This window comes from Euprymna scolopes, chromosome 14, assembly GCF_053919585.1.
Source record: "Euprymna scolopes isolate OS-2025 chromosome 14, ASM5391958v1, whole genome shotgun sequence".
NCBI classification, from domain to species: Eukaryota; Metazoa; Mollusca; class Cephalopoda; order Sepiida; family Sepiolidae; genus Euprymna; species Euprymna scolopes.
In genome coordinates this window covers 31,460,447-31,604,625 of record NC_136495.1, presented here as the reverse complement: position 1 = coordinate 31,604,625, position 144,179 = coordinate 31,460,447, and the positions used below count along the sequence as shown (strand labels likewise).

Below are 144,179 nucleotides of genomic sequence, written 5' to 3'. Positions count from 1 at the left end.
TACACATCTTCAGCTTTCACTACTACAAGAATAATAAATTCCCTTATGAGTAAAATGAATTCCTTGAACAGAACAATCTTGCGCCACTTTTATGCTTTCTTACAGAGTTAAAAATCAAAATATAATAAAACTAAACTTTATACATTAGAATTCTTCTGATTTTGATCAAAATCTATTACATGATGTAACACAAAAAAGGAAAAAAATTAATAAAAAAAAGGCAAGATAGCAAAGTGACTCAGTAACACACAGCAACAGTTTTCAAGTATTGTTCCACAACTGTCTCCACAACTTCTTGTACAACAGTCTTTAAGGATTCTTGTACAACAGTCCCTGCATTCTCCCCGTGGCCTCTTTTTATGTAGTCGAGCAGCAAGATTTTGTGTCACTTTGCAAGATCTCTAGTTATAAAAGTTGTGAGCGTCGTCATCTTGATTCTTTCTCCCTCCCCCCCCCACCCTCGACAGCTTGATTCCACAAGATGCATACACGTACAGACGCTTTATCGGTAAACTATTTTCTTGGTTTGCACAATTTTTCCAACACGAGATTTTGATTCAAGAAAATGTTTAAGATTGAAGGTTTAACTGAAAACGTACTGGTGACAGCATTCACCTGAAGTGGGTTCAGCTGACTCCAAGTGAATTCGCCACATCACGAATCAAAACAGTCCACTCAGGTCTGTCTACTGTGGACTCCTCGGCATATCTCAACCATTCGCGATTCCATCGTTGCACACCAAAGATGAAAGGGCCAGTCATAGCTTCCAAATCAGCTTTGATGATTGCAAGTCATGTCTTGAGTTGACTATCACTCTTCTTGCGCCATCCCAGTAGCAGTGTTGGTACTATTGCCTTGTAAATCAGGCCAGTTGGACAATGAAGTGTGTTCTAAACTCGGACCTCCTGATAACAAGTGCTTCATGTAGTTTAGAAAGCATAGATCGTGTGTGGATTCTGGTGTTTGAGACATAATTGGAAATATGAATCCCAAGAATGCACCGAAGACACCACCGATCAAAGACTTCCAGCTTTTGAATGTCAGCTATTCGTAAGGGCCAGGTTCCAGAACTTAATTAAAGAGGATTTAAGAAGAAAATGAAATTCTGTGAATGTTGCTTAATTGGTATCAAATCACTATGAATGAAATTTAATGCAAATCTGAAATATTTGACTTTGTAAATGAAAGATTATTATGAAACAGGAATATGTGTCAGTCCGTTGATGAGATTTGTGTGTTTTGAAGAATTGTTAATACAAGTCAGATTTTTTTTTCTTGTTTGTGCATCGTTTCAACGTTTACAACTACACATATCAAGTATATCCTTTGTTGTTTGTTTTTATTCTGAAGATTTTAAAATAGATGGGATCAACCAATGGGAGAGCATATCTCGAGGAGAACCTTCTGCCCGGACAGAATTTGTCTACAACATCGATCCAATGAGAGGAAACGCTGCGATCAGGTAAAGATTATGTTCCTCTCATTTTGTTTATCAACCCACAAAACATTTTGGTTATAGCCAAGATTTTCTGCTTTTTTTGTACTTCTAGTTTCTACTCTGTAGGCGGGATGACTGTGACAAGCAAGCTGTAGTCCCTTCTGATTAATATCTTCCTCTCAGATAATGTAGAACTCACCCATGTTAAAAATGGCTTTCTTATCCACTTTACCATGTCTTAATTAGACTCAATCAAAGGGACAGTATAAACCGGAAGTCAAAAAGAGCAGATAATTTTTACAATAACCAAAGTTAAGCCAGGGAGTTTTAACTAAGAGATTTCAGGTAGTATTTTATTAGTTCGTACGGCACAATCACGTTGACACACCGGTTCTTGCCAGATCACCGATATTAAGCAACAATGAACCTGGCCAGTACCAGATGGGTGACCATTTGGGAAGGCTAGGCGCTATATGTACCTTCTGGGAAGGTTGGGTGTGGGGCCAGCACCCTCGCCCTGTAAAAAGAACTCCTCGCTACAAAAGCATCTACAAAAGTTGTAGATGGCCTATGCCCCTCCAGGGGCTCAAGGGCTATGGATGGATGGATGGATGGATATTATTAGTTATGTAAAATCCTACAATCCGTCATGGATTATATCTTGGATAATCTTGAATTGAAAGCCATGTTTAATTTCATAAGAGTTTACGATGGGTAGCTATTCTGTACAAGTCCTGGAGATGAAGAGTTTTCAGTGGGTAGTTGTTCTGTATAAGTCTCAGACTTTATAATTTTGCAAACAAGGAGCTGGAATGCTAAAAGATTCAATATTTTTATGGAGCAATTCTGGTCATTGGCAGAACATGGCTCCATTTGATGCATCAGTTCCTATCGCCAGTGTTTCTAAGTAGAACCTTCCAACTTTCAGAGATCATACCCTCTTAATATATAAAAAATATTGCAACAGATAATGTTTTGGAAAGGGTATGATCTTGTGAAGCTGAAATTTGAAACAATTTAAAAGATGCTATTTTCCATGAATTTTTGTTTTTGTTTTTCGAGTTTTTTTTTTTTTACAAACAAATCTAAGTTGACTTCATCATATTACCTTAAAATTCCATTAAGGTATCAATAGTATATGCACATCAAGAGACAAGAGCCAGCAGAAGAACATCAGTCACCCAGCTGGCCAAGCATTTTGTTCAGGGCTGTCTCTCAGATGAGGATGAAGCACCAAACAAACCTGCCACAGAAATAGCAAGAAAGAGCCGGCAGAAATATGCCGAAACCTTCCAAAGGATGAACCTTAAAGAATGGGACCAACATCAGCGTGCAAAGTATTTTTTTAGGGAACTCTCTCAGGAATACATAGACAAAGAAGGCTCTTTGGACTGGCTCAAAAGGGGAGCCCTCCACCACGATCAGGAAAGGGTTATAATGGCTGCTCAAGACCAGGGACTGATGAGCAATGCATTCAAGAAGATGACAACAAATGCAGGTTCTGCCATACAGAATTGGAAAGTGTGAGTCATCTGATATCAAATTGCAAGGCTCTTTTGGGGGACAGTTACTATACAGCGAGGCATGATAGAGTATGTAAGTGCCTCCACTGGACCATCTGTAAAAAAATAAACATTTAGTATAGCAGCAAGTCCTGGGAACATCAACCTGAAAGAACAGTTGGAAATGACTTATATACCATACATTACGGCCATGTAATCCCTACAGTCACCTACCTTGAAAATGCTGCTGTGAAACCTGACATAGTTATATGGAATAAGTCAGAAAGAGTGGCAACCTTGATTGAAGTGAGTGTCCCTAATGATGGAGGTCTGAACACAGCTGAAAGGGAGAAACAGACCAAATATCAAGGTCTCATGTATGATATGAAAAGAAACTGGAATATTAAGGAGATATCAACCATACCAATTATTATAGGTGTCACAAGGCTTATGAAGAAGAACCTGAAGTCCTACCTAACTAATATTCCTGGCGAACCAAGTGCAAAAGAGATCCAGACAATTGCACTTAAGGGAACAGTGAGGATACTAAAAAGAGCTCTCGGTTAGTTTCAATAAAAAGCAGGGTAATGTTGGCAACTGGTTTGGTTGCCCCATACTCAGCATTACAATCTTCAAAGGAAGAAAATTAAAAAAAATAACTATCATTATAAAAGTATTCCGTCTCTTTTGACAACACTGCTTGCTGTTGTTTTATTCTCCTTCATCTTTTGTTCTCACATGTTGTTGTTTCTTACAGTGGCGATGGCTGATGGTATGCACAATGGTTTACATGTATCAAAAAATAAACCAAAACTCAGAAGAGAAAGCACAAACTCTAATACATTCTGTATAGATTAGTTGTGACACCATTACAAAAAAAAAGACCCTCCAAACATTAACGTCTACATCTTAGTTAAGGTTCAATGTATCAACTAACACTTAAATGAGATATTCTGTTGAAGCTGTTACTGTCATGTGGTTAATGTTAGCTCATCTCAGATCTGCTAAAACTCTGCTTCGTCTGCTGTGAGCTGCAAACTGTCATCAACTGTTGCAAGCTGAAAACTCAAACTAACTCTGACTTGTAAATTTATTGACTTTGAGTTGGAATCTTTTGTTTTAGTCATCGTTATACCTGATTAATAAAAACTGTATTCGCCTTATTCTGTATTTGCCACTCCAAGTTGACTATTCAGCTTCCTGTCTTCCAACTCATTTTTTTCCACTGTCAGGTGAATCTTGATTCTGGCTGGGTAGTGGGGGGGGTGCTTACAAAGTATCACTCTATTCAATGTAAAATGTTCTGTTCTTGTAAGTGAGTAAATATGAGATAGGATAGTCGAGGATTCGAACTTGCGAAGCTAGATTTGGAATTGAGAATTCCGATCATAAGTTAAAATAAATATAGAATACATAATGAAATAAGAATGTTATTGAAAAGATATCTGTTTATAGAGAAAGGAATGTAATGAAATGAAATTAAAATAAGGAATCCACATCAGAACAATAGAAAATATTAAACATATTTGTAAAGTAGGTTAGAGAAATCGGAGTTGAAACATGTGAGTAACAATGCATGCTTAAACACGGAGGCATGTCATGCCATGTGTCTAATATGCACAATGACGTCATGGGTCTCAATATAGAAAGCTTTGGTCAGTCAGCCAAAAAACTCAGTCGGTCGGACTCAGTCAGTCAGTCAGGGGAGAAGAGAGGAGTCAGAGACATGGAACCTTGGAAGCGGAGGTTAGAAGAAGAAAGAATCATGTAAAGACTTGAATTCCTTAATGCAAAGCCATTGACTGGTCGTAATGGAATAATAAACAAACAACTTCATCTTTTTGTATCTGCGTCTTCGTGTTATGTTATTCAACAGAAAAGGTATTGTCAATTTATATTATAAGAACTTTGTGAAAATCATCATCTCAAAAATAGGTAAAAAAATATGTGTGTCAATGTTATAGAAACACTCCCATTCACAGAACTGTCGAAAGTATAAATGTCAAACTATATCTCGGTCTATCTATCTATATATCTAAATATCTTCCTCTCATTGTGTATTACATGTCTCTATCTCCTTTAAAATGTACCTGTCTCTATCTACACAACATGAACACTCTAAGACTCTCTCTAACATGAACAACAACAGCAATATATTACATCAGTCCTTTTCTAATAAGAACTATGCAACACTATGCATAGTGCCACTTTGAAGTTGGGGGCTACTATCGGGGACATAAGTTCCAGGGATATTATGAAGGGAGATGAGTAGCAAGATATCTGTTCACATTACACTTGAACTTCTGCATGTCAGTACAGTTGGGAAAGCTGAATCCCGCAAGGGAGTTCCAAAGCCTGGCAGTTCTGGGAAGAAACTATTGGAGTAAAAGCCTTTCTTACACCTGGGAATCTCTACTGTGTAGAGGTGGGATTTAACTGCGTGTCGGGTTTATCGATTGTATTTACGTCGAGGGGGTACAAGTGCTTGTAGTTCGTCAGAGCATTCACCATTAAAGTACTTATAGAAACGGCAGAGGGGTGCAACATTGTCTATTGGAATGCATAATTTGACCCAGAAATATATGAGAGGATATCAGTCAAAGGATTTGAGACAATAGAAGATGGGAAATATTAAACCTTCCAGGGGAAAAGGATGTTTATAAATCGACACAAACAGAAAGTGAAGCAGTTGGTCAAAGAGAGAGAACAAGCTGACACTTCTTCACCGTCAATATCCACACTAACCCCACATGCCTTCAGTGATGTCAAAACACCAGTCATAACTTTAAATCCAAAACTGCTTGCTAAAGTAAAATAAAAAATGTTATTTTATAGATCAGCTGTGTTGTGTTTTACTCTCTGTTAGTGTGCATATATCATAAACCAGTGACAATAGTTGATTTAGCAATTATATGGACTGAAAAGTTCATTTAAATGACTTGCCACAGCAAATATATAACAGAAGCATCTATTTAAGTTAAAAATCCCTGCAATGACCGATTTGTAGTTGGATTTGTTTCTCCAGAATGCAAGCGTAGGCATTAGTATGGAGAATATCCCCCTCTCTGATCTCACTGGTGTACTCTAGAGGAATGGTAAGACCAGTATGTTTGGGACCAGCTCGACTTCAGTAGCTGTCAGAGACAGTGGGAAGTACCACATGACTTGCCTGTGGGGCTACACTTTGAATTTTCTATAGGGGTTGTTTCCCCTGGCCTTCGCTGAGCCAACAGCTAACCACAAAGGAGTGACAATGACAACGATATATATATGCATATACACTCAATGTGTATTTTGTGAAGGTTTTTGAATTTATTTTTTTTAAGTCCCATTTTCTTAGTTACGTTGATCTTGAGTATAAAATATAATTTTATTAAAAATAAACACGCAAACTTAATATACACAGAATACACATAACTGTTCTTTGTTTTTATTTCAGGATGGGTGACTTCAAGTTGACTGAAGGTCGTCCCGGAAAATATAACGGATGGTATCCAGTGCCAACGCTTAATGATAATCAGTCTGTTATAGATTACGATGATGATGAGCTCTTGAATGGAGACTGGGAGAATAATGATGATGAGGACAAGAGGAGGCATCATCACTTCAAAGACATGCTGTTTAACATCCGAGGTAAGTGAGAAGAGGTTGTTGGATGAGAAAAGAATAAGTATGGATTGACATCGCTTGTACTCATGAAACTTGAATAATTGAACAGTATAATACCAATATAACATATATATATATATATATATATATATATATATATATATACAGAGTGTCCCAATAAAATGTATACACTCTTTAAATAATCAAAAAATCAAAATGTACTATAATAATAAAAAATTTTATACATCAAAATGCAGAGAACAAAGTCAATTATTGAAAGTGTTCAATTTGGTGGCCATTGTGGTCCATAAACAACAAACAACGCTCACTGATTGAATCCAAATTTTGAAAATTCTGTCTTGCGAGCTGCTTGCCGAACAGATTTTTAGCCGATTGGTGAAACTTCTCAATGACTCCTCTTGCTTTTGTGAGACTGGTTGATGATAGTAGTCTTCTGGAGTGGTTTTTATAAACAACTTTTAACTGTGCATTAAACTATTGCTTCTTACTCAAACTTATCTCACAAACAAATAATTGTAAGTCTTGTTGGTTCATCTAAAACGTCTTTGCACTTCACGTATGTTCTTGGTCTTCCAATAGCAATTTAAAATAATTTTTTTTTCATAGTTCAGTCTTGTTTTAGCCATTATTCAAACATAAAAAAAAACATTTATAATAAATGTTGAAGTTATGTTCATTTAAAGAGTACATACATTTTATTGGGACACCCTGTATATATATATATATATATATATATATATATATATATATATATATAAATTATAAGATGGTCAACATCATGAATTTTGGAATATAACATTTTGTTATTTATTCTCTATATTGCTCTGTAATTACATTGAGCTTCTTAAATAAGGATTGGTATATATTATAAGAAAATATATTTCTACAGTAATATATATATATATATATATATATATATATATATATATATATATATATATATATATATAATATTGGTTATCTTCAAACTATGTCTCCCAATACTCCCTGTGGGCCTGCCAGCTAACTGGTGAAAACTGAATAATCCCTTCTGTTTTTATTAATTAAATCTGAAGCTATTCCATCACAAAATATATTAAACACTATTTACTTTTTGTTAATAAAATTGATGATCCGTTTTCATGTGTCTGTGTTTCTCACCTCTGCATGATTTGCAACCTCTTTTAATTAAGCACTTTGTTGAAATTTTGTGTAAAAAATCAACAGCATAAAGGAAAACGTAATTCTGTTTTTATTACAGTTTTTTTGTATTATAATAAAAAAAAATTATATTTTTACTTTTAAAATATTTTTAAAACAAATGAAAGAAAATAAATTAAAAAAGTAGTTTACATAAAAGCTTTGAACTTTTATAATAAAAATATATTTATGAAACGAGTAAAATGTTTTTTACTACAATTTTTTGTGAAATAGTAAAATTATAATAAAAGCAAATGAAAAAAATATTGTAACAGAAAAAAACACCTCGTTTTGTTTTATTAAAAAACTTAATTTCATTTTAATATTTAAAAGTAAAAAAACAGAAGACCTGTAATTTTATTAATAGTGTTTAGATTATTTTGTGATGGAAAAAGCTTAATTAATAAAAACAAAAAAGATTATTCAGAGTCTTCATTTGTTTGTTGGCAGGCCCACAGCAAGCCTTATGGGACATAGCTTGATGATAACCATAATATTCAACACCAGTTCTTTCTTAGAACTGCATGTCTGAAGAACTCTGTTCCATTTTCCTGCTTCCCAACTGACTACAATATGGTCGTCTTCAAGTCCAATATGAACAAGTTCTTGATGAGCCATCCCCTTAAGTAATCTAATTTACCAAATTTCCACTACTAACGATTACTACATTTTCCCACTGACTACTGTACACTCATTAATCTTTATCCTCGAGTAGCCTCCGGGCCTTAATAAATGGTGACTCCTTTGTGAAAAAAAAAACAAAAAAAAACAAAAAAAAACAATATACCAAGTATTGAATATTATATTGCCTGAGGCCTTTAACAAAAACGATTTATGTAACTAAAACCAATCTGAAGAGAAGTTTCTGTTTAATGTAATTTAACATTTGGGTTACTATCTGCTCTGGGCAACACCAACAAAAGGACAAATAAGTTCTTTATAACAGGCAACACTATGTTTGTATGCATGCATTTAAGGAGGTCTCCAGAGCACTACTAAAACCAAGACCCATCATGGATGAAAAAAAATAGTGTTTAAATTTCAATCTGTAAAAATGTTTCAGCCAAAGTAACATAAGTGCATAAGCACTGATTCGGCTTTCAATTCCTCATTCTGATATAATTATCAATTCCATTTTAAATTCCGTATTTCTATACAAAAAGGAAAACAAAGTAATCAGGAAACATGGAATTACATAAAATAGGATTTTATGATTTCTGGAAAATTTATAATAGTGTTGTGAATAATGGATTTTGAATTGAAAGCCATGTTTAATTTTAGAAGAGTTTCTGATGGGTAGCTAATCTGTATATGTTCTGAGGTGAAAATTAGAGTTTTCGGCGGGTAGCTAATTTCTATAAGTCTTAAACTGTAGAAGTTTGCAGATAAAAAGCAAGATTCCTTCTCATGTGGGCATGAAAAATTATGTATGGAATTTTTAAATATCCAGTATGTTTTATTGAGTGATTTCGGTTTCTGATTCGTTGCTAACAGAGCATGGCTCCATTTGATTGATCAGTTCTTTTTGCCAGTGTCTATAAATAAAACTTTTCAATTTTTTTAATGATACCTTTTTTATTATATAAAAAGTATTGCAATAATAGACAATCAATAATTCCCCCATTATCCAAAAACCATGAGGTCGCTTGCACGGCTACTGAGAAAGCTGACCTACTTCCCCAGCAGTTTGCCTCCGACTTTACCTTAGACCCCTTAAACCATTATCTCCTAAACTTCCCTTTGCATACAGAAGCCACACTTGTAGATTTAAAAATCACCCTGTATCATGTCTGTGATATCATAAAAAACCTAGACACCGCCAAGGCATGTGAGCCTGATCTCATTCCTGCCATACTAATTAAGAAATGCTCCGTTGTGCAAACCCTTGTCTTCTCCAAACTATTTAATAAATGCCTAGCTGAGTCTTGTTTCTCTAATAGTTGGAAAATTATTTTTTTTGTACCAATATTCAAGAATTCTGATGAAAGAACTAACCCGCTCAATTATTGCCTCATCAGTCTCTTTCTTCTCTTCACTATAATCTTTGAGTGTTTAATCAATGAAGCACTAGTCTGCCATCTTGTAAATCCTTAGCTTCTTTCTGAACAACAGTCTAGTTTTAGACAAGCCTGTTGATATTCTAACTGTCGTCTCTGAATGCATATAACATACACTGGATAAGGCAGGAAATACTAGAGCTGTAGCCCTTGATATATCCAAAACCTTTAACAAGGTCTAGCATGAAGGGCTTCTCATGATATTAAATCCTACGGCATTTCTGGATGAATACTTAACATAAGCAGATCCTTCTAGACTAGAGAAAAATTCAGATTTTCATTGATGATATGAATATAAGTGTGACACAGGGGTCGATCTTTGAATCTTATTATTCCTGATATTCATAAATGACCTCTCTGATAAAATTGTGTCTGAGATGGGTATATTTGCTGATGACATCATGCTCTATAATAAACATGAGGGGAAAAACGAATGAACACAATATATAAGGCAATGGCAGAAACCCTAGAAAATGGCTTTCAGCCTGTAGTGGAATGGGGCCATAAATGGAGGGTAACATTTATTGCTACTAAGAATAAGCTTATTTCCATTGACAACTACAAAAACCTTCTCAACCAACGACTGCCATGACAAATAACACCCTACCTGAAAGACAATCTTTCAAACTCCTCTACCTAACATTTACAGGCCACATTGATTGAAATAAATATGTTGAGGATATCGCCAAGGTTGATGCAAAGAAGGTAGTTTTCCTCTACCATGCTAGAAAAATACTCATATTGGAGAGCATCCTATATCTTTATAAAGCTGCAATTTGCCCATGGATGGAGTATTGTTGCCACATCTGGGCTGGTGCATCTACTACTAGTCTCAACCTCTTAGGCAGGGTCCAAAAAAATGACAATAGTTATGAAACAATAAATTAACTTTGGAGTTCGCATCTTTCAATTTGAAAAAATGCTGACTCATCTCCAGGACTATAAATATAACATTAAAAATCGTGCTTTTTTTCTTGATAAGATTCAATGATACAAATAGCCATTTCACCTCCAAAGTATGAATCTTTTTTTTTTTTCTAAATTTTAGATATTATTTTTCTGGTGTTACACTGAATAAAAAGATACCAACTTTGTAGGGGTTTATTGTGTATTTTAAAGTTTTAGTTGGACATGTAACCATACAACTGCCCTTTATATAATAGATTAATGGGGGAGTGGTATTGGGTGCCATCAGCTAGAATGGAAACCAAAAGCAAAATTTGTAAGCAATAAATGGAGACAGACAAACAAACAGACAAACAGAATATGTAATTTTTCCAGACGTGAAATAGTAAATAGAAGAAATGGAGAGGGGTAAGTGCACTTTAATTTGAAAAACAAAAGATATGGTTAAAAATGCAAAAATGCTGTGTCACAGTGTAAAATGGATGAAAACACGAAAATGAAAAAGAATGAGATTGTTGGGCAGTTTAAAAAAGTTAAAAATAAACGTTTTTATGCTTATTGTATTAAGATAGAATAGAAAAAACTTACTTATGGTGTTATTTAAAAAAAAAAAGACGCAAACTCACAAAAGATAAGATTGTAAGTAAGCACATTCTCCACCGGACTACAATGACACAGATGTTATGATGTTGCTAATTTAGCTTTTTAAAATGAGACAACCGTTTGCGCATGTGCGGTTTGCAAACAGTGTTGAAAGCAACATTTTTACCTGACTCCCCCCCCCTTCAAACAAAACAACATTTCTACACAGAATTATTGACAATCTTTCTCAATTTTTCGATAATATGTGTCCAAGAGATCGCTATTTCTAACGGTACCATGTTCATGCCACTTCGATGCTGATGATAAAAGTTTTTAGCAGACATACAAATGCACACACATTTGCTCTTTATATAATAGAAGAAGAAGAAGATGATGATTAAATATTTATATGACACTTATTACATAGCAGATAATGATGCAACAAACATAATTTTACATGCTTAATAAATACAAATCTGTTTCATTTATTTTCAGTGGATCCAACTGAGCATTTTGATCTGGCTAAAAAGTATCCTGGTATCAAGAACAAACTGAAGGCCCGACTTCGCAAATACAAACGCTCTATGGTGCCGGCTCGTTATCCAGAAGGAGATCCAGAAGCAAACCCCAAATATCATAATGGTGTTTGGTCCCCTGGATGGTGCTAAGAACATTAGGATTCAGCAAAGTTTTTCTGTGTGAAAAACCAAACAAATTTTTGTAAAATACGGACTTTCATATATTTTCTCATATTCATATATACATGTAAGCAGTTGATAATGCATATATAAACATTAAGACTTTTTGTGTTAGTAGCATAATTAGAAGTAAGATTGTTGAGAAAACGATCAGGTTTCAATCTCAGTTTGAAGCACTTGCTTTTCTAATCATATTGAAGAGTGATGATAAAACAGTTTGTCTGATTATTCTAATTCATTCCATTTGAATCTATTGATTCTTAATATATATATATATATATATATATATATATATATATATGTTTTTGTTTTTGCGTTACATTTTGAATAAATTCAATTATTTACGAAAGTGCATTTTAACCTAAATGCGAGTTAGGAATAATTTTCGCTTTAACCAATTTGGTACCCCCACATGCAGAGCGGTATATATATATATATATATATATATATATATATATATATATATATATTATTTTTAAAATATGATTATCCACTGACACATGTTTCGCCGTCTACGACTCATCAGAGTGACTGAATCTAAATCAGTGGGTAAAAAAATCAGGCTCATTACCCTGGGGGTCCCGATTTCGAGTCTCGCTAGATTCAGCCACTCTGATGAGTCATAGATGACGAAACATGTGTCAGTGGATAATTATATTTTAAAAATAATATATGTATATATATATTATTTATACAAAATGTGTGCATAACTAAAAATTTATACTAAAATATAACTTTACTTATTATTAAGCATCTTACAAACATCGAAGATTCATACGTTTAACCCCTGGGAATAAAAAAAATCTACAACACTATGTATATATTATTATAATTCACTAGGAGTTCTCACAATGGCCATTATCAGAGATTACTCACTGGCAGCAACCAGTGATGTTTTCTAGAGACTGTGTGACAGCAAGTCACTCCAGATTTCCAGTATTCTCCACCTCTTTCGATGATCTGTGCAAATGACTTTGCGTTATCACAACATTTGACATTGATTTCTCACTGGCGGCAACAATTACTTTTTGTTGAAATTTAGGTGGAAAAAAACCTTCCCGGTTCTAGTCATATTTATCCAGTGGAGGTCTAGCTACTTAATGTTTTTCTTCTTCTGTCTTTCCATTCTCCTTGACCCTTCATAACTATTTGCCATAACATTAGTCGATGCCAACACAACAATTTTTTATGGATGAAGGAAAGGGACATAGTGAAATTATATTTTTACAGTTTCAATTTTCTTGGTTGTACATGTTTTGTTTTGGTTTTTTCCAACTTTCTGTTTTACTTCATAATCATGCTGACACATCGGTTCCGGTTAGATAACTGAAGTTAAGCATTGTTGATCTTGGTCTATACTAAAATGGGTGACAATTTGGGAATATCAGGTGCTCTATGTGGTTCTATCCACTTATCTCAGCATTGTTCCAGTTGTCCTGAACTTCTTCTTGCCACTGGAATCAGGCAATACTGACTCAGGAGAAATGAGGTACAACCATTGCTTCAGAATTACATGCCCACTCACTATTACAAGGGGCATCCATTGTCTCTCAAGACAGAACCAATGATATATATATATATATATATATATATATATATATATATATATATATATATATATATATATATATAAACACACACAATTGAATCTCGTCATTCAAGCTTAATTTGTTCTTTGTGTAAGATGAAAGAATTACTCAAACTATGTATTATAAAAAATAAACTGATTTATTTTTGTTGCATTCTTATGTTTCTCTTTCTTAGCCTTTGGCCGAGCTATGATTCCTGTTTAACATTGGAGAGAAAAGAGACTGATTCTGCTTTTATTTTCCTTTTTTTTTTTTATTCCTCATACGTGCATGAATATGATCACTTAACCTTCAAGTACAGTCGCTAATCTGCTGATGTCCTCTGCAATTTGTATGTTTGTATTCTGTTGTAAAAGTGAATCTCATGTCTTTGTATAAACGTAACATATGTGGCAGTTAATAACTCCAACACTGGTTGTACAAAATTACCTAGAAAACCAATGAGGTTCATTTAAATACGTAATGCATGAACTCAGAATTGCCAAACTTTACATGTTTTCTTCGGGACTGTTGTGGTGCAACCTTATATTGTTTTTGTATATATATATTGTAAAAAGCTTTATCTTATATGTGTTTAAGAAATGAAAATATTGAAAACCGCCTTTATTTTAAAAAACAATTACATTTCTTCTCAACTAAACAAATAAATACAAGCAATGTTAAGAAGTGACATGCATGTTTTTGGATACAAACTGATTTTCATGTCAATCAAATTTGATGAATAATCTTTGCAATTTTAAAATTGCACCAACACAACAAGGAAATGGAGTAGAGACAAGAAAACCCGCTGGCGTTTCTAAGCACTTTAAAACCATATACCTCTGATGGTTAAATTCAGTGAATATGTGTATTTTTCTTGGGAAATATATTTAATACCAAACGACTTACTCGGATATCTGAGGACCTCATAATTCTGCAAAAGAGTTGAACAATTTTAGAATTGCACCAACACATCAAAGAAATGTAGTCGAGACAAGAAAGACACTGGTGTTTCTAAGCACTTTCTTCATAAACCGCTGATGGTTAAATTCAGTGATTATGCATATTTTTCTCGGTAAATAACAAAAGATATTTAGTACCACACAACTTACTGTGGTGTCTAAGGACTCCACTAGTCCATAAAAGGGTTGAACAACGAATTTCACTAACACAACATAGAAATATAATAAAGACACTGGTGTTTCTAAGCACATTCTCCATCAAACCCCTGATGTCTAAGGATCACACAAGTCCACAAAAAGGTTGAACAATGGAACAATAGAGCAAAGATGTCTAACATTGATTATCAAAATCTGATCATCAATAACAAAATAATTTTATACTTGTTTATATCTTCGTCGTGTCGATGTTAATTGGTCTTCTCTCTGGACAGCAATCATCGCAAAGCATTCCTGAGGTATGGACTATTGTTTTATAACTGTTTTAAAAAAAAATGATTTTGGTTCTCTTGGACACAAGCCGACTTAAATGTCAATCAAATTTGATGAGCAATCTTTGGGAAACACAAAGTTTTTTTGGGTTTTTTTTTTTTTGCACTAAAACAAAGCAGAAATGAAGTAGAGACATGGAAGCCTAGTTGGGTTTCTTAGGACACTAAAAGTATATTTTTGGTTGTAATTTCGTTGAAATTAATTATTCCAAGCCATTAATACTTGTGAATATTCATAAACCTCTAATGATTAAATTCATTGAACATGGGTATTTTTTCTTGCTAAATAGCAAAAGATATTTAATGCTATATGACCCAACCAATCTACAAAAGTTTAATAGTGAAAAAAAATATGGTCCCACATTTGAAGCGTTATTTTAATTATATTTAAAAACAGTTGAAAGCCAAACGACCAATGCAAATTTTTTATATAAATTATTTATCTATTTTAAAATTTGAATTTTCGATGTAAGATGTCATCATCAGAACTAATAAATATTTTCTTTTTATTAGTGATATAGTGGCACTGTATTTTATTATTTCATCATATGTTAAGTCACTATACTACCCTTTGAACTGTGCCCATTAACACCATCAAATGTATTTACTCCTAAGTGACTAATATGTCACTAACAAAAAGAAAGTTTCCATTCATGAAAAAACAAAAAAAAAAGAAAAATATGATGTATGTACACATGATGGAAAGAAAATATCATATTCCAAAAATCATGTAAATTGATGAAGTAGTTTTATTTTAAAATAAGAAAATCAAATTTTATGACGCCATCTTGAAAACAGTCAGAAAGAACAAGAGAGATAACTGCAAATAATTCAAACATAGTATAATTCCCATTCATTGTTTAAGAATTATTTTATTTATAAAAAATAGAACTACTTGATCAATTTATGTGATTTTTGGAATACAATATTTTCTTTCCATCACATGTTCATACATCCTACAAAGTTTTCTTTATTTTTGTGTTTTTTATGGAGGGAACGCTGGACAAGCACCAAAACAAGTGTATATTATTTCTGATGAATATGTCTTATATTGAAAATTCAAATTTTGAAATAATTTACTTTAAAAAAAAATTTTCAGCCATTTTTTAAACATAACAAGTGAAGCATACATGGTCCCTCGTGAATGCACAGTGAACAAGGCATAAAAAAATGACTATGTTTAGCATTTGTCCCCCCCACCTCGCATTTAACCCCCAAAGTCCCCAGGGAACGTCAAATCCTGGTGAAAATGGACAAATGGTGCAGTTTTAGGTTTTGACATATGTAAATTTTGAGTTCTGCCCCATACAAAAAAAGAAATGACTAAGTCCATCATTTGCCCACCTCCACCTCCACCATTTAGCCCCAAAAGTGGTCTAACATATTTAAATTTGAGTTCAGCACTATGCAAAACTGCTAAATAGACATACACAGAAAATTTTGGACAAATATGGTAAAATAGTCCCAAAAATGGAGTGTCTTTATTAACCCTAAAAAAGCCTCTGGGGCACACCCAAGAGTTATGGCGAAGTATAGACAAACAAAATTATATAGAAATCAGTTAGTTACAACTTTTCAGAAAATTTTATAAAAATCCAAGGCATCAATTTTTTTTTAATAAGCACAAAAGTGTCAATTTTAGACATTTTAACCCAAAAGACACCTCTAGGGAATTTTCCTGGAAAATCTGTTCTGTTACTTTTTTACTCGTATCATGTTTAATGTTTGTGCAAAATTTCAAAAAATTCCAAGGTGTAGTTATTGAAAAAAGTGTGGACAGATGAATGGATGAATGAACAAGGGTAAATTTACAGGACCACCCTCCTTTTGTCTGGGGATCAATTAAAATATTAATAATATTTTATGCTTTTTGGGGTCAATAGAAAATAGAATAGTTTGAAAATCTTTAAAAACGATGGCAGTATCATTGATATTTGAGGAATTGTTGACCTCCAAATGGATGTGGCTTAATTCTTGTACGTTCAACAACAAGAATGTGATTACGAGTGTTGCAGATTAGCTCACTCGGGGTATTGCCGAATTATCTGAGCCAGAAGATTATTATTATTATTATCATATAGATTATAAACCGAAATAAGTCCAGTTCAAACAGGCAGAAGTATATAGAAGCTAGAAGTAATAGTAAGAGAGTAATAGCAACAGCTAAGACAGGTTACACTGAAACCACCAGAAAACGCATCAAAGCACAGAAATTAGGAACTCATGATTTCTGGAAAATCTACAACAGTGTAGTAAATAATGGGCAGTCAACGATTCCCCCACTATCAAACAGTCATGAGGTTGCTTGTATGGCAACCAACTAGGCTAGCCTGCTTGCCAGTCGGTTTGCCTCAAGCTCCACACTGGACCCGGCACACCACTCCCTCCCCAACTTTCCTTTGCAGACAGACGGCACACTAGACGATTTAAAAATCACTCCTCTCAGGTACATAGTATCATAAAAACCTAGACACCTCAAAAGCATGTGGACCCGATCTCATCCCGGCTGTGCTATTAAAAAAATGCTCTGCTGAGGTTGCTCCAGTTCTTTCCAAACTTTACAATAAATGCCTTAACGAATCTTGCTTTCCTGACTGCTGGAAACCTGCTTCTGTGGTACCAGTCTTCAAGAATTGTGGTGAAAGAACTGACCCACTAAATTATCGCTCCATTAGCCTCCTCCCACTTTTCACCAAAATATTTGAGTCCTTAGTTAATCAAGCCCTAGTCCAACACCTAACAGCTGCTAAACTCCTGACCAACAATCAATATTGATTTAGGCAAGCCCATTCAACAGCAGATATCTTAACTGTAGTCTCTGAACGTATATACCGTTCACTGGACAAAACAGAGGACGATAGAGCGGTAGCCCTCGATATATCTAAGGCTTTTGACAGGGTATGGCACGATGGTCTTCTAAGGAAAATTAGAGCATATGGTATCACTGGAAGAATACATAATGTAATTAAATCCTTCTTAAGTAAGAGAAAAATCCAAGTTGTTCTCGACGGTCATACATCTAAACAATATGATATAAATGTGGGAGTACCTCAGGGGTCTATCCTTGGACCTTTATTATTCCTGATATTCATAAATGACCTCCCTGATAAAATTGTTTCGGAGATGGGTATATTTGCCGATGACACCACTCTCTATAACAGGCATGAGGGGAAAACAAATGAACACATATCTAAGGAAAGGATAACCTCAAATCTGTAGTGGAATGGGGACAAAAATGGATGATCATATTCAATGGTGCCAAGACTAAACTAGTTTCATTCAATAATTACAAGAAACCTTCTCTACCACCAATAGCAATGGCCAAGAATAGATTACCTGAAAGTACTTCTTTTAAACTCCTCGGCCTAACGTTTACAGGGAACATGAACTGGAATAGATACATTGAGAGCATTGCCAAGGCTGCTGCAAAGAAGGTGGGCTCTCTCTACCGTGCTAGAAAATTACTTACGCCTGAAAGTATCCTGTACCTCTATAAGGCCACCTTTCGCCCATGTATAGAGTACTGTTCTCACATTTGGGCTGGTGCATCTGCTGCTTGTCTCTCACTCCTGGACAGGGTTCAAAAGAGACTCGCCAACCTGATAGGTCCTGAACTGTCATCTAGGCTTCAGCCTCTGTCCCATCGACGAAATGTTGCATCCCTCTGCTTGTTCTACAAAAACTTTAATGGTGAATGCTCTGACGAACTACAAGTACTTGTACCTCCTCAACATGACTACCCATGACAAACCCAACAAGAAACTAAGTCCCATCCCTTTACAGTAGAGTTCCCTAGGTGTAAGAAAGCCTATTACTCCAATAGTTTCTTCCCCAGAACTGCAAGTCTTTGGAACTTCCTTCCGGGATTCTGCTTTCCCAACTGTACTAATATGCAGAAGTTCAAGTGTAATGTGAACAAACATATCGCTACTCATCTCCCTTTATAATGCCCATGCAACTTATGTCTCCATAGTGGACATAAAAAAATAGGTTTTCAAAGCTAGATATAAAAACAATAAAATTGGGCCAGAGAAAACGTGATTGATAAGTCACCTGTTAGGTCTTTGTGTAGTCAAATGATGTAAGCATAAAGGATTAATTTGAATATATACAGGCGAATTAGGAGTTAGTTGAGAAATCTTGAGCAAACAAGTTGGAATAAGTGGAAAAGACAAGCAAATTCTCAGCTGGTTAGTAATCGTTCAACACATCTGGAACAATACAGCGATGGTTGCGACCAAAAATGGTATGTACTTCCCTTGTCTGAGCAAGCAGACATTGGTGCTACTTGTCTCATTTGTTGAACTGTTGTTGAAGGTATCCATACCTGTTCATTACATGTTAAAAATGTGCACACACACACATATACACACACACACACACACATAACGAACATTACATAGACGACTATAAAACATGTACATGGTTTGGTCCCCTCATTTATACATACCTGTTTTATATACACTCGTTATGCAACCCTCCAAGTCATACAGACACCCTGCTATGTAGCACAAGTACAAGATGAAGTCTTTCAGATGCTATTGAACTATGATATTATTTATTTGCCGCTTCATGAGAGCAGAGTTAGTCACAGCATCAGTTTTTAATGTGGGGAAAATCCAACTGCCAAAATTGGGGACAATCTGAATTAGGACAAAAATAAAATTGTCTCAGTCTTGAATTTTTCTTTCATCAATCGAGGACAGAAACAGATGAAGTGTAGTATCAGAACAGATACTATACTCTGTTAAAAGGTTATGGGCATTCCCGTAAGTTGCCATCTCAAATGAGCAAAAATAAAAATAATGCAAAAAATCTTGAAAAAATAAAAACTGTACTTAAAAATAATACATTCATCTTTACTTGAAAAAAAATGTTGATAAATAATTTGCAAAAAAATCTTGAGAAAAATTAAACAAAACATTTATATTCAGTCATTATACAGTAGGCTTTTGTTATTTTTAGTTAGTGTATATCTATTTTCTTCCGGTTTGTTTGTTTTGAAATTAGTCTGCGTCTGTTACTGCATTCGGCTTAATCCAATGATTGACAGGATATCCCAAGAATCTGTGTCAAATTCTGCAAGATTACCTATTTAGATATTTTCCATTTTTTGGTTCCATACCTCAATCGACAGACCTGCATGCATGTTTGCAAGTTAGGGTCTGATTTTAGTCACAATTACCGATTTTTTTTTACACTGATTGCCTATGCTACAGTTTTAACATAAATTACATTAGATAGAGAATTGAATTCAGTGGAGTATTTTCTTTAAATTTCTTTTCTGGATTGATTCTTGAGATTGCGCACACGTTAAGTTTTTTGTGTGGTGGAGGGTAACTGTGGACATTAGGTCAACCTCTACAATTTTCTTTAGAATGACTACTTACATAGGTTTTCGACAATGCTGATTAAGAAAATCTCATTCAAATTTTGCGGAGACAAGTACATATAGAGATATAAAAACCGTATGCACTGTAATTCACTGGTTGCCAGGTTTGTACGCATGTGTCATGCGTACTAAACAAATTTACTTCTCTCCTACAGACACTGCCATCCCATATTTTTTTTTTTTTAGCATTTGCAGATGAGTATGCTGACAACGATGATCATTGGGGGAATTATTTTTCCACATCCTCTCCAATAAAAAGGGAGTTGTCTACTCTGAAAGCTGATGTTGGGGGGGGGGTCTGAATGCCGTTCTTAAGATGGAGAGGTGGTGGTGTCTATTCCAAAAGCCGTTCTTAACATGGGGAGTTTGGGATGTCTATTCCTAACCCTTTTCTTAACATAACAATATTCAAAGAAGTGAAGTGAAAAAAGTCGTAATTTTTTTGTCTTACACGTTAAAAAAAGATGACATAAAAATGGAATTTACTTTAGTGCAAGAGTTGAAAACAAGAGGAAAACTTGAACAATAAACAGAAACAGCTAGGACTGATACCACTGACTTTGATCACTCTAAACAGTTCATATACCGTGAGAATGCCTAACTTCGAAAACTTCTGTTTTTAGTCTCCATTATTATTCTAATGGACCAGTTTTTGTAAGTTTATTAATTCATACTAATTTACGTATTCCCTTAATTGCTTTTTTTAAAATCAAAACAGTACCTGCATGTTATCGCCCTAAACCATCACTAATCAGCAGTGAAAGCCAGATTATTTCATTTTGGCCATGGCTGCCAGTGTCCGTAATTGTTCAGGGATGGCAGTGGCCTCCCAATAACAACCTTTTTTGCAAGAGGAGGCAACGCCGGTTAACAGGTCCTGCTAGTATATATATATATATATATATATATATATAAAGTAATGTTAAACCTATTAATTTTTTTTTTTTAACCTAATTTGACCAAAAATGAAATAAGCAAATGAATTAAGTAGAAAAGACGGCATGGCCTTTTTTCTTTTTCTTTTTTTAAAAAATTATTTGGGGAATTTATTAAATGAAAACTCTTTAAATAATTTTAAAAAAAAAACTATAATTAAACGTTTTTATTTCAGACCAAGCATATTTATATTTATTTGCTATTTTATTTTGTAAATAAAATCATATGCTTCATAAACAATAAAAAAAATCTAACATCGCAAGAGGAAAAAGAGGGAAAAGTATATGAAAGGGAACGACACCATATTAATAAACATGTAAATCATATTTTAAGAAAAGGTTTTGTAATTTATTTGTCTGTATTATATTACTTTAATAAATTACTATTTATATCGACGAAACTATTGCAGATATGATAATAATAATAATAATAATAATAATAATAATAATAATAATAATAATATTGCAGATATAGAGGGAAAATAACACAGTAAAATTAAAAATGAATAGCAGTATATTATTTAATTATAGTTATCAAACCCCTTTAAGAATACTTAAGAATGGCACTGCCTGGGAAGTAAGAGGCAGTCAAGTAACGTTTATGCCTCATTCATAAGTTCCGTCATTGGAACACTCTGGATTGTCTAATGTTTGCACCCGAAGTGCGCGTTTATTAGTTATTAATCCCTTTCATTCTCGTAGCAGTTGTTTAGTGGCCCGGAGGTAAAGACTTAGCAAATAGAGTTAAAGCTTTGTAGATGGGTTTGAATCTTCCAATTGGCAGGAATTGTTACTCTTTACACTGATGATTGCATAAGCATAAAGCACTAGTGTCTGTATGTATATAAAAAAAGAATAATTATATATATACTAGCAGTTCAACCCGGCTTTGCTCGGGCCCTATGTACCGTTCATAACTTGCCCTACGTGTGAATATACTTTATGTAAGATTTCACATGTTTAGACCAAAATTTGTCTGAGTAATTTTGTATAATTTTTTTTTTTAAATTTGATCCCAATTTTGAATCCTTAACATTTATTTTGGTCCAAATCAAAATACAAAATTTTACCCATGTCCAAGTTACTTATATCTAAAATTTCAAGTGTTTAGACCCAAAATCGGCGGTGGAGTTTGGTAGAATCTGCAAAGGTCAAATCTTTCAACTTTGACCTCTTGGCAGTCAAATTTTCGCCTCAAAATTGATTAAAATACTTGCTGCATGTTTGAATACCCATTATGTATAAATTTCAAATGTTTAGACCCAAAATTGGCTGAATAGTTTGCTAGACACTGCAAAGGTCAAATCTTTTGAACTTTGACCCCTTGGCAGTCCAAATTTTCAACTCAAACCGATTAAAAAACTTGCCCTATGTCTGAATACGCTTTATGTAAAATTTTAAATGTTTAGTCCAGAAATTGGCTAAGTAATTTGGTAGCGACTACAGAGGTCAAATTTTTTTAAACTTTGACCCCAATTTTGACCCCTTAACATTTATTTTTTTGGGCTCAAATCAAATTAAAAAGTTTGATCCATGTCCAAGTAACCTACATTTTAAATTTCAAGTGTTTAGACACAAAATTGGCAGAGGAGTTTTGTAGAGTTTTGAAAGGTCAAATCGTTGAACTTTGACCTCTTGGTAGCCATATTTCTGGGCGAAAACCGATTAAAAAGATTTTCCCAAATCTCAATACTCCTTAAGTCAAATCTCGAGTCTCGAAACCGAATATTGGCACAGAGTTATTTGTACACACACACACACACACATACACACACTCACACTTTTATATATATACTAGCATGGGTGCCCGGGTGTTTGGAGGTGTATACTGAGCAAAAAAAAACAAAAAAACAAAAAAAAAAAAAGAAAAAACGGTCAATTCTTTTTAAATTTCACCCCTATTATGGCCCCTTAACATATATTGTTTTGGGCTCAAATCAAGTTACTAACTTAGATTCATGTCCAAGAAACCTATATCCAAAATTTCAAGTGTTTAGACCCAAAATTGTCGGAGGATTTTGGTAGAGTTCTCAGAGGTCAAATCGTTGAACTTTTACCCCTTAACAGCCAAATTTCTGTCCGAAAACCGATCACATAGATTTTCCTGAATCTCAGTACCCTGTATATCAAATTTCGAGTCTGTAGACTAAAAATTGACAGAGTTATTGCGTAGGGAAATGTACACAGACTGACACACAAACAGACACAGACAGATAGACACGTTCACTTTTATAGATATATAGATATGTATATATTTATATGTATAGTTTTCATTAATTAATCAGTTATTATACATTTCTGAACACAGTTACTGGATGTGAGTGTGGGTAATATGTGCTATATTTACTTTAATTTTTTATGCCAAGTAAGCAAAATGGAATGAAAGTTCTTTGCGAAAATTCAGATACCTCCGATTTTGGTAAATATGTTACAATAGATATTAAACATTAATAAATAAATATTCTCCAAATTTCACTTTTTTGGAGTATTTCAAGTGGATTTTGAGGGGCATAATATTGGCTCTCATTTGAAAATCCAAATATTACAGATTTGCATTAAATTTGATTCGTAATCGTTAGAGACTAATGTAGCAAAGATTCCCTGAATTTTAATTTCTTCTGAAGACCCCTAAAATTTTAGACATTTCTCTAGAATCAAGATCATGTTATTTTGCTCAGAACGAGAATAAGAAAATGGTTTAGTAGCATGATATCTTGATTTTAATCTTTGCACGTAGACACAATAGTGGTGTAAAACAATTCTGTTTGGGAATATAATTTTACCTGTCCTGAGACGAGTATTCTTCTAGGTTTTTCATAACATCATGATTTATACATTTATTGTTTATGAAAATAGCTCTGAAATTTTTGAAATGTATAAAAATAAAAAACATTTGATGTAAATATTCGATTAATGCTATGTTGGGTATTGTTTTTAAATCTATAAATTTTTAATAAAAACAATATGTAACAAATACAGAAATCTTGATTTTATCAAAAACTTGTAGAACCTATGTCCCGGCATTACTTGGTGAATTTGAGTAAACGAAGAATTGTACTCCTCCACGCCAGAAGTAAAATCACCAGAAAGGATCAGAAAAATTCTTTCCACACAAAATACTAAGTTTTTTGTTTTTTTTATCTACAGTATGAAAATATTTGTAAAAAAGTTGTTTGTTTAGGGGTGGAGTGGCAATATGCACTGAATTGTTTGCTAAACTGCAGTATGTTTGTTTGTTTGTTTGCTTGTTTTTTTTTGTTTTATTTTTTTTTTACATAGGAATCACCACTTATCAAGGCCCAGAGGCAACTCGAGGATAAGGGTTAAAGCGTGTACCGTAGTCAATTGGACAACATAGTAATCGTTAGTAATGGAAATTCGGTAAATTTTTTAACTTAAGTAGAACAGCTCATCAAAAACTTGTTTGTGCACAATTGTTGAGTGGTGGTGGTGGTGGTGGTGTAGGGGAGCTTTGTTCTTACAATTTTACAAAACAATAAACTAACTTTCTTGCTTAATTATGCAACAATTAAAAGATTTGATTTTTGAAATCTGCCATGAGAGTAAATTTCCGGATCAATAATGAGATATGTACGCAAATTTAAGACAATAATGGAATCTTTGGAAAACTATCTCCAGTCTATAGTGGAATGGGGCCATAAATTAATGGTAACATTTAATGCTACTAAGACTAAAATACTTTCCTTTAACAATTACAAGAAACCTCTCCAACCATCGATATCCATGACAAATAACTCCCTACCTGAGAATTCTTCCTTCAAACTCCTCAGCTTAGCATTCACAGGAAATATGAACTGGAACAAATACACTGAGAACATTACGAAGGCTTCTGTGAGGAAAGTGGGCTCTCTCTACCATGCTAGAAGACTGTTCATACCTGCGAGTATCCTGTACTTCTACAAAGCCACGATTCGCTGTGCATGAAGAATTGCTGCCACATCTGGGTTGGTGCGTATACCACTAATCTCTCCCACTTGTTGCATCCCTGTGCCTGTTTTACAAGTAGTTTAATGGAATGTGGTCTGATAAAATTGTTGCACTTGTGCCCCTCGACGTACATATACCTGACAAACCCATTTACCAACAAAATCACATCTCTTCACTGTTGAGGTCCCTAATTGCCAAAATAAAATATGGAAATGTAAAACATTCGTTGATCATCATTGCAATTAGTAGCCCCTTACGTCCAAGTGGTGATGTTTGGGGTGAAGGTAAGAAAAAAAAAATAATAATCAAATCATCATTAATTATTTTAAAAGTTTCAATTAAATCAATTCTCCTTCCTCTCTTTAGCAAAGTGTCTTTAGCAAAGTAGTTAAACCTAATGTTTCAAATCTCTTTCCGTACCTGTAACATTTTTGTTTAGTTTTGTTTTTATGATTTTTTATAAAATATAATTGCATACACCCACGCTAATATGTATTAGCAGGACCTGTGGAAATTTCATGAAATGAAAAATATATTTAATCAACAAATATGTTTTGATAAAGCTGATATTTTTTCCGGATAGCACAAAAAATTATTTTTTGGACAGAAACACCAATAACATGCAGCAAATATTTATTAACATTTCTATGAAAATAGTGTCCATTGTATTTAAAATATAGAACTGACCCAAATGAGATAAATTAATAAGTCCTTATAAATATTCAAGATGTAATATTGTGCTACATAGTTCAATACAAATAATAAAATCATCAATACAAATAAATAAAATTGATATCATCAAAGCTCTGATCCCCATCTGGCTTCAATTGAAATGAATGCCTCTCGTCTTGGGGAGGCTTCATGTTTTGACAAGCTACTGGGCTTGACCTTTACTCCTGATCTAAAATGGAATACATACATCAAATCTGTTGCCAAGGCTGCTAGAAAAATAGTGGGATCCTTCTATTGATCCAGTAGATACCTCACTGCTGATGCAATTCTCTACCTATATATATATATATATATATATATATATATATATATATATATATATATATATATATATATATATACTATAAATACTAAATAAAATATATACTATAAATCCTTTCTAGCAGGAGCTGTTATCCTGCCTTGATAGAGAGACTTTGTAGCCTTGTAGGGGATGTCCTTTTCTCTTCCCTACAACCTCTTTCTCACAGAAGAGATGTTGCGAGTTTGTCTCTGCTTTATTGTTATTTTATGGCAAGTGCTCGTCTGAGCCCCAATCTATGGTCCCCCTCGCCAAACTTTCATGAGAAACACTCATCTAGCTGCAAACACTATCAATAATTTTCCCCACTATCTATTTAGTATATTTGTTCCGGTGTTAAATGAGATCCAGTTTAAAAAGGGCTGTAGTTTTTATATAAGTATGGCTTCTAGTAATTTTAGTCGTTGTGTGCAGTTGTTAAGATATCAAATTTTAGTATTCTTAGTTAAGGTATTTTAGTATTCTTAATTAAGATATTTCTAATGTCAGACGACTGTAGGTTTTTATCATGGGATGTTAGGTGTTGTTTTATGGCACTATTGTCAGCTAAATGATAGGTTAGTCGTCAGAAGAGTGTTGTTGTTGTGTGGTGTATGTATGCGTTGTATGAGTTTTTAGAGTGGGTTCGGAGACATTCTTTGAAGGGGCAAATAAATTCATACGCTACATTAGTTTGGTTTAGTGTGGTGTTAGTATTATTATTGTTTTTAATTATTAGATTGGAAGTTTTAAATTTAGTATAATATATTATTAGTTTGATCTTTTTGTTTTGGTCAGTGGGTCTGGTGTGTCTTTGAATTAGGTTTGTTATTATTTTTTTTGACTGTTTTTTAGTTAGTGTGTAATTGGTTTTTATAGTAACACTGGAACAAATATACTAACAGTATTTAATAACTAGCATGAAACTAAATTAATTAACTATAAAATAGGAAAATCGAAACTAAAAAATAAAATAAAATAAAATAAAATAAAAATAATTCGCCCCAATCCTTCTGCGCCCACCTTCATAGCTAATTAAAAAATATATATATATATATATATAACACACTAAGCCTCAAAGGAAAAGAAAACAACAACAATTGCTCCTGACGATAATCAGATGCACTGATAGAAAGTGCTTGAGAAAAATATGGCTGAACAACAACTTTTGGGCGCTATTCTATATAATATGCCTGCTAAAATTAAAAGAAATTAAAACTGTACATTAAAATTTACAATCAAATTTATTATTCAACAGAATACTCCTGCAAACAATGTTCAAAGTCCTTATTCCGCGGAGTTTCAAAGAATGCTGTTCTTGCTATTCTTCTCATAAGAGGACAGAAAGAAATTAGCGAGTTATAATTGTAGGTAGGCTAGAATTTGCTGGTTGAGGCATTAAATGAAACTACAATTTATGATAGTCATAAATTGCAAAATGTTCCTGTTTATTAAGAAACGTATGAAGAAATGTGAAAAAAATGTGAGAAATGTGGAAAAGAACAAAAACAAACCAGGAATAACAACTGATTAGATTGAAAAATGGACAATTTCACTGATTTCCATGACAATAAAAATATGGAAATGTAAAACATTCGTTGATCATCATTCATCAGTTAACGCCAAGTCTCCCTGCGAGTAAATAGAAGTCAAGATATTGTAGGATGGACTGCCAAGAATTAAACAAATGTGTGGCTAGGCACACAAAAGATGGAATTGACATGTGTGAAGCAGTTATGAGAGAGTGGAGAAGAATGGAACAATCAACTAAAATTGTGGACCTAAAGTCAGCCTATCTACAAATCCATGTAGATGAAAAACTATGGCAGTATCAATTGGTCGAGTATAAAGGTCAAATTTATTGTTTGACCAGACCAGGATTTGGATTGAACTCTGAACCAAAGATCATGACAGCAATTCTTAAGACTGTGCTGGCCAAAGATGATGTTGTTTAGAGAGCCACCTACTCCTACATTGATGATATGCTGGTAGACGATACCGTGGTGTCTGCGGAAAGGGTGAGGAATCATGTAAAAACATACGAAATGATGGCTAAACCATCTGAATCATTGGAAAATAGAATGGCTTTGGGATTGAGATTACAGCACAATAAGGCAAGAAAATTGATGTTTGGCTGAGGAAATGAAATCCCTGAAGCTAGGCAGGGCCTGACCAAGAGAGAGCTTTTCTCAATATGTGGAAAGTTGGTTGGCCATTACTCTATAATCGGATCGTTGCAAACAACATGCAGCTTTATTTAGAGGCAGACGGGTATAGACCGATAGGGGGATGCGATTGACTGAAGAGTGCTGCTCGTGATACAAGAAGTCACTGCAGAAGTGAAAAATATGGAACTGGTGAAGGGAGAATGGCATGTAAACAGGAGCCGTGAAGGGGTGATATGGAGTGATGCTAGCCACCTAGCATTAAGGGTATTATTAGAAATAGGTAATTGTTATCTTGGTTCTAACACAGAAGAGTAAAGCTGATGGATTGACCAGAGTGAAGAAGTCTTGGCTAAGGGAAAAGAAGGCTGTGGCTCCAGTGTGCTGTATGGTAGAATTACAGCTAAATGACCTGTATAAGCTTCATCACTTCGGAAAAGAACAAACTTTATACTTAGTGAAAAAAGTGAATCGACACATCACGATGGAAGATGTCCGAGAGGTAGTGCAGCAATATAGGGAATGTCAATCCATTTTTTTTTTTTACATGGTAGTCACCACTTATCAAGGCCCAGAAGCCACTCGGGGATAAGGGTTATTGCGTGTACGGTAATCAATGGGATAGTATCGTAGTAATCGTTAGTATTGGAGATTTGATAAAGTGTCTTACTTAAGGGAGGGGGCGGTTCATCAGGAATTTGTTTATGTTGGACCTGAAGACATCCAAGTTGGAGTCAGGTGGGAAACAGGCAAATGGAAGAGAGTTTCACAGGCGTGCACTTCTAAGAAAGAAACTTTGCTCATTGAATCTACATTTTGATTTAGGCACAGATAAAGAGTGGCGAAAATGACTGACAGTTGTTTTAGCTAGACGGGTGTTTATCGTGAAAGATTGGCGAGGGGGGACCAGAGATTGGAGCTCAGACGAGCATTTGCCATGGAAATAACGATAAACAAAGACAGGCTCGCAACGTCTCTTCTGTGGGAGAGAGGTTGCAGGGAAGAACCCTGCGCTGGTTAAACACAAAAAGGGGAATTACATGTAGCAGAAAATTGGAGGTGACTGGCCATTGACATCACTCATTATCAATACAAACCATATCTGAATATGATTGCCTGTGAGCAATATGACAAAGAATGAGAATGGAAATGGCAGAAGAAGTTAATAAAATTGTTGAGGAGGTGTTTATGGAAAGGGGACTGATAGAAGAAGGTCTAGCTGATGACGATATGTCTTTTCGCTCAGAAATTTTTAGAGAGCTATGTGCGAATTGGAATGTTAGGCAATATTTTCAAGCTGCATATCGGTTGAATGGCAATGGGATTCTAGAGACGCACCATTATACTATAAAAGCTGTGGCTACAAGAAGTCAAATTTTGCCCCAACAGGCGATATTTTGGTACAATATGGCACCAAAGTCTGACCAAGATGAAATGTCAGTGTCACATTGATATCTTTTCACGTATGAATGGAAACATCCATTGGCTGTAACAGAAAAAAGCATAACAGAGAAAAGCAGAAATTGTAGTTGATGGAGAAGTGTGGGTGAAGCCACCCAATCTTTGTTGTACAACACGATGGGGAAGAGGTCTTATAACTGAAGTACTCTCCAAGAACATAGTGGCAGTAGACGGAATGCCATGTCATATCTTGGACATATGAAGAGTTTCTTTGCTGGCAAAGGAGGAGGTTGAAGAAGTTCTGCAAGAAGAACTGGTGCAACGGTTGCACTGCAAATGAAGATGTTCAGCATGGATGGTGAACTAGAGACTGATTATTGATCTTAAAAATCAAGGGGTCGTGTAAGTAAAAGGCATTAACAAATCAGTATACACCTGTTTCTTGTGCGGTCCCATGCAGATAAAAAGAAAGAAAAGAAAAAAAATGGCTGCCTTTCCGGTTTTATGCTAATCTAGCAGATTGCTTTATGCAAATGAGATGCTGCTGATTGTAGTATAAAAGTCTGACTTTTATACAGACTCTGTGATTTAGGATTTGGTGACAAGGAATGAATTTTGTGAGCAGAGAGTTGTGTTTTTGCAGTTGGAAGAAATTAGACAGCAGAGTAGTGGGAACGTTTTTTTTTAATTTTTTTTTTATTTTGGACATTAAAGCCAGGAGCAATTTACATTTGATAAGAATATAAAAGTTATTTTCAATTAATATAAAATTTCCATTTATGTAAATTTGTGTTTGGGTAATGAAAGTTAATTTGATACTCACCAGGCTTAGAAATGTGTAGATCAGTGTGCTCATAGTGTAATTAGTACATATATGTGAGTATTTGGCAGCGTGGCATTTTGTATGTGTGTGCATTGGTTTATCTTGTTCTTGTTAGTCTTCTATAGCTATGAGTAGCAATTTGTTTCTGTTCATCTGTTGCTAATGTGTAAGAATATGTGTGAAATGAAGAAGCTTGTATGCGAGTCATTGATGTGTTCCTTTTCGCCTCTCGATTCCCCTAGCTAAAGGCATGGGAGAAAGGGGTTAAAGAACATGTGTTCTTTCGGTTCTGTTCAAAGTGCGTCTGACTAGTGAAGTCTCCCTTTAGCTTTTATCCATTTATTTCCTCATTATATATGAGTTTCTAAGTTATCATTGCCTTGTCAAATTTACATGTTACTTTTAGGGTTTGAAATGGTTCTCATTGGTTGAAAACATTTTTGAGTAATCACATTTCTGTGAAGAGTAACTTCCTGAATTCCAACGAAGTGGAGAAAGAAAGAGAGAAAGGTATTCAAGCCATTTGCTTTTTAGCATTCATTCAAATCATTTTGCGATTCAGTCACCGCACTACTACTCTAATCTATCTATATATATAAAAGCGAAAATGTATGTGTGTATGTGTCTATGTTTGTGTGTCTGCTAAAAACTTTCGACAAACACAACAAAAATTCACAAACTCGATACCATATTGAAGCTCCATTCTTCGCTCAAAAAATATCGAAAAATTGGCCAAAAACGTTCATTTTTTCACCCCGAAATCGACAATTTTCGATGGGGGGGTTAACAAAAACGGCCCTCTTGTGACGACGACCGGTTCTACACATGCATCAGATGACGTCATAAACTGATTTACTTTAAATAGTTAAAAAACTGACTACATTTCATGTATGTTGCATTAGGTCAGTTGGTTAACGCATTGGTTCATTATCTAAACGTTTTGGGTTCAAATCCACACACCCAAAAACACCCGGGTACCCACCGAATTTTTAAATTTTAATATCGAAACAGGCTTATTTAAGTCATTTTTCCTGTATTTGTTTTTCTGTTTTCATCGTTCGTTTGCCTTATGTTAGTTTTTTTTGTGTTTGTTTTTCGATGTTTTGACTATCCCCCCCCGCTTAAGTTTTAACGTTGTTTTCTTTTTTTACTTCACTTATAACAAACAAACCTATGTTGTCGTCGTCGTTGTAATGCTCGACGACCTCCGTGCATGCACCTGTCAATTTGGTTCTTACTTAAATAAATTCAAACATCTTTCAGTAACTCATTCTGGCTGGCCAATTTTTTTTTCAAACTTCGCCCCAGGGCTTCGGGTTCGATCCTACCAACTTTTACCCCCCCCCGGTTTCTTTTTTATTTAACAGCACACATACCTCCAAACACCCGGGCAATGCCGGGTACCCCCGCTAGTCTATAAATATAAAAGCGAAAATGTGTGTATGTATGTATGTATGTATGTATGTTCGCTTTATGTGTATGTCCGAGAAAGGCTTTTTCCGAGAAGCGATCGGTCAACTCACTTCTTCTTAAAACTTTTTATATCACATCTAAATGATAATATCTACGACTTAAGAACAGGGGTTGCGTGTGTATTTAATTTGCCCGACTTTCACGCGCTATTTTTTCCAGATATTTCGATCGCCGTGTGTTTCTTTCGCTTTTCAGTATAAAACAAGCAAAAACTGGCTTGCAGCCACGTCATGTTTCAAGGTCAAACATCACGCGACTTAAGTTTCTCGCACCTGTTATTTCATTTTATAAACGTTAAATTAAGATGCTTTTATTCCTCTTCTCTTGTGGCCGAGATGGTTAGGTCCCAGGGTTTTTTCCATTTCGTTTCCACCTCCACGTCAAAGGTTCGGGGTTCAAGCCTACTTTCCTACTAAAATTTTTTTTTCTTCTTTTGTGAGAAAGGGGTTCACGGAGTCTATTTTGAACTCTGTCAAGGCAGGATAAGCTGCTTCTAGCAGCTCCTACCTAGATGTGGCAACAGTACTCCATCACTCGGCCAACGTTTTTTTTTAAAACAGGGTTGTTTTGCTCCCCCCCCCCTCCAACACACACACCTACAAACACCTGGGCCATGCCGGGTAGCCCCCGCTAGTCTATAATATAAATCTTACCTGTCTGTTTAAATGTATGTATGTACGTATGTCTGTTTAAATGTATGTATGTTTGTATGTCTGTTTAAATGTATGTATGTACGTATGTCTGTTTAAATGTATGTATGTTTGTATGTCTGCCTAAAATTTTCGACAGAGGCAATGGATTTTTGTGAGATCAGTATCGTTTTGAACGTCGACCCTTCGGACAACAAATATCGAAAAATTGGCTAAAAACATTAATTCCTTCATCCTCAACTGGGCACTTTTCTACAGGAAGGGGTCGTTTTTTCGCTGATATTTTCGAAAGTCATTCCCTCTTTTCAATTGACTTGCCTTAATTTAAACCTACGTCACTTCCAGTTTGGCGATGGATGTAAGAGCAAAGATGTCACATTTTTTTTTCACGTTCTTTTCATCTTTCAAGGTATGGGTACGAGCCTGCCTGCCTGCCTACTACCACTTCTTTTTTTGTTCAACACACACCTCCAAACACCCGGGCAATGCTGGGCACCCTGGCTAGTCTATTATATAAATCTCACCTGTCTGTTTAAATGTATGTATGTATGTCTGCCTAATGAATGAACCCTTTTTCGGGGTCAATGGCCAACTAGCACCATGTGTGTTGGTGTGTATGTATGTGTGTGTTGGGGTGGAGAGGGCTCCCGTAAGCCGTGGTGAAGGCAACCTTTCTAGGAGAAGCAAATCTCTCATTTAAAAAACCATAAAGCGGGAGACAAGTACCCGCATTAAGCTGGTCTGCAGTTTAACTTGTTGTTGGCTATCTTGCTCTTGCTTGTTGCTGGATGTCAACATTTTGAACCGAGAGAAAGACTTAGCTGTCGTACAAAGCTAAGACTCTGTAACATCATCTGTGTATAGATACTCTCTCAGGCATTTGTCTATTAAAATGGTCCTGTGGCGATGGAAGTCATTTTTGGGCTCATGGACTTTAAGTGTCTAAGGGAGTGTCACTCGTCTGACAAGACGTTGCAGTCATCATGTCTGCCTAAAACTTTCGACAGAGGCGACGGATTTTGACGAGATCAGTATCATTTTGAAGCTCAACGTCTTGGACGACATATATTGAAAAATTGGCCCAAGACATTAATTACTTCACCCTCAACAGGGCAGTTTTCTACAAGGAGGGTCGATTTTTTGCAAGTCATCGTATCAGTTGGATTGACTTTGCCTAATTTTAATGTTCTGGTTGCGTCATGACGGTAAGACGTCAGATTTTCTTTCCCTTTCTTTTCCGCCTTTGTGTCAAGGGTTCAAGCCTGCCTGCTACTACTTTTTTTTTTTTTTGCTGAACACACATCTCCAAACACAGGCTAGTCTAGACTAAATCTTGGAGAAATGGTAACTAAGAGATCATTCCACACTCCCCAAAGGACGCAAATTGGGACATTAAAAAAGAAAAAAAAATAGCTATTCATACTCTACTATGCTATGTGGTCAAGGACTGGCTGATCATTTTATGTTAATTTTTTTCTCTAAAGTCTAAAGTATTTTTCTTATTTTTTTTAGGGTGTGTATTCTCATACAAAACATAGAATCATATATTTATTTTCTGGTACTTATACAGATAGGTACATACAAAAAGGATAGCCGATGCTTAAAATGTGTAAACATTTTGTCCCTCTCCCTTTACTTAAAAATTCACCAAAAATAAAGAAATTAACTAATTTTAATGAAATTTTCATTTATCAAATAATGATCACGGAATATTATGAACTCATTATTTTTTATTTGTATCTTAGTGGAAATGTATTATTTTGTTTAAACAAAAAACATCTTTACTAAAGTTATGGTTTTCAGTAGTAAAAAAAAGAAAATTAAGGTATTTATTTTTGCTTTTTTTTTATGAAAATAAAGCATCATATTTGTAACATTAAAAAGAAAAAAATTTTTTTACAGGAAAATTACGAAAAAAGCCCCCCAAATCCGTATTAATGAATTCGATATAACTCGAAGAAAAATTAATTTCTCAAACTACCTCTATTATCATCGAATTAAACATTGTTCATTTAATATTTTCATGCAAATAAAATTATAATTGCAAAAAATATTTCTACTTTTTTTTTAGATTACATGTTTTGCGTAATTTTCACATGTAAGATTCTAATATTTTCCTTGTTTGAATGAACGTGAAACTTTCGGCATAACATAATTTTTATATAATCTTGAAAAAAAAATTAATTTAAAAGTAAGAACACAGGAAAATAATTAAATTTAAAAAGAAATGGTAAAACTTATATAAACGCTCACTATAGGAATCTACGGATGCACGGCTGGGGGGGGGGACAACAAAAACAATAGAAAACAGCAACTCCTATCCTCTCGAACTACCTGACGTCATTTTCAGACAGCCTTTTGGCATTTTAGACTTCTGAAGAATCCATTTTTAGACGACTTCATTTGTTTATGCTTAAGCGAAGCTAGAATCTTTCGCTTTTGTGGGCTAATAATTTTTTTTTTTGTACAAACAAGCTGTTTTTATTTATTTCAATATTTTAGGACTTTACTAATTATCTTTGAAATAGACCCAGAATACTAATATTTATTTTTCAAAGGATTTTTACATAAATTTATTTAACTTCAAACATTTAGCTGAATTTAAAATAAAATAACATATTGAGTTATTTCCCTTAACACTGAAGAGTGTCCAAGGGAGGTAATCCATACATTTTTGATCAAGGAAAGATAACTCAACATAACTATTTTTCAGAGAAAGGCATGTAAATAAAGGAGACACTAGCGGAACTCATTTACAGAGGAAGTTGTTTTCTTTTTTTTTTTTTTTTTTCAAATACCTTCTTCACCGGTATTTATTGAAAGACAAAAGACACACACGCATACTCTGGAGATATAGAGGAGCAACACGCACACATATGGTGTGCGTGGAACCAAAAAGGGCAAAAGACGGACCGAGTGGGAGGGAGCGGTCCTAATCATCCAGGAGCAATAATATCTCCCCCTTTATATAATATATAATATATAATTTAAAAAAGAAAAAAAGTAGAATCCAAAATCTCGACCACCTTGTGTTTTTTTTTTATTTACATTTTTTTTTCTTTTTAAAAACACTGTTAAAGTATGTCTGAAAAAAAGAAAAAAAAAGAGGTGACCGTTACCATAAGAAACCCGGTCGGTACATCAATATTGACAACAAATTCTGAGGTTGGAGCAAGGTGAAAGATTAAAAATCAAAATAACAAGTAGACTTGTCACAGGTTAACGAAAGCTAGATCGTCCTTTGAACTGTATTAACCGACGACTGCATGTTTATTTACGAAAAAGAAGAAAAAAAAATGTTTAGTAACAACTTTTTAAAAAATTTAAATGCTACCAAGAAAACTACATAAACACAAAATTACGGGCCATTGTTTCTAAAAAAACAAAAGAAAATTCGGAAATCATGCACGAAAGGTTTTATTACTGAAAATTTCATGATGCATACGAAAGAAAACAATTACAAATATTGTCTCCCTTTTTTTGCCCCTGGACTAACCTGTCCTTCACGTCTAAGGATTACAAAACCTATTGTTTGAACTCAAGTGAAGAAATTTAATCAACCCCTATAAAATAAAGAAGGTATTAACGACGCGCGTTGACTATATTAATAGCGCACACATAGACACACGCACAAAAAAAAGCAGAGCTTTAATCCAATATATATATCCAGCTGGCATACACCGGAAGAAGAATACGAAGTCCAATCTTTTTTTAGTCTTGACAGAAATTACTTGTCTGACCCCCTCACTCGGGGTTCATTTTAACCATGGTGAACCGGAATAAGGACGTGTTGACCACTGGTCAGTTGCGGCGGTTGTTGGAGCATCAGTACAAGGCTGAGGGGAGCTCCCTTTTTGAGCCGGTCATGCAGAAGTTTTGGCAGTGGTTGGTGGAGCACGTGCCCCGATGGTGGGCCCCCAATGCTATTACGGCCACCGGGTTGGCCCTCAACATATTCACCACCCTCATAATGGTTTATTATAGCCCGGATGCAAAACAACAGGTGAGATATAATTATTTATTTTTATTTTTTATGTTTTTGGAGGGTAGTTTGTGTGTGGAGGGGTTCAATTGTAGAAGAGGAACTCTTAAATTTATTTCGAATGAAATTGGGAGGGGGTTGTCCCTGTCCCACTGAAGACTTATCTGCAGAGGGTATTTACTCTGAAAGCCGCTCTTAAGATGGGAAGGCTGGGAGTTACTAATACTCCTAAAAAGCAACTCTTTGCAGGTAAGACTTCAGTGGGACAACAGGCCACATTGACCAAATTGGTGTTTAAGAATCCTGTGAACAAGTGATGAGATGGAGAGAGAGGGTCAAGTGAACCGAACCACCACCAGTAGTCTATGTAGAATTTTCTGTGATCCATAAAATTCCCAGCCATTTTTCATAGGATACTGTCTTAGACTATAATCCGAACTTTCTACGATCATGTCACGCATTAAAAAAAAAAAATAATTTCGCATTGTCACCCAAGCAGGGTTAATACGATGAAGGAAGGTGACATTTTTTTAAAGATTTTATTCTTCTTTAAATAGACTTCAAATTTGCATCAAGATGTCAGTGTTAAGTCATAAAAAATTCCAGTACTCATGCACAGAGTGGTCCGTGCTGGAATAATAACGTTATTTAAAAAGCCATTCTTAACATTGGGAGGGGAGGGTGTTTTGTACTTAATCTGTACTTTAACCTTACAATTGAATAAAAAAAAAATTTTTTTTTTAATTAAACGTAGAAATACAATTAAAAAAAATAGCGCGGATCACTCTCTGCATTAGCACCAAAATTCCTATCCTCAATCCTACCACTAACTTTATGTCCGAGTGGCAATAAACCCCATAAGTAAATTTAAGTAAAATATCTTTTTCTGCCTGATGTTTTTTTTTTCTTTTATGTTGATAGTCGGCAATTTTGTTCGTGACCATTTAAGTTAAAAAGAGAATTATAATGAAAGTTTCAAAATCCTATAAAGAAATAATTTGGTTAAAAAAAAGTAGCATTCCTTTCATTTTGATAAATTTAAGACTTAAAATAATTTATAATAAAATTCTTAATTGACCCCCTCCCCCTAAAAATGGATGTAAAAGTATCGGCCAAGTCGCAGCATTAAAAAAATTTAACTTTTTTTTGATAAAACTTATTGTTGGTGCTTCTACAGAATTTGAACCAAATTGATACTTTGTTTTAAAGCTCTCAACGAAGACTAACTTTATTTGGTACTTACGCAGAGAATGTACCGTACTGAAAAAGTAATATTTAGAAATCCATTCTTAATATGGGGAGCATGTTTAGTTTTTAACTTTTTAATAAGTTTGGTTCGGTTCAAATTTTGTTGAAACACTTTATTGTTGGTCTTAAATTTTATTTCTGGCCTTGAAATAAAATTCTAATTTACTTAATTTTGAAATCTAACTTGAATGTTTTAATCACTGTTCTGTTGGCCATTTTAATTTTTTGTTGCATTTTGCTTTTAAATATTTTATTACTCACAAAAATAAACTTTTTAATAAGACATAAACTTTAAACAATTTATATAAATATAAAAATAAAGGGCTGACATGAACGACCCCCCCCCATCCTCTATATATTAGTGCTCACTGCTCAATCAATAATCCACTGAAAATTTGCAAAAGAACTGAAAGCCGTTTTTAACATGGGGACGTTGGGGGCGTTTATTCCGAATGCCGTTCTTAACACGGCAAGGTTGGGTCGTTTATTCTGAAAGCCGTTCCAGGTGTAGTGGGGGCAGATTCTCGTTCAGGTCCACCAAATCGTTTTTTAACAGAGTATAGCGAATTAAAAATAACAGGTATATCAATTTCAGTTAAAGTTGAACGACAGAGTAGAGGCGCGCCGGCGCGGTTTAAAAAATACTGTTTTAGTTTACTTTAGTTTTGAATAGTTGACTACTCTTGTATATCTGCTCTTATCAGTAACTGATTGAGACTATTCCTGCGGTTTGTGGACTGTGCTTTTTTATTTTAGCTTTTTGACATGATTTTCAAGTTCACATTTTTAGTGTTCAATGTTCATTAAATTGTTAGATGCAAGTACAGAATAGTTAAAACTCTCCTTCTCATGGATTTCTGCAGAAGTATCTAATTAAAGCACTCTGGGCTTCTTTCTACCACACAAAAACCAAGATCGTGTGTGTGAGTTAAGGTCAGAAAGTGAATTTTTCAGTGCAAAAAAAAAAAAAAAAAAAAAAAATCCATTTGGATAGATAAAGCTAAAGCTCTACCCGATTAAGAGGAGCAAGTTATAACACAAACACACGCAGTTACGCACGTGTTTAACTTTCTGATATTTTAAAGGCGTCAAGATCACATTATTCGGGTAATTATGCAGATACAGATCGTGCTGGCTGAAATAACATTATTTAAACCCGTTCATTGGAAGCTTTTTTTTTTCACCTAACAATCTAATAAACAAGATACCGTAAAAATTAATTTAACTTATATATAAGCACTGTTCGTATTCTACAAAAATACCACATTTCTTTTGATAATTACAAACTAAACATATGCGACCATTAAAACATTTCTTAAATGGCATTAAACTTATTTACTTCATCGTGGTCGACCTGAACTCTGAAGAGGTTAATAAAATCGCTTAAAATATCTATTGGCAATCTCTAGCTAAAATAAGTTTATATATAAAACACAAGTATTATGGTTTTAAACGAAAGGGAAGAAATGTTATATTTGTTTTTCGTTTTTTGACCGCGCCCCTGTTATGATAAAAATCCGACCACGTAACCGAATTTTATTTTTTTATCATTCATAAATGTTTACGTTGGATGTCCTGCCAAAAAAATACAAAAACAAAACTCAACGAAATAAACTAGATCACGATTTAACTTTTGTTTATCATTTATAATTTTTACGAAACTCAAATTGTTATAAAACAGTTTTACTGCAGTTATTGATTCGTGCTGAGATAATGTTTAGAAAGCCATTCTTAACATGGGGAGGGGGAGGGTGTTTTGTACCTATTCTATACTTTAACCTTACAATTTAATAAGAACAAAACTTTAAACTTAAATATTATGTAAATAAAAAAGAAAATAGCACGGATCTATAAGTGCATCTCACGTGTACCATTAACACTGTTCCTATTTACTTGCCTCCCCACGAGGGCAGAGTTAGACAAGGTCGGTTTTTAATGTGGGGGAAATGCAGCTACGTCTGAAGGGGCACTCTGGATAGGAACAAAAGCAAAAATTGTCTCGGTTATGAAGGATTTCTCCTCCACTGATCGAGGACAGAAAAGGTGAAGTAAGATACTACGCTTTGTTCATGGCAGAATTCCCCTCCCTAAAAAGTTAATTTATTCCTTTTTTTTTTTTTTTTTTGTTAGCCGATTACGTGTGAACGCGGAACGCCTTGAAAAAATTTGGCCAAAAAAAAAACTATTTTTTTTTTTTTTTTTATAGAAGTTATAGTAAGCGATCAGTTTTGCATGCAAATTTAACGTAAAACGAAATTCAATTTTCGAGCAATGCTAGAGCGTATATTAGCGCAGTTAACCATTTTTTAAAAAAAATTTCTTTATGGGCGAAAAGTTTAAAAAATGTTTTTTTTTTTTTGTTTTTTTTTAAGCAGATTACACCTGATTTTAGGACCTTGCCGATCGAACTTAAGTTAATAGTAAAAGTTTTAGTTAGCTGCTATAAATAGAATATCCCGGAAATGAGTGATCATTTTATATTAAAAAATACCCGCATTCTCCCCAATCTTCTAAAATTTTGTTGTTTCTCAACTTTTTACAGGGTCGGGTCATATGTAATCGTATTAAGAAAATAAAATCTCATTTTTTTTTGTGTGTGGTTGGGAGGGTAGTTTTAATCTACAAATTTATTCAATATGTATTTTATATTTTGTTAAAGCTATTCTAATTGAAACTTCGTTTATTTTCATTTATTTTAGAGGAAGAGATAACATTTCATCCTTTGTACCCCCTCCCCCTACGCTGTCAACGTATAAAAATGAGAATTTCGTATTTATTTTCTGGTGATTACACGTCAACACCCTAGAAATATCGAGGGGAAAAAATCACTTTAGGTTATCATTTACGATTACTGCTTCCACTTGACTTCCGGTTGCATTTTCCCATGTTTGTAAAGAATGTTTTTGTTTTCTAAATAATAACGTGATTATTTAGAAAAGTCGTTAGGATAAAGACAAGGGGAAGGAAGGGGTCTGCCTTTACCTAATCCATACCTTCACCTAAAAATTTAATAAATAAAGTAAATTAAAAACAAAGCAAACAGGAAGTGAAGTGGAAACAGTAATCGTAAAGATAAGTTTACTTTTAATGCGAGTTCAATTTACTTTATAACGTAACATGATCACCCACTTCCTGACCAGTAAGTGTTATTGATCATCCAGTTCTTGACTGCATAGTGTAGGATAGAACGAGTATGATTTCTGTGCAACGTCAACGATAACAATTAATGAGTGTCGCCAAACTTAGTCGTCCCGATTGATAGTATATGAGGATTGCTGAAAAATAAATCGGAAATGAATTTCGATTCAAATTTCAAAGAGTCCCGGAGTAATATATATATATATATATATATATATATATATATATATATATATTTTAATCTATAACATAAAAGGCGATTATCTATGTATATTTGTATATCCGGCTGAAAAAAAAAAAAAAATACCCACAAAATGTATTTTCTTGATCGGCATTGCCCCGGATGAATAATATCTAAAGTTTACTAAAAAATTATGTACTAACAAAAGGGAATCAAAAGAGGTGATAAGAATTTATTTAGTGTACGGTCACGTTGTCACAACAGTTCTCATGAGGTCACCGAAGTTAAGTAATGTTGAACCTGGTTAGTACAAAGGAGTGACCAATTTGACGCTGTATTAGGCGGACGTTGACACTTCTCTGCAAGAGTTGCAAAAACCTAACGTCATCTCCTCTGATGAGGATATACATGCGACTGGAGACCATTTGTGATTTCATACTCCCAAGGAACTTCCGTCAAAGGAGGAAGCCGGTTAAACCTGCATAGGGTTAGTGCCGTTTCCATTAAAAAATTTTTTTTTTTTTTTAAATTTTCAGACTCTGATTTTTAACCAAAGAGTTAATTCTCGTTTGCACAGTCATTCCTTGAGAAATCTATGAAAACCAGTAACCTGCATGCGTGTCCATAGAGAGGAATAGGGTGAGGATAGGGAGGAAAAAAACTGAGAATGGAAAAAAGAGAAAGAAATTTTAATAGAAATGTTACGCGTTTGCTCCAGGTAATGTTGGGTAGCCCTGTTAGTTATTTATAAAAGATTGAAATCTCTGCATTTCAGTTTCTTTGTGAACAAATCAAGTAAATTTCGTTTTTTAATAATTATTTTTTTTAAAATAGGATTATTTAAAATTTTTGATATTTCATGCTATGGCGTCAATGATTTCAATAAATATTTAATTCTGAGTATTTACCTAGGCATCAAATTCAAGAGTTTAGGCCATTTCTAAAATGCTCCCATCCTTGTTGACTGCGATATATTGCTGCTCCTGTGCAGTTCTAGGATGTCCACCTTCCCAGGCTTTCCCTTCTCTTTGAGAAGGAGGTAGCTTATTGCTAATCGCTTGAGGTTCCTTGATCGGGAAATTCTGACACGGCTGCCCAGGCATTTGCATATTTTTTTTTCTCTCAAACCAGTGTTTTCTTCTAAAGTGCTGGCTTTTTAAATTTTCACTTTCCGACCCTTTTCCATGGGAGGGAGATAAATAATTCCATGAAGAGAATAATTCGGGGTGTAAATATCAAAGTTACTAGAACGCGAGCAATACACCTGCACACACATGAAGTTCTCTAATTTGATGATTTATCTTTGCAGTGATGAGGGCCCCCAAGTGTGGATTGGAAAGGGGGTGATAAGGATTAAATAGCTCAGAAGCCATTCTATTTAGCCCAAAAATCGGACTTTTGGTTAGAGTGGACCATGCACTAAAAGTAAGTTAAGGGTAACACCAGGCTCTCAAATTGGGGCCAGACGATTTATAAAATCATACCCATTATTGTATACAGTTAGTTGTATACGAGTTGCTATTTTACCCATAGCTGGGGAGCGAGATAAGGATTTCATGATGCTGACCATCTTATAATTTATTTCATGATGCTGACCATCTTATAATTTATTCCTTTAATTAATATATATATTTTACTCCTTTAATTCACACACACACACATATATATATATATATATATGATTCTGAATCCCAAACTTATACCCTACATGAATCAATAATTCCCTTATCCAGGAGTATAAATGCTAGGTGTAAAGTTTGAAAATTTTCAAAATTCCAAAATCTGGTCCAATATTGAACTTTCTTCAGGGGAGGAGAGGGGGCCAGTGAAGGAAGGGTACAAAGTTCTAGCACTCCTTCTGAAGCAAAGCCTGAGTCTCTTTGGACTTGTGGGCCGGCGTCGAGTCCTGCAGCTATCTGATTGCATCAAGTGATTACCACACTCTTCAACACATCCAGGTAGACTTTGGTGTTGACTTTCAAGCTGACTTCAAAGACGTGAGGTGGCATGATGTGGCCCTCACTTAAAAGTACACCAAAGATCATAACCGTGGCCGGAAACTGTTTTCATCAACTTGGGCCCTCAAGCGTTGAACTATTCGGGTTTGCATTTTGAGGGTGCTAGCAATGGTTCTGTTGTCATAACTTGGATCGGTAGAGAACATGAGTTCACAGCGGTGCATCTGATCTCGCTCATTGAACATTGTATCACTTTCAGACATGATAGAAGGTTTCTATTGCTCTTGGGATTTGTACACAACTGGTTACTTAGTTTAAAAAAATATTTCTTTTATGCTACATTATTTAAATTTATAAAACATGTATCCAGTTAAAAACAAATGTTTGTCATAGCATAAGAGTGTTCACTAATGAGCTGGGAAATCAGGGTTCAATCCTCTGTCAAATGATACCAAAGTTTAAAAAAATGGCACTTGATGCCCTCTTACTAAACGTCTACTATTATAAGGTGAGAATCAAGAGTAAGTGGAGCGATCCTGAGAAAGGAGTGCCATTCTTCGCTACACTTCAGTGTAGTAGTTAATTATATGTGAGCTTTTCACTCGCCCTTGATTCTGGTTGACCACTTTACTGTGACTTAAATGAGATTTGGACCCTGATATTGTAAAAAAAAAAAAAAAAAAAAAAAAAAAAAAAAGTACTCTGGTTAATAAAAAAACAATCACGTTTCTATTTGCGTATGAATATTCTCCCAAAATATAACTTTTTTTAATAAGTACATAGATTAAGTGTTATAGTTATTTTTAAAAAGTTTGTGGAATAATGCTTATTCATATTCAAGAATTATATAGGAGTAACAGGTTTCATGAATTAAAAAAAAAAAAAATCTGAATATACACAGTGAACCAAGTGCAAGTGATACAAGCAATTGCACTTAAAGGGATTGTTAGAATCTTAAAGATCTCTCTGAAATGGTAGGTGAATGTTTGACATTGTATTAGCAATCCTCAACTTAAAAAAAAAAATGGAATGTGATAGAAATTGAATGCCTACTGGACACCTGCAATATCACTACAACACACATGAAACCCCATTCCAAACTCTGGTGTCTACAATGATTTGTCAGGTCGCCCTGACATGATTATTCTCATATGAAGCAAACCGCGACCAATTACTTTAAAATGGTGAGTCATCTCCTCAGGACATCCAAAAATGTTCATCTCCTCGGGACATCCAACACATCCCTTTGGTTCACAGATGAGGGCACCCCTCTCTATTAAGAGGTCAGCTTTGAATAACCAATAAGAAAAAGCGATTGACGATGAAGAACTGCTAAAAAAATGAACAAAAAGACTTGATACTGGCAGGCTGACACCCAGGATAAAAAGGGCTTCTCAACCCGTTAATACGCGAGGTGAGAAGTAATGGTGTAAACGTTTTGTGGCACTTCAATCATGGCAGAGGCCAATTGGGATCAGCCATCATGCTGTGATTAAAAAAAAAAAAAAAAAAAAAAAAAAAACCCTCTTATCTCCATGTTCAGTGATTCAAAAAAAAAAAATTTATATATATATATATATATATATATATATATATATATATATATAAATAAAATGCCTAAAAATCCAGCCAGGGTCTGTTACACGGAAGAATGTATTGTGTTGCTATCACTGCTGTTTGCCAAGTGAAGCAACGCATTGAATGAGATTCTATTTAAATACTTTGTAAAAATAATCTACTTAAAATGTTATGTCATTCTTAAACCTTTATCATAGAATTTTTTTTGATCTAACCACAACAATGCTTGATCCAGTTTTTTTATTTCAAAGTTATCAGTACTTTATAGTTTGCCCATTACCCATACTAAACTTATGTCCGATTGTAAATGGACCTATTTCGGCATCACATGTTCTATTCAAACTATTAGTGATAATGGTATTTTGTAACCTAGACAACAAAACAAAAGTGGTCCAAAAATAAATGTATAGCAAATGTTACCAAAGATAAGCTACTCTTCTACCTACCTGGATAATTTTTTTTTTTTTTTTTTGCTGTTTTATATTTGTTTGTACCACTTTTTTTGTTTTGTTGTCTATATATAATACAAAATGCCTATAATAATTTACTATTTATGTGACTGACTAGTGTCCTGTCAATGGGGTTGGGTGGGGGGGGGAGTTACAAGTGCAGTAAGTTCATTGGAGCACATTTTGTGCAAGTACTTGTAAAACAAATTTGTGCAAAACAAGCACTGCGGCAATTTAACAGGCACTGAGCTTATCAGACAGTGTGGAACATGTTCGATTTGTGAATGGGATTAAGACTGTTATTGTATTTTGATGGAGGTATGCATTCTATTGGTCAAGTGCCATTTTTATACTTTTTTCACACTGACGGAATGTGACTGGTTGTAATTACAAGAATGTAAGTCTTAACTTTTCTCAGCACACTAGTGTAATCACTTTCATATATATTTTTTTTATACATTACTAATCCAGGCTAAAAAAATGTTTTAAAATAACTGTTTAAGATGGATAGATTTACAGTTGAATGATGGTGAATAATACAAGAGGATTGAAAATCCTCACATACTACCAACTTAAAAAGAACTGACCCAAAACAGCAATTCTTCTCTCCTTGTCAGAAACATTGCTCATTAAATACGAGGACGGAAAGATAAAATCAGAGGGAAATAAGTTACGAGACTACTAGATGTTAAACTGTAGTTCATTTTCTACTTTCCAAAATGGACTATGGAATTGTTTACTCTGCTGAGTTAAGATCTTAATTCACTCGCTCCAGCTATGAGTAAGATAGTGACGTGTATTCAACTGCAGACTAATAGGTAAGACCCTTAAAGTGTATCCAGTCAGGAGACCCCAATTTGGGAACTTCAGAAAATATTTTTACACGAGTCACTACTTATCAAGTCCTGAAGTCTACTCAAGGATAAGGGCTAAGGTGGTTGGCAAGACGACATACTAGTGATCAGTAGTGGTGGGTGGAATTTGACTAATCAAGGGGACAGCTCAACATCAACTTGCTTACATTGGACTTGAAGATAACTGTTGTAAGCTGGAAAACAGACTCTTTGTACAGTTCCACAGGCGAGCAGTTCTAGGAAAGAAACTGTAGAGAATGTAGTTAACTTCTCCTTCTTTGTATATCACATAGTGTGAACGGGTTCAGTGAGCTTCTTACAAAGAATGAGGTTTCTAGAGAATATCGACTACACAAACGGTTCCCATATGTATTTATTAGGTAGAATGATTTTAACAATGTTAGATTTTGCAGGGAGGGGTTTGCTGTCCTCCCATATACAGTGCCTGATATTCCTAAATCGTCACCCATGTAGTACTGACCAGACTGAACGTTGCTTAACTTTGGTGATCTAATTAGGATTGACGTGTCTTGGTGATTATGTTGCATATACAGATGTTACCTTTGAGTTACTATTACTGCATGGTCCACTCTAACGTGGATCTGGTGCTACTAGTTCAGGCTGCATGAAGATATTGGCTTCCTTAGTTAAATGCACTAAACACTGATGTCATGGTTTTTTCTTTTCTCTTTGCAAAACTCAATCATGTTCTACAAAGCTCAAAACAAAACCAAAATAATTTTTTTTTTCTACAAAATAACCAAACCAAACACCATGAATAAATATTAGGTATAGTCATGGTTGTGACATTCACATTGGGTCGGTTAGTCCGACTCTTTCCAAGAAGTTCACCATGCACCTAGCTGACCAAGAATGATGATCTAAGGTTACTTCCCTTAGCAGTGCAAGCTATTTGCAGTTCTGACTAACCCCGTAAAGGTGCAGGCTCAGAATCTGTGCAGCATCCTGCTTCACTGTTCTGAGCCAGGTTTAGAGTTGGCCACTGTCACATTTCTTCCAGGTGATGTTGGGCTGATGACTTAATGGATGAAGTCGCCTAGGTATCATCGAAGGGCATGGCTGAACCAACGAAAGCATCTAAGCAAGGAGAAATTTCTGATGGGAGTGAGTCTTGCAGTGAATACAAATTACACTGTTGAGGATAAGCTGTTGCTAGTGGGCATGGAGGATGCAGCACAGGCTGTGATAGTCAAATATCTCTAGTTGGCATAGGTCACTTACTCACATAGGTCAAGTCTTGCAACCATGAAAGAATGGTGCGAACGAGAGCCTTGTAGATTCTGTCTTCAGTGTTCAGCCTTATTTCTTTTTGAGACCAGAGCCACAATTAAAGTTAACAGAAGGCAGTGAATATTGCGGATGAGAATGTCTTCTTCTTTTGGTGATGGAGCTAAGATATTTGAACTGATCAACCTCTTCAAGGGCTTCCGTGTTGAGGATGACCAGTTGTCTTTCATTTGAAAGAAGACCTGCCATCAGTTTTATTGATGTTTATTTTCATGCCGATCTTTGAAGTGTAAAATAGCATTTTGTCAGTGACCAATTGTCACCAAATATGGCGATATATCATCAGCATAGTTGAGATCTGATATTTGTAGATCATGAATTAATGTTACACCATGAAAGTTGGCCGAGGTGTTCAATGTGATCCAGTCGATGCCGTGATTGAAGAGCATAGGCAAGAGAACACATCCTTGTCAGACATCAGAGTGAATGTCCTGACATGCACGTAAACTTTAGTGCATGTGGATAGATAATAGGCTTTGTAGGTTGACCAGTTTTGAGGCATGCATGACCTTGCAAAAGGTTCCACGGTCAAGTCAAATGCAGCTGCAAAGTTAGAGATTTTTGCACTGCTATTGATAAGGTTGATTACTACGATAATTATTGCGACAGCATTTATGAGCATTTTTGTAATTTATGACCTTTTTTGGCATCGCTCCAGTCTTGAGAGAATTTTTGATTTCCCAGATATGGGTGAAGATTTGATGGTGGATTGGGACCAATGAGTCTGAAGAATGTTTGGAGATATAAAATGAAAGGCCATCTTCTCTGACTGCTTTGTTTTTCAGTTTTTAATGTCCTGGATTTCATCAGTTGTAGGGAGGTGATGACATGTTCATAAACCACTAAAGGAACATTTGAAATCTAAGGGGCTTGACTGGTATGGTTAAGAAGCAACATGAAATGATCACTCTAACGTTAAGGCGATCATCAAGATTTGTAATAGGCTTACTTTGTTGATTGAAGATTACTTCAATGCTGCCTCCAAATGGTCTTGTTCGCTTGAAGAATACTGTACAGTTTTCTGGTATCATTTATAGATGATGATTTCGGCAATTTTCTGCCAGTAAATGTTATAATCAGCTCTTGCAGAGTGGGTGGTTTCGTGACTTAGTTGGCAGAAGTCCTCGGAGATGGAGCATTGAGCTTATTTTGTTTGATTTATGAATTCAATTTTGCGGTCTGATATCCGATCTTTGACGTATCTTTTGCTGGTGCCAAGAGCCTGATGTGTTACTTTGTTAACATTGCTTTTGATTGCCACTGGTCCTTGACATTGGTGTCAGTCGTTGGAGTGCTTTAAGACCGTTGAAATGGTTAGATGGATAGATTTAAAAGGAGTTTTGAGTAGTTTCACACTTGAACCAAGATATATCATTTCGGCAGTCGATGGATTTTTTTTATTTGTCTTTAGTCATAATTTTGCATGGATCATGACGTAGGCAAAGTCATTGTCAGTTTCTGACCCACAATACGCACAAGTTGAGCATGTTAGATGCCCAATGATGTGGTCGATTTGGTTCTGAATGACATCGTCAATGAAGTACTAAGTCATGAGATGACGTTTAGGATGTTGAAAACCATTGCTTGAGATCAAAAGTTGATTTGTTGCTGCAAAATCAATGAGACCTTCTCCATTTAAACAGTGATCTCCGATGGTAAATTGACCAACTGTGTATTCACTTCTCATCCAATTATTTTACTCTTTACATTTTTTTTTTTTTTTTTTTTTTTTTCAAGATTAATAAAATGATTGTAAGTTGAGAGGATTGAAAATGATTGCTGTGATGAACGAAATTTGAATATTTGTGTGGACGGTTGATAATTAGTCTGTTGATACTAGATTTGAAGATGACTGTGTTGTAATCTGCAGGGTAACGACTTCTGAGTAAGGGGAAACCCCTGAAAATAAGTTCTGTTTGTGGAAATTCCATCAGACAATATGCACACAGAAGAAAAGAAAGTCCCTTCCTCTCCCTATTGTGGTGACAAAATCATTTGTGCTGGTTGAAAATCGTTTCTCAATCCCGATACCAGTCACATTATTTGTATGGTTCACTGTTTGGTGTTCTCTTCCAACTCTGTATGCTACTGAGGATTCCTTAGAAAGTACTCTGCACGTATATCTCACACGAAGTTCTTCTAGTCTGTGATAGTATGTGTAGAACTGATGCTGCACTCACGTCGTACGTTTCTTAGTCACCATTTCGGACCGCAAATATGAACTTTATTATCTGTGAAATTTTCAATTTGGGCCGAGAAAAAATGTCCCTTCATGCAACGCAGTCCGTGTTCTGCATTTGGAATTTTGATACCTCCATGCATAATTTTTTATTTTCTTTCAATGTGCAGAGATGCTTGCAGATCCAGCTATTTTTACTTTTCCCAATTAGTTTTTCTTCCTGGCAAAATTCTATGGCTTTTTCCAGTGATTATAGTCTTTATTTTAGCTGCAATAAATTCATATTCGTTTTCACAAAGTTGTTAAATTGATTTAATTCTTTTCTCATCTGCTTACTAGAATTTCATTGGCTAAGAGTTTCATATCCTGGCACTTTACATTATCTGCCAGAAAACGTCTGTGTAACTTCATTTTCAGCCCAGTTACTTCTTTACACAAGTACTTTTCTGTGTGTGTTGTCATCATGAATCCAATCTTCCACTTGGTGCAAATTGTGAACCCACGTGACTTCTTTTCAACCATTCCTTCTGATTCAAAGCAAGTTGGTTGATGGACGCCCAACTGTTGAGATGTCCAAACAAAAACATTTTCTCTCCACCATCACCTAGGTTTCCCTCTGCCTCTTTTGCCTTCTAGCATACTCTCAACGCATAACTTTGACAGATGAGTGGTTGATCGTTTGACATGGCCAAAAAATGTAAGGGTTTTATTTTTGATTTTATCAAATAGTGGGTAGGGAATTAGTTTGCCAGAGAGGATTTTTTTTTCTTTTCGATCAAGCGATGTCCTATCATGAAACGCATGATTTTGAAACACCTTAATGCGATTGGCTAGTTGTTTATTCTATGTGATACAAGCAAGGCCATGTAAAACTGCTGGGAGGACATAAATTAAATAAGCTTTTACTTTAACAGTTATCAGCACTTTTTGATTTTAGAATGGTGCTTTTGGAAAGCTGCCCAACTCAGCCTGATTCTGTTTCAATGTCATCTTGTGATCACTTGTGTTGTACAAAATGTTAATATATAAAGATGGTATTTATTTTTAACCATGATAAGTTAAAAATAAACTCCAGGAGCTAGTTAATCAGTTTTGAACTTTGCTCAACAGAGCTGAATCGAAGTTAGGATAGCGAATAAGAGAAAAAAATTATTATACTACAGCGATTATAGCAAGGGAAAGGTGGGGTAGGGGATCAAATAGAACCCACCTTAAGTCTGAGAAGATTTTCTCTTTGCTTACAAGATCAAAGTGTAGTATCTGTTCTTCAGATGCTGCACTTCATTTTCTTGTTCTCTTTCGTTAGAGGAGAAATCCTTCACGACTGAGACAATTTTTATTTTTGTACCTTTTCTCCACGTTAAAAAACAACCCTGGTGTCTAACTCTGTCCCGTGGGGAGGCATAGTAAATAGGTACAAAAAGAAACTGGCAAAGAATCTTCAGAAAGAGTGCGACTTACTGAGAATGGAGAATAAATTGACACTAAAATTAGCAGCACAGGTTATTTATAATCATTTTCATTCCTGACCACTTTTTTTTCCTTTGCTATGATTGCAAGAGTATAATTTAAAAAAATTTTTTTTTTTTTTTTTAAATTGTAATCTTAACCTCAATTTAGCTCTGAATGAGGTTTGAAACCTGTTAACTAATTCTTTCCATCTTTTTAATTTTTTATTCATCTTGTTTGTATATGTGCATATACAGGAATTGCTTCAGAACTAATTAACTGATCATTATGAATTTTAGAACACAGCTGTTAGGCATGAGTGTTGATAATGTGAACTATAGTTAGTTTAACTTGGTTTTGTGTAAAAAGGGGAAACGGAGTGGAAGCCCTTTGTGAAAATTCAGCTGTATCCAATTTTTATGAAATTTTAACAATGGGTATTAAAAACCAATTATGTTTAAACTTGAGTTTAGAGTATTTTAAGGTTTTATAGGGGCACAATATGGGAACTATTTTTCGTGTGAAAGTTTCAAATATATCAGATTTGAATTAAATTAGATCGATAGTCATTAGACAACTTTTAAGCAATATTTTCAGAATTTCAATTTCTTAGGATCACTTAAGGTTTAAATATTTGATATAGATATTGTCTAGATTCAAAATCGTTTAATAAGGTTTCTAGGTTTAGTAGGACTATATCTTAATTTTAATTTTCATATTACATAAATCTGATGCAAAAATGTGCTTTTCGTGGTATAAGTTTTATCCATCTTGGAACAAGTATTCCTTCAGTTATATACATAACCTTTCAGCCAGTTCTCCTTCTTCAGGCGTCATTTTTTTTTTTTTTTTTTTTTTCACGGAAATCTTTTTACTTTAAGTTTTTGTTTCGCCTTTGTTTTCTCCCTTCCTTATTGTTAAGGCCATCCAGAAGATCTATTGTATTCGACCTTTTCGTAGCAGCATCACTAAAACGAACAAAACAACAAACATCCCAAATATCTTTTGTTTTATGTGTTTTTTTATTTTTTTATCTTCACTTCATCGTGCGGTTTGTATTGTTGCATCTGGTGCTGTTTAAGTTACAACTGCAGGCAAAACTGTATTGACATTTTCCGATTCAGCTATTTATGCTCATTGGATGCTGATCTTGGGATGCATGTGATACTACTTAATCTTGCACTCTTTATATTTTTTGTTCAAAGTGTATGTTTATTAACACATACGAGCAAAGTGTAGTATCTCTTCTAATACTACACTTCATCTCTTTTGTCTTCGGTCGGCGAAACAAATCCTTTTGGACAGGAGGCAATTATTTTTATCGTAATTCAGAGTGCCCCCTTTCTGGGGAGCTAGATTTTTCCCACATTAAAAACCAACCTTGTGTTTAATTTTGCCCTTGTGGGGAGACGAATAGGAATTATTTTGCCCTTTTGTTAAATCAAAATGTTGTATCTGATCTGTTCGCTCCAGAAATAATTAGCTGTATCTATTGACATTTCCAGTTATTCACAATTATATTCTTTGAAGTCTGACTGGAATGCTTTTCATCTGTTTTGTCCTCAGTCCGTGAAGGAGAGTTCATAAGACAATTTTTATTATTGTCCCAATCCAGTGTCTCTATTTGGGTAACTGAACTTTTCCCCATGTTTGTCTTATTCCACCTTCGTGGGTGGGGGGCAAGTGAATAGGGACATTCCAACTTGATAATCTTCCTTGCCAGAATAATTATTTTCAGAAAGAAACTAAAGTGAATTACACTAAAAAAGTGTAAAGATGCTGCAAGGGGAAAAAAGAAATGGCTAGTCAGAATCAAATATCGATTATTGGATGCATTATTATTTAGGTCTAACGTGGAAAATCCAACCAGATAACTTTATGCATATGTCGATGCAAAAGTTTTTGCTGATTTAAAATTTCATCTTGAAAATGAAAAACTGTTTTTTAAAAATCTTTATTCATAATGATATTTGCTCCCTAAAACTTGATTCCATCTGTCAAAGAGCTTATAAATGCCTCACTTGTGAAGTTCTTTAGGTTTTGCTGTGGTATGTGAATCTAACACTTGATGTTAAGCTAAAGCCATCTAAATGGTTTTGTAATCCTCAAAATAAGTAATACTCCAAAGAATCTAGGTCAGGAGAATATGCAGGATGATGCAAAATTTCTTACCTAAATTCCCTTAGGAGATCTTAGGTCTGTAATGCTGTGTGATGAACATTATCATGATGGAAGATGACTCCCTTTCTGTTGGTTAAAGAAGATCGTTTCCGGGTCAACATGGGTGAGAATATTGCAGAAAAATACTAGCAGGGCTACCCGGCGTTGCTCGGGACCGTATAAACAATGAAAAAACAAAAGCAGATATTGAACATATGTTTTATTCTTAGGGGAGAGGAATCTTTCATCTCAAGTTTTAGCGTTAATGACAGGTTTTTGGGGGCCCCCCTCGAAGATAACTGATCAGTTGACCAACTTCTAGTGGTCCGTTTGACGTGAAATTTCGATATTTGTCATCCGGGTGATGGGGCTTCGATATGATACCAAATTTGTCAAGTTTGGTTCCGTCTTTCAAAAGTTTTAGCGTTACAAACAAACATACATACACACAGACGTTTGGCTTTTATATATTATATTATACTAGCAGGGCTACCCGGCGTTGCTCGGGACCGTATAAACAATGAAAAAAACAAAAGCAGATATTGAACATATGTTTTATTCTTAGGGGAGAGGAATCTTTCATCTCAAGTTTTAGCGTTACAAACAAACATTTGTCTTTTATATATATAGATAATGACAGGTTTTTTGGCCCCCCCCTCGAAGATAACTGATCAGTTGACCAACTTCTAGTGGTCCGTTTGACGTGAAATTTCGATATTTGTCATCCGGGTGATGGGGCTTCGATATGATACCAAATTTGTCAAGTTTGGTTCCGTCTTTCAAAAGTTTTAGCGTTACAAACAAACATACATACATACACACAGACGTTTGGCTTTTATATATATAGACTAGCAGGGCTACCCGGCGTTGCTCGGGACCGTATAAACAATGTAAAAACAAAAGCAGATATTGAACATATGTTTTATTCTTAGGGGAGAGGAATCTTTCATCTCAAGTTTTAGCGTTACAAACAAAAATTTGTCTTCTATATATATAGATAATGACAGGTTTTTGGGGGCCCCCCTCGAAGATAACTGATCAGTTGACCAACTTCTAGTGGTCCGTTTGACGTAAAATTTCGATATTTGTCATCCGGGTGATGGGGCTTCGATATGATACCAAATTTGTCAAGTTTGGTTGTGTCTGTCAAAAGTTTTAGCGTTACAAACAAACATACATACATACATACATACACACCGATTTTTGCCTTTTATATATATAGATGATTAATGCTTTAATTATCTATATATATAAAAGCGAAAATGTGTGTTTGTGTGTCTCGCAAAAACTTTTGACACAGGCCACAGATTTTCACGAGTTCGGTATCATTTTGAAGCTCGACATCTTGGACGACAAATATTGAAAAATTGGGCAAAAACATTCATTCCTTCATCCTTAACGGCTCTTTTTTACAGGGGGGTGTGTGAAAAAAAAATGCCATCTTCATGACAAGATGGCTTTACGCATCCGTCAATACGCACAAAAGACGTGATACATTGAATTTGTTTTAAATGTTATAAAAACCAACCTACTTTCATCCACGCGTCTATATCGCGATGGGTTAAATGACAGTATCGTTATCTAAAGATTTCAGGTTCGATCCCAGTTATCAGATATACTTTTTTTCTCGATTTTTAAACATTTAATATTGAAACGAGGTTATTTATACCATTTTTTTTTTGCTTTTCGCTGTGCTTTTTTTTTTTTTTTTTTTTCCCCCCCTTTTTTTTTTGGGGGGGGGGGTTGTTTATCCGATGGTTTTAAAGAGGTTTTACGTCCGTTTTACATCCGTTCGTTGTTTTATTTGTTGTTTTTTCCGATTTTTAAAAAAAGTTTAAACAGGGTTATTAATTCGCTTATTCTCTGCCCCCCTCCCCCCTACATACACACCTCCAAACACCCGGGCAACGCCGTCCTTTTTTTCGGGAGGGGGTTTGTATTTACGATTTTTTTTTTTTGTTTGGGTTTTTCCGATTTTTTTTTTTTTTTTTTTTTTTAAGAATTTCTACCCCCCCCCCCCCCCTCCACACCCCTCCAAACACCCGGGCAATGCCGGGTACCCCCGCTAATCTGTAATAAAAAGCTAAAACTTAATCATTGTGATATGTTTAAATAATAACAATATGTATAAAATAAATTACAATGATTTAAAATACCCCTTTTACAAATTGGCAAAAACTTTGCACTGACCTGATTATTAAAATTCCGTTTTACGTCAAAATTTTATCTCCTCCTTCCAAAAAAACCCCTAAGATATTGCAAGTTGAAATTGAATGAGATTTCACTATATTTACTTGTTCCAATTTTAACTTATCCCACTATACTATAACTAGGACACCAAATTATTTTCAAGAGAAGATAATATATAATAGCACTGCTTACTGCATAATTACTCTGAAGAAAAGATAAATTCATAAACTTCTTTTTGAGAGTTGTTTGAACTCTCTTAAAAATCCTTGTGCAATTTGCTACAATTCTATTTGTTCAATGATTTATGAACTTCTATAAATGAGTCTTACAGTTAGTGATGGGACGATTCCGATACTTTATAAATCTCTAACTATTTAACTATAAGATAGTTATTTTCCTTGATTTTCGTAAAAACACGTGTTAAATATGCAGATATTTTCCTAAACGTCAAAATACACTTGTGGGGGATGAGCTATCGATTTTAGCTTTACTGGTAATTTAAAATCAAGAAATATTTATTATTTTATTATTACCAGCAATGGAAGATTTTACTTTAAACAAAATCAAATAAAAAACAAAACAAAACAAAACAAAACAAAAAAATCGTTTTGGCATTGGAAAATAGGCATCAATTTTTCTGATTCCGATTAATCGTCCCAACACTACTTACAATGTTACTAGCAAGCCACTAACTTCTTGTCAAAAGTACAACTGTGTGAACTGGTTTGCTTCTTACCATAATGTGTAAATTTTATTTTGAATGTATAGCCTTCTGATTTATAATACATATCACATCTACCCAGTGTCTTATTCGTAGGAGTCGTGATATTGATTTATTTTAAACTAGCCTGGTGCCCAGCGTTGCCCGGGAGTTTGAAGGTGTATTGAGCAAAACAAACAAAAAAAGTTGTAGTAAGCAGACAGGCTGGCTCAAGCCTGTATCACAAAGGAGGAAAAGAATGTGAAAAAAAACCCAAGAAAAATGTGACGTTTTTGCCATTGGGTCCATCGCCAAACTGGAAGTGACGAAGGTTTAAATTAAGGCTAGTCAATTGAAAAGAGATGACTTTTGAAAATATTGGCAAAAGCAACCCTTCCCTGTAGAAAAGTGCCCTGTTGAGGGTAAAGGAATTAATGTTTTTAGTCAAGTTTTTGATATTTGTCGTCCGAATGGTTGAGCTTACAAATAAATACAGATCTCGTGAAAATCCGTTGCCTCTGTTAAAAATTTTAGGCAAACATACAAACATGCATACATTTAAACAAACCGGTGAGATTTATATTATAGACTAGCGGCTGCGCCATGTCGGCACACAATGCCAAATCAAACACAAAATCGTGTACACTCAACATCATCTTACATCAACGCGTACATTGTGAACTCTGTGTATGGGAAATTCCCATATGCACAAAACAAAATCACTGAAAAAAACAAAAATACCCTAACTATGGGTAAGGATAATGAGTAAACGTTGGTTATGATGGTTAAAATTATTACGAACTTGCCAGGATTCGAACATGGAATCTTCTGATCCGTAGTCAGACGCATTATCCATTGCGCCACAAGTCCTGTCTGTATGCCGAAAGATGTTACCACAACTGTATGCAGACACTGCTAAATTCCGTTGACATTGGCAGGTAACTTTTTTGACAATTGCACGAAACGGCACAAAAACCCTTATTTCTGGCTTTTTGTGTGACTCGGCATTGTTCGTTACGAACCATATACAGATAAGGACCATCTAGGGACTCGTACCTTTCAGGGAAGAAAAGAATTTTTCAATTTGGTGCATCCGTTCGAAAAAACATTTAGAATTTTATTAATAGTATAGATTAAATGAACAACATTTTCCTCTTGATTTGTCTTAATTTCTAACTCCTTTTTAGTCATTATACAAAGCTTCAATAACTTAATAGCTTAATGTTAGAAAGAGGTTGAAAGAATTCTGACTAGAAAAATATCGAGTAAGCCAATACCAGCAATTGAATGTCAGTATTTCACTTTCTAAATAAAATAACTTTTACTTTCAATTGGTCTATTCCAATCCATTTTTGGTCATTATACAAAGCTTCACGTCAATAGTAAAAAAAAAAAAAAAAAAAAAATTAGATACCCTGGAACTTAATGGGTTAAAATTCACGGTTCTTTCTGCAATTCAATCATTTGGTTCAAATAAAACTCAATTTCTGCCTGACTTGTCCACCAAGTTTTGGTCATAAATTTCCAACAATCTTTTTTATTGCTATTCAATAATATTAAGGAGACATTGGTGATTGTTTCCTCATCAGTAAAACATGTGATTGCTAAATGGGCTTCACATTCACTGGACCCTAAAACCTCAGTGTGAGTTATCTCAATGATAATGTCTATCAAAACAATCCTTCGATTATTCCTGCACTGACGAGTAGTTATTAAAATCCTAAATCAGTAAAGTGCCAGGAGAGGAGAATGTTAGAGTTATTGACAACTTTGCACTTGTACATAATATTCGGGTGTGCTTATCATTTAAAGGCGATAAAGTGAAGACTGTTACACATTCATAGCTGAAACTTGCTTGTGATATTTATCTAATAGATGTTTTACAAAAGCGACAATAACAAACATCTGTTGCAAAAAAGGCGTAAATATTTGCTTGTCACCTCTTCTTTCCATTGATTACATAATCCATGATGTTTGTAGCAGCTTTATTGAAGATGACACCTTAAAATGTATTCTCGTATGATTAATTAGTTGCACTGGTGGTTAAGTCTTAACCAATAGGTACTGTAATATAGTGCATATGAGCACGTAGAAAAATAGCAGTGAAGGATGGATGGTTGGTCTGCAAAGAGATTAGCAGCAGGAGTAGCCAAAAAATCGCGCATATGCAACTTAGTAAGTGTGCATGAATTGGCACAAGAAAAAAAAAAAAAAGACTATGTGCTTGAACGGAAGAAACTAAGTCTGTGCTGAAGGAGATTGACGTGTAAAGTGAAGGCAAGAATGGGCTGGCTGTGGCCAGCGTACAGTCGGAAGAAAGAAATGCGAACCAAATGAAATGGATATGTGAGATTTTAAGTTGTGTTGATACTGGAGAATAATGGTAATAAATGCTTGTGTCAAAAAAGAAAAAAAAAAAAAAAAAAAGTGCCGACCCGGATTTGTTTTTTTGCTTCTTTGTTCCTGCAACGTTACAGGTACAAGGTGTGGTTGAAATGTAACCAGATTCATATTGTTGTGTATTGAGGTGTTTAGAATCTCTGTATATACACTACTGCAGGTACCTACAAGTGTCATTGTTTTTGTCTTCAGTCGAATTACAGCTGTTGAAATATTTTTGACATTATAAGAAGGTATGACCACAAAGATTTGGGCAATTATATTTATAATCAGGGGTGATAAGAACAAACCAATCAAATGTCAGAATAGGTTTATAAAGTATACTGAATTGCTTTCAATTCTTCAATGCTTTCAATGTAGACATACAAAAACGACTACACTCTGCTGATCATGACTGTAAAATATGGCTATCACACTTCGTTAAGAGAGATGGAGAGGTAACATTTTTTTTTTTTTTTTTTTTGCTAGACTATTGTCACATGTTCTCCTCCAATCCCAATAGGGTGGAACAAGTGACTTATAACTTTTTTTTTTTTTTTTTTTTTTACACAGGAATCGCCACTTTGATAAGTGAACCTTAAAACCTCAGTGTGGGTTATCTCAATGATAATACCTATCAAAACAATCCTTCGATTATTCCTGCACTGATGAGTAGTTATTAAAATCCCAAATCAGTAAAGTACCAGGAGAGCAGAATTTCAGTTATTGACAACTTTGCACTTGTACATAATATTCGGGTGTGCTTATCATTTAAAGGCGATAAAGTGAAGATTGTTACACATTTATAGCTGAGGCCACTCAGGGATAAGGGTTAATGGCTGTACATTAGTCAATGTGATTATAGCATAGTAAACATCAGTAGTGGGAATTTTGTAAATTAGATTACTTAGGGGGAACGTTTCATCAAGTACTTGTTTACGTTGGACTTAAACAATCAGATTGTAGTCAGCTGGAAAGCAGGCAATCGGAAGAGAGGTCCACAGGTGTGCAGTTCCAAGAAAGAAGCTTTGTTCATGGAATCTACATTTAGGTTTAAGCACAGATAAAGAGTGTGGGAAATTATTGATAGTGGTTTTGGCTAGACGAGTGTTTTTCATGAAATTTTGGCAAATAGAGGGACCATAGATTTAAGCTCAGCTGAGCACTTGCCATGAAAATAATGATAAAGCAGAGACAGGCTTGCAATGTCTCTTCTGTGGGAAAGAGGTTGCAGGGAAGAGAAAAAAGCATCCTCCACTAAGCTACGATTGCTCTTAAGTCTGATGCAAACAACAAACTTCATGGGAAATAATGTTAGATCTTAACTTCTGTTTATTCACTGAGGTTACACTTAACCTCCTGGCCATCAACAATTCTTAGTTTTTATTTCAGGCCTTCATTATATAACACATCCACTAGAGTAGTTTTGTGATTATATCTGTTTATAAAAGAAACAGTATCGCTATGGGCAGCCACATATAACAATGTACAGTTGTGATGTCATCTGAGATGAGTATATAATCTCATTATACACTCCGATTATTGGGACCCATGCATTGCAGGTTATCTTCATCAAATGACAGGATGCAGGTCTTCTTTTTGACTAGAGGTTTTATACATGTGAGAAATGTGCTCTAGTCCTGAAAGTGTTCCGGGTTTCAAGATTTTATTTTTTTTTGAGAAAGCAGAAAACTTGAAGATCAAAGAAACCTCCAAAGCCAACTACAATAACAATTCACTAACTAGCACAACAGATGAAAAATAACGAAACAGTAAAAAACGGAAATTATCAGAATATTAACATAACAAGTTTAAGCACACACAAAAAAGTTCAGAAGTTTTAAAAAATATTTTATTTGGAATCTTTTGAATTTATTCGATAATTTTCAACAGATTAGATATTACAAAGTATCTTCATTTTTAGTTTATATATTATAGTTTTGTTAGCGAAACTAAAAGAAATGTATGTAAAATTTGTAGCTCATTTTATCACCAAAACTTTTATGTCAATTTATGTTACCAGTTTAAGAAAGTTTCACATAATTTTTATATCAATATCAAATTTTTCTTTTAATGGTCAATTTCACCTATCAATTATAAAAATTGATGAGACTTAGGTAATTTAAATTTTTGTCCCAACTCAGTGCTCCTATTTTGGGGATTTGGATCTTCTCCAACATTAAGAATAGACCTTGTGTCTAACTCTGCTCTCTGTGTGTGACAAATAGACTGCATAGTTATACACTTGACTAAGACCAAGATATAGAACTCAATTCATGACTCGCATCAAGGCTGAGATAAGCAATAGCCTCATATCTACTCACTTTGCAGTCTGACTGAACAGATCAGAAACCTCATCGGAGAAAAAATGGTTTAATTTTACAATCCCCCCCCCCCCAAGTCGTATTTTAACCCCAGTTCCATCAATCATTCCCAGTTTGTCGATATTTTTTATTTTTTTTTTTTTGTCTAATCTACCATTCTTTATTATATTGTATCTATTTTGGTTTGGAATTTCTACTAAAAAGGGGTTGATATGCCGTAAATAAAGCCCAACAATCAAACCAACATTTACACTATGAAGTTTAAGATATTTAGAACTTGAATTACAAACTTTTATCCAAATGATTAGATTTAGTTTTTTTTCTAAAGTGGGTGTATGGATTTAAAATATTTTTGTAATTGTTCCACATTTATTTTTCGGACTCTGGAATATTCCTTAAATGTTTAATTTTGAGTAATTTTTAAATAATAAAAATCTATTTGCATATTTATTTTAATTCCTTTATTTCTGCCTTATTGAAATGTTCTTGTGTACTTTCATCTAAATAACGTTAATGTTTCTGGATTTTTATCATGACGATTGATAATTTGTATTATTTGGACTACTGTTCTCATCTTGAGTTTTATTTTCACAACATTTTGGCTGATGTAACCTCTGACCTTCTTCAGGTATTTCTTGCTGAACTCTGGAATCTTTCTGTCAAACTCGGAAGTGTGCATGAAATTTTGAATGGAACGCTTTATTTAATTCGTAGTGTTAGCATACTCTCAGTCCATCAGTCACCCAAAGTTATTTGTAATTATATTCTTATAATACTGAGAACTAAACTTTAACCCCCAGAAGAGTGTCATTTACAACTGAATTTTATCAAGTACTTTATCTGTTACGCCAAGTGTCCTTGCGGATTACTTATCACTTCTATCTAATCATGACTGATGGAACAAGAACATGCTACCTCCTGGATTAAATAATGGATTCCATGCAGATTTCGGAGTTGATCAGGATACATTTAAAAAAGGTTCAAAATTACATTGGCCCAAACATTGTGAAAACAACACAAGATGAGAATAAAAATTTAATAAATAATATAAATAGCTTTAAGTAACAAGCGGGTATGTAAGGTCAAATATTTGAGAGTAAAAAAAAAAATACAAAAAACAGCTACATTTTTATTTTTTCATTATTAGTGAACAAAAGAAAACACTGAAAATGTTATTTTTACTAAATTCTTCAAACCATCTCGGCCAATTTAGAGAAAGAAATTGGAGACCGTATTAAGTTACAAATCTCAAATTTGCATAATTTTCTAATGAAAATGAATTTGTGGCCCTTTGAAGTTTGAACTCTTGAATAGAAAGTCGTTTCTGTCTTCAAAATTATTAGCAAAATATTAATGTATTCAAAGATTAAAAGATTTTGAAGCTTTTTTATATCCAATAATTTTATTAAAATAACATTAACAAATTTAGTTATAGTTTTGTAACAATGTCGTTCAATTAATAATTTAATAACAAAATTAAGGTAATAATTAAGTTTTCACGAGCATATGAGATGAATTAAATCAGATTAATTAATCTTGTAGTTCAGTCGCAACAATATTTTAGTCTGAACCACATTAAGATCACCTTAAAATGATGTCCTTTTCTTTGTTCCTTTAAAAATATTGGTCTTCTGATTTATCGAAGAGGGACCTATGTTTTTAGTGGCGTCCATGCTTCCATGCGTCCTGACTATTGCCAGATAATCAGCCATTAGTTTTCCCTGAAATTTTGCCACAAATTGTATTTCATTAAATAGATATGCACAGTAAATGACTTTTTCAAAAATTCCCGTTGTGTTCCCAGCGGCTCAAGAGAGGTTAAAAATGTCCCAAAATGACACATTTTGCCCCATAATTTTTGATCCATCTATTAGATTTTTCTGAAACTTGGCCAAAATATGGAGCCCAATGTTCCTAATATAAATCCAGTATGGGTGACCCTGCCAAAATTCTGGTTCATGTCCCCAGGGACCTTTAGTGCTAAAAATGGCCCATTTTGTGGCTATTTTTTCATATTTCTCAAAAACTTGATATGTCTGACTATATAGTGTTTTTTTTTTTTCACGGTGGTCAACTCAAATATACATGACTTAAAACCTGAAACTATACAGTTTTCCATTTACACTGGGATTCGGCATCTCCAGGGGTTCAAAAAAGGTTAAAAAAAAATGCCCAAAAATGGCATTTGCTTCATACCGTTTGATCTATCCATTATATTTTCCTTTGCCAAAATGTGGAAATCCTTGTTAATATAAATTCAGTATGGATGACCCTGGAAAAATTCTGGTTCGCATCCCTCTGGGACTTTTAGGGCTAAAAAAACATGCCTTTTTGGAGCTCTTTTTTCATATTACTCAAAAACTTGATATTTATGTCTATATAGTGGTTTTCCATGGTGCTGAATTCAAATATATATATCTTAAGGCGTGAAACTGCACTGTTTGTCCACTTTTTACTGGGATTTGGCGTTCTCAGGAGCTCGAAAGTGGTCACAAATGCCTCAAAATTGCAAAAAATGACACTTTTTACTCTATAACTTTTGCCCTGTGCATTAGATTTTTCTGAAACTTGGCGAAAATATGGAGACAACATTGACCCTTCACATTTCTCACATTCAACATTTCTTTAATTTTTGTGGCGTTGTCTCACATGCAGCACCAGAGGCGGACCACACACGCACAACTTGTTAATTAATTTTCAATGTATGTGCTAAAAAGCGAAATTATGTTTATCGATAATAAATATTTTGTTAAAGACATTTCCTCTGAAGAAATAAGTCTTACATTGAAAATCCATGGATTAAGGAAAGCACTTAAAATGTTGTGTAATCCTTGTTCCAAATAATAAATTTGTTAAAAAAAATTCTATATTTTACTGCAAAATATTTAAATATAAAACCTACAATAGATATATATATATATATGTGTATGTGTGTGTGTGTGTGTGTGTGTGTGTGTGTGAGGTTCCTTCAATAAGTTTCCAGACTTTTTTGTATGGGCACTTTTATTTATAGTATATACATGAAACTCTAGTCCCCTTTTGAAGTAATCTCTTCTGGCTGCCATACATGTATCGCTTCAACAATTTCGGAAGGCCCTTTGGAAGTTTTCTTGTGTGAGCGTGTCAATAACCCTCATCATAGCTTCATATCTTCAATTGTCTCATAACAGCTCTAAAGTTTTCCTTGAGCTTAAAGAGTAACCAAAAGTCACAGGGAGCAAGGTCTGAACTATAGGGAGGGTGAGGAACTGTCTTGATGCCTATCTTGGTCCAATAGTCTGTGACAAGAATGGAGCACCCTTGGGACAAACTTAGCACAAAGCATCTGCATCTTCAGTTCCCACACTGACATCAAACTGTTCACTTTATGGACACATGAGTCATTATCCATGAAGTTCTTTATTTGGCCAATTAACTCTGGTGTTCTGACTTTCTTATTCCTCCCACATCTCATCATCCTTCAGATTCCCTGCCTTCCTTGGATCTCTTATGCCACTCAAAAACTGATGCTCGATTCATGCAAGATGGTCCAAAAGCAATCTGAAGCATTCCATACATTTCTGTGGCATTTTTTCCAAATTTAAAGCAGAATTTTATTGCATATCGTTCTTCTAAAGTGTCCTCCTGCCAAATTGCAATTTTGAAATTCATCATCTGTGACAATCAAGTTTTTGTAGGGTGTATTCCAATTCCTGCGGTAGCTGTACATTTGAACTTAAAATCAAAAAGTGGTCAGTCATCTCATAAGATGTATAGCAATAACATACTAAATTTTCCAGAGTCTACAACAATTTTAAATGCCTGTACAAAAAAGTCTGGAAACTTATTTAAGGCATTGAAAATTCTTACAAAAGCTAAACTAAAATGAAGATTAGACGCCTAAACAAAACCGTGTGTGTGTGTGTGTGTGGGGGGGGTAGGACAACTAGTTAAGTATACTGCTTACATATTTAAAATAATTGCAGTATCAAAACCATTGTTATTTTAGTGAATAGAATAATTGTTTTCATCGAATATTTATTTGGTTAAAAAAGAAAGCAACAAAAACACATATTTCTCAGTTTGTAATTTGAAATGTTTTGTATATAAAACTTCCTTTCTTTGTAAACATGTATAAATATTGACAGGTAGAACTGGATTATTGGTTGTCTAAGTGACCTGACCCCCCCCTCCTCTACTAACTAGTGATAAATTTTGTAAGCATCTACTCACTTTGTTTATAAATATTATAACTTAAAAATTATCAAAATATACTAAACATTTTATGGTATTTATTTATATTGAAAGTCATTCCAAATATGGCATTTTAAAATAAAACATATCGGTTGAAAATATTAATGGATAAAAAAGATTTTGGAAAACAAATAAAATTAAAACAAAAAACTATTCAGACTTTACAAACTTTGAACAACAAGATGGTGTGTTTAGAAGAGAGATAATCTTCTACACCACACTGGCTTAATATGAATGGCCTTCAGAGTTTGGAGTCCAAATAGTAAATTAATTTTATTTTCACTCTTGTTTTCCATCGTTTTTCGTATACACTAATATTTTCAACTATTAAGTATATTCATAGGTTCTGCTATTTTATTTTGAAATGCCATATTCTGTGTGCATTCCAATATAAATCAATATTTTTTGCTGTTAAACTATGAGTTAGTATTTGTTGATTATTAATGCTTCAATAATTTGTTTTAAAGTTTTTAATAAAAACCAATGTGTAGTTGAATATGTATGTATGTGTGTGTGTGTGTGTGTGTATGTATATGTATATATATATATATATATATATATATATATATATATAACGTCCCAAAAGTAATGCTTCCTATATTTTTATTCTGTCTGAATGGAGCAGAGGGAATGGCAAATTGCATTATGATAACTGAACTAAATGCATTTATGACTTTTTTTTTTTTTTTTTTTTTTTTTTTTTTACAAGGGAGTCACCACTTATCAAGGTCCGAACGAAGGCCACTCTAGGATAAAGTTTAATAAATGTAAGGTGGTAGTGTAGTAATCATTAATGGTGTATGTTGCGTAGAATTTGATTTAAGGGGATGGTTCAACCAGAACTTGTTTACATTGAACTTGAAGGCTACAACATTGTAGTTGGCTGGGAAGCAGGCCAACAGAACAGTGTTCCACAGGCGGACAGTTATAGGAAAGAAGCTTTGTTCAAGGAATCTGTCTAGATTTAGGCACAAATAGTGGGGGAAATTGTTGCTAGTGGTTGTGAAAGTCCGACAAGGGGGGGGCATAGATTGGAGCTCAGATGAGCATTTGCCATGAAAATAATAAAACGGAGACAGGCTCGCAATGTCTCTTTGTGGGGAAAGAGATTGCAGGGAAGAGAAAAGGGCATCACCTACTAGATTTCGAAGCTGGCCTTGAACTCTATCAAGACAGGACCTGAAAGTTTTGTCACTTTATTGCAGATGTTGATGGTATGAAACTCTAGGAAAGCTAACCTGTCATAGACATGCGTCAGAAGATGCATCGTTGAACTTCTCTATGCAGAAAAAATTGAACCAATCAGCATTCACCAGTGCCTGTTGAATGTTTACGAACCCAATGCAGTTGATGTCAGCAGTTAGACGAGATTGTCAATTTAACAAATTTTTCCTATCAATTTATTCAAAATTCAAACTTGGGTTGGAGCATTCTACCGGATGCAAACCTTCACCTGCTAACTCAGATATTCCAACCAAGAGAGCTTAAGATTTTGATTATCCCATTAAGTGCAGTTGTTTGAATCCTCCTTGCATTTGTTTCATCAGGCATATTTTGAAATTCTTTTTCGTGAGTTCAGTTGCTTCTATAATAATTGGGATTATAGACCTTCCTAAGATTCCAGTTTCTTTTTGTGTCATACATAAGACTTTGATATTTCGTTACCTTTTTCCTTTCAGCTTTGTTTCACCCAGCTTCATTGTGGACACTAAGTTCTAAGGTTGCTTCTTTTCACTTGTCCCATATCCTTATATCAGGTTTTATCTAGGTACATAGCTGTAAGAATTGGATAGTCATAGTGGATAGTGTATGACTTATTTCTGAATGTTCTTTATGGTAGATGTCCGCAGGATTTGTTGCTGCATTTGATATTCAACTTTTTACAGATCGTCCAGTGGAAATATTTACACACCCCGTTGTGTTGTCGTTTAGTAATCATCCCCCAGCAGAACCTTACAGTTGGATATTAGGTGGCTCACTTATTTCTGTGTTGCAGAACCTGCACTTGCTGTCATTGCTCAGACCACTCCTTTTCTTAAAAGCATTGGTCATCAACTGTTTATCTTGAGCAGCCATTATAATTCTCTCCTGATCGTAGTGGAGTGATCCTCTTTTCAGTCAGTCTATAGAGCCTTCTTTATCTATATAGTTCTGGGTAAATTTATCCAGAAAATACTTGGCATGCTGTTGGTTGGTTCAGTTTTCCAGTTTTTTTTGCAATAGAAGTTCTTGGTGTATGTTTTGCCGAATCTTTTCAGCTATTTCTGTAGCAGACTTGTTTTCTGATTCTGTCTTACTTGCAAGACAGTCTTGTCCAAAATGTTTGGCCAGTTTTGTAATGAGCATAGTTCTGCCGGCTCCTGTTCGAGCACCATTTTTAGGTTTGGATTTTGGGAGCTCTTAAGATATTGTCGAGTGGTCAATCTCGGAGAGACCCATACTTCCTGCTCCTCAGATTTCAAAGTGGTGACAGATGTGAGTGACAAAGCACGCTTCCGATTTTTACTACTAAAGCATCAAGACGCTGAAAAAAAAAAGTGGATTAATAATGGTGGTGACCATATAGAAAAATAAATTCTGGAGCAAAAAAGTTGCTTGATAGTAGCGATCCTGTCTTCATAACTGCTCAATGTTTTAGTTTTTGTAGCAATACACATGGACGCTAAAACACTTTGGATAATCAGATTTCAAGGAGGTTTCTGCTAAAATTGTCATTTTTAAAAACCAAAGCACTTTAAGTCCTTACTATCACAGTTTTGTTCAGAAATGAATATCCTTTCAAATGAATAATGTACATTATATTTTAAGAGATTTAAGCAAATAAAGTGATAAAAATGTTAGCATCATAAAAGTGTTTTCGGTAAGATTTTGTTATGATTCCCCTGATTTGTAAATTTGTGTTGAGAATTTTTTCATGAAATTTGGAAATTAACTAGAAGAAATGTCACCTTTTTAATAGGTTTGAGTGTCCGAAATTTTTTTGACAACTCTTTTTTTGTGTTAAAAAGACTTCAACATGATGAGTATTGAAAATTTTGAAAAAGATTTTCTTCAGACACCCACTGTTAAATAAATCCATCTTTTTACTATTTTTATCTGTTAAAAGTAAAACTGTAACCTGCTTTCTCTTGTGGTACCGAGCAATTTAAAATCCTGATACCTGGAAAAAAATTGTTCTATTTTAAAAATGTATCTAAAAAACTATAGTAGCAGCAGCAGCAGCAGCAGCAACAATACTATCAGCGATAGCAATGCTGTAAACGGTTTCTTAATTTTTTTTATTCCAGAATGAATTAAAAATTAAAAAAATGAAAATATGAATATAAAGAAAATATTCCTACATATTTAACTGGAGTTATTTATCAAAACATAAGCTTAATTAGAGCTATTCGGTTATCAGAATATATGATTAAAGCAATCCCAACCAGTCTGGCGTTATTTCAAGTCAAATTTTAAAAATACTGTTTTTTTTTACATAGGCATCACCACTTATCAAGGCCCAAAGACCACTCGAGGATAAGGATTAAGAGTGTACAGTAGTCAATTGAACAATATAGTAATCGTTAGTAATGGAAATTCGGTAAATTTGTTGACTTAAGTGGAACGGCTCATTAAGAACTTGTTTACATTGGACTTGAAAACAATCAGATTGTAGTCAGCTGTAAAGCAGGAAAACGGAAGAGTTCCACAGGCGTGCACTTTGTAAATGTATAACTTGCGTGCATTTTTATTCATTGCATTAGTTTTTAATGGTGAATTAAACAATGTTTTGCTTTAAAACAAAAATGTAAAATATGATTCCTTTGCTCCCATTCCACTGCCAATATTTTTTTTGCCATCTTTTTTACATTTTTTTTTTTTTTTTTTTTTTTCAGTGGATTATAATCGAATATAAACACTAATTTACCCAATTATGAAAAAAATGCAAAATCACTATTTAAATATTTGCAAGGGGTTCTCAGTTTCTAGTTAAATTCCTGTTTACTTACCTCCCTACGAGGACTGTTAGATATAAGATCGGTTTTTAATGTGAGGAAAATCCACATAGCCCCATTTTGGGGCTATCTGGATAGGAACAAACATAAAAATGTCTCGGCCATTAAGGATTTCTCCTTCACTGACAGAAGAAAGAAAAGGCGAAGTGTAGCATCAGAATACTACACTGTGATCTTGGCCTGAAGTCCAGGTAGAGAAATAAAAAAAAAAAAAAAAAAAAGTCTTAAACTGGAAAGTTTAATGAAATAATGTGTCATTCGGACAAGAAATGTAATCTATATATTTATAAAAGTGAACGTGTCTGTGTGTCTACATTTTCCTTCGCAATAACTCTGTTAATTTTCAGTCTACAGACTCGAAATTTGATATACAGTGTACTGAGATTTAGGAAAATCAATGTGATCGGTTTTCGGCCAGAAATTTGGCTGTTAAGGGATCAAAGTTCAACGATTTGACCTTTGAGAACTCTACCAAACTCCTCCGACAATTTAGGGTCTACACGCTTGAAATTTTAGATATAGGTACCTTGTACATGGATCTAACTTAATAACTCGATTTGAGCCTAAAACAATACATTTTAAGGGGTCAAAGGTAAAAAAAAAAACTTTTTTTTTTTTTTTTTTTTTTTTTTTAGCTCGGCATACACCTCCAAACACTCGGGCAACACCGGGCTGAAATGCTAGTTAAAAATAACCAAATTTATCCAAACTTTGTAAACGACTTGTCAGCATTAGCGAAGTGTTTTTTGATATTTAAATAGGTGGGCAAAAAATACTTAAGTTTTCCAAACATGTTTTCTGTTAGCATTATTACAGCGTTTATTCATTTGATAAAATATACAAGTACAATTTTATTTATTTATTTTTTTTATTTATTTATTTATTTATTTATTTTTTTTTTTTTAGATTTGTAACTAAATGAAGCTTGCTGAGTGTCAGTATCATTCATTCAAGCCGTTTTTAATCTTATTTGCTGACAAACTGATAAAAAAAAAAGATGATACACGGAAAGATTATGGCCGCCAAGAGTTTACAATTAAAAAAAAATTGGCAATTTACTCCTTTCAAATCGGTATTATTTATAGTGACAGGATGCCAGCATTATTCTCAAGAAACTTATTTGAGATTTTCTGATAAAAATCATGGGATAAAATTGCTGCCCTTCCCCACAAAAAAAAAATGATCAGTTATTTTTATTTGTTTTTTATGGTGCCCAACGGAAAAACATATCTTGTTGCTGAATTTTTAGAAATAATTCATATTATTTAGATTATTCAAACTACTGTTATCATCTCGAGTGTTATTCTTGTGTTTCGGACAATGTAACCTTTGACCGTCGTCAGATGTATCTCTTTCTGCCAAACTCTTTTAGCCTTTTATTTAATCCACAGCAAAGTAACATGCTCTTGTTCCGTCAGCCATGACTTGGTACTAAGAAATTTGCATTCCAAGTATCGCCCACACTGAGAATTAAGCCTTCAATCTCCAAAAGAGTGTTGCTTACAACTGAATTTTACCAAATACTTTATCCGTGACACCATGTCTACCCCTGTGGATTAAGTAAAGTGTTCCATTCAAAATTCTGTACAGATTTACAGAGTTCAACAGAAAGATTCCAGAGTTCAACAAAATGCACCTGAATAAGGTTGGAGGTTATATTGACTGAAACATTGTGGAAATAATACTTAAGATGAGCACAGTAATCCGAATAATACAAATAATACGAAAGTTAACCGCATACTTTTTTGATGAACTTTTCGATGATATTTTCTTTTTTTGATTTGTTTGGTTATAAATTTTTTCCCTCCCCCACTTAATTGGCCAAGATTAGTTAATAATGAGAAATAAGGTTTGTAATTATCTATTAGATACAGATCTTAAAAATTAAATTCGTAATACCCCCCCCCCCCCCCAAAAAAAAACCCTGTGGTATCATGTGCTGAACCCTTTTATAAGTGCACAAACAGAAAATCTGACTGGATTTGAACTCTGCTCACCAATTTTAGAGTGCAAAATCATCTATAAACATCCTTTCACTACCAATCCTGTAGGCGAAAGATGTAAAATAGACCTCAGATTTTGAATCAGCATTTTCTTTTTTTTCTTCAAGGTTTCATTAATTTGGAGCAAAATCATGAGACAGTATCCAGAGGAGGGGCAGAGAGTAGGAAGTCAACATTACTGGATTCGAGTCTGGTGAGATTACCATCTGTATAGAAGAAAAATGAAGGGGGATGGGTGGGATAAAGAGAAAAACAAGAAGGATTGCCGAACAGGAATAAGGGAGTAAATTACACATTCATCTCCCCCCCCCTCGTATGTAATAAAAAATGTACATAACGTCACACACACACACACACACACATGCATACACAATTTGAATGCCTACTAGCATGACTTCTCAAGTGTCAGTGTCGCAGGTCTTTCAATATGGATGTTTGTCAAGACAATGTGGCATAAGGATACTTCCCTTTACAAGTAAACGAACCAAATATTCAAAATAACAGAGTATTTAAAACCGAAATAAGATCCCCCTTGATATTGCTATACCATAGCTCATACAAGGAAGGATACACCTTCTCCAAGTGATGCTGTCTCTAGTAACAGCACTTAGTTTACTGCTCCACCAGACTAGATGCATTCTTGTCCTGAAATTCAATAAGAACAAGACACCAGAAAAAAATATACACTAGAACATCGTTAACTGGTCAATTGGGAAGATAAATTAACGTTTATTTGCAGACTAATCCTTATCTTCATAGTCGTCGTTTCATGACGTTTTGGCCAACTATTTCACTGGCCTTCATCAGCTGGTTAACTGCAACAAGATAGTAATGCCGAGTTTCTTAACTATATCCTCAGTAATGACTAGGGTTATGACGACAGAATATTCTTATCATTGTTTTGATTCTCAAGTATATATCCGACATAGTTAGACAGTTAATCAACCGAGACATCAATATATAAGCTATAAAATATCAACGGATACATATTCGTGAGTCAAAACAATGCAAAGAATATACTGTTGTCCTAGCCCTAGTAATTACTGCCTTCCATAGCTGTTTTGGCCAACTAATCATCTGACTAGCTTTGGGTAGGATTGAAACCGCTATTTTTAGACAATGCTCACCTAGAACCGTGGTGATTCAATCCCCCTATCCATTACACCATGGTTAAACATCGGACAAAGGCCAGGGGAATAGTATACCAAAACGTTGTGAAACAACTATTAAGATGAGGATAACAGTCCACAAATATATATACAAATTACTCATCTCAAAGGATTTCAATAATAAAATAAATTAATGTTTTTTTAATTCTTGACAAACTCAAAATTTGAGAGAAAGAACGTTAATGGAACAATCGGATATATATGTTGGGTAACGATAGATTGTCTTATTTATAAGATCTTTATTTGTTTATAAGTTGAATTTTAGACCTAATAGGATTGGTACAATTGTCATATTGCATATTCAATGTTTTGACACCATCTAGTATATATCCTTCATCAAAATTTGAAGAAAAAAAGTTATGCTTTGTTATTGGCACTAATATTAATATAAAACCATAGGATTACATTAAACTTGGCCTTTTGGCCAAGATCAAAGCCGCCGTTCCCCAGGGAGGAAAGTTTGGTTTTCCTGGCGATCCTAGCAGTAGCGCGCATGACCATTTGGATCGCGCGCCTCAAGTTGGTCCACGAAGGGACATCTGTTCCTGATCGGGATCTGATCGTTTCCTTTAAACATTTGCTTAAAGTAAAGATCAGATGCGATTGGAAGAGGTTGCCTAGAGTGGAATTTGACAAGAGGTGGGTGCACAGCACTAGTTTGTGCATCCGTCGAGGAGCCAAGTTTCAATACGTGTTCCCTCCTTAGGCATGGCATGGGCGGTGCTGGGTCCTACGGAACCCATCCCGCCTAGGTTAGCATTATAAGTTCAGTAAAGTAACTCTTGACTGGTGGTACAAATGAGATCCTGTTCCTGATTTTATTTTTTGGTATTAGAGAACCTCTGAGTCTGCCCAACCCCCCTGCTCCTCATCTTTATTTTCTGATGCCCCCGATCATCCCCCTACTCAGAGGTCACCTTCCTACCCCCTCCATCCGTTGCTTTATTTTCTCCCACCTCCATTAAGGCGACTTCCCCAAACCCCATTAGGGATGCTCTGCTTGTTTTCGGTTCCCCGGAAAACAGTGGGGGATCTAGCCACATAGAATAGTACAGGGGGGTCTTACTAACAACACATTAGTAGATTTTCCTTATTTTTGAAATGAACATTTTCATTAGTTTTTTCCCACTCCACGAACATTTTATGCCAATTAATTCAAGAACTCTTTCTAATGAAATCGAACTTTATTTTCTCACACATACACACACACACACACACACACACAAAAAAAAAAAAAAAATGCACACACAACATACAGAAATGAATATACAAATTGTACATAGTTAAATTTTACATTGAACGCTGGGGTTATTAGTTAGATTAGGATCCACAGAGTGATTGAGGTATTTTGGTAAATGTTGCCAGTCAAGAGTAAGACTTCAAAGTCTCATCTGTTACATAGTCAAAAAGACCCTGTACCCTCCCCCTCCCAATTTCTTGTAGGGCCTTGTGCCTAATTTTGTTGAATTGAATTTTTTGTACGTTTTTTATGTTCAATTTTTTCTTTCTCAATAAAATATATAAACAAGATCAAAGTGTAGTATCTGTTCCGGCAGATACTACAAGCAAAGACCATATGTGGGGGCAACCCCACATATAAGACCTTGGTCAATGTAGGGGCAACCCTTCATACCAATTGTCACTATCCAGCTCCCCTACTCCCCGGGGAGTTGGTCCCCATTTCCCCTTCACCCCTCACATTAAAAATCGGCCTTGTGCCTAATTTGCTCGGTGGGGGAGCAAATAAATACCATCTGTTCCGGCAGATACTGCAAACTATAACTAGCTATGACTAGCAAAGACCAGATGTGGGGGCAACCCCACATGCCTGACCTTTAACCAGCTCCCATTTCCCACCTCTCGGGAGCTGGTCCCCTTTTCCCCTTCTCCCTCCCTTCACTCCTCACATTAAAAATCGGCCTTGTGCCTAATTTGCTTGGTGGGGGAGCAAATAAATACCATCTGTTCCGACAGATACTGCAAGCTATGACTAGCTAGGACTAGCTATGACTAGCAAAGACCAGATGTGGGGGCAACCCCACATGCCTGACCTTTAACCAGCTCCCATTTCCCACCTCTCGGGAGCTGGTCCCCTTTTCCCCTTCTCCCTCCCTTCACTCCTCACATTAAAAATCGGCCTTGTGCCTAATTTGCTTGGTGGGGGAGCAAATAAATACCATCTGTTCCGGCAGATACTGCAAGCTATGACTAGCTAGGACTAGCTATGACTAGCAAAGACCAGATGTGGGGGCAACCCCACATGCCTGACCTTTAACCAGCTCCAATTTCCCACCTCTCGGGAGCTGGTCCCCTTTTCCCCTTCCCCTCCCTTCACTCCTCACATTAAAAATCGGCCTTGTGCCTAATTTGCTCGGTGGGGGAGCAAATAAATACCATCTGTTCTTCAGATGCTGCACTTCTATTTCTTGTTCTCTTTCGGTGGAGGAGAAATCCTTCACGACTGAGACAATTTTTATTTTTGTACCTTTTCTCCACGTTAAAAAACGACCCTGGTGTCTAACTCTGTCCCGTGGGGAGGCATAGTAAATAGGTACATTAGTGTTTTCGTTTTTCATGCTTCCTTTCAGCCCTCACATTTCATTAGTGTTGTTTTTGACAAAGGAGGAAGAATTGCTGTTTTCTAGGTTGGAATTTATCCATCTAACACTTATCGTTGGTTGATTTTTTTTTTTTTTTTTTTTTTTTTTTATATTTGGTAGTTTTTAGAATTTTTTATTTTAGTTTTCAAATTTTTTCTGTAGCCCTTTTCTATCAAGTGGATTCATGTCTAGTGCGATTTCCATAAAAAAAATCATTTCTGATGACCTCTTTCCCACAGAAGAGACATTGCAAGTCTATCTTTGTTTTATCGTTATTTCCATGGAAGGTGCTCGTCTGAACTACAATCTCTGGTCACCCCCCTAGCCAATCTTTTATGAAAAACAACTGTCTAGCTGAATCCACTGTCAAAACCTTTCCCCAATCTTTATCTATACTAAATCAAAACGTAGATTCCATGAACAAAGCTTCTTTCTTAGAACTGCACGCCTGTGGAACTCTGTTCCGTCTGCCTACTTCCCACCTGACTACAACCTAGATGTCTTCAAGTCCAATGTAAACAAATTCCTGATGAACCGCCCCCTTAAGTAGACACTTTATTAAATATCCACACTAACGTACTGTACTTACAATAACCCTTATCCCTGAGTGGCTTCCGGGCCTTGATAAGTGGTGACCACCTTGTAAAAAAAAAAAAAAAAAAAAGCACCTACTGTTGACTTTTTATCATATTGTCTAGGATTTTTTTTTTTTAAATTCATTTCCAACCGTGGGAGTTCTTATTTGCTTTCCAATGTAATTGTTTTTTCTTAGTTTAATCCTACCCTATTGAAATATCACGAGTTGGAAAAGAAATTTCCATAAAAATATTCTTGTTTACATTAATTTCATGTTTTAATTAAATTTTTTTTCGTTTTACATTTTCCAATATATATTTAGGTTAGAATTATTTTTTAATTTAAAAAATTTGTAGTATTTAAAATTTTTTATTTTTTAATATAATTTTTATGTTCTTATTGGGAATTACCAATGGGGCTGGTCAGTGCATACGCATTTTGTGAGTTGGCTTTTAAATCCTCAACTTCTGACCTTGTCACATCTTGTAGGAGATTCATAAATAACAATTTGAATTATTTGATATCCTAAAGTTGAATGATTGGTTGTCTTATCTCTTGCTTTCGTCTTCACTCAAACATTAATAAAGATAGCAGGTTCTGTCGTTTGTTTACTATTTTAATCACAAAATACATGCTAAAATATTTCTCAGTTTTAAGATAGTTATGTTTAAAAAAAAATAACTTCCATTTTAACTGTTATAATTAGCTGCAATTAACTAATAAATTTTCTTTTACAAACATTCTCTGTCATTTTCACTCTATAACATTATGCTCTTTGATCCCACTCTTCTGCATGTTGGTTATTATTCTGGCTTCACCCTCTACATTTTTGAGGGCCTGGGTACAGGCTTTTGGTGAAGAGTCGGAGATGTTTAAGGTGAAGTTTGGCGTTCAACAGGGTTGTGTCTTCTCTCCCACTTTTTTCAACTGTGATCGATTATATTTCACTGATCATGGGGAGGCGGGTTTCAGTTGGGGATTGGGCAAAATGTGACTGGCGAGGTGGTGTAGGTTGTGCTCAACTAAGTTGAGACTGTCATTTGCAGATTAGGGATGTGCATCAATGCCTCCAAAACAAAGGTTATGTCCTTGTTGATTGACCAGGATACCTGGCAGCCACATACGCTGGATGGAATTCACCTAAATAATGTGGATTCCTTTGTCTATCTTGGCTCTATTATTTTGCTGACTGGGCAAGCAGCGGTGGAGATTGGACGGTGAATAGCACTGTCCTCTGTGGTACCAATAGGAAATATGTTTGGACACTGAGACGCATCTATCAGGTGATCGCGAGAATCATCCTTCTTTATGGTTGTGAAACGTGGCTTATGAGAGTGGTGGATTTGCACAGACTGGAAATTTTTGACAAGGACGGTCTTTGTAGCAATCTGTGATGTCGCCATGGAGATCATGATCTGGTTTGTATTCCTCGACGAAGACTATGCCTACACCTCCTACCATCTACTCTTCAATGATATCTTTGGAAATTTGGGCAGGCTCATTTGCAAAGTTCTCTCTCTCTCCCCTCTTAGGGTATGTAGCTGAAACCCTGTGCCACAACAATTAAAGATGATCTGGCAGTACTACCAGGCTTACAAGTAGTTGGTCTCCAGCACTGGAATCGGGAGTGATTAGATATTTCTTGTGACATGGCCAAGAGTGGTCGAAACTGGATTGCAATGGCTCAAGATGCAGTTAGTGCTCAGAAGAAAGCTGGCTCAATCCAACCAGGATGATAGCCGCTACAAGTACAAGCAAGTACTTCATCCCCCACCATTCAATTTAAGAGTTAAGATTAATAAAAAAGGAAATGAAAATATTGTAATAATCCATTATAAACAAGTGAAAATAATTACAAATATTAATTATTCCGTAGCTTTAGATGAAAAGAGAAAAATAGTGAGCATAAAAAACATTCTTTATTTTCTTAATATTTAACTGGCTTTGCAAACTCATTTTTTTCCTAACAATCTAGCCCCAGGTAAACTGGTGACCCAACCAGTCAGTTTTTTTTTTTTTTTTCTAGGACTTCAGATAAGGAATTAGGACATAAAATTACTTGACAAGTGAATCAAAAAAGCTACAACTAATAATCCATTTGATATAGAAAGTGCCATCAGATGATTTTCTCAATCGCTAATCCATCAACTACTAATCCACCTTTAATCCATTTAGCACAAGTCTTCAATAGGAATGTCTGATGTTTTGAAAGCTAACTATGGTAGGTTGTTGAGGCTTGCTTATAAGAGTAAAAAAAAAAAAAAAAAGTGTATGTGTGCATGTTCCTTTGCCCACCTGAAAAATTAGATTAAATTTATTTACAAAGGTAGCATGTTCTCATTCTGTCAGCCATGAGGAAGTAGAAGTCTTAAGTAATTCAGAATTGTATTCTGAGTATTGCCTATATTGAGGATTGAACCTCCAATCTCTAGAGGAGGTTCACTTACAACTGAATTTTACCAAATACTTTATTTCTTACACCATGGGTCAGTGCAGATTACTTATGGCTTCTACTTGGTCATGGTCGACGGAACCACAGCATGCTATTCTTGTGGATTAAATAGTGCTGTTCGAAATTCTATGCGGATTCACGAGTCCAAGATACACCTAAAGAAGGTCAAAGTTTACACTGACTGAAATGTTGTACAAATAGCACTCAAGATAATAACAGTAGTCCATAGAATGAAAGTGAAACTAACAGGTGATCCCTCGCTCGACAAATGCCGACCCCAATGTTGTTTCCAGGATATTCTCCATCTTTTCTTCTGGCTCCCTTGGAAACAACCTCGGGGTCAGCATTTGTTGTCGAGCGGGGAATCACCTGTCAGTTTCACTTTCATTCTATAGACTACTGTTATTATCTTGAATGTTATTTGCACAACATTTCAATCGGTGTAAACTTTGACCTTCTTCAGGTGTATTTTGTCGGACTCGTGAATCTACATGGAATTTTGATCAGAACTCTTTATTTAATCCACAAGGATATCATGCTCTGTCATCATCTCTCACTTTAGCTGATGCCAAGGGAGGATGTGCACAGATTCACAAGTATGAAAAATAAAACAAAACACAAAATCCTACATCTTCTGCAAATATCAGTTGCACTGAGAGAGATAGACCATTGACCCGATACATGCTGAACTCCACATCTACATTCTGTCGAGGTCCTATTCATCAATGGGATGTCAGCTTCTCTTGATCTAATCCACGCCATGATTTTCCTTCCACTGTATCCAATTCACAATTGTTTTGTTGTCAATCGTTAAAAATGCAAGATGGTCAGTAAACTGTCCTTAAATACCGTAAATTGTCACAAAACTCATCACCACTTCTAAAACTTGACACACCTTGATTAACAATCCTATTTCAGCTTCCCTTTGTGTACCTTGGTGAACAACTTCCTCTCCATTGTTCTGCTGATAAACTTATTTCCATTCCTCCTTTTTTGTTATTTCCTAACATTTGAGGAAGAAGCGGGATGTCGATAGTATCGCATCTAAATGCAAGATTTAATTTTTTTTTTTTTTTTTTTTTTAAGGTTTTAAACTGTCAATGACAAATTACGATCCAACAGGATATTTTTGTATATTAGATAAATTTAGAATGATGACCTCATGTCTGCTGTTAACTGCTACTGTTGTTGCTATAGAAACTAATGCTGAACCTAGAAGAGAATGGATGAGACACACACATTAATATATAAATAGGTTAAGATTAAATTGCCTTGGTGTCTACTCTTCCGTGAAGTGTTCAGTTCATTTAGTTAACCCTCGTTTCAATGCAGGTAACATCGGACGAAGAGTGTTTCTTTTATCTGTTTCACTGCATCATTTAATGATTTAATGGGGTGGATGGGATTGGCTCTTGAGAAAAATCAATTCTGAGACCTGTTTCAGAAGCATAATTTTAAAGAATTTTTAACCAAAACTCTTGTATTGTGGAAGATCTGTGCCATGTTGAAATGGGTGAACTAAGGGAGATAACTCAGATTCTCTCTTTCAATCAGCGGGGTTTTTTTTGGGGGGGGGGCGCTTCTAACGAGCGATTACTTATCAAGACTAAAACAATTTAAGGATAAGTGTTAACGAGATGGATAAATGGGTATGAATGATGATTAATACTATGAAAGGCTTGCAAATCTCCGCAAGAGCAATGCAAAACAGCTGAATCAGAAAAGAGCAACTTTTACCCCCTTTGTTAGAAATGTTTGAGTGAATTGACTTTGAATGGAATCACAGGGCAGGGGGAGGACGAAGCTGTTCATTTCTCCTTCATTTTTGCCTCATTTTCCTCCTCCTCAAAATCCACAATGCCTTGATGTGTTAGGGTCTGATCCCTGACAGTTTCCATAAGAACCGGTCTATGTTGGTTAGTGCCAGGATGCACTTCAGCTGGTCTATATAGTGCATTTTCAGGCTTATGATGGTCTGCTTCCATTGGCAAGCTCACCATAGAGCATTTTCTTGAAGAGCTTGGATGATGTGTGGATGAGGCCTGTCCAGTGGATATGGTGAAAGATAATAGTAACTACAATGCTGGTCACTGCGGTTCAATACAAAACTTCTGTTAGATGTGTGGCTCTGCCAAGAGGCTTTTAGAATTTATTTTGGGTTTTGTTGTTAGATCCGCTTTTTTTTTTTTTTTTTTTCCATAAATGTGTGATTAAAATATATAAGAAAAAAGACTTAGGGATAAAAACATTGATTAAATCTATTGTTTTATAATATACAAATTGTGTAGTTAAAAAGAAAAAAAAAAAAGGCCAAATTTAGTTTAGAAATATTGAGTCAATAGATCTTTTTGTTATGGCATGGGGGTAGAAGTCTTAAATAATTCTTGATGTATTATCGACTGCACTGACGATTCAACCTCCAGAAGAGTGTAACTTAGAACTGAATTTTACTCATTACTTTTTCTGGGTTCTTGCAGGATATAATGGATAAAGTACTTGGTAAAATTCTGTTGTAAATAACCCTCTTCGGAGGTTGACGGATCAATTCTCGGTGCAGGTGATACTAAGAATACAATTGCTAATTATTTAGAACTTATGCCTGAGAACATGCTAACCTTGTGGATTAAATAACTGGTTCCATTCGAATTCAGTGTAAGTTTGCTAAAAACATTCTAGAGTTGGAGAACATGAAGGAGGTTACATCAGCTGAAACGTTATGTAAAAAAAAAAAACCAACAACAACAAAAAAAAAAAACAATAGGGCAAATAGTCTAAATCATTTAATGTAACAAGATCTGACATTGCTCGGGATTGAATGCAGAACACTTATTTTTCATTCTGCTCATAACATAGTATTATTATTTATTACTGATATTCTCCACATTCCTCCCTATTTTGCCCCATAATATACTCGGGGAAAAGTTTAAATTTTTGTAGGATGTCAAATAAGGACTTTAGTATTTCTTCGTTGCACATATTTAGTTCACGTTAGGTTGTATGACCTTCTTGTTGCCACAGCTGTCGTTGTCTGATTGAGGATTTGAACTTTCTCGCTTTGTTCCTTTTTATTGGCGAATCCGCATTTTATGGTTAATTTATGGTTAACAATTACAAAACTGACTTTTCATATAAAATCAATTTTACAATTTAATAAAATGTAATAGACAGTGACTTTCTTTCCTGTCAAATTTTACCCGTGAAATTGTTAATAAATTCTACCCATAAAAAATCTATTATATAAATCTCACCTATCTGTTTAAATCTATGGATGTTTGTATGTTTCGACAAAGGTGATGGATTTCCACGAGATCAGTATCGTTTTGAAGCTTGAACCTTCGAACGACAAATATTGAAAAATTGGCTAAAAACATTAATTTCTTCACCCTCAACTGGGCACTTTTCTACAGAGAGGGGTCGCTTTTTTTTTTTTTTTTTATCGATATTTTCGAAAGTCATTCCCTCTTTTCGATTGACTAGCCTTAATTTAAACCTTCACCACTTCCGGTTTTGCGATAGCTGTAACGGCAGATACATCACTTTTTTCTTCACGTTCTTTTTCTCCTTTGCGATAGGGCCCTGTCGGTGGGGCATTAGAATACGCCGACTGCCCTCCTGCAGAGGGTAAAAGTCCCTCAATGGGGGTCCTGGATATGACCTTAAACTATATCCAGTGGTGAGGCCTCAGCTTGTGGGCTTTGGGGAGTGTGGAGCCACCCTTTAATTACCATTGCTCCCAGGTCCACTCTGACCTGGAGTGGTAGTACCTGTTAGGGTCCCAACTATGGGTTAAATAGAAACCGACGTGAAAACAACAAATATATTCTATTAAAAAAATTATTCTTCAAAATCTTTGAATTCGGCATTAAATAACCCGAAAAGGGTTGATATGCCGTAAAACAACCAACCAATCCTTTGCGATAGGGGTTCAAACCTGCCTGCCTACTATCGTTTTTCTTTCTCCCCCCCCCCTCAACACACACCTAAACAACTGGCCCACGCCGGGCACACAAGCTAGTTAAATTCTACCCGTGAAATTAATAAAATGTCCACTTTTCTATTGAGGAGAGTAGAAAAGTAGTCATTGGGTTTAACAGGTAACTCCCGCTTCATTTATTTTGTCCTTTAGTCCTCACATTCTATGAGCAATGTTTCTGACAAAAGGGTAAGAATTGCCGTTTCTTTGAAATTTATGTACCAAACACTTATTAGCTAGGTTTTGTTTTTGACGTAATTTAAAAAAAAAAAAAAAAAAATTAAACATTTTTTTTTAAATAGTGGGGAGGTACCCGGCGTTTCCCGGGTGTTTGGAGGTGTGTGTGTGTGGTTTTAGGTAAATCAAAACACCCGGGTGTTTGTGTCGGGGGCGGGGGGGGGGGTTAAAATAATAAAAAAAAGTTTTGGTAGGTAAGTATGAAAGATCGAACCCAAACCCTTGAGTTGAAGTTGGAAATTAAAGTGTGAAAAAAAATGTTCAACGTTAACCACTGGGCCACCACGAAATAGTAACGGAAACGTTTGAATTTATTTAAGTATTAAAACTTGGCAGGTGCCCGTACTTAATGAGGTCAACTTTGACTGCGGGGCAGTATTTTATTTACTGCAGGGCAGGATTTTTTTATTTATCTTTTTTTTTTTGTTTCTCCAAGATGTTGTGGGGAAAACCAGCTCCCCATACAAAGGGGATTGTTCAAATTGAATAGTAATTGTGTGATATAAGGAGAAACTCCACATTGATCAAAGCTGATTACTTTTGGACGTTTCCGGCGATCGCGACCGGAAAAATGCTGCCAGAATTAGTTTCGCTTTTATTATATGAAAAAGCTTAATGCACATGGGGCAATCGAAAAATGTTGAATATTTATCTTTTCAAAGTTGAGCAAATTAAATAGATAGGTATGTGACCACCGTGTAAAAAAAAAAAAAAAAAAAAATCGAACCCTGTTAACTCGTAGATATTATCATTTAGACGTGATATAAAAACTTTTAGAGTTGACCGATCGCTTCTCGGAAAAATGCCTTTCTCAGGCATACACAAAAAGTGAACATACATACACACACATTTTCGCTTTTATATATATATAGAAGATAGATTTAAAATTTTTTTTATATCAAGTGGTTTTATACGTTGTCTGGAACAGTTACCATTAAGAAAAATCAAAATCTCTTCTAAAGCTGTAGCATATGCTGACTGCGCCTCTTCGATGGAATAAGAGATAGCTTGTTTGTGCACATGAAATATAATGGATGTGGATGAGAACTCTGGGAGAAATTATATTTGAATGGCAGGTTGTCCAGAAGTTTGAGAGCAAAGGTGGGTAAACTACAGCCTACGAGCCGCATGCGGCCTGCCAAAGGAATTCATGCAGCCCTCCAAGTACTGAATATTGAATGCCCAAAAGGATTTTATATTTAGTAATGTGAAATCGGAATGTAAGTAATCAGCAAATTGTTCTTCTCTCTTGCTCTTTCTTTCCTTGCCCTTTTTATTATGGCTGAGAGGACAGGACGAACAAAATGGCTATTCTCTGTAGATACCGGCAGCAGTCTGATATTTGAGTGAAAGGTACTTGTACAGTTTAGTCAAGACATTAAAAAATGAAAATATCAAAAAAAGTTATATTGTACGTATCTGTTTTGGACTGAAGATCTCTGAAATCAAATTTCATTTAATTTGATCGAGTAGGTTTTTTTTTTTTTTTTTTTTTTTTTTTTTTTCTTCTTTTTTTTTTTTTACAGCGGAAAAACATGTTCTTATGAGAGCGCGTTGAAGTTAGCCATTGTGAAATTTGCTGAACACGCCACGGGGGAGATAACTCTTCCTAAAAATCGAACCTTTTGCTCGGTATCATAACAAATTGCTTTTTCACTAAAAAAAAAACAAAAAAAAACTACTTGATGAAATAAAGCGAAATTTTTTTTTCGGAGAACTTCGTTCCATAAGGGATACGTGCAATATAAGCTTTTTCAATATTTTCATGTCTTGACTAAACTGTACAAGTACCAAGTGAAATTCTTAAAAATGACTGAATTTTCGCTTTTTTTTTCACCAGCTTATATCTCATTTGTTTAATTTCTATAGTACTTTAAAATGCTAATATATGAAAATTAATTGCATGTTTTCTTTGAGATCCTTTTATTTTGTCTTTTTTAGATATCAATTAAATTGGAAAATATTATGTGGCTCAGTAAAATCTGAATTTTTTAATGTGGCCTTTGCATTGAAAACTTTGTCCACTCCTGTTTTAGAGCATAATGAGGCACTGGAGTTAAGAGTAAATAGGGAGGTTCTTCCATTACTAACCAGCAGAGCATTGCTACTGTCCACCAAAGGAAGAGTCTATTAGGCATATGTACACAGTGTGATGATGTATGGCAATGGAACCTGAACAGTGAGTGTTCATGAGATGCGTTGGAGAGAAATGATATGGGAATAAGCATTACTACTGTTGACCAAGGGAAGAGTCTGTGTATGCAGTGTGATCTATAGAAGTCAAGTCTGACCAGTGAAGTTTGAAGGTATGTTGTATGAAGAGAAATGATGCGACGTTAGTCTTAAAAATAGTTTTAGATCTGATGACCTCAGCGAAAGATTAAATCTGGACAATATAAGGTGATGTTGAAACTTGGACAAGTCATAGACTGAATTTTATTCGTAGTAAATAGATTGCAAAAATTATTTTAATTTATCTTTTTCTCTTTTGACGATTTTGAGTGGCTTTTAAAACAAAATTAAAATTTTTTAGGGGGCAGGAGCATCATAAAAATTGGGACACTAATTAAAGCTACTCATGAATTAAAATTGTTGTTTTTTTTTTTTGTTTTTTTTACAACTTTGCATTAATCTATTTACTAAGTGGCAGTTTAGCATTACCCAACGTATAATATGCTTAAACATATTTTAATTCATGCAGATTGCATATGCATTATTATAGAATCAATCCTCTATTGATTATTATATATTATGAGAAATAATTTGCCCGGTGGACTAATTCGGAAAAAAAAGTCTTTCATCAAATTCCGTCTGTGTTTGTTTACAATATCACGTCTGCTGATATTTGGGCTTGACGATGAATGTTCTGAAAACTCACTTCTAATTAAGGTTTAGTTTTAAAATATGAAAACAAAGAAATGATTTGTGGCATATTTAAATGGTACCTCTTTTGTAAATTGAACTCATTAATAAGAAAAATTAAAATAAAATGAAGTACACCCTAGCTTGAACAGGGAATCATTCGATCTGTATTCAAATGCTCTACAATTAAGATATATCTCTAGATTATAATAAATCTGTTTTTTTTTTAATTTTATTTTATATTATTTTTATTTTATTTTTATTTATTTTTTTAAATGATTTGCCGAAATTTTATCTCCCTTGACTAGTGTAATGTAAATTATATTTTTTTATCTAATAAGAGAAAAACTATTTTTAAGATCAGATTTTTCGATGCTTATCAAATGAATTTCTGTACAAAACATATCTAAGAACACTGCCAGACATATGAATTATCGTTGTTAAATTTGCAAAAGATAGGCTCAGTCGTTTTGGAGCCTGAGGAAAGAACTCCCACAAAAACTGGTCCTGAATATGACCTTACACTATATCCAGCAGTAAGGCCCCAGCTTGCGGGCTTTGGGGAGTGTGGAGCCACCTTTTAATTGCCATTGCTCCCAGGTTCACTCTGACCTGGAGTGGTAGTACCTGTTAGGGTCCCAACTATGGGTTAAATAGAAACCGACTTGAAAACAACAAATATATTCTATTAAATATTTTCAAAATCTTTGGATTTGGCATTAAATAACCTGAAAAGGGTTGATATGCTGTAAAACAAACAACCAACAATCCACAAAAATATGTCTGTTTCCAATTTTCAGACCTTCATTATGCTGATGATATCACCATTCTGGGTGAAAGCTTGACTGACCTACAATCAACCATAAACGAGATGCACTCTTCTGCATCAATGATTGGCATGAAGATTAACGCCAATAAGATTAAGCTTCTGACTGATGGTTTCCTTTCAGCTGAAAGATAGCCGGTTGTCCTCAATATGGAAACCCTTGAAGAGGTTAATTGATTTAAATACCTTGGCTCCATCACTGCAACAGACCAAGGCAAAGAAGATATCTACAATCGCATTAGCAATGCTCTTCTTGCCTTTTGTTGACTCTGATTGCAGCTCTGGTCCCAGAAAGACATAAAGCTCAGTACAAACATCAGGATCTATCAGACCTCAGTTCGCACTATTCTTTATGGCTGTGAAACCTAGCCCATGTGTGCAAGTGATCTTCGAAGCTGGATGTGTTTGACCATCATTACGTGCACTGCATCCTACATGTCTGCTGGCAACAATTCATCTCTAATAACTGTCTGGGCATGCTGCAAGATCCGCTCCTTTCAACAATCCCTCCTTGCCAGATGCTTTCGTTGGTTCGGCTATGTGTTTTGTCGAAACACGGGTGACCTCATTTGTGAAGTCATCGACCCAGCAGCACCACCACCAGGCTGGAAGAAACCCTGTGGTGGCCAACTCAGAATCTGGCTCAGGACGGTGAAAAGGATGCTTAAATGATCCTTAGTCCCTGCCTCTATAGGCTTTGCTGATGGAACCATGAATGGCTTACGCTCGTAATGGAAACTGCCTCGGACTGCTCTGACGGGTCAGCGGTTATATGGGATGTGGTGTGTTAAAATGTTTTTTGACTCCTGATGGGGGGGGGGTATCGTTTTTTATAACCACTGTTATAATAACCAACCAATCAGAAGCTTTAAAAGTTACTATAAAAAAAAAAATGTTGAATCTTGGATTCAATCAGTTCGCCGTCGTCTCTATCACGTACCTGCATTTGATTCTTCGCTGCCATCTTTGTTAATAGGAATTACTTAACTCTCGGGACTACGTTGATTCTTCACCGATTTGATTTACTGCCACCATCTTTGTTCAACACAATTTATCAACACTTAACACGGTGAATTTGTTGGATAGAGGAGGTTCAACCAATCCAGAGTGAACGCTGCAACAAGTACATAAACACAAATTGACTTTATATATTGTAGATATGTCACTCCTTTTTTTTTTTTTTTTCTTTTTTTTTTTTTTTTTAAATTTCATTTCATGAATAAAATAAACCTGTTTTTTTATTCGTCAGATGTTCTAATTATCACTTTGGGTTTATTGAGCCATCTACTAATTTGCTTAAAAAAAATTTCTAAAATATCAACGCCTTCTAAATCAACTTAAAGACCTAATTTGAAAGGTTTTATGGTGAGAGAGAGAAATAGATTTTAACTCTTGAATTTTATGATTAATGCAATCCCGGGTGACGTTTGCTAACCCTGTAAGTTACAAGTAAATACTTTTAGGGTTGGATACCTGTAAAAACCTGTGAGTAAACTGTTTACCCTGATAAAGACATATGATCGTTTGATTGTTTATTATGGTTGCTAAACTTTGGATCATACTTTTATCATTCATGAATTTATAAGAAAAAAAAACTAATAAATATTTCATGATGAAAGATGATAAAGATGAACTCTGATCCTCAGTTTTGCAAATTAGTTTAAATAATTGCAAAAGCAGAACATTTTAGTGTTATTGATAGGAAGTTAAATAATACCCCCTCCCCCACTATTATGAAGTGATAGTGAATATGTGAATGAGTTCTTTATTTTATTTGTGGAAATCGTTCCATGAGACCACTTCATGTAAGGAGGTAATAGAACAAAAAATAAAACAAACAAACAAAAATAAAATAAACAAATCAAACAAAGAAACAAATAAAACAAACAAAAAAAACTTTAGGTCAAAAACTAGTTAACAATAAGTGTTGGATCAATTATGAAGTGGATGCCACAAAAATCCATCTTGTTTTTTTTTCTGCCATTTTAATCTTTTGTGAATAATTTAAAAAATAATAATGAATTCATGACTCTTCGACACTTGAAAGGAATTTGGAAGCATTTAAACTGTCCAAGAGAAAATCATTTTTAGCTTAAAAATTGGCAGCAAATCCTTGTCTTGCAAGTTTTGCAGAATACTTTAGGCATCTTGGGAAGTCTAAAAATTTCTTGCAGCATGGCAACTATCAATATACTTGCATCAGCAGCTTCACTGAGTGCAGGAGTCTTGGACGCCAATGGACTCTTTGTTAGTTGGTTAAGTTTTTTTGATGACCAGCATGTAGAAGCTAGTCTATTCATCGTACCATGGACAAAGGTGATAAATTCACCCTGTGAGGAACCATCCTCCAAGTTGGTATAGATAGCATCAAAATAGCATAACAAATGGACTTTCAGTGGCTGTAGTGCAGGTTCCAATATTCGGTTTTTCATTTATCTCTGTAACCATAGTTATTAAATTCTCCCCCATTATCACTCCAGAAGCGTTTGGGAACTCCATAATATGCTATCCACATTAAAGATATGTTACAAATAGGTAATTTTTGAATGCTTACAATGCAGGAATGTACAGTCGTTATGAGTAAATAAATAAATGATAAATAATTCAATGATTTTTTTATTTTTATTTTTTTTATTACTCTGGCCACATTTAATCTTTGAGCGTTTGGATTTAAAATCTAACCAAAACAGCCAATTTACAGCCTAGAGAGAGGATTTGTTTTTCCACTGATGATAGGTTATTATCCAAAAGGACCTTTGGAATAAGTACCATCCACAGTTAAAAAAAATTCCGATATATAAATAAATATAAAAATACTTATTGAATTATTTATCATTCATTTATTTATTTGTTTAATTGCTCATAACGACTGTACATTTCTGCATTGTAAGCCTTCAAAAAATACCTTTTATTTAACAATGTTTCAAGCAAACCATGCCATACTTATGTTACAAATAATTGCTTCACTTGGTTTTAATCGGCCTGGCAGCAGAGTACCTAGTGGATGCGTTAATTGGGTGTAAAATCCAGCATTGATTATGTCTAAATTCTTTTCAAGTCCATATATATATATATATATGTGTTATTAAACTGGTTTCCAAGAGCCAATCCCATCACCGGACGAAGAAGGGGTCTTCTAAACCTTAAACTGAACACGAATCACAAGCCTCATTAATAAGAGCCAGAAACTCCTTATCATGAGTAGCCCTACTGCCTCTCACCAATGATACCAAATTTTCTTTTGATGCATGAGCAAACTGTTTATGTAATTTCTCAGCCTTCATTCTTTTCTCCATTCTAGAGCATTTTTTTTTCTTAAATCTTCACAATGTAACAAAGTTTTGTTACTTTCAAGTCTGCAAAAGCATATTTGTCAACAGAAGACTTTAATGTCCAGAAGTTGTCTTTTGCAATTTTATATATCTGCCTCAAATCTTGCAGCTGTCACTTTTAAAATCTAGTTCCATGCCAGCAGTTTTCATTGATTTATGACTTAGTAACAAGAGTAAATCATTGTTGACAATGTCAGCCGCTATGTATGTTATGACACCTTTTACGCCTCCTATAGTTAATAGAAATGGAACTGCTTTAATTGCCTTACCTCCTCTCCATCACCAAAACAAAATGTTCTATTAAGTCTTCACTAACCTCTTATCCGGGTCATTTAATGTACCAAAAGATACATTAAACCAAAGTATTCCAGTAACAGTTCAAGAACAGGCAGAATCCAACACTGCATACTCAGTATCTTTTACAAGATTGGATATTTTTTTATAAACATATGTGACTTGGAGTCTGATATTAGAATTACATGCAATTTTAAATTTGTAAACAAATATTTGTGGTTAATTTTTAACATAACATCTGAGATTTTTTCGATCCCCTGAGATTGCCCGTCATTCTTTGTTGATAGAAACAGCTGTTCATCTCTGTAACCAATAAGTAGTTCATTCATTGAATAGTGATGTCTCTGTATAAAGGTGATCGTAGTGGTCCATTGGCAGCCAAAGTTTATGTTGTCCATTTTCCTTTGACCTGTAATCTAATATATATTGTGTGTGACCTTGTTTGTATGCGGAATATACCAAACTACTGAATTTTTGGTCTACAAACTTATATACATATATATTTAGACCCGTGGAGCAATTTCAGTTTGGTTTTTAACCATTAAAAATAGGTACTAAGGGATTAAAACTGAAAAAAAAAAGTTACTTGGCAGGCCTAAGTCGACTAAACATTATTTGTGCAAATGCACATTTATACTTTGAGTAACATTATTTTTTAAGCTTTGATATGTGTATGAACTTAGCTTAGGTGATAACAAATAATGCTGGAGAGCTGTTTTTGGTTTTTATTCTAGCTGATAGCATCTACATCATTTTTATTTTAACTTTTGAAATCAGTAATTGGGTACAATATAATAATCAAGACAGAATTGGCTCTATAATAATAAATGCGAAATCTGCATTAATTAAAATATATTTATGTGCATTTTACAACCGGGCAATGCTGGGTGGCATGCTCGTAGTGTATTGAACAAGAACATTTGGTCAGCTGATATATTTTTATATATTATATTCCTATTTTATGCATTTTGTTTCAGGTTTTCACTCATCACAAAGAAGTTAAGATTTGATGTCAAATTTTTAAAAAGGATTCCAAGTTCCTATGCGTTGGACAGGACATTGAATTTTTATGAGTGACATCTATCCTGTCTTTTGCATAAAACTAAATTGAACTATACTAGACTTTTTGTATCTTAAAAACGGGCAAAAGTTATAGCCCGTTGACTTAGAATGAGTGTTTTATAGTGGTTAAATATGGTCAAATTTGTGTTAGTTTTGCATTAAATACTAATCCCTATTAATCTCTAACTGCATCGAACAGATACCATAATACTTAGTTTGCTGCACCTTATCATAAATTTGAGCCAGATTGACCCAGTAGTTCCCCTTTCCAAAAAAATGGAATGGATAGATACAGTAAGAGAATTCATTTATACTCCTTATGCCTAACAGCTGGGTTCAAATTTTATAATTGATGAATTAGTTTAGGTGTGATTTCTGTACATATAAATATATAAACGTAGCTAATTTTATATATAAGAGTATGACATTCTGTAACTCCGATTTCCATAAATGCTTATACAGCGAAATAAACAAAGACATCTGCAAAGAATAAGTTCATGTATTTTTTATTTATTTTAAATATATTTTTTCTTTTTTAGTGTAAAGGTCAATTATTGTTTTTGTTTGTGGAACCCATTGTTTCAAACCTATAATTAAACTTGAAATTCTTTTTTTTTATGACTGTTCTTTGTTCTATATATGAACTGAATTTCTATTCATCAGACTCCAACTTTTCTTTTATTAATTAGTTGTTGCTCATCTAGGCATGAAGGCCACTCAAGGTTAAGAATTAATGAATTGATCATATGGATTGCGAGACAAACACCGTGAGGATTGGAGATAATGGTTAAAACTTGGTAGGATTTGATTATCTAAGAGGATGGCTCAATGGGAATTTATTGCATTTCAAAACCATTTTGTAGTCTGTTGGAAAGCAGCACCATGGTATTGCATTCTGCCGACTGGTCCTTCTTGGAAGGAAACTTTGCTCACGGATGTTCCATTTAGCTGTAGGTACACATAAGAAAAAAATTATTTACAGTCTATTTAGCTAAATGAGTTTCTGCTGTGAATGTTTTGCGGAGGAGGAGGACCATAGTTGCTCAGTTGAACACTTATCATAGATAGAAATGATGATAGTAGAGAAAGGCCAGCAATATTTCTTCTGTGAGAAAGTAACTGCAAAGGAGAGGACATCTGCCACTAGATTTTGAAGTCTGTTTTGTACTTTGCCAAGACAAGGAAAAATGCTCTGAACAATGCCTTCAGATATGGCAACACTACTCCATTTTAGGATATATCTATCTCTTAAAAAAAAAAAATTTCTTTTTTTAAATTACCTGACATATACCCTGTGAACAAAGTGCAAGAGATATGCAATTAGTTTTACTTCAAGGGACGGTTATAATCTCTGATACTTTCTGGAGCAATAGCATGATCCATCCATTTCTCCACTTTTTTTTTTTTTTTTTTTTTTTCATGATCATTATTAAAAAAATATTCTTGCTTTTTTTATGGATTAAGATTATTTACAGATTAATTTAAACATGCATTTTAACAAAGTAATTCTCTGAGTGAGGTTCAAACTTGAAAGCTTTATTCCTAAGTATAGTAACCGATCTACCAACGAGGGCAAATAGAATATATTGATGTTATTAAATAGATATACTAGACTTTTTTTTTTACCAGCGAATATTTCTATAATATAAATCTCAATCGTTGATTTGAATGAATGTATGTATGTATGTATGTCTACCAAAACCTTTTGACAGACAAAGCGGATCCTGACGAGATCGGTATCATTTTGAAGCTCTGTCTTGGATGACAAATATCGAAAAATTGGCCAGAAAAACATTAATTCCTTCACCCTCAACTGGCCAGTTTTCTTCTAGGAGGGGTCGGTTTTTGCATCCTCATTTTCGCAAGTCATCGTATCGGTTGGATTGACTATGCTTAATTTCAACGTTCGGAACTTCCGGTCAGGTGGAGGAGACATCTAAGGCGTCACATGTTTTTTTTTTTTTTTTTTTTTTTTTCTCCATGTTACAGGTCCAAGCCTTCCTGCCTACTACCACTTTTTTTTTTTTTTTTTTTTTTTTTTTAACACCTCTGCCTACTGTTGTTTTGATCCCCTCCCTACTACCCCCCCTCCAGTTTCTTACTACACCACCTATACACATCCAGGCAACGGGCATTCTCGCTACTCTTGTTTTTATTACTCCTTCCTCTGTGGTTCCTTACAACACCATCTAAACACCTGGGCAACGCCGGGCACCCCCGCTAGTAAAATATAAACATTTTAAGTGCTATTAGTGTTGGATGATTTGAGTAAAAATTTTAAGACTTCTGATTGAGAATATGAATTCCTCTACTTTTATTTATGACTAAAAAATAAAACTTAAAAATAAAAATAGCCCTGCTAGTTAAATATAAAACTAAATTTCTATTATTTTTTTTTTTCAGATTTTTCTCATGTATCGTTTTAAATGCAGGAGAAACTAAATCTTTCAATGTTACCTGATTTTCCCATGATTCTTTTTACTTTACTTGCAGGTGCCATCTTGGGTATACCTTATTAATGCTCTTGGTATATTCATTTACCAATCGCTAGATGCCATTGATGGTAAACAAGCTCGCCGAACATCAACCAGTACTCCCTTAGGGGAACTCTTGGACCATGGTTGTGATTCTCTCTCCACTGGTGAGTACTTACAATTATATTCTTAGACCTATGGAATTAATTTTTTTTTTTTTTTTAATCTTAAAGACAATAGTGTAAACATTCAAAATGTCTGTTCCTGAATATTCATTTTTTTTTTAATTTTTTATTATCTGCGACTTTTGCTTCTTCTGGATGAACTTTTCTAAGAAGATTTAACATATCAGTCATTGTAAAAGTTTTTGCTGATTTGACACCCCTTGATATGATGACTTGACATAATTTGCAGACTGTATTCTTATTCTTGGGATTGCCATCAAAATACTTTAAACAGAAACTGATTGCCATGATGGTTGTTAATATTTAATTTTTTACATATTTAAATTACTTATGTGTGATATCTATTTAGTAATTTATCTCAATAAAACTATGCATTATCTAAACCATAAAATATATGTAATGGTAACACAGGTCTAAAAATGAGGAACAAGAGTATGACTGAAGAATGCTTTATTTTCAGTCGACACATCGTCACAATTTGCCATACAATTCGTAAAACATGAAAACTGAAAGATAGAGTAATTAAGTGATTTAAAATATAAAATAATGTCAATTTGATGAAAAGAGAAATTTTCATAAGCTTATCTCTATTTACCTCAAATTCAGTTCAGTTGCAAAAAGCTACATGTTAGTAGCACGCCATGCCTGTTATTTGAATGAGTGCTGTATATGATGCATGTCCTTTCAGTAAATTTTCACTGGCAAGCAAAAGGAGTTAACTTGTGTTCGTTTACAATATAAATAAATTAATATTAGTATCATTCATAACAAAATTTGGTGATAACTCTCCATTAGAAAACCTGGTAATCGACCAGTTTGCTTATCAGTGCATTCCTAGCATGTATGTGTGTAACGATTATAAAGAAATATACTTTTAAGGTGTATATATTGTATAAGATTTTCAAATTATCACAATTAAGCTCAATAAAAATGAATTTTAACTTCCAGAGTATATAATATATCGTTAGTCAACATTCCCAAACCAGAGAATGTACTTAATTCTCGCTTCTAATATTTTATTCATATTTTTTACGAAGTATGTCTTATGTGTTTTGTTGAATAATTACACGAAACAACTCATCAAAGACAAAAATATATTTCTCAGAAAATAGTTGATTTTTTTTTTTTTTTTTTTTTTTTTTTTTTGATGGAAAAGAATTTAGTAAAAAAAAAAAAAAAAAAGTTGATGAAAAGTGGCGATATTTCAAGTTCACAGAAACATAAGAACCCCAGAACACTTAGTTATTGCCGTGTTTATAGGCACCTACACCAAAGAAAAGCCATTGAATTCGACCCATGTGTGTGGAATCCTTCTAATGCCGCCATCTTTCACATATGAGGAAAAAAAAAAAGGAAAATCGTATGTTTGAGCCAACTGGCTAGCAGGCTATGAACCTTGTTTATAAGATATTTTGATTCTGTTGAATTAAGAGTTTTAATTGCAGGTCATTTATTACAGAAACCAAGTGTCATTTTGAATCTTTCCAAATATTGTTACTTTTTTCAAATTCTAGTTGCGATTTTGTTTGGCAGGAACCACTTATTGACAGTATGGTCAATGTTGAAAATAAGCATTGAATTTGGACAATTACGTGCACATATGAGTTCATAATGTCATCTCTTATTTAAAAATCTGTAATTTTGATTTTGAATCAACTGCCCCCCAAATAATAAAGGGTGCTTAGGAACTTTTGAGGCAAACATGAATAAATTGATTATAATTCTATTGCAAGAAACTGCCCTCAAGCATTAACAAAATCAAGAACCATCAACTATACAATTGTTTGATACTAGACACCACTTCCACAGGAGTATCAATAGGGCAGGACGGAAGCCATTGCAAATATGTATTATGCTTGCTATAGGTGAGATATGAGAGACATTCAATAAGTAATGCCTCTTTGCCCATTTCCAGTTGTCTGATCTAGCTGAAATCTTGCATGTATAATAATTTATATCTCTATGGGTTATGTAGCAATTAACAGCTTTGAACTAATAGTTTCTGATTTACAGGTGTTGAACCGAGTCAGATTTGAAATGGAGCCTCTTAAGTGTCATGCAGTGATCTGGTTTTTGTATTTAAAGGAAACTTTTAATAAAATGAAAGATGAGCATGATAATGATGCCCCAAAACCACTGGAATTGTGAATTCAAACATAGCTGGAAATCTGTGGAAATGTCTCCTAGACATGGTCATCTCCATTCTGCCATTGTTGACACCTCTGTCAGTCAAGTTAAGGCTACCATTTTGGAAGCTGGATGTGTGACTGTTTACCAAATAGTCCTAGAGGTCAAGATTTGTACAGGATCTTTGAAAACTATCCTTCCTGACGATATGCATAAGGTATCTGCCAGATGGATTCCCAGGTTGCTGACACCATTCTAGAAGTGAGATCCCCCATCTAGCATCAATTAAAATGAATGGCTTTTGTCTTTGGGAGGCTCCCATGTTTTGATAAGCTTCTGGGTCTGACCTTTACTCCTGATTTAAAATTAACACATACATCAAATCTGTTGCCAAGGTTGCTGGAAAAATGGTGGGATCATTCTACCGCTCTGGTAGATATGTCACTGCTGATGCAATTCTCTACCTGTATGAGAGCCAAGTATGTCTAAGGATGGAGTACTGTTGCCACATCTGGGCAGGAGCTGCCAGAAGCAGCTTATCCTGCCTTGAAAGAGTTCGAAATAGATTTTGTAGCCTAGTGGTTATGCCCTCTTCCCTGCAACCTCTTTCCTACAGAAGAGACGTTGCGAGCCTGTCTCTGCTTTATCGTTATTTTCATGGCAAGTGCTCGTCTGAACTTCAATCTATAGTTCCCCCTTGCCTAACTTTCATAAACACTTGTCTATCTGAAACCACTATCAATAATTTCCTTCACTTTTTATCCATGTCTAAACTGAAACGTAGATTCCATGGACAAAGCTTCTTTCTTAGAACTGCACGCCTGTGGAACTCTTCTGTTTCTCTGCTTTCCAGCTGACTACAATATGGTAGTCTTCAAGTCCAATGTGAGCAAGTTCTTATTTTTATCCATTCTTTTTTTTAACATGTTCACCCCTAACAAGGTATATCGCCACTATTTGGGACCATGCCTAGGAAAGATTAACAAGATGCTGGTTTACATTATATTTAAAATTATGCACATCAGTACAGCCAGGGAAGCAGGTAGCAGAAAGGAAATTCCAAAGTCTAGCTGTTTGAGGGAAGAAACTATTAGAATAGAAAGCTTCCTGGCATTTAGGGACCTTAACAGTGAAGGATTGAGATTTTGTTGGTAAGTAGGTTTGTCAGGATATATATACGTCGAGGGGGCACAAGTGCAACGTGTTCATCAGAGCACATTCTATTCTTGATGAATGTAGTCATATCAATTTCCAAATCAAGAAAAAAAAAACTTTGGATCCAGAAAATGGACTCCTCTCTTTTAACAAGTTGTTTATGCAAAACAATAGAATAGTGAATATTAGAGATATGTTTGTAATTCAATAACTTATTTCCCAGCTGCAAGATTCTGTAATAAAATAGTTGCAATATACCACTTTGTATTCTTCCAAACTAAATATTAAGGAAACATTCATTAGGAATGAATGTTTTACGGCAGTATATTTTGATCTGAGCAAAAAAAAAAACAAAAGTTTATTATGCAGCATGTAAGTATGGAGTGCTGAAGGACTTAAATGACCTGCGTCTAAAGGGTAGATTGCCATATTTTATCAAAGGTTTCTTATCTAATCGAGAATTTTAAATATGAGAACTCAAGGAAATGTGTCGCACTGAGTAGTATATTATTTGTGATTCTGTTTAATATAAAAATAAATAGCGTAACCAAGGAATTAGTGAACCCCTCCCCCTCAATGTCACACATTGAATATTATTAATAAAATTCACAACCCTTTCTGCCATTCAACCATCTAAGTGTATTGAGATACTATAGTTAGGAGTAAATAGAGAAGTTTTGCCATTACTAATTAACAGAGAATTACCACTGTTGACTAATGGAAGAGTCTGTATATAGTGATGTATGGAAGTAATATTTGGCCAGTGAGATTTGAAGATGTGTTGTATGGGGGTAGGTTTATACAAAGGAGTCACCACTTATCAAGGTCCATAGGCTACTCAAGGATAAGGATTAATGAGTATATATTAGTCAATGGGACAATATCATAACCGTTAGTAGTGGAAATTTGATAAATTGGATTACTTAAGGGGACGGCTCATCAAGAAATTGTTTACATTGGACTTGAAGATGACCATATTGTAGTCAACTGGAAAGCAGGGAAATGGAAGAGTTCCACAGGCATGTAGTTCAAAGAAAGAGGCTTTGCTAATGGAATCCACGTTTTAGGTTTAGGCACAGATAAAGAGTGGGGAAAATTATGGATAGTAGTTTCAGCTAGACAAGTGTTTTTCATGAAAATTTGGCAAGTGGGGATTGGAGCTCAGACAAGCACTTGCCATGAAAATAACAAAGTAGAGACAGGCTTGCAACATCTCTTTCGTGGAAAAGATCTCCCACTAGTCTACGAAGTCTATTTTGAACTCTGTCAAGGCAGGATAAGATGCTTCTTGCAGCTCCTGCCCAGATGTGGCAACAGTACTCCATTGTTGAATGTACTTGTCTCTTGTACAGATAGAAAATTGCATCATCAGTGAAATATCTACTGGAGCGGTACTTGGCAACAAATTTGATGTACATGTTCCATTTTAGATCGGGAGTAAAGGTCAGACACAGAAGCTTCTCAAAACAGTCTCCCAAGACGAGTCATCCATTTCAGTTGATGCCAGACGGGGATCGGAGCATTAGTGATGTAAAGATAAAAGCTTGGTTTTAGATGCATTAAAATTAACTAGCCACCTCTTTCCCAATCGTACCACGTTCTGAAGATCAGAGGAGAAAAAGAACTTGGTCATTTATGGCTTTTGAAGTGTTGCCATATAGATGGTAGTGTCGTCAGCATAAATGTCTACGAATGATCTTAAGATGTGATTTTGGGAGATCAGGAAGAGAGTTGGGTCTAGGATGGACCCCCTGAGGGACTCCAGCATTAATACTGTAAGCTTGACTTCTGCCCATTAACCACTGTTATGAACCTTACTCTTATCAACCTATCAGAGAGAAATGATTTTATAATTAAGACATTTCCAGCTATACCATAGCTGGAGATCTTGTAAAGTAGACCTTTATGCTATACCTATCAAAGGCCTTTGATATGTCAAGAGCAATTGTACTAGAAAGGAAGCCTCAGTCAAGAGATTCACTAATCTTATGAGATATAACCGTAAGCACACTTTTTTTTTTTTTTTTTTTTTTACATGGGATCACCACTTATCAAGGCCTGTAAGCCACTTGGGGATGAGGGTTATTTTGTGTACAATAATCAATGGGATAATATCGTAGTAATAGTTGGTATTGGATATTTGATAAAGTGTCTTAAGGGGGCAATTAATCAGGAATTTGTTTATGTTGGACTTGAAGACGTTCAAGTTGTAGTCAGGTGGAAAACAGGCAAACGGAAGAGAATTCCACAGGCGTGCACTTCTCAGAAAAAAAGCTATGTTCATGGAATCTACGTTTTGATTTAGGCACAGATAAAGAGTGGAGGAAATTACTGACTGTGGTTTTAGCTAGACTGGTGTTTATCATGAAGGATTGGCGAAGGGGGGGAGCAGAGATTGGAGCTCGGACGAGCACTTGCCATGGAAATAATGATAAAACAGGCTCACAACATCTCTTCTGTGGGAGAGAGGTTGCAGGGAAGAGAAGAGAGCATCCCCCACTAAGCCACAAAGTCTATTTTGTACTTTGTCAAGACAGGATAGGCTGTTTTTTGAAGCTCTAGTCCAGATGTGGCAGCAGTACTCCATCTTTGGACGTACTTGGCTTTTAGAGATAGAGAATTGCATCAGTAGTGAGATATCTTCTGGAGTGGTAGAAGGATCCCACCATTTTCCCAGCGGCCCGGGCAACAGACTTTATATGCATGTTCCATTTCAGATCAGGAGTAAAGGTCAAACCCAGGAGATTGTCAAAACATGAAGGCTCCCCAAGACGAGAGCCATCCATTTCAATTGATGTTAGATGAGGAACAGAGCGTTGATGATGTAAAGTTAGGAGCTTGGTTTTAGATGCATTAAAAGTAACCAGCCATCTCTTCCCCCACTGAACGACGCGCTCAAGATCAGAGGAGAGGGAATCAGAGAGAGCTTTGTCATTTACGGTCTTTGATGTGTTGCGGTAGATGGTCGTGTCATCAGCATAGATGTCAACGAATGAATTATGTGTTTTGGGAGATCATTGATGTAGATCAGGAAGAGAGTTGAGCCCAGGATGAACCCCTGGGGTACTCCAGCATTAATACTGTGGGCCTCTGATTTCTGCCCATCAACCACTACTCTTATGAACCTATCGGAGAGAAATGATTTAATTGAGAAAACATTTCCAGTTATACCGTAGCTGGAAATCTTGTGAAGTAGGCCCTTATGCAAAACCTTATCGAAGGCTTTTGATATGTCAAGAACAATTGCTCTAGAAAGGAAGCCTGTGTCGAGAGATTCACTAATCCTATGAGATATAACTGTTAGCACATCAGCTGTAGATCTAGCAGAACGGAAACCATATTGCATGTCACTAAGGAGTTTATTTCTGCTGAGGTGGTTGACTACTTCTTTATTTAATATGGATTCCAGTAACTTACTCATGACACACAAGAGACTTATTGGTCTGTACTGAGAGGGAGATGATTTATCACCTGAGTTCTTAAATACAGGGCATACTGACAAGGTTTTCCAGGGTGTTGGAAAGCACTTCTCCTTAAGGCAACGCTTAAACAGTTTTGTAAGTATGGGAGCAAGTTCTGGTCGAAGCTTTTTCAACACTATAATTGGAATGCCATCTGGGCCAGTTGCTTTACTGGAATCAAGGTTCGATTAGTTTGATGACCTCATTCACGGATATTTGTATGTTGGATAAGGTGTCTGTTGTAGGAGGAAATATGGGGAGTTGATGCCCTTCGTTGCAGAGGGTAGAGTTAGCTGCAAAGTTCTTGGTGAATAGTTTGGCCTTGTCTTATGCTGATGAGATGACCTCAGGTCCATTGATGATGGTTGGGATGGAACGCACGCTTCTGTTCAGGATCCTGTTTGCTATTTGCCAAAACTGGTGGGAACCAACCCGCTGCTCAGCTACTTGGATTTGATGGACTGAGCATATAGCTCTCTTGCATTTTTTATGACTCTTTTACAGTGATTGCTGGCAGTCCTGAAGGCAGCTTTAGTCTCAGTACATCTATTACGTTGGTAGCTATGGAAAAAGTGATTTCTGTGCACAATGGCAGCGACACATTCTGGGGAGAACCATGGCTGACTGTTAGGTTTTTGCTGGAATTTTTTGGATGGTATGAATCGGTCTATGCCTACAATTAACCATTCGGTCAGGTCTGATACTATAGAGGATACATCCTTTTTAAACATGGAATGCAGAGGTAGATCAGATATGAATGTACGGAAGCTATCCCAGTCAGCCATAGAGTATCGATATACAGTACGGTGGAGAGGTACATCTGAAGACTTATTGAATTTCATTTTTATTTTAACTGATACAACTGTGTGATCGTAGGATCCCAGGGGAGATAGAACGGATCATGAACATAGCACAGGGGAAGTTGTGAGAAAAAGGTCTAGAAGGCTTGCATACTGACCAGTAGTATCGGGCACATGGGTGGGTTCATGAACAATCATAGGCAATGGCAAAATCATGACAGAACCTCCCTTCATCATCAGTCTTTTTTGAGTGGGTCAGCCATTCCACATTATGAACAGTGAAGTCACCGCAAATGTGAATGGTAGCTGAAGGATGAGCAGACAGGATGAGGTCAATTTTCTCAGATATACTCTTAAGGACAGTAACCCCGCTGTTGTGGGGGCGATAGAGAGCAAATATGACTGCAGTGGTGTAAGCAAGTGCAACCCGGAAGCACATATAAGGTAAATTAGGGTCTTTTCTGGAGATATCTCTACCACACGGGAAGCCATCTTTAATGTAGGCGCATATTCCATGCCCATGTCGATCTTGGGGGTCAGATTTAGAAGTTAGAGTATCCTTTTCTTATGAACTCATCTAGGGAAGTGCTCAGCCCTATGCCAGTTTCGCTTAGAAAGAGTAATTCCGGTTTCGTCTCCTGTAATTGTGTTTCAACCTCTGGAAGGTTGGAACGTAGACCCCTGATGTTGAAGGAGACATGGTAGTAGGGGTCTACGTTGGAGGATGGGATTCTAGGTTTATTCGTGTTTTTTTGAGATATTTTATGTTGAGTTTTTGGGGTTTGTGGAACAGGTTGACAGACTTGGTTAGAATAGGACAGAGAGGGAAAGTAAGAGAGAATTTTTTTTTTTTTTTTTTGTAGCACATAAGGTAGACATAACAATTACCCACTAGTATGGCATCGAGAGGCCCGACCAGAAACTTCTGCATGGTCCAGAATCCATTCACCAAATGGCAATACAGCAGCCCAAGTACTTTACACTTGATAGGACAGCCTCCTTAGTGGTTAACCAAGGTTTGGGTCCTTGACTATCGGGCGGGTAACGTCAGCCCAGATGAAACGTTTACCTCCAGCACCCTTACTAGTGACGTGGCCACAAGGATAGATATAGAAACAGAAAAATTTCCAACATCTCAGGCTACTGTTCACGAAGTATTACCGACCTGCAAAGCAGCTTTTTCTTCACGCTTTGTCAGAAAAATCACTCATTGGAAATGAAGACTGAGGGACAAAAAAGGAGAAGCGAGAGTTACTAGAGCTGCCGATAACACAACCACAGTGTATTATCTACTCTCCATTTAAAACATAAAATAGAGAAAAATAAAAATCAAATAAAAATGTAAGGACTTATTAATATCTACTTAATACAAGTCCGTTCTCAGTTTAGGAGAATATTTGAAAATACTCTTCCCTCACATAGTTATACGTAACTATATTATTTTTTTCTGCTGTAGATTTAGAACGGAAACCATATTGCATGTCACTAAGGTTGTTTTTGCTGAGGTGGTTAACTACTATATTTAACAGATTCCAGCAACTTGTTCATGACGCACAGGAGTCTTATTGGTCTGTATTGAGAGGGTGATGACCGATCACCTGAATTACAGGGCATGCTGATGACGTTTTCCAGGGTGTTGGAAACAATTCTCCTTAAGACAATGTTTAAACAGCTTTGTAAATATGGGAGCTATTTCTGGTGGAAACTTCTTCAGCACTATAATTGGAATACCGTCAGGGCCAGTTGCTTTACTAAAATCAAGGTTCTTGATTAGCTTGGCAACATCATGCACAGATATTTGTATGTTGCATGGCGTGTTTTCTGATACAAGAGGAAATTCCAGGGGTTGGCGGCCTTTATTGCATGGTGTAGAATTAACTGCAAAGTTTTTGTCAGTTTGGCTTTGTCCAATACTGATGAGATTACCTCAGATCCATTGACTACGGCTGGGATAGAACCCATGCTTCTGTTCAGGACCCTGTCTGTTATTTGCCAGAACTCGTGGAACCAAGCCGTTGCTCAGCTATTTTGGACTTAACAGATTGAGCACACAACTCTCTTGCATTCTTTATTCCTCTTTTACAGTGGTTGCTGGAAGTCCTGAAGACTGCTTTAGTCTCAGTACATCTATTACGTTGAAAGCAATGAAAGAGAACCATGGTCAAGGTTTTGCTGGATTCTTTTTGGAAGGGTATGAAGTGGTCTATACCTGCAATTAGCCATTCTGTCAGTCTGATACTATAGAAAACTTGTTCTTTTTAAACATGGAACACAGGGATAGCTCTGATATAAATGTACGGAAGCTATCCCAGTCAGCTATAGAGTATTGATATACTGTACGATGGAGAGGTACGTCTGAGGACTTGTGCTTCATTTTTTTTTTTTTTTTTTTTTTTTTTTTTTAAATTGATACAACCGAGTGGTCGACAAAACGGAGGCTGAACATAGTTTTGAGGAAAAGATCTAGAAGACTTGCATACTGATCATCAGTGTCGGGCACATCGATGGGCTTGTTATGTGAGTTTTAAAAACGGACTTAGATCTGATTACCTCAGAGGATTAAATCTGGGTAGTATAAGGTGATGCATGCAAAAAAAAAGTAAACTTTGTTGGTTGGGTCACATTGACAGAATGGATTACTTGGGCTAGTAGGTGTAGAACAGTTGAGATAGCAGTCAGTTGGCAGAAAAGCCCAAGAAAACTATGGATGGAAATGAAAATGGATTTGAGAAAAAAGGATAAAGACCTGTCTGACTTGGCCACCAAGTTTCAATTATGAATGTCTGACAGTTTTTGTTTTATCACCATTTAATGATATGCAGGGATACTTGAGTGATTCTTATCAGTAGGCGTGATCCTGAATGGATTTCACATTCACCGGACCACAATCACCCATATTTTTATCTGTTGAGTTTTATCAAAGATAATGTCTTTAATCTTCAGATTATCTCTAAACTGAAGGAAGTCATTACAACTCAAAATCAGAGCAGTACCAAGAGAGGAATGAATCCGAGTTATTGTCAATTTTGCATGTCTTATTCAAGTGTGCTTATCGTTGAATAAAGTGAAAACAAAACTATTGGAAATTCATTTCTAAAACTTGGTGAATATCTCAAGTCTTTTAACAGCATTAAATGTATACATGGGTCATCTGTTATTTTTATGAATGTGAAATTATATTTCCAAAAGGTTTTGTATTACATACAACCAGTAACCATTATCCCATTTTTATCTTTTTGCAGTGTTTGTGACGCTGGGTATATGCATTGCGTTGGAGTTAGGTAACCATTTGGAATGGTTCTTTTTCAACTGCTTTGCTATTATGTTCCTCTTCTATTCGGCACATTGGCAATCTTACGTTTCGGGAACGCTCAGGTTTGGCCTGTAAGTATTTCACTATCCCATTTTGTCATGTTAAATGCTTCATGTAATGGACAATTATTTTTTTTTAACTTTACCTTTTTACTGTACTTTTTAATTTTTTTTTTTATTTACTAAATCTTTACCTTTTTTTTTATCTTATAACTGATATGTTGTAAACCAAACCAAATAAACATTCCATTTGCCATAGCCAGTCAGAAGTGTTAATATTTATATTCATTCTTCATTATCATCTCTGCAGGGTGGAACGCTAAATTTGTCACCCTACAAAAAACAATTCAGTTTTATTTTAAAACTTTTCTTGAAAAAAAATAATTTCAGGTAACTTGATTATGTAGTAGAGCTGACATCTGTTCAATGTAGCCACCTTCAGCCTCAAGCATCGGTAGGAGCTTGGCGAATACTCAGCAGTCAGGCTGGCTTTGGTGTTGGAGGTCATGTTGGTGATGTTTTTGATGTATGACCAGATGAAGTAGTACGTGTTCAGGTTGGAGGAGGAGGGAGGGCAGTGAGAGAGGGGTACAAAGTCGTAGCACTCCTTCTGAAGCTAATCCTGGATTTCTTTGTACTTGTGGGCCAGCGATGAGTCCTGCTGGCTTACACAGGGTGTGCCAGCGGCCACCTGATTGCACCAGGGATCACCACACTCTTCAGCACATCCAGGTACACTTTGGTGTTGACTTTCAAGCCAATTTCAAAGATGTGAGGTGACATGATGTGACCCTCACTTGAAACCACATCAAAGACCATAACTGTGGCTGGAAACTTTGTTTTCATCACCTTGGACATGTCCTTGTTGTTCAAAGCAATCCAGCAATGCATTTTGAGGTTGCTGGCAATGGTACTGTTGTCATAACTTTGATCAGTAGAGCATGAGTTCTACAGTGGCGCATCTCCAATCTCTCATTGAACATTGTCTCACTTTCAGACATGATGGAAGGCTCCTATTGGTCTTGGGATTTGTACACAACTGGCCAACTAGTAGATGGTCTGCAACAACAAAAACAAAAAAAAAACAAAGAAAAAAAAACGGTTTTAAAAAATGGAAATGGAATCATGTCTTTTCTATGGCAAAAATTTTATCATTCCACCCTTTAGTAATGATTGAAACTTCAACCTCCAGAACTGGTGCTATTGCTGTTTGAAGATGTTTCCTTATTGAAATACAGCAAATGTTAATGCTTTTGTTTTTTATTTTGTTTTTTATTTGCAAAACGAAAGCAATTTTCATGGCAGGTGCTAGTCTAGGCTTCAATCCATAGTCCTCCCTGGCCTGACTTCCACAGCAGATGTGCGTCTGACTGAGGCTGCTGTCGATAATTTTCCCCCACTCTTTGTTTGTGACTAAACCTAGACGTAGATTCCATGAGCAGAGCTTCTTTCTTAGAATTTCACGCCTGTGGAACTTTGTTCCATTTTCCTGCTTTCCAACTGACTGCATACGTCTTCACCTTATTGAAAGAGAGGAATATCTTGTGGGGGGGGGGCAGACTTTGATGGTTCCAGAAAACTGGGGTAGCCATTTTTAATTTTGCCTTTTGTCAGATTGTATTTAAACAAAAACGTTAAATGTGAACAAGTCTTTCAAAAACTTTAAACAAAAAACAGAAAGATATGTAGTAAATTTTCTTGTGCTTGTTAACAATTATTCAAATTTTTTTTTTGCTATATTTTCCTGTTGATTATGAAGTACAATTGCCAAATTCTTATCAAAAATTTCTAAATGAAAATTTTAATCATTATTTTTTTTCAACTCTTTTATTTGTGGCAAATTCACTTAGTATATCAAGTACGTTTTTCTTTTAGGATTGACGTCACTGAAGGTCAATTGATAGTGATCGGAATCTATATCTTCAATGCGATTATGGGAACTGGACTTTGGGAAATGCAGGTGAGTTTAGATGTGTGGGTGGAATTTTACTGTTTTGTAATGCTGGCTTCCATCTTGATTTATTTATGCATTTATTAACTTGTCCATTTTTACATAAGGCGGCAGCATTTTATTTTTAGATTTTATAAAATATAAAATAAACTTAAAAAAAAATCTCTATAGGATAAAATAGGTGCATTCTGGAAAAAAAACGTAGGTTTGCAACCACAGACACTACATATTGATTCATTAGAATCAAATTACTAGCTATCATCTTATGTAAGTTTTGTACATATTTGCAGTTGCATTTATTCGTTGTAATAAAATTTTACATTAATTACTATGAGTGTTACAATCCAAAGTATGTCTTTGTTAGCAGAGGTAACAAAAGTTTTGCTCCCTAATTATTTTCTACTCAAATTGTGCGTAAATAAACATGCCAAATCACATTCAAGCTCTTAACATTTTACACATTATGCAAAATACAGACCCTGTGCTGAAGATACTAACATTACTATTTATTGACCTAATCTTAACATGGGAGTCACAACAGTGAACTCTACATTGATCATTGCCTCCATTCACCAACACTTGACGACTGTGACAAAATGTTAAGGCAGCCAGTGCCCACAAGTAACCACCTCAATACAGCAATAACTAACGGTAACCACCTAAAAAGATCACTATCCTCAGTTACCGCAGATAAGTCATAACTGCCACTGGATGACAGTGACAGATACTGACAGCCATGCACTGACTGTGACAGTTATAAAGGCAAGTAATTGCCCTAAAACAACACTAATCTCCAAATAAGCCCTCAGATAATTTTTGAGTTTTTACTATCGCATGCTAAAGTGTAGAGTGGATTTTGATGAAGATATGAACATTGAAATCCTGGTGAGTTTAAAATTGCTGTGTCTAAACGAAAATTTTGTTTATTGTGGTATAAAGAAATTAAAAAAAACAAAAAAAATGCTAAATTTTAAAAAAAATGCTAAGTTTTAATAAATTTCAAGAAGTATAGAAAATAGGTCTTTGCGTTACTTTTGGCAACATCGTAACTCTCGCCCCCCCCCCTCCAAAGCTGTAGCAAAATTTTTTAACTCAAAAAAGGTAAAAAAATGTTTTGTATCTTAATATAAAAATTGTGAGCTGCTCGATGCAACTAGCATCTCCTGTTTTATTTGCCACTCAATGAAATGGCAAGAGCAAGGGAGGTAATCCAGTTGTGTACTTTTTATTTTAATCAACTTCATTTTTCGATTATAACTTCTCAAGTCATCACATCAATCCGAAGATTCTGTTGTTGGCATTGATTTCCCTAATATTTTTGTAGTTAGAATTTTTTCTAGAAAGATATCAGGTACTAATGGGACGGACCACAAGAAGGTTACTAACATCCTAAGTGAAAGTGATTTTTGTGGAATGAACTGGATTCGAACTTGAAATGCTCAGGTTGTCAGTCCGTGTCATTAACCATTTGACCACCATCACTTTCCAACTTCTCGAGTAAAAATGGAAGATCCTAATTAGAGAATTATCTTTATGGCTTTGTAGTCTCATGAAAATTGCTTTCCAAGTCCACCTAAAGATTGTGAACCTAGAACTCAGAACTTTGGGTCTAAATTATGTAACGCAGCAATTAACCTCCTACACCACATGGGTAATGGAACAGTCTCTAGGATGCTTGTTCAGAATTTCCTCTATAATAAACAAAAAAATCTATGATGGATATACTCATGATGGAAAGAAAATATTGTATTCCCCAAAAATTACATAAATTAAGTAGTTTTTTTTTTTTTTTTTAATAAATAAAATAATTTTTAAGTGATTAATGGTAATTTGTAGGCATTGCAACAAAAATCTTGCAAATTGTAATTATGTTATCTCATTTGTTTCTTGAAACTCTTTTTCTTATCTATAAAAGTGAGACTGTGAGGGCACTTCTTAACCTATATACTCAACAGATTTTTGATCTACAAACTTGAAATATTCAGACATATGGAAAACTTTTTAATCAGTTTTCATCTGGAAAAACGGGCTGCTAAGGGGGTCAGAATTAATAAATTGGTACGTGGAGGGGTTATCGGATTTTTGTCTGTTTGCTAACTGTTCCACAAGTATGCATGTATGAATGATCCATATGACAGATTCATCATGCTAAAAATAAGTAGGTTTTAAAACGCTTTTTAAAAATCGTGTCAAGCTGGCCTAGTACTTGACTCACTTTCTTTAGGTTTTGGTTTCAATCTCAGCCCAAGTATTATTTTTTTTTTTTTTTTTTTACTTACAATAAGGGAACTGTTTAGAAAAAAAATCATAATACTCATGTGCACATGTCTCGGTTTCTGTAATATTTATACATATTTTACGATCGGGCAACCTCAGGCAACCTGCTAGTATAAAACTAAAGTTACTTAATCAATTTGTGTTTTTGGAATACAATACTTTCTTTCCATCTCGGGTACATGTACATTATGCAGATTTTTTAAATTTTTTTTTTATATAAGGATTCAGATCAAGCATTCTGATTAATTTAATTCACAATTGCAATATTGTTCTGGATAAATGAGTTGCATATGTGTAAACCTTTTGACACTGGCAACAAAACGGTTAAAAATGCATTTATGTTAATCCTTTATGACCTGGTTGAATTATTTCGTTCAGTCATAAATAAATGAATATAACATCATAAATAAAGGGGGAATTGATTTAAACATACCCTAGCTACCCCCAGATTGAAACTGCCCATTGCTTACATTCAGCATGCCGTCATCTAAAATTAACAAATATATATATATATTTTTTAATGATCTACATCATAATTTAAATCATAAAGGATTAATGAGAAATGAGTTATTTTAGAAGTGGAGACTATTTAAGGCAGAGATGCTGACTGCTCAGAAAACAGACTAGTGAATATTTGTAGAGGTTGTGGGTAGTGTTGAGACAGTTAATTGGAATCAGTATCAGAATCTCTGAAGAATTTGTGCCTATATTCCGAAGCAAAAAAAACATTATTTATTCATTTATTTTAAAAAATTTATTTTGGTTTGATTTTAATTGTTTATTTTTAACTTAATTTTCCATTATTGGTATTAATGATCAGTTATTTATTTTAAATTACTAAGATTAAAATCTATAATTCATTTGCAGATGTGTTATAGCGTTTGCAAAGATATATGCACATATATGGGTTTTTATGGTCATTCAGAGATTTAAAAAAAAAAAAAAAAGCAAAAAAAAAACTTTATCGCTAAATATTTATAGATTTTAAAGATTTCTGAATCAGAAATTTAAAATGGAATCAGGAATTGTATCGGAATTGGGAATAATTTTGGAAGCATCCATCACTATTTGTGCGATATATTAACGTTTATTACTATATTGTTATAAGATTTTATTCTCTCTGCCTAAGAAAATATGGACCAATCCAAACTTTTTTTTTTTCTCAATGACAATTTTGTAGTCTTATAAAATGTAAATAGTTGTATGTATTTACCATTCTTCTCTCCAAGAAACACAAATGTGGTCATTATTATCATATACTGTTTAATGTCTGTTTTTACATGATGGCATGTGTTGGACGGCTTCAAGAAATTGACTTGCAAAGTAACCTATCTCTGACTGTTTTTATTTATTCTTTCTCGCATCTTCATTCTTACCACTTCACCCCATGTTTGTTCTTGGCCTTTCCCTCTAAACTAAACTTGTTGCCTCAACTGTTTTGTCTTATAAATAAAGAACTCTCTAATTGCCTAAAGCAGTTAGAATTTCATTTTCTTTTCATGAAAAAATGCCTGAATTAAAGGCACAGATTTACCCATTAAAAAAAAGGCTATTTGATTTAATAAACATAATAAAATAAAAACTTTTTTTTTTTTCAGGTTCCTGGCCTTAGAACACCGCTTCGCCTCGTTCCTGTCTACTTTGGAATTTTTGCAGCCATCCTACAATGTATTCAGAATTTTTCTGTGATAATCGTTAAAGGAGGAATTGGGAAAAATCACTCGACTGTGGCGGTAAGTAAGATCCAATCTTGTTTTTGCTACTTTTCTAGTTTGTATCGATATTGAAATCAAATTAAACCAGAATCATTTTGCGTTTCATATTATAAATAAAATTTGATTAGGACACTGATTGTACTCTCGCTTCTCTCAAATAGGAAGTAGCATTTACAGAAATCGCTAGGACTTATTTTTTATTTTACTTATTTTTTTTGTTATTTTATTTTTGTCGCTATTTAGCTGGATTTTCTTTTTCTTCCTTTCATTCTCTTTTTCTGTTTTGTCTTTCTTCCTATGTCCATTTTATTTTCCCTTTTTTCTCTTATAACAGTTTTCTTTGAAAACTGAAAATATTAATATTTTGCTGTGAAAACTAAAACTTCAAATAATTCATGCAAGTATTAGCAAAGTTAGATAACTTTTCTTTCACATGTGCACTTGTTATCTTTTGAATTTTTTGGTTAAAGCCAAATGAAGTTTTAATGTGTGTGTGTGTGTGTGTGTGCGCGTGTGCGCGCGTTTTTCTATTTATTTTTTATTTTTTTATTTTTTTTTTTAAATATTTCTTTAAAATCAACATAGTTTTGATGCTATAACATCTTCAAACATAGAAACATTTTCTTCCACAAAAGTAAAGTCGATAGTTAAAAATTTTTATTTTTATCAGGGGGATTGTGCTGACGTATGTAATATATATTAAAAATTTACTTGAATATATTTTATTACTATGAGATCATAAAACATTTAAGATAAAAATAACAGGAATGCTACAAAAGCCTATGATACAAACCAATATTTCAGATAAAATTAAACTCTATTGTTAACCCTAAGAGCCAAGCTGTAGAGTGTAAGTTGTCAAAATTTTCCAACAGTTTTATTTGTAGAACTTGTGTATTTTCAGACTCTTAATTAGTTTCTTCTATTTCTGTCTACATAAAGTGTTTTAATTGTGCAAACCATTTAATATTCAGATTGTTAATTGCTCCGAGTTATTTAACCATCGTTTATTGGAGTAGGTTCTAATGTCGAACTTTTGGAAGTTAATCTTGACCCATATTTAAAAAAGAATTGAATCCACCCATCAGTTAAAAAAAAATCTTAATTATTTGAAACATTGTTTTAATTCTATTTATTGTGGACTATTATGCTCATCTCTTTTAGTTGTTTCACAATGTTTTGGTCAACTATTCCTCTGGCCTTCATTAGGTGGTATTCGGGGCCCATGACGCAGTGGATAGACGTTGAATCTCTATGGTTTCAATCCTACCTAAAGCCAGCCAGAAACCAAAAAACATGGAGACAACAACTATGGAAGGCAGTAATTGCTGAGGATGCAGTTTGGAGATTCTGCATTCCTATCCTGTTGTGGTTACCACCTGACAAAGGTCAGAGGAATAGTTGGCCGAAACGCTGTGAAACAACTAAGAAAAGATGAAGATAATAGTCCGCAATAAATAAAATTAATAAATAATACTCATCTTAATAATGAATTCCAATGAAATAATATAAGAGAAAATATTCCAAATAAATATTGTTTTCATTGTCATAGTGGAATTTGTTTCATTTTGTGGTTATAAATCTCTTGACCAATTCAATTATATATTCTGTATTGTATTAAATATTGTGCCGATGAGAAACTTTATAGTGAATGATAATACCCAAGGGTGCTGATTTCTGGTTTTAAAAAACTGAGATATCTAAAGCAACATTTTTGTTTGTTTTTTAAAAATCAAAATACGAATATATATCACTTATGCCCACATTAAAAAAATGCCAGTATTTTCCCCCTTTTGGCTATAATATATATTATGAATATATATTTTGTATGCATACATGTAAACACATACAATCTTATCGAATATTTATGATTAAAATATAAAGATCAAATTTACATAAAAAAACTAATTTTAAATCTTTAAAAATATGTAACTTTTCATGAATATAGTTTCAAGTTTTACCTTTTGTTTATGCAATGGAATCTTGTCCAATATGGTGTGACTGAGCATGTGGAGAAACAGTCTGGTTGGCTGCCAGCAATTGCCTTCGAGGACTTTTATTGCTCAGTAGTCAATTGATGTCTTCGAGTTTAAAAAGTTACTGAAGCCAAGTATATATACGTTTATATAGACTGACTCTTGTGGTTTATACAGATGCAGATATTGGCTTACTTGTTCCTTTAAAGGTTTGTTCATTGTCCAAGGGAGATAAGCCCTGACAAATCGATTAGTGTTATTAATTCCTAAATCTGTCCAATTTGTTTAGAAATCATTGAAATGTAAGTGATTTGGACATTTCTGTGGGTTTTGTTCAATAATTGTTTTCAAATATTTTATTTTAAGTTGAGTGGCTGTCTCCTACCTTCTTGATCTGAAATGGTATCAATTATGGGGAAAAATAGATAACGTAAGTTCGCCATGAGACTGCATACTTCTGACAACATAAGGATGGGTCAAAGTCTAATGTCCATTTTTCAGTTTTTTTTTTTTTTTTATAATTTAGTTTTGCCTTTGCCAAAAGGGTTATATTTTAAATAAGACTGCATAGTGGAATTTACAAATGACCCATTGAACTTGCGAAATAAAAAAAAAAAAAATCATCTGATCGCAGGACAATGGAAAAGTGACATTAGATGAACTCTTCCTTCTCTTTTAGAATACCAGAAAATTTTTACAGGTGCTGATGTATTGGGTTTCTGCCAAAAAAAAATGTTAATTTAAAAAGAAAATTATAGCTTGGTAAAAAAAAAATAACTTAAAAGGAAATGCTGAAGTTGAATTGAGATTTCATTTCTGAGGAGAGGGTTTTACTTTGAAATATTAGAATAAATTCTTCTATAGGAGAATAAGTATGCTTTGTTTTCTTTTAAAAATCTGAGAAAATGTTACAGTTACTGCCATATTGGATTTCTGAAAAAATATCAGTTTCAGATGAAATATTTATAAATTGGTAAGAAAACATTTATAAATTATAGAATTAAAAACTAATAAATATTTTTATGCAAATTGCAAAAGGAAACAAAGGTAAAAGATGCAGCTAGTTGTATACAAGACACTGCAAAAATAGCAACTGATATCAACTTTTGGAAATATAGTTGAAAAATCTGCTGGTATTTTACGATATCTACTTGCCTCTCACTGTGGAAAGGTGAGGCACAAAATCGTAAGATGGGGATACACAAGAGGTAGTGCACTGTCCCGCTTATCGACATTCCCTTGTAGGACTGCCTCAGTTTCTTATAGAAGGCAAAACCTGGTTGGGTGGATTTCCTAAGACCATTCAGAACAAATACCTCAGCTGACAGAATAGGGTCAGGAGATACCACCGCTACCCACTCTTTTGCGCAGCTAGTATTTTACAAATGTTTTATTTTGTTTTAGTACAAGTGTGTTGTGTAGAATCTAAAAAAAAAAATAAAAAAAATTATAAATGACATTTTTAAAACTTTTTGTTGTAGGGGACCAGCACAATATTTCCTGTGTTGCCAATTTTTATCATTTTGTGCCTGGCAGTGGTCATCTATCAGAAATCCCCAACACATGTTTACATGAAGCACCCGTGTTTGTATGTGATCAGCTTTGGAATGGCCTCTGCGAAAATTACGAACAAGCTTGTGGTAAGTTTTTATTTACTTGCTCTCTCACGAGGGCAGTTTTTAATGTTTGGAAAAGTTCGACTCTAGATTGGGACAAAAATAAAAATTCCTTCAATCTCATAGGATTTCAGAAAATTGTATCAGCACTTGAATGAGAATATTTTCTCCCGATTCACAAACAGATGTACACAATAAAAATGAATCTGCAGACTTTTAATAAATTATCCAGGTTGTGTGGCAGTTGTTAGGAGCATCATGATATATGGCGGTGAATACTAGGCTCTTGCCCAGTCCTCTCTCATGAATGTGTAGCACAATAAGAGATCATTATTAGAGAACTCTACTTACTGCATGGTTCAACATCTTCCATTCCCAGCTGTTGTTGGATAAAAGTTTCTTTTGAAGCAAAGTTTTAAAGCTTTCTTAACACTGATTTTATTTGTGGTCGACACTAAGTGGGTCACCAAACACGGTTAAGTCTTCAATCAGCCGAGTCACTCAGTTGGCTTTTATGATGGCCAACACGTACCAAACCCACACTTTACAACAGGCATCTGGGGGCATTTCATGGACCACACTGATGCAAGTAAGAATATAATGTAATTTATAATATAAATCTCACCTGTCTGTTTAAATGTATGTTTCGCAAAAACATTCGACAGAGGCGACGGATTTTCATGAGATCAGTATTATTTTGGAGCTCCACCCTTCGGATGATAAATATCGAAAACTTAGCTAAAACATTAATTCCTTCACCCTCAACTGGGCACTTGTCTACGACGAGGGGTCGCTTTTTTCGACGATATTTTTATAAGTAATGGCCTCTTTTTGATTGTCTAGCCTTAATTTAAACCTATGTCACTTCCGGTTTGGTGATGGGCGCAACAGCTAATACATTACGTTTTTTTTTTTTTTTTTTTTTTTTTTTCACTTTGTCTCCTTCGTAGTACAGGTTCGAGCCTGCCTGCTTATTACCACTTTTTTTTTTTTTTTTTTTTTTTTTTGCTCAACACATGCCTACAAACACCCGGGCCACGCCAAGCACCCAGGCTAGTTAAAGTATAAAAAATCATATATTGTATTAATAAAAAGACGAATCTGCATAACTTATTCCACTCTTATATACTTTAATTTGCTTCAGTTTGTCTATCTGTAATACTTCTGTATTATATTGCCTTTTATTAGCTTTATATATAACTAGCAGGACGCCCAGCGTTGCCTGGTCATAAAATATGCATAAATATATTTTAATTAATACAGAAACTGAGACATGTATATGCGTGTATTGTTTCTTTTTTCTAAACCATTTACTTCTTGTCAGTAAAAAAAAAAAAAAGAGAAAATACTCAAGTCAAGATAAAACTCAAAATTTAAAAACAGTGAGTCAAGTATGATAACCATTAGTCCAGCATAATACAGTCTTTAAAAGTTGTTTTTCTTTAATGTAAGAAATCTGTAATGTGAACGATTCACGCATGCACATTTGTGAAACAGCAAACATAAAAATTTGATCCCAAATACCAATTTTTCAATTCTTACCTTTTTTCTGGATGAAAATGGATTAAAAAGTTTTCCACATGTCTGAATATGCTATATACCAAATTTCAAGTATATAGATCAAAAATTTGTTGTGTATATAGGTTGAGAAATGTCCTTACGCAGAAACGTTCTCACTTTTATACATATATAGATAAGAAAAAATATTAATTTTATTTATTGCGGACTATTATCCTCATCTTTTCTTAGTTGTTTCACAGCGTTTCGGCCAACTATTCTTCTGGCCTTCATCAGGTGATAACTGTGACGGATAGGAACTCTGAATCTCCTGACTGCAATTACTGCCTTCCATAGTTGTCGTCTCACCACGTTTACTTGGCTAAAAAAAACAAAACGTGGTGAGACAACAATTATGGAAGGCAGTAATTGTAGTGAATGCAGTCAGGAGATTCAGAGTTCCTATCCGTCACGGTTACCACCTGAAACAACTAAGATGAGGATAATAGTCTGTAATAAAAAAAATTAATAATACTCATCTCAATAATGAATTCCAATTAAATAATATAAGAAAATATCTCCATTGATATAAGTTGTCACCGTGTTCTTAGATATATTTTGTACAGAAATTCATCTGATAAGTATTGAAAATCGAAAAAATCCGATCTTAAAAATTTTTTTTTTCTTATAGATAAAAGAATTTTTACAAGAAAATATTTTATATTACACAAGCAAGGGAGATAATAAAATCTTAAATCATTTCTTAAAAAAAACTGAATTATTGACATCCAGAAATATAGCTGAGTGGTAGAGCATTCGACTCCAGATTGAATGATACCGTTCAAGCCCAGATGTGCCTCATTATTTAAATTTTTTCCTATTAATGAGTTAAATTTAAGATAAGTGGCATAATTTAGAATTGATGCAAATCATTTCTTTCTTTGTATATTTTAAAACTAAACATTAATCATAAGTGACTTTTCCAGGGCATTCAGCGTCAAGCTCAAATATCAACGTGATATTGTAAACAAGCACAGACGGAATTTGATGAATGACATCATTATTATTTAAAAAAAATTTCTTTTGTAAATTGGTCCACCGGGTAAATTATTCTTTGTAATCTATTATATCAATCTGACCTGTCTGTTTAAATGTATGTATGTGTGTTTGTATGTCTGCCTAAAACTTTTGACAGAGGCGACAGATTTTCCCAAGATCAGTATTATTTTGAAGCTCGACACTCCGAACGACAAATATTGAAAAATTGGCCAAGAACATTAATTCCTTTACCTTTTTTACAGTGAGGGGTAATTTTTTCGAAAGTCATTGCCTCTTTTCGATTTTTTTTTTTGCTCAACACACAGCTCCAAACATCCGGGCACCCAGACTACTACATAATAATCAGTAGAGGATTTATTCTATAATATATACGCAATCTGCATAAATTGAAATATCATGTTTAAGTATATTGTACGACTGGGCAACGCTAGCTGAACAGCTAGTATGCGCGTGTGTGTGTATGTATGTATGTATGTGTATGTATGTATGTATGTATGTAGTCCAGGAGAAATGCATTGAACAACAGATACCACTGTATCAAGTGTTTGTGGATCCAACCAAAGTATTTGACACCATTAACAGGGATGTTTTCTGGCTAATCTTAGAGAAAGTAGGATGTCCTCCAACTTTTGTTAGAATATTCAAGGAACTGCACAGGGACATGAAAGCTCGAGTCTCGTTTATCGGAAAATTGTCTGATGAAATCCCAGTTGACAATGGTGTCTAACAAAGTGATATCTCTGCCCCTACTCTTTTCTCTATATATTTTGCTGCTCTACTTGCTCATGCATTTCAGGATTGCGATAGAGGTGTCATGTTAAAGTTTTGAACCACAGGTCGCATTTTTAATCTTAGATTTCATGCCAGAACCAAACTGTATCATGTCTTGGTCAAGGATATAAAGACTATCCTGTTTTTTGTCGCACACTGATATGTAACATATAATGGATACCTTTGCTGACTCCTGCACTGCGTTTGGTCTGAGGATCAGTCTGTCTAAAACAAAGGTGATGTTCACTCCTGCACCGGGCCAGGCATACGTGGAGCCGAACATCATGGTCTGTGGTGCTAGACTGGGAGTAGTTGATTCATTTGTGTACCTTGGTAGTTCTCTGTCGAGGGATGGCAGTTTCGAGACTGAAATCGTAGTTCAGAAGGCATCTGCAGCTTTTGGAAGGTTGGAGAAGAGTGTGGTATGATCATGGCATCACAGATAGGACTAAGATCTGTGTTTACAAGATCTGTGTGCTAACGACACTGTTGTATTCATCGGAGACATTGCATCAAAGGCACATTAAATGGCTTGAATGATTTCACCAAAAATGCTTGAGACATATCTTAAACATCAAGTGGCAAGCACAAGTACCTGATACTGAAGTCCTTGTGAGAGCATGTTGCTCTAGTGTTGAGACCATTGTAATCAGATCTCACATGCGTTGGGTGAGCCACTTGGTTCAAATGAAAGATTGTCAAAACAAATTTTTTACGGGGAGCTGGAAAATGGCAAGTGCCCTCAACACAAGCCTAGGAAGAGGTTCAGGGACTCTACAAAGAATAATTTGAAAGTCTTACAAATCGACATCGACACGTAGGAAGATCTTACTCTGCAAAGGCCGAAGTGGTGAAAACTTGTACGTGAAAGTTGTGATGCTCTAGAGAAAAGAAAGCAGGCACACAGCAATCTGAAGCGAGAGCTTCACCAAGGTTTAATTGATGGTCTTAACCATGACACACAGAGCTGGAAATGCGACACGTGTGAATGAGTGCTTTTGTCAAAAGCTGGCTACATCAACCACCTTAAGTCGCACAAAACTCCTGTTCAGGTCAACTTTGCACCTATTAGTCTGAACCAAACCATCTGTTTAACATGCAGCAAAGTTTGCAAGTCTACTGCTGGTTTGAGGAGACATGTGATTGTTCATAGAAATATGCTTCAACCTCCACAGGAAATCAACTCTATGGAAATTGCTCAATTTGTATGTTACATCTGCCTCAAGATGTGCAAATCTACGACTGGAGTGCAGAGTCATCTGAGATGGCATGGACGACAAGATTAGGAGAACTCAATGTGACGGCAATCATCTGGAAAGATGCAGCAATCATCATACATACATATATATATATATGTGTGTGTATGTATGTTTATGAGGAAAAATATGCTTGTTCGAGTATATTTCACCATTTTATTTATACCAATCCTTTTATTTATGAAGCTCGATGTATATTAAATATAACTACAGAGCATATACAAATAAATGGCAAAAGTCTACATTCCAAATTCCAAAATGTTATTCAACTTGCTGTTTATTTCTTTCAGCATATTAAAATGTTAAATTTTTAACAGCACCTGTTTCATAGCATAGAAACATTCATATAACTATGTCAAGTTAATATTTTCCATCTTGGCTCATTAGAAGAATAAGAACTCATTAACTTTAAAAGAAAATAAAAAGAATATAAGCATGATTACATAAATTCGAAAAGATTGGAAGAATAATTGCAATTGAGTTTTATATTTATGCCATCTTATAATATATATATATATATATATATATATATATATATATATATATATATATTAAACAAACCAAAACATTTTAAAATGCCTGTCGTACCCCCACCCCTCGACTTCTTCTATGTGACTATTAATCTTATTCCTCACCAGTTCTTCCATAGCACATCATTCAACTCCTACCTGAAAATGCTTTCTGACTGGTATGAAAACGTTCATAGTACACATGGGATATATATATTGACATTTTTGATTTTTACAATAAAAAGATGAGAAAAATCGAAAAAAATTTTTTAAAAAGGTAAAATTAAACAGAAGCTCTCTGTTGCCTTTAATAATGTTTGTTTAATAAATATATGTATATTATTCCCCTTACCGATGTCTATTTTTAGTTGATTATTTAAAAATAATTATTGATAGTCGTCCAGCCCAGACTAAGTAATTTGTTGAATAAATTGTAGCATTGTAGTGCCAATAACATTGTAAAATTGGTTAGTCAGATAAAGTTTGATTGTCAGCTTAAATACTATTTGGGTCTGACTTTTGAAAATCTGACAAGGCACCTTTATATGTTATATATAGATTGTTACCAGCCATAAATGACAGTGTTGTGTTCTGTGTGGAATAGTCTTCATTCATTATGTCCATTGGTAACTGTCAATTTCTATAAATGTATTTATTTTCTAATTCATTCAGATAGCACATATGACAAAAAGTGAAATGGATCTCTTTGACAACACTCTCCTTGGACCGTTATTGGTGTGTCTCAATCAATATTTTGATTGCAAAATCAATGAAGTTTTTGTACTCGGTGTCTTTTGTGTAAGTATTGCCTGATTTAAACAAATTTTTTTTTTTTTTTAACAGATTGTAATAAAAATTATGTTTGTTTTATTAAGTCTTTTCTGCAGTATGATCGTATTAATTTTGATTTTTTTTTTTCTATGTGATATGTTATTACTGTTGCTGTACCTCCTCTCCTCATCGCCTATTTGATAAATTATCTTCAAAAATCTACAATTAACCATTTTTAATGTTTTATTGGCGCATCTTTTGAATAAGATCGAAAATTAAAATATTGAATTTCAATTAAAACTATTGCTAATTACTAGTCATGTCAAAATTAAATATCTAAAAATTACAAAAATGTCATAAAGTAGAAGATTAATTATTGATTAAAATTAGTTTTTGAAATTGCAAGTTATGCTTAAATAATAAACACTTAACTGGGTTACTTCCCTTGTTTAAGTTGAATTTCAAAAGTAATAATGTCGGATCACTTTTCGTTCTTGTTCTGAACAAGCACTGCTTTATTAATGCATGTAAAACAAGAGGGAAGCTTATGTGTAGCTGCAGAATACTGGACAATTTTTTTTTTTTTTTATTCAATGGTTAGGCTTTAGAATTGCAGTTCAAAGGCAATAAAAAGAAGTTGCCAAAGCAATCTAATTCTCGCATATGTTTTCGAGTAATAGTCTTTATAATAGAAATGCTGATAGCTATGCACCCTCACCAGAGATCCATAAAAATCTTACCCATGTAGTTGAAATCTGTATATTTCTAAACACATGCAATTATTCTTAAATGCAAGTGTTTTAAACAGAATTCTATTTTTTTTTTCCTTTTTTAAATGGAAGGACAATCTCCTAAAAAAAAAAAAAAAAAAAAAAAAAAAAAAAAAATTTAATTTCTAATTGTTCCACAAATTGCTGAACAGTTAAAAAATTTTTTTTTTTTAAATTGTTAAAAAGTGATTTTCAATTTTCTATAATTAATATTATACTCTAATAGCTTCTTTCCTTGGACTGCTAGACTTTGGAATTCCCTCCCAGTTACCTGCTTCCCTAACTGTACTGACACGCAGAAGTTAAAATGTAATGTAAACTAATGTCTTGCTCATCTGCTCTGAATAGTAGCCCCTTTATGTTCAAGTGGCAATATGCCTCGTTTAAGGTGAACATGACTTAAGAAAAAAAAATGCCTTATTTTTTCTTTCAAAGGCCAAATCATAAGTTTAGCATACATGGAAATTAACACTATGTAATAAATATATTATTTAAATTAGTAGTAGATGGTAGAAGTATTTCAAATATCTGAATGCATTATAATTTGAAAAAGAAAAAAATGTAATTGTGGTGGAAATACTTTTACTACTTAAATGTGCACACAGACACAAAACCACTGGACTCCAACATAAAGTCTCAGTCTTCAACAAAAACAGATTAAATTGTGATTAAATAAAATGCCATGTAAAAAAGCAAAACATAGTGTCTGTATTTTCCTGATGAAGACTCTTCTATGGGCCAAAAATTAGAATTTAAATAAAAGTGTATTTAACCATTTTACTTTCAAGTTGCCTTTAAAAAAAACAAACAAACAAACAATATTTCTTACTCTTATGGCTTGTCAACTCAGCTGGTCTTCAAAGTACAGGTCTATGCATGGTTCAACAAGTGAATGAGGGTTTTTGTTTATGTTCGTGCATCAGTTGCATGCGAACTTCCGTCACGTGTGGATTTCATGATTAAAAAATATTTTTATTGCATAAAAAAATTCTGGTAGTAAAGGGTTTAAAAAAAATCTACACTTTGATTAGTCTCTGAACTTGTTCAATTCTAATAAATTCACACAGAAGATGGGTTAATGCTCACTAGTATTCCAAGTACACCTGATGCATATTTTATTCAAATTAACACTTCTATAATGGAACTCACACCTGTGACGTTAATCTTGCATAGCCAACATACCATTCCGGCATTTCAAAATACAACTGCTGAGAGACAACATGCAGATCTTTACTGACTTTTCTTTCTCCAACTTTACAACGTGGCAAGAAGAAAAAGTTTTACAAAATACTATGGATGGAGTTTGACTCGAAAATATATTTTAATTATAAATTTCAAACAAGTAAAATATTAGAATAAAATAAAACACGCATCAAGTTCCCTTGAAAGCCAAATCACAACGTAATATTAGGAAAATAAAAAAAATATTTTACTTGTTTGAAATTCATCACAAATATATTTCAGAGGTATACTCCATCTTCAGTGTGTTGTTTTTTTTCTTTTCTTTTCTTCTTCCTTGCCATGTTGTAAAGTTGGAGAAAGGAGTCTGTTTTTAAAGAGCCACGCGTTGTATCTGGCGGTTGTATTTTGAAATGTTTGAATTGTGCGTAGGAAACGCGAGAATAACGTCAAATTTACAACATGGCAAGGAAGAAGAAAAGGAAAAAAAGAAATAAAACACCCTGAAGATGGAGTATACCTCTGAAATATATTTGTGATAAATTTCAAACAAGTAAAATATTTGTTTATTTTCCTTATATTACATTGTGATTTGGCTTTCAAGCACACTTGATGCATATTTTATTCAAATTAAAACGTTTCTCTATGAACTCTCACCCTTTAAGTAAAATATTAGACAATTATTCACAGAGAGTATCCTATATCTTTACAAAGCCACCATTCGCCCATGCCTGGGATATTGTTGCCACATCTGAGTTTCTGCATCCATCACAAGTCTCTCACTCTTATACAGAGTACCCCCCCCCCCGCAAAAAAAAAAATCTCAAATCTAATAGGTCCTGCACCATTGGCCAAGTTCCAACCTCTATCTTTTTGCTGCAGTGCCTGTTTCATGAGTACTTCAGTAGAATGTGCGCCGACAAACTCATAGTACTTGTGCCCTCTTGACGGACATACTCCCAACTAATGTGACAAATAGCAAAATCCCACCCTGTAACTGTTGACATCTCTAGATGCTGAAAAGCCTTTTACTTCAATAGTTTAATGCCTCGGAGTGTTGAACTTAAGTATTTCTTCCTTTTTCCTGCTTTCCTGACTGTACTAACCTGCTGGTTTAAATGTAATGTGAACAAACATCTTGCTGCTCAATTCCCCATCCCCTGTTAGACATGATCCCTAATAGTAGTCCTTGCTATTCCAAATAGCAATATGTGTTGTTTGGGATGAAAAAAGAAAAAAAAAAAATTAGAACCAATTTAAAATTTGATAAAATTGGACAAAATTTTTATTTTATTTTTCAAGGTTAAACAAAGTATCATATACTATAAAATTACCCTCCCTCCTCCCTTTCAATGTATTTTTAATTTTTGTATATTTTTTATTTTTTTTCCAGATTTACTGCACTTGCAACTTGCTGTACTTTGCACGACAGGTTTGCCTCCAGATCAGCAAGCATTTAAATATCTATATTTTTACAATCACGAGAAAGCCTCAAGCTACTAAAGAGAACAGGAACACCCGGGCACGTCAGGCTCATTAGAGGTCATCTTTCCAGCCCAACAGCTCTGTTGTCTAAGACACTTGTCACACCACGGCCATAATCTACCCTCAGTTCAAGCGGTGCTGCGAACCACCATGCTAGCGGTGGTGGACGAGCCGGAGAATGTCATGTGCACGGCGGAGGTCTTCTCGTGGCAAAGTACTTGCTGACGAGTGGTGATCCTTTTACAACCTGCACTTTTCCTTTGTTCCCCCATCCCTTTTATCCCCATTCCATTTCTGTAATTTTTCTTTTTTTTTCTTTTTTCTAACTATATAAAACAAGCAAATGAGACCAGGAAACAAAATCATCTTTAAAATATATATATATATATATATGACAGTATTAATAAAGAATGATACACACAGGAAAAACTTATACATTGCTAACATGCTTCATTCTTCGGAAGTTTCCTTTTTGAAGAAATTCCAAAAAGAACGGCATATATTGACAGTGTATAAGTTTTTATTAATCTGTCGTTCATATATGTTTGAAGAGCAGAAGATGAATAACACCAGCAAAAAACTGTCAGTTATCATGCTCTGTTTATTTCTATGCACTGTCACTGATATTGAACTCTCTCCTAGTATAATATTGTGACACACCCACACACACACATATATATATATATCCTAAAGAATCTTTGTGCAAATTATAAACATAGAGAAAAAAAATGCCAATTAAATTTCTAGAGATATTAACCAAGTTCAACATATCACAGACTTAGCACTTGCATGCGCCGACTTACCGCTGAAAAAATTACAAAAAAGGGATTCAACTATATAACAGTGAAAGATAAATAACTAGGAACTTTAAATTGTGAAATAAGAAAAATGGGGATCATTAGCTGTTTACCATCTAACTGTTTTGTATGTATGTATATATATATATATATATATATATATATATGCTATTTTCTTTGCTGATTTTTATTTTCAGGTGATTAGAAATATTTTATATTAGAAGCTAGACTAAGTAATTTAAAAAAAAAAAAATTATAGCAAAGTATCCTATTGGCAATAACATGGTGCAATTATAACCAATAAAAATTGGTTAGTCAGAAAGAAAATTTGATTTGCCAACTTAAATACTCTTTGGTTCTGATTTTATATGTTAGATATAGTTATAGTATAAAAATATACTTATGACAAGGGACCTACAGAAATAATTGTCTTATTCCAAGAAAATCATCAGGTTAAAATTATAATTGTATATAAATTATGAAGGATTATTAAATTTAGCTATTTAAGTAAAAAATTGTGAATAGTATATATTGCATCCAAAAAGTGCTCAGTGCCATAAACAGTAGAGCAGTTATAATATTATGGTTTGTATTGACACTTTGAAGGCTTTGACCTAATAATCCCTTCATAGTTATAATTGGCTGAGGGCATTAGATGGAAACCATGACAGCATCAAATAATCGCTACAGCTACTCAGCGAATGAAGTTATTTTAGTTTTTAATTTTTATTTGCACATTTTTAAACTTAAGATTGACAATTGTTATATTCAATTTAAAGTAAGTTATCTCTGTTTAAAAAAAAAATTTTTTTTAGATAATTATTTAAAAAAATGTTTCATATTAGCAGTTGTCTGGGTCAGAGTAAGTGAATTTAAAAATTGTGGCTAAATATGCTATCTTGCCAATAACACAGTACAATAATAGCAAATGAAAATTGGCTTGTCAGAAACAAAATTTAATTTGTCAGCTATTTGGGTCTGACTTTGAAAATCCGATAAGATAATATGTTGGATATGTGCTAAAGGAAGATATGGAAAACTTGATCTAGAATTGGGCAAAGATTTATCATTGTCTAATTATTTTAAATTCTCCACACCTTCGTATTATATTCCTCTGTAGTTTATATTGAGCACTCTCCTCTGATTAACCCTTTAAAGGACACTGCAGAAATTATACTAATTCCAACCAACTTGGATCTACTGATTGTTTATTCACTATTTATTAGTCCATTATTAGTAGTAAGGTAGGTTGACTGTAGTCAAGGGCCATGCAAAGCCTCTCTTTTCATTTACTACTTCAGTTGTAAGAGAAGGTTCACTCCTTTTCCTTGATTACACTATTTACCTTTGATTCTCACATAATGTTGCATATTTAGTGAGATAACATGGACAACCATTTTAGGTATGACTTTATTGAAGATTGAACCCCAGTTTCCCGGCCCATTATTGAATGCTCTAACCTTTGTGCTGCTAAATAATCAGTTTATGCAAATAGAATGTTTACACAAATGCAATCCTATTTCAATCTCAGATTTCATCCAGCTATTTAGAATTGCTTGATGAGATTGAAACGTGATTACATTTATTGAATTATCCAGTAGATAAAAATACATTTTCACTCTAATCTTCTTCATACATTACAAAATTAATGTTTGCACAATTAAGAGCTGAACAATTTGAGTTTAGAAAAACAAGTCAAAATATTGATAAATGAAAGAAATCCAACTCACTGACATGATTTACAATGGTTAGACCTAGGGTTATCTCCCTTTTTCGTCAATTTGCTCTCTTACTTCTCTTAAATTTTTAATTGAATTTCTTTTTATTGTTGAATTCAAATTCATTCCAGTTTCTGTCTTATTTGTGGCCAATATTCAAATGTTAATCTTTTGATAGATATTATTTTTATTCTTTGTGTGGTATCTTATTCATTTTTTTAATCTTTAATAAATAAAAAAAAAAATGTAAATATAAAAATAATTATCAAAACAAACATAAGCCAACATTCATTTTTTTTTTTTAAATGAATTTTAATAAAAAGTAATTTATTTTTTTTTACGTTTTTTTTAAGATATGATTTCTTTATTTTTTATTTTCAAACAAATTAATTTTTTGTAAAGAATAATAGCTCTTCTTCCCATAAAAATTAATAAATTTACTTAATTTTAATAAATTTAGAGAAAAAAATTCAATAAAATTGGTTATGTTTTGAAATTTTTGAGATGAGTTTATAATTTGTAACATTTGGATTATTTGGATTACTATTCTCATTTTTTTTCACAACATTTTCATCTGATATAACCTCCTGATCATCCTCATCTTGTCACTTTTGAGAATCTGTTGAACTTGAGAACCTATACGGAATTTCAAACAGAATCTATTATTTAATCCATGGTGGTAAATTGTTCTTGTTCCCTCAACCATGGCCGAGTAGAAGTGTTAATTATGTTATGATAGCAGATGCATCCGGCATTGCCTGGTATTAAACGTAACATTAAATTCCTTTAAAAAATGAAGTAATAAAAAAAACAAAAAAAAACACCAAAGTTCATCTAGGCTATTATTTAAATGTTTTCTTTTTTTTTTTCTTGTTGATTGCAGTATATTGCTTTTGTAGCTCTAGAATGTCTACTCCCACATCTATTACCTTCTCCTTTTGAGCAACAATTATTATATTACTAATCACCTGAGGCACTCGTACCGGGGAATGTTGCAGTCCAGAGTGCTCTTCCTCTAGGGTGCTGTCTCTTCAATTTCACTTACCGACTCTTGTGTCACATCTTTCCACTGTAGGAAGAAGATAACTTGAGAGTTTGATATTGTCCCCAATTTTGAAAAATATGCCTGAAGGTTAGAAGAAGTTACATCAGGCAAAATGTTGTGAAATTTACAAGATGAGAATAGTAGGTTTTTTTTTTGTTTTTTGTTTTTTAGATAAAGCATTCTTTGTATGTTGCTTACTCTTGTCTTTGTCTTTGTGATGATCATAATATTTTGGCTGTTGTACTCTTCGGCCTTCTTGAAGAAGAAAAAAAGACACATGGTACATTTTTGGCCTAATAGATCCTACAGAATCAGCTGTGAAGAATTCAAATCCTATCAGCTATGTTATTTCAGTTATCTACTAATATCAACTTGTAAAAAAAAAAAAAGAAAAAAAAGATGGCAACTTCTATTCAACTAATTGTATTCTATAAATCGTTTCATATATATTGTGTGCGGTATTCGCCCTGGGAAGGTTGAGCCAGCTTTATCCTTTGCTTGTGGAACATCTCTAACCATAGCAAAAGCCCAGTTTTAACCCAGGGAAGTTAGGAGACTCCTAGTGCTTTTGCTAGTAGTTCAATGTGGTGTCAGTTTTGGTATTGCACCTCTTTTCTCTCCTTGGTTGATGAAAGGGACATCCTTCTAGATTGAGGTAATTTTAATTTTTGTTCCAATCCAGAGTGTATTCTTAAAAGCTAGACTTTTCCCCACATTATAAACTAACCTTATGTCTATACCTCTGCCGTCATATGGAGGCAAGTAAATAGTGTCTCTAATCCTAGCAGCCCAAATACAATAGTTATTTTCTCAAGTACTGTGATGGCAAGTTGGTCCTTATTTCATCTATGATTGCCAATAACTTTAACTGCTCACCAATGCGTTGGTGACAATTAGGTAATGGAAGTGGGCCAAGAAGGTCTCAGATAAATTGTCTGGCTTGTTGATGAGGAGCATGCCAATGAAGATGTCGTAAGAGCACAGAAGAATAGTCGCAAATGTTGTCATTGACACAGGCTGGTTGCATCTATCGATGTAACAGTGAAAGATGCTATAACAAGTCATTGAATATTTTGAGCGTCTGTTGGTCAGCAGCTTTCATCGATCAGGTTTCAATATTGTTCATTAAATTATCTGTGAAAGTGTTGATATGCTGTGAAAAAAAAAAAAAAAATTGTTTCCAAAGAAAGCTGGAAGTTCAATGTTAAATAGATTTGAACATCACCATCTGACAAATGTAAATTGCATAAATCAAGCTTAAGTTTTATTTTTTATTTTTTTTTCTCCAATGTTAAAACTAGCTGTACTAGCCTGGCGTTGCCTGGGAGTCTTTACTTTCATTTTTGTTTCGTCCATTTTTTTCTTTTTAAATAGGATTTTGAAAGTTAAATTTAATTATCACATTATTGTTTGGTTAGCAATTATTAGTTGAACCAAATTTAAAATTTTGTGAAGTTAATGTTATTTAATTCCTATAAAATGATTGGATGTAAATAACTTTTAATCTTTTAATGAGAGGATTTGCTTGTAACTTTAAAGCCAGACATTTCTGTTCTATTTGACCAAATTCCTTTCCTGTTTAGAATGGTCATAAAGTAGTTCATTCTTTTTTATTTTCAACTTTTAAGTAAATACTAAAGTAATTAAAACCATGTTAGGTGATTTAATTTTGGACTTAAATAATTTTTTTCAATAGGATTTAAAATTTATTTTCAACTGTTAAGTAAACATTGAAGTAATCAAAACTTAGTAGATTTGTGTTAAATAATTTCTTGGATAGGATTTAAAATTTTGTTTTATTTTAAACTATTGCACCATTTTTTTTATTTCAATATTTGATTTATAGCAAAAACAAACAAAAAACAAAAGTAATGTAAACAAAGCAAGAAATGTGTATACACACACTCATAGTAGTCGTACAATTAATATAGAGATTTTAAAATATTTGCTTTGTTTTTAAAGTTTTAATGACAATATTAATCATAAGTGGATTTTATCTTGTTCTTATAACTGATTAGTCTTTTGAATAGATTTCTTGTTTTTGTTTTAACACTCATCAGGTTGAAATTTTACATTAAAAATTTAAGCTTAATTGGATTGTTGCTATTAAATTACAAAAATATATTCTAGAATTGTTTTCTTTTTTTGATTAAAAAAAAAAAGACAAAATGTCTGCTCTATGCCATTTTCTTACTCACACTTTAACCTTCTCTTTTTATTTCTAAACAGAAATGACAATATATTAACTATGTTACTGTGGATGTGTAGTGGTAACTTTATCATCTTGGATCTATGTCCTTTAAATATGCTGTTCTTCTAGGATGGCAGCCAAAATAATATAATTGGAATAAAATTATTAAAATATAATATTTAGCTTTTGTTTATTTTTTATGTTTTAAAATTTAGTTAAATGTTTAAGAGCATGGTTTCCTTTTTTTCTTTCATCTTTTTCTTTCCTCTTTTCTTTCTTTCCTCGTTTCTTTCTTTCCTCGTTTCTTTCTTTCCTCGTTTCTTTGTTTCCTCTTTTCTTTGTTTCCTCTTTTCTTTGTTTCCTCTTTTCTTTGTTTCCTCTTTTCTTTGTTTCCATTGTTTCCTTCCTTTTTACTTTCCCTTTTCTGTTTTCTTTCCCTTTTCTGTTTTCTTTCCCTTTTCTTTCCCTTTTCTTTCCCTTTCCCTTTTCTTTCCCTTTCTGTTTTCTTTCCCTTTCTGTTTTCTTTCCCTTTCTGTTTTCTTTCCCTTTCTGTTTTCTTTCCCTTTCTGTTTTCTTTCCCTTTCTGTTTTCTTTCCCTTTCTGTTTTCTTTCCCTTTCTGTTTTCTTTCCCTTTCTGTTTTCTTTCCCTTTCTGTTTTCTTTCCCTTTCTGTTTTCTTTCCCTTTCTGTTTTCTTTCCCTTTCTGTTTTCTTTCCCTTTCTGTTTTCTTTCCCTTTCTGTTTTCTTTCCCTTTCTGTTTTCTTTCCCTTTTCTGTTTTCTTTCCCTTTTCTGTTTTCTTTCCCTTTTCTGTTTTCTTTCCCTTTTCTGTTTTCTTTCCCTTTTCTGTTTTTTTCTTTCCCTTTTCTGTTTTCTTCCTTTTCTGTTTTCTTTCCCTTTTCTGTTTTCTTTCCCTTTTCTGTTTTCTTTCCCTTTTCTGTTTTCTTTTCCCTTTTCTGTTTTCTTCCTTTTCTGTTTTCTCTTTCCCCTTTCTGTTTTTCTTTCCCTTTTCTGTTTTCTTTTCCCTTTTCTGTTTTCTTTCCCTCTTTTTCTGTTTTCTTTCCCTCTTTTTCTTTTTTCTTTCCCTCTTTTTCTGTTTTCTTTCCCTCTTTTCCTGTTTTCTTTCCCTCTTTTCCTGTTTTCTTTCCCTCTTTTCCTGTTTTCTTTCCTCTTTTCCTGTTTTCTTTCCCTCTTTTCCTGTTTTCTTTTTCCTTTTTTCGTTCTTTCCCTCTTTTCCTGTTTTTCCTTTTTCTTTTTTCTCCCTCCATTTTTTCTCTTTCCTTTTTAATAAAATGTTTTTTCCTAATTTTTCATTTTATTTTCTAGTGAATAAAACTTTAATATATCTTCACCCTAAGTTTCTGTATTTATTCAATTTTAATAAATTGGTTTTTGTAACTGATTATTTTACTAATGAATATATGTTCTCTATTTCTGTGGCAAAATTAACTTTTCATTTTATTTTATTACTAAATGTTAAACTTAGTTTTTAAAAATAAATCTAAACTCTGTGATAATTTCAATTATTATTCTCACTCTGTTATATTTGTAATATTTTTACAGATGTAACCTCCAACTGGTTGCAGGACCTTCCAGTCAAACTTAAGAAACTGTATAGAATTTCAAACTGAAAACTGTCGATTTTAGGCCTACAATTTACACATGCATAAAAAAAAACATGCACCTGAGCAGGTTGGAGATTACATCACCTGGAACAATGAAGACAAAATATTAGTCTGAATAATCCAAATATTTCAAATTATCAACCCTCATCTCAAAATTTTTAAACCTACCATCACCATAATTATCATCTAAATTTTGGTATTTAAATTACTGAGAGTGTCCGAAAGTTCTGTGTTTGTAACACCAGTCAGCGTCTCGCACCTGCTCTCCCTTCAATCTGACTAAAATGGTTGTTATCGGTCTTCATATGTACTAAAGCCATATTTATTTTGCATTTGCTTGTACCTGGGATATCCATGCATGGGGTACCAGTGGATTATATTATTTCCAAACAATTTCTCGCTCTGCATTTATATTCATTATTAGTTTAGCATATGTGGAAACTTTGAATATGCACACTCCAAAAATCAATATTTTTTTTTAGATTCTCTAACACTAATATTGAGGATAGTTGCATTATTGTAACAAGACTCATAATCCTGTGTTTGGTTTTAGTGTATTGGTTTTACCTTCTAGGCTAATCATATCTTGTATAAAATAAGGGAAAGTTTTTTGGGAGTTGTAGAAAGCCAATGTCAAATTTTTTTTTAATTATTTTATTTATTAGCACATTATTTAGTGTGAGGTATCCTATTGAATTTTGAATGCAATCCACAAGAGAAAAAAACATGTTAAATGTCAGAATTCTTCCATCTAATAAAATTATATTAACTGCTTACCAAATTATTTTTTTCTTTTTTCTTTTTTTTTTCCAAAAGGATTAATTTGATATAAAATTATTGGTCTGCAAAGTAGAAATACAACTATATTTTATAAGCTTCATATATGAAACATGGTTTCTCAAAGAATTTGCAAACTATTGGATTTTTGTTCTTGTAAATTACTCGCTAGATCAGGGATGGCATAATTTTTTATTTAATGCATCAAATTTTTTTATTTTTAATTCCGTACTTGCTCTTTTCAAATAGGTTTTTGTTTGTTTTTCTGTATCTTTGTTTTTGTTTCTCTTGTTTTGTTTCTCTCTTTTTTTTCTTTCTTTTTTTAAAACTAGTTCCACTATTTCCCCATATAAATCTTCATTATTTTTTTTTTCTCACTGCTCTGTCAGCCAATCCTATCACTTGTCTTCCACTGCCTGCACTGCTGCCAATTAATGTGTGACAACGATTATAATAAACAAGAACAAATGTATACAATCATCAATCTTGACTGAAGTTCTGTTAAAATTTTGTCATTTTAAAAAAATTTTTTGTATATGTATATTTTTTTTTTTTTTTTTTTTTTTTTTTTTTTTCTTACCATTAAAAAAAAAAAAAGTGTAACCCTATTTTGTCAGGGATTCTACTTATTAGTATCTCTATATGATTTATTTTGCGACCTTACATATAAAACTGATTCCACCGTTTTGGTAAGTGACTTGCAACATATTAGTAAGTTACATTAAGAAAAATAGACAAACAAAAGGAAAAGTTGCTTTTTGTTCAACTTTGGTATGTTTGATCTTTTCTTTCCTGAAAAAAAAAAAAAAAAAAAATTATGACCTACATAAGTGCTAAACCTGAGAAGAATAACTAAATATTACCATTTACATTTGTAATTGTTTTAATTATATTTTAAAGTTCTTTAGCAATGTAATTATGTTATCATTTGAAAATTAAGTCACCAGTATTGTAGCTCTGCACCATGTGCTAATGTTTATGAAAATAAGGTTCTACTTTTTAAGTGATTATATGTTAGCAGCTGTAATATATATATATATATATATATATATATATATATATATATATATATATATATATAAAACGGTATTTTAGAATTTAGTGTGGTGATCACTTTTTCATACCTAAATCTTTTACAGAAATTTTACGTACCTGATTCAACTTGTTATTCAAGTTGAGGTTGACTTCTGAAAAAGCCCATAACAACTAACAATGAAGTGAAACCATATTCCACAATGTCCCTGACTCTTACAAAAACGAATGTAATTGATTAAATCAAAATTCATGACAACTTTTCTATTTGTTGCAGTGGAACAACATTAAGCATGAAAGGGTTAATATAAAATGATCATCCACTTCCAAACCAGATCGTTTTTTTTTTTTTGTTTTTTTTTAGTCTTTGAAATGCTACTTATCTTTTTCGTCTGGAAATGGATAATCATTTTATGTTAAATCACCCCCACCACCCACCCAATCTAATTTTTTTTTTTTTTACCACTAACATTTCCAGGCTATTTGTTATCAGAACAAAAAGAATTAGCAAAGGGTGCAGAGATTACTTTCAAATAAACTTCTAATAGTACACCCCTGTGTGGTGTCGAATGGAATTATCCCATTAGCATCCCTGACAAAGAATGTTATACAGTGCCACAAATGCAGTTAAATTGTTTTTTTTTTCTGTTTTTGTTTCCATACCTGTATTTTTCTTAGGAAAGTGGCTTACCATTGGGTGAACAGCATTAAGAGATAAACAGATCTTTTAAGAGATTTTGCCACCTTTGATATCTTGAACTGACATGCACAAAGTTTTCCAAACATGTATCCATATAAGCTCTAGACTAAGGTTTCCCAAAGTGGGCTCCATGGAGCTCTAGGGCTTCATAAATGAGGCTGAGGCTCTAGAAGCCTCTTTTTTAAAGAGGACCAAATGCTTTATATGAAACAATTTAATGGCTGCAGACATTTAATTATTGATCTTTTTTTTACTGGAAAGAGATGATACAAAACTACATTTGTAGAGAGTTTCAGGATGGTTCATGAAAACAAAATTAAAATTAAATAAAAAATGCAACAATTTTTGATTAATCAAAAACAAAATATGATTGTAAACGAAAAAATGATAAAATCACGAACAGGAACATCTAATGAACAAGTATAAGTTAAAATTTGAAATAAATTTTTTTCATATTTATTTTAGAAATTATCTTGTTAGTGAAAAACCTTTGCCCTGCTCAAGGACTCCATAGTGTCCTGAAGTCTGGGAAACCCTGCTCTAGACTGTCCTAGGGTTAATTCCCTGGTGCATGAAATACAATTATTTCATCACTGGGATTTGCAGATTCGATGGTTACTATCACACGATTGAGAAATGGCTGTCAATTTGTTTTTTCTTTATTTTTGGTCTTTTTAAAAAATTTTTTTATAAGATTGATGGCTTTGCATGTTTTTATGTTTCGGAATTATGAAGATGAGGAATGATATTTTGGTTCTAGTCAAGATTGGAATCTCAACATGCTAATACTTGTTGGTTTGTTTGTAACAAGGTTTCATACACTTCACTTTTTCTGACCTCGATCAGTGGAGGAGAAATCCTTCTAGATCGAGGCAATTTTTATTTTTGTTCTCATCCAGAGTGCCCCGTTTTGGGGAGCTGGATTTTCCCCCACATTAAAAAACGACCTTGTATCTAACTTTGTCCTCGTGGGGAGTCAAGTAAAAAGGAACAAGATTTATTCAAATGGCAGAACAGGAACTTGCATTTCACTGTAGAAGACTGACATATTTCACTGTCTGTTGTCCTTGATTTTTACGACGCAAAAGCATGTCGTCCTTTGTTCAAGTCTTATTGGCTTAGCTTAAGGAAGAAGGATCTTTGCTTACAACTGAATTTTACCATCGGTCCTTGCGCAAGGACCCGTAGCATAGTGAATAAAGTACTCTGTAAAATTCAGTTGTAAGTTACTCTTCCGGAGGTTGAGGGTTCAATCTTCAGTGTGGGTGATACAATTGCAAATTATGACTTCTACTCAGTCATGGCTGACTGAACTAGAGCATGCTACCCTTATAGATTAAATAACGGGTTCTATTCCAAATTCCGTGCAGATTCCCAAGTTATACAGAATCCAGGGTTCGATAAGATACACCTGAAGAAGGTCGGAGGCTGCATCAGCCAGAACATTGTGAAAATCACACTCAAGATGAGAACGGTCCTCTGAAAAATCCAAACAATATGAATTATCGATCCCCATCTCTAAACTTTAAAAACATAATTACGTTCTTTTCTTGGCACAAGTCTAAGTGCTAGTTTCATAATGGAACTGATGTAATGATGACTTCAAAGAAACCACGTTTCATCTCCATAGAAAGATGTACTTTCCAAATTGCTTTCGCCTTGTTCAGCCTTTGTTGATTTGCGCTTTTCAGTTTGCTTTCTGTGCAATTCGTTTTTGTAACTTGACTAATATTTGTAAACTGAACATTTTTTGAAACTATTTAAGCAAGATTTATTTCCGTGTTGATTCAGAATAATATTGTTATATAAACCATAAAATGTGTTTTCTAAAAAACATTTTTTACAAGAGTCATCACTTATGAAGGCCCGGAAACTACTCGAGGATAAGGTTAACGGGTTGGGAATTTTGTAAATTGGATTACTTGGGGGGGGGCGGTTCATCAAGAACTTGTTTATGTTGGACTTGAAGACAATCAAATTGTAGTCAGCTTATGCGTGTAGTTCTAAGAAAGAAGCTTTGTTCATGAAATCTACGTTTAGGTTTAGGCACAGATAAAGAGTGGGGTGGGAATTATTGATAGCGGTTTTGACTAGACAAGGGTTTTTCATGAAAGTTTGGCGAGGAGAGACCATAGATTGAAGCTCAGACGAGCACTTCATTCAATTATGTTAATTGGTTTTAATAGTCTTAAAATTAGATTAGAATTGTTTAAAAATGATAATTAAAAAAAAAAAAAGCAATGACATTTGTTCTATATATGCCGAAAAGATAAAAGTAAATCCTTAGATAACATTATATTAGGGATACTGACTGTACATGAACATGTACACAAAGTTAATTGAAAAGAATTTATATATAAAAATATGCATCACAAATTTATCTATGGTGATGCATATAAAAATATGCTTCATACAAAAACATGTCTTCTCTCATTCAAGTCTTACTAGCTTAAGGTAGAGATCTCACACCAGGAAATCCTGTGATCTGTTTAACTTATGTTCTTGACACAAGTCTAGGTGCTATTTTCATAACAGAACTGATGTAACTATAACTTCAATAAAATTGCGTTGTAAGTTTATTCTGGGAGCGATTTAATGTCTACCGTGTGCATCAAGTCGCTAGTTAAGCTCTTTCTAAACATGATTCTGATTGAGTTTATCAATGGTAACAGGAAGATAGGGACATAGACCGGTCGAATTTTATGACAAATAGTGAAGTTTTTTTTCCAAATTTGTCATCTTCTTTACATGTCTTTGAAGAATGTGGTCGTACAACAAACTTCCCACTTTTTTTTTTACACTGTTCTTTGTTATATTCTGCGAGATCTTTCCAGCTGCACCGGTTGAGAAGTAGAGAGCAAACAAGGTATTGTTGAATCCTTTAGTTCTCCTCTTCACATTAGCAGGTATCTGAATCCATGTTGCAGCTTCATCTAGTTATATCAATTTTTGATTGCCCCATTTCTATTGTTGGGTGATTAAGTATTTTCTTCCACCAGAGCCGGTGATTATGAACCAAGAGGAATAGCCTTCAAAAAGGGAGATTCTCATGTTATTGGGAGTGGGTGGTGAGGGGTAATTCACTAGCCGTTTGGTCTCTTCCTGAGATGTTGTTAGGGATTCTATGTGGTTGAAGAAGCTTTTCCTTGACTTCAGTCGTTACACCATCCACGAAGGAGATAATATTCATCACTGATAGTTTATGTGGTCTCTACTAAACTGGCAACTCCCTGTCACCCATCTAAAGGAACAATGCCAGTGAGGAGGTACAGGTTGTTCAGATTGGTAAGCTTCAGACAGCCAGTGATCAAGCATCAGGTGTTATTCATTTAAAAAATTTTTTTTTGTTTTGTTTTCAAGGTAGTCACCACTTATCAAGGCTTGAAGGCCACTTGAGGATTAGGGTTAACGAATGTAAAGTGGTAGTTTAATAATAGTTAATGGTGTGGATTGGGTAGAATTTGGATTATTATTCATTACTGAATTTTTTTTTTTTTTTTTTTTTTTTGCAAATTGTCATCTCTCACAAACAAGCATTCCAAATTTGACATTGACAGAAAGCTGCACAGTCTTGTGCAAACATATTCCAAAACGCAAATGGACTTCTCCTTGAGAGCGAACAGCGTTATTCGACCTGAAAAAGAATAAAAGCAAAGCATTCAGTATAAAATTTTGATCTCTCTATTATGTTCTGTAAAATAAAGGTTGGGGTTTGAGATTTGCTTAAATTTGCCTGTGAAATATCAACTTTTTTGGGGGGATATACTGTTTTATTAACCTGTTGCTTGTCATTTTTTTTTTTTCTTTTAATTCTGTGTGAAAAAACAAAAAAATTGCTTTAAATATAAAAAGAAGTTATAGGAAGTTTAATTAAAAAAAAAAGATGTCAGATATAAACAAATCTAGAGAGATAATTTTTACTGAAAAAACATGGCCGATATAAATAAATAGAGCAATAACTTTATTTTACTTTTTTTTTTATCAACTCGTTTCTTTGAAATTTCACATGTATGATTAAACTTCTAGTAATGACTGCTTTTAATTTTCTAATTTTTTTTTCTTTTTCTTTGCTATTTGGAAGTAATATCCAAACCCATTTCACTGTAAACAAGTGTTCATACAGTAAGATATTTCTGTTTTTTCTGCGTATGGCTTAGAACTCTTTGCCCTTGCATGTTTCTCACATGTGTATTGAATTGACGCTGACGTTGTTCCGCCTCGTACAATAAGGAGTTCAAATAAGTATTTTTAGAGTCTCATCTCACATAAGCAAGACCACAACGAATCCTTACTTGACTTGGAATAATTTGCATACTCCAGAGCTTCGTCACATGCTTAAAAACAAAATTCTGCCACTTATGGTCTTGGGCCAGTTTTTAGCTGTCAAGCATGGCACACCAGTCTCAACCATTACCTAATAAGCCCGTCTCTTTGGTGGTTATCCTCTTGTTCTTTCTTGAATGAAATCTTGATATGAAGGCTTTTTTGTTTTAATTTTTTTTTTTTTTTTTTTTTTTTTTTTGACATAGCTGAAGTCTAGTAGCTGGAAAACATGTCTAGATCAAGTTAATCTCTCTTTTTTCTAGAATAATGTTGATGGATCTGTTAACATTAAGCCTCTTTTTTATATCTGTATTTCTTAGTCTATCTCACAGAATTACTTCAAGGATAGTTTTTTTAAATATTTCATTTCAAAGATATTAAATTTCCTCTTATAATCTGCCAGGGACATCCATGTTTTACTTTCATAAACAGTAATACAAACTTAAAAACGGAAGTACTATTTTTTTTTTTCACTTTTTATTTTATTTATATATTTTTTTTGAAGAAGCTAATTAAAATTATTAGGGGGTATTTTTTAACTAAAGCTTAGTATTTTTGGAATAACCCCTCATATGTTTCTCAAAAGTATATTATTTCACCTCGCACAATATGGTAAGAAGTTTAAATAGATATTTATTGACTGATGTACAAGACTACAGTGAAAGCACAAACTTAAAAAAAAAGAAGAGTATTACCTCCAAAGAGCTATTCAAGAAAAAAATCAACCACTAGACAACTAAAAACCTTACAATGAAATTTCCATTCTAGGAAATTGCCAGCAGAATTGTTCGATGTTGCTTCCAAGCTTCTTTTTGCAATTGTCTATATTTTGTATTAAGATCTGCTCAAATTCTTAAATCGGATTTGATCGGTTTTCAGTCTTTGCATTTACTGAAGGATTTTAATTCAATGGTGGACCAAAAAATAATTCATGAATAAAATTGAAAAAAAAAAAAAATCTTAAGACCCAGGAATTTAAAAAAAAAAAAGTGTGTAATCTTTCTACAAAATTTACATATATTCAATTATTAAATATAAAATGATGGATTAAAGTTTAGATCAATATCATTTGATCTTTGTACCCCCACCCCCATTTTTTTTCTTTTAGATATCCATTTTGCTTTATTTTCTTTAGTTTTATGTGTAATTTTGTTTTACTTTTCAAAAAAGAAGAAAAAAAAAAAACCCTGAATGTTATTGTTTGTGTGATTGCATGGCTGCTATTAATCTTGGGTGGAAGGATATATATATATTTTTTTTCATTGTAAAAAAAAATTGTTTAAATGATGATAAAAGACCATCTAATGAGTCCGATTGTCTTTCCTATTCAGTAGGTTTAGAGTGTCAATGGACTCTTTTTTTTTTTTTTTTTTTAAATTCTTTTTCTTTTATAACACACACATAGACACAATTTTTCTCCCATAAATCAGACAATATCTTGCAACTTGTTAAGGTTCTACATCAGGACTTTTTTTTATCTATTCAGTATTAAACAGTTATGTGTGTGTATATATATACACACACAAGTTTTAGATATATTAAGTTATAGGTATTCAAGAGTGATAACTGATGAATTTAAACGAGGTTAGTAAGAGTGCTCAATAAAAAAAGAGCAAGATATATTTTTATTAATATAAACAAAGTTACAATGTTGCTACACTGAATATGCTAATGTTTCAGACAGATTGTGGGTTAACAGCACAAGTCCTTATCAGGTGACTTAAAAAGTGATACTTTCCAAAGTTTATGGACTGTTTTTTTTTTTCTTTAGAAAGTAACTTTTTATATTTCCCATGCGAACATGAACATTAGCAACAACAAAGAAAATAAAACAGCATCATCTCTTCTGTGACCTTTAGGCTACACGCAAAGTATCGTATCTTTTCTGATGCTACACTTCATTTTATTTGTTCTCAGTAAATGAATCAGAAATCCTTCTAGACTGAGACAATTTTAATTTTTGTTCCAAACCAGAGTCTTCTTTTTGGGGATCTTTTTCCACATTAAAAACTGACCTTGTGTCTAACTCTGTCTTCATTAAAGGGAGCAAGTGAATAGGAATACACAACATACTTGTTTTGGAAATATTCAAATAAATCGAAATTGGAGGGAAGTAACTGATTTTATAAAATACATTATTTCAGGAAATTATTGTATTGTTAAAAATAGGAAAGTTATACAATTTTTTTAAAATTAATTTTTCAATTTAATTTTCGGTGATATATGTCCTCCACAGAATTAAGAATTAGTATCATACTTATATATGTAATGACCAATATATATATATATATATATATATGATCTGTGTATCATTACAGTATAATGTATTTAATATATATGTAAAAAAAACAAAAAATATTGACCGATAGAAATGATCAATATTTTTTTTTCTATTTAATTACAGCTTTAAAAATAAAAATTTTCTTAAGTTTAGGAAGTTGTTTTGTATATGTTTACTTCACAAATCTTATTGAATATATTGTTCATATTTTTTTATGAGTATATTATTTGTGTGTGCTAGGGAAAGCTTGGCTATATTCCTTATTTTTCTGCCTTTTCCAATGCATTGATTTGTCAATAGTAAAAACGTAATGGGAGTTTTTTTTTTTTTTATTGCAAAAAAACTGAAACTTGATGTTTTTTGTTTTTTAAATTTGTGTTTGAAGCAGAAAAAAATGTTTGTTTCTGTTTTTTTGTTTTGTTTTACTTTGATATAATTTGCTCATGTTAACAGTCGTCTAAACCAATTAAAAAAATTAAATAAACTTTTTGAAACAAGCTTTTTTTTCTTGTCTTTTTAAAAAATCATACATTTTTCCTCTAAAATATTATTATACACTAAAGTTGTTAAAAAAAAAATATTTCTGTTAATGATTCTTTTAAAGGTAAATGGACCTTGGGTTTACTTTTGGCAGACTATTGCCTTCCCTATTTTCTCCTTTAGTCCTCATATTCCATTTGTGATATTTCTGACAAAGGAGAAAGAATTGCTGTTTTCTGCATCAAAATCTATCAACCTAACACATATCTTTTTTTTTTTTTTTTTTTAGCCCCTTAAATCAAATGGCTTCATGTAACCTCTGAAGTAATTTCCATTAAAAAAAGTGAAACATATACATAGTCCACAGTGAACGAGGCATAAAAAAATGACTAAGTTCGCCCCCCCCCCTCCCATTTAGCTCCAAAAGTCCCCAAGGCCTTAACATATTTAAATTTGAGTTCAGCATCATGCAAAACTGCTAAATAGACACACAGAGAAAATTTTGGACAAATATGGTAAAATAGTCCCCAAAATGGAGTTTTATTAGTCCTAAAAGAATCCCTGGAGCACACCCAAGAGTTATCGCAAAGTATAGACAAACAAAATTATATATCAGTTAGTTATAACTTCTCAGAAAGTTTTATAAAAATCCAAGGTATCAATTTTTTTTAATAAGCACAAAAATGTCAATTTTCGTCGTTTTAACCCGAAAGGCACCCATTATCATCATCATCATCATGTGTCTATGTTCAAGCAAGTGCTATGCAAAAATAACTACGATCAAAAATAAAACCTCTATGCGCGTTTAACGATATTTTTTACTGAAAAATCACCGCTTCTCAAGGCCCAAACACTAATCAAACAAGATAATAATAATAATAATCTGTTCTGTTACTGTTTTACTCGTATCATGCTTAATGTTTGTGTAAAATTTCCAAAAATTCCAAGGTGTAGTTATTGAGAAAAATGCGGACAGACGAACGGACAAGGTTGAATTTACAGGTCCATTCTCCTTTTGTTAGGGAACAAAAAAACAAACTTAGTTATGATAAAGTCATATAATATGTATTTATTATGAATTTTGGAACATTTTTTTGTTTAAATCCATTATCCAACCACGACATGACTTCATCAATTTTTTAAAACTTTGACCCCAATTTTGACCCCTTAACATTTATTGTTTTTGGACTCAAATCAAGTAAAAAAAGTTTGATCCATGTCCAAGGAACCTACATCTAAAATTTCAAGTGTTTAGACCCAAAGTTGGAGGAGGGATTTAGTAGTTTCCAAAGGTCAAATCGTTGAACTTTGACCCCTTGAGAGCCAAATTTCTGCCGAAAACTGATTACAAAGATTTTTCCAAATCTCAATACTCCTTAAGTAAAATCTCGAGTTTGTAGACCGAAAATTGACAGAGTAATTTGGATAGGGAAATGTACACACACAGACAGATACACAGACAATTTCACTTTTATAGATATACTAGCAGTTCAGTCTGGCTTTGCTCGGAGCCTATGTATTGTTCATAACTTGCCTTACGCGTGAATACACTTTATGCAAGATTTCAAATGTTTAGACCAAAAATTGTCCGAGTAATTTCGTCCATCCATCTCTGAAAATGGTGCAGTGCCAGTATTAATAAACACCATAGATGAGACAAAGAAAATTTCACAGTGATCTAAAAATAGATATGACACGACAAGAACATGATGCAATAATAAAGAATATAAATAAACCAAAGCAATGCACATTAATCAGAATGCCGCCACCACCACCACGGAAGAGGAAGGGACCTCCGATAACATTCACAGTACCAAATCACAAATTCTTTGGACCAGGAACAGACCTAAAAAAAAAACCAAAAAAAAACGAAGATACGCACCTGCGCAAAACAAACTTGATCAAACAGCAAAACTACACAACCTAGCATACAAAAATGCAAACACGTCAACAGAGGCCGCTGATAAACAATTCAGTAAAAACAGCAAGGGCACTGGAATTATTGGAGCAATCGCTGAAACAGCTCTCAAAGTTAAACACCACCTGGGACTTAACGACCACTTCAGAAACCTTACCCCCGTGGATAATACTGGTAACACTAGCGACTTACTGGACACAAAAATGGCTGATGAACTGCCAACGACAGAGGATGCGGAATCTGGATCAAATGGATGAGAGGGAACAAAAATTGGTGGACACCTGCCACCAGAAACCTAAAACGAAACTCGAACCTACACAATCAAAAGAACCTTCAAAAACATATTTAAAACGATGGATATGAACAGCGTAATGGGCAAATTCACAAAATACGAATCGTCAAGCTCGTCGGGAGCACAAAACGTTGGACATTACATATGGGCACAACCAAAATCAGAGGACTACATAATACTCTACTTTCTGAGTACATGAGTAACAAACAACAAATGGAAAGCGATAATGAATACGGCAACATCCCACAGAGTAAAACACGTCGGAGTAACATTAGACAACATCATATGTGGAAAATGGTTGACAAAAAACAACGAGGAGGTATTCGTACCAAACCCACATCTATACTTTGACTTATGCATAAACCGCGGTCCATACATAGGGAATCTAGAGGGGTTAATAACAGTACCGAATAACGACTTTACAGAAATCCATCCGATGGTAAAAACCACGGCAGAATTACCTAAATATATATACAATTACGGCGTACCAATTCATCTGCCAAACAAAATGCTCAACACCAATAGACGCGCACAACCTAGCAACACCGACAAAAGTGTTAAACTTTCACGACTGGACGGAAATGCCTCACCATAAGATTCGTCAAGGTGATACATTTACGCACATATGGCACAACCACATCCTACTAAGAAAACCGCTAACAAATGTGATGACACAGAAATTACATAATTCAGGGCGGAATGCTATGGTCTTTAGCCGTACTACAATTGTCAACCAGCGCATGATTAAACAGCGCATGGAACGCATGATTAGACATCTCCACCGCAACAAAATACGGAACACTAGCCAAACAAGGAGAACAAAACCCCGAGGCATAAAATCTCGAAAACGGCAACGTACTGAATTACAGGACGATTTAGTAAAGGCAGATGTGGCGATCATCAGCGCGCACGAAAAAGTAATTCGACCGGCGAGGATAAAAACAAAAACAAAAAAACTACACGCAAACTTCGTGATGATTCACAATAGCAAACAGAACTTTAATCAGTAAAGTACTATGCATAAACAAAGATGCACCTTAAATGTTACTAATTAACGTACCCCTAATTCTGCGACTACCTCACAAACAGGAATTCTATACTTCGTATTTGAAACAACGTATTAGAAATAGAGTTCTGGTACGAATCTATACACCACCCACAGAAAGTGGCAATCAACGATCAGAAATGCGCACAAATGGCAACCAACGCAAACTTCAACTACGAATTACAATTAATAGTCCCGCCCAACAGACATTTCCACGGACAGACTGCTAAAGGAATGTTATATAATCACAGCACACATATGGATATGCACGAGGACACGCCCATAAGATTTCATTACAGAAAATTCATAAACAAATAGGCAGCAGATTAAAACAAAAAACCGCTGACGCTGCATGCATATTAACTTACTGCAAACGCAGGCAGAAAATACGGAAACTTAAATTACAATGACACATTTAATTTTGCTGCTGATGCAACAAAAAAGAGATTTATAAAAAGGAACGAATACCATACGACAAACGCATTGCAAAAAAAAGATGGCGGCGACGCAACACTAGGAGAAAACTGAGTGGAATGATTACATCCTAAGCAACAAGAAAGACGGAAAGAGAACAAGTCCATACACATGGATCTACTGCTGGAAATCACCTAAGGAATTCGGAATCGCACAAGAAAAAACTCACTTGGACAACTTGGAAAACAATCTGCGACTCGCGAGGATACATCATGATCTACCATGCAGCGGGACTAAGTAAAATGAAAAACTGCAGTGACATCGACTACTTTCACATGATCAGCTGGCACACTGACCATCCAACCAGCGAATACGCCTTCATGCTCTTGAAAAATCTCCTAAACGAACGCATTAATCAACCATACAATATAACATGTCCGGAGGTATACTCGCTGTACGAACTATGCCAGTACTTTGAGGCGGAACTAGACAAACGCCGGATAATATCGGCGTACAATCTAAAAACAAACAGACAACTACAATTCATAAAAAGACTGACCGACAAACAAAGAAAAGAACACCATCCAGATGCCACCGGGGAACAATTGTCACAAAAGGGTGACATTCTATGTGGTCAAAAATATGATTTAATATTAAAACTAATGAAAAAGGTCAACAGTACAGACATGGGTGACATC

At 34.2% G+C, this 144,179-nt stretch overlaps 2 protein-coding genes across 2 annotated transcripts in view; both read left to right on the top strand.

Moving 5' to 3' along the window:
- Positions 1–12,111, top strand: part of LOC145292929 (arylsulfatase I-like) — an 84,854-nt gene extending 72,743 nt beyond the window's left edge. Inside the window, exons 12-14 of the mRNA XM_080139098.1 lie at positions 1,351–1,462; positions 6,380–6,573; positions 11,790–12,111. Of these exons, the coding sequence (XP_079995224.1) occupies positions 1,351–1,462; positions 6,380–6,573; positions 11,790–11,962 (479 nt within the window). The 3' untranslated portion in view covers positions 11,963–12,111. The remainder of the gene's footprint in view (positions 1–1,350; positions 1,463–6,379; positions 6,574–11,789) is intronic.
- Positions 12,112–35,804: 23,693 nt separating this feature from the next.
- LOC145292928 (choline/ethanolaminephosphotransferase 1-like) lies at positions 35,805–123,132 on the top strand. Its single transcript, XM_080139096.1, has 8 exons — positions 35,805–36,812; positions 92,994–93,141; positions 103,945–104,086; positions 105,890–105,974; positions 109,841–109,975; positions 113,415–113,573; positions 119,314–119,439; positions 122,755–123,132. Exons 1-8 carry the CDS (start codon positions 36,576–36,578, stop codon positions 122,899–122,901), a joined length of 1,179 nt encoding a protein of 392 aa, XP_079995222.1. The 5' UTR covers positions 35,805–36,575; the 3' UTR covers positions 122,902–123,132.
- Positions 123,133–144,179: the final 21,047 nt, after the last annotated feature.

Bases quoted from the DNA above. Each gene is read 5' to 3' on its own strand.
- LOC145292928 (XM_080139096.1), top strand. From the start codon at position 36,576: ATGGTGAACCGGAATAAGGACGTGTTGACCACTGGTCAGTTGCGGCGG. The intron at 105,975-109,840 runs GTGAGTTTAGAT...TTTTTTTTTCAG, and splicing joins CTGGACTTTGGGAAATGCAG to GTTCCTGGCCTTAGAACACC. The intron at 109,976-113,414 runs GTAAGTAAGATC...TTTTTGTTGTAG, and splicing joins AAAATCACTCGACTGTGGCG to GGGACCAGCACAATATTTCC.